Source organism: Onychostruthus taczanowskii, unplaced genomic scaffold, assembly GCF_017590055.1.
Source record: "Onychostruthus taczanowskii isolate IOZ18803 unplaced genomic scaffold, ASM1759005v1 scaffold51, whole genome shotgun sequence".
NCBI classification, from domain to species: domain Eukaryota; kingdom Metazoa; phylum Chordata; class Aves; order Passeriformes; family Passeridae; genus Onychostruthus; species Onychostruthus taczanowskii.
Genome location: NW_024502680.1, coordinates 1026526 through 1170704, shown reverse-complemented (window position 1 = coordinate 1170704; position 144179 = coordinate 1026526). Strand labels below are relative to the sequence as shown.

General features: G+C 44.8%; 3 protein-coding genes across 20 annotated transcripts; 2 read left to right on the top strand and 1 right to left on the bottom strand.

Moving 5' to 3' along the window:
* Window positions 1-8329: 8329 nt before the first annotated feature.
* LOC121342164 (transcription cofactor HES-6-like) lies at window positions 8330-10054 on the top strand. The gene is made up of 4 exons (XM_041416371.1): window positions 8330-8473; window positions 8867-8962; window positions 9111-9189; window positions 9534-10054. The coding sequence occupies exons 1-4, from the start codon at window positions 8414-8416 to the stop codon at window positions 9977-9979; spliced, it is 681 nt and encodes a 226-aa protein (XP_041272305.1). The 5' UTR covers window positions 8330-8413; the 3' UTR covers window positions 9980-10054.
* A 29245-nt stretch (window positions 10055-39299) lies between these two features.
* On the top strand, window positions 39300-40618 carry LOC121342067 (transcription cofactor HES-6-like). Its single transcript, XM_041416177.1, has one exon. The coding sequence runs from the start codon at window positions 39300-39302 to the stop codon at window positions 39867-39869; it is 570 nt and encodes a 189-aa protein (XP_041272111.1). The 3' UTR covers window positions 39870-40618.
* A 16200-nt stretch (window positions 40619-56818) lies between these two features.
* On the bottom strand, window positions 56819-102959 carry PER2 (period circadian regulator 2). Of its 18 annotated transcripts, none has more exons than XM_041416154.1 (26): window positions 102013-102955; window positions 95379-95435; window positions 94462-94525; window positions 92345-92598; window positions 85205-85612; window positions 84819-84887; window positions 82232-82386; window positions 81601-81722; window positions 79879-80080; window positions 78305-78356; window positions 76837-76979; window positions 76557-76635; window positions 72103-72209; window positions 71276-71429; window positions 70990-71098; window positions 70398-70529; window positions 69153-69249; window positions 68472-68628; window positions 68262-68389; window positions 66607-66780; window positions 66086-66346; window positions 64487-65334; window positions 62606-62792; window positions 61913-62105; window positions 60190-60340; window positions 56819-59291 (listed from the first exon to the last, which is right to left on the bottom strand). In XM_041416154.1, exons 4-26 carry the CDS (start codon window positions 92443-92445, stop codon window positions 59142-59144), a joined length of 4179 nt encoding a protein of 1392 aa, XP_041272088.1. In that variant the 5' UTR covers window positions 92446-92598; window positions 94462-94525; window positions 95379-95435; window positions 102013-102955; the 3' UTR covers window positions 56819-59141. The 18 variants fall into 18 exon arrangements, with proteins under 18 accessions (XP_041272088.1, XP_041272091.1, XP_041272087.1 ...); XM_041416157.1 differs by having other exon boundaries at window positions 92345-92512; XM_041416153.1 differs by having other exon boundaries at window positions 92345-92506.
* Window positions 102960-144179: the final 41220 nt, after the last annotated feature.

Sequence of the window (144179 nt, the reverse complement as noted above, 5' to 3'; positions counted from 1 at the left end):
TGTCTGCACATGTGTGTACAGACACACCTGGAATGGGGAGAGGGGGTGAAACATCATCTTTGAAACACAACAAGACACCCAGCTGATCACAGTTATTCTTCTGGAAAATTCCTTAGGGAACTCGTGTCTCCAGCCTCTTTTGCCTTTTGACAGAGCAAACCCAGGGCACAGCTCCTAATGTTAAAAATCAACAAGCAAGAAAAAAAGGGTTGTGGCAGTGGGGGTTTTGTTATTATTTTACATGGCCTCGTTATGGAGGAGCCAAAACAAGTGCAAACTCTGCTTTTCTTCTTCCCAGACCAGCCCATGGGGCAGCACCCACCTTCTCACAGCTCCTGCTTGCTCTACATCTTGTCAGGGCCATGGTTTTCCTACCCCAAGGTAACTGTGCCCCAAGAACTAGCAGGACATCCTACACCTTTTGGTTCCTCCACAGGAATGAGAAATGCTCATCCCTGTAATAAAGGAGTGTCTCCTAGATATAGCTGAAGAGGGGGGGAAAAGTAAAGAAATTGAAGAGGAGAGTTGGTTTAAAGCAGACAGTATTCGTAAACAAAAACAAAATAGTATAAAACCTTTTGCTTTAACTGGTAAAAAATTAGTAACAAACATAGAGATTAAAAAATATCTTAGAGAACATGAGGCTTTATACACCATCCAGGATGGACTTGGCTCACACAGACCAGAGACCCTGCAGCTCATGCCTTCCCCTCACAAACCCTCCTGTGTTCCACTGCCACAGCAGCAGCCAGGCTGTGCCGAGACAGAACCACAAAGCGCCAAACACCAACCGAGTGTTTCCCACTTCCTCGGGTGCTGCAATCCCAGCCCTGCAGCAACAGAAGCGGGCAGCAGGTTGGGAATGCTGCTGGTAAGGGCAGTGCCCCCCTGGGCAGCCCAAGAGCCAGGGCCCAGGACAGCACACAGGTCACTCCTACTGCAGAGCACGGCCTGTGGCTGGCCTGGCTGCCCTGTTCCTGCTGACAAGGTGTGCTGTGCCAGGGGCTCAGGATGTGGTGACAGCACACGTAGACACATGGACTATAAAAAGCAGGCATTGGCGTGTGGCCAGGCTGGCACAAAAGCCACATTTACTCACAGAAGAGATATTTTTCTCACAAAGATGAATCTTAACCCACATCACTCTGCAGCCCCAAGAATTGAGAAGCTAAGAAGAAACAGGCAGTGTGGGAAGTGCAGAGGCTGCAGTGTGGGGTGTGCAGGGTGCTGAGCCCAGGGGTCCAATGTGGTGGGAGTCAGGCATCCATGCTGCTGTCAAAGTGAAGCTTACTAAATAAACCAAGCACTTGGTTTATTCCATTACAGATCAGGCTTGTTATCAGGAGATATCTGGTAACATCTCACACACACAGAGTGTGAGAATACCCAGCACTGCTCTCCTCAGTGAAAGAACTCAAGGCATGCTGCATAAACAAAGTTCAAGTATTCTCCTCCCTCAAAGTCCCCTATGCTCTCCTCATGAAGCTTGGCTCTTCTCTCTTGTACCACCTTATGGGAGCTCTGCAGCCTGGTCTCTGGTCTGTGTGAGCCAAGTCCATCCTGGATGGTGTATAAAGCCTCCTGTTCTCTAAGATTTTTTTTTTAAATCTGTATGTTTGTAACTAATTTTTTACCAATTAAAGCAAAAGGTTTTATACTATTTTGTTTTTGTTTATGAATACTGTCTGCTTTAAACCAACTCTCCTCTTCAATTTCTTTACTTTTCCCCCCCTCTTCAGCTATATCTAGGAGACACTCCTTTATTACAGGGATGAGCATTTCTCATTCCTGTGGAGGAACCAAAAGGTGTAGGATGTCTTGCTAGTTCTTGGGGCACAGTTACCTTGGGGTAGGAAAACCATGGCCCTGACAAGATGTAGAGCAAGCAGGAGCTGTGAGAAGGTGGGTGCTGCTCCATGGGCTGGTCTGGGAAGAAGTAAAGCAGAGTTTGCACTTGTTTTGGCTCCTCCATAACAAGGCCATGTAAAATTCAGCACAGGCAAGGGGCTAACCCTTATAGCCTGCCACCACCCACACAGCTTATCAGATTTTCTGCTTCCTATAAGGTGCTTTTGGCCCAGGAGCTGTGTTTCAAGTACTCTGACTGAGAAGCAGCAGATAAGATTTCCTGTGGGGCCTGAAGCACTGCTAACCTGCCAGGCAGGAGACAGCTTGAGCAATGGCAAGAGCATCAGCTGATCCTTAACACCAAGGCTGCATGGGGGTGTGTGAAAGAAAAGCTGAGAATTACTCAGCTGGTACCAGCCTTGTAATTATTTCCTATCCCAGGAGTTCACTCCCAAAGATGGCAGAGCCAGCTGGTACCCAGGAGGCTGAGCTGGGTCCAGAGAGGTTTGGTGCACTTGGTAAAGGAGATGGATTTAGAGATGTCAACAGAATTTCCAGATGTTCAGTGCTACTTTTGGAGCTGGGCTTTCTCTGTGATGAAAAATACTCCATGTGGCACTATCCAATGCCATGTATGACCTCTCTCTCTTCATCTGTAGCAGAAGCAGCAGGTGAACTCCCAACTGTGCTCCTCCCCTACCCACACCATGGTGAACTCACAGGCTTTGATAGGCCACCACAGACACCAAACTCATCTGCCAGATGCCCTGTGCCTCTTCCCCACTCACCACACAATGCTCACCTAGCCACAAACCCCATCAGCTCTCAGCCCTCTGCCAGAAACTGTGACCTGGTACGCACAGTGTCACTCCATCCCCAAGGATCCCAACACAGAAGTGTGTGGAGCAGCCATCCCCAGCACAGCCACGGCTTCCCTCTGCAAGCTCTGATGGTGATCTTGGACCCACATCCCATTGTGAATAGTGTCTGCTCATTGGGACTGTGCTCTCAACACAGCAAATGCTCTTCTCCACATCCCAAGAACAGATAAATCATCCTTTGCTTTTCTGACCAACCCATTTCCAGCACCATCCTGTCCTGGATGGGCTGCAGGACACGTGTTCCTCCTGCAAACACTGCTGCACGGGGCTTAGATGGGCCATGGCAGGTCAAACATCCTGAACTGAGGCCAGTCAGGAGAGGCAGCCCTGGTCCCCTTGGGCCATCAAGCAGTGAGTAATCTCCGGGAGACTGCGGCTGAGGTGCCTGAGTGCCGGGAGCCTGCCCAGGCACCGCCTGCACCCTCCGGACCCGGCGTGTCCAGTCACCGCGCTGGCACGTCCTGCTGCTCCTCGCATTCCTCCCCGATGGAATAGCTCAGCAGCAAAACAGCCCCGGTGAAGCAGGGCTTCAGCACAGGCTGCTTGGGGGTTGTGGCTACTGAGAAACATCCAGATTTAAACGTCTTGAAGGAGAGCTTTAGTCATTTTAAAACCTCAACCTTGAGGCAGAACCGACTTTCTGAAAAAGCTGGACAAAACCCTCTTTATTCAGAGTGAGTAAAGCCCCTGTAAAGCAGCCTCTCCTTGGAGAGTGTTTGTTCATGGCAGGGGAGGCCTGGAGCCCGAGTGGAGGGAGAGTGCACAGGGTGCAGAGGGTACGCCGTGGCTGCACATCAGGGCCAACCCACAGCCTGTGCTGGCAGCAGCCACTGTCCCCACCTTACCCTGCGCTTTGCTCCTCACTTCCCAGAGCCCACATCATGGGTGAAAGCAGAGCTGCTGTCAGAAAACCAGCCCCAGCAAACCCACAGACACCTGGGAATGGGGCAGGGGCAGGACCCTGAAGCAGGACCCCTGACAGGCTGCCTCTGACAGCCTCCTGGGCACTTCTGGGGCCAGGCACCCACAGCCACACACCCAGCCAGCAGACACACCCCAGAGCAGCTGCAAGCTGTCTCTTAACTGGGGACTCAACCTGGATGATCTCCAGCCTGGAAAACAAGGGGGATCAAATAGTCCTTCTGATCCACACTGCAGATTGAGCAGTGCTCAGGAACCTGCCCAGCTCTCCTCCCACTCTCCCACAGCAAATCCATCCCTGCAAAAGGCTGAGCTTCTTTAACGAGGCCATTCATTAACCAGCCAGGGTCAAGGTTGGACTTGGGCTTGCCTCAGTACTGCACAAGCCTCCTTGTTAGCCCTGTCAGGTTCTGAGTCGGTGCCCGCAGTATCACCCCAAGCTGCAAGAGGGACCAGCCTGCATGGGTGCATGGGTCTCTGTGGACATGCAGCATCCTTTCTGCAGCATGGAGCTCCTCATCTAGCTGAAATGCCTCCTGCTTTCCAATTGCCATGCAGAAAGGGCTCTGCTGGCAGGTGGAACACAGCTGATGCCCCCCGCAGGGGTTTGGGCTCCTTGCCTCCATGCTTGACCTCCAAAGAAGCAACACAGCTCAACTCACCTGGCTCTGCCCTCTGGCCCTGAGCAGGGAAGAGGAAGAGCTGTCCTGGCACATGGCAGCCTCGCTGGCAGGAGCAGCTCTGCCCTGCCCAGAACCCAGAGAAAATGGAGTGGGGTAGAGATGAAGCAGGCTGAAAATTGCAGGAACTAGGGGAACAATCACAGAGCTCCTCAGCTTTAACATCAAACTGGAGTTAATTACTCTCTTATGTGAATTCTCTTGGCTCTGCTTCTTTTTCTTTGGGCTTCTCACTTGTTTCCTACAAAGTCCTTAAGCAGAAATATTACCAGCTTTCATGCAAAAATCTTGTTTTAAATTATTTTTTATCAGCCAGAAAGAAGGGGAATGAAAAGTTCTCTCAAAATTTTTGTTTCCATTAAAATAATTTTTTTCCCTAACAAGGTCAGTTTTACAAGGTTATTTCAACTAGACGTAATCAATGGGATTGGAGGCTCCTTCTCCTCCTCCTCCTTATTCTTATTCTTATCTTGGTAGAAACTCTTTTATAACAGCCTAACCAAAGCTATCCCACAGTCCCTCCTCTGGTGCTGCCTTGTCCCTAGTGTGGGACAGCCCTGGCCAGCCCAGAGGTGCCTGCCCTCCATCCCCTCTGCTGCTGCGCCAGGCAGCCGGGCTGCAGAGCACCTCGGCAAGGATTGATCCCTGGCCACAGCTCCGTGCTGGATGCCCCAGAGGGAGCACGGGGGCAAGGAAGGGACACTCCGCTTGCAGCCCGGTCAAATTCCCGCGTCCCGTGGCCACCGGCTGCCCCCAAGCCCTCCGTGGCGGGGCCGGGGGCTGCTGACCATTTCTCTGCTGGTGATTAGATTGTTCACGGCTCTCGGGTTTGTTTGAATAAGCGCCTTTGTTCGGCGGAGCTTTCCCACGTCCCCCGCCCGCTCGGCAGTCGCGTGTCCCGAGCCACAGAGGAGCCCCGGCCGCCGCTCCCCAAGGAAAGTCCTGTTCGGAGCAAGACATCTGCGCCCGAGGGAACCTGCCAACATCTGCCACACTTTCTCCCTTTTCAACAGCCTTTCTTTCCCTCTTAAATACTGCAGGAACAGATGTTAAAAGTTGTTTTCTTTCTCCGGAGTGTGAAGCGCAGACTAATAGCAAAAAAAAAAAAAAAAAAAAAAAAAAAAAAAAAAAAAAAAAAAAAAAAAAAATTTTTTTTTTTTTTTGGAAAGCTCAGTTAAAAAAAGGAGGCTTTGTTTACAAAGGAGAATCCCCTTTTCAGTGAAACCTGGCAGTGGCAACGCAAAAGGAAAGCGGGAATTCGCAGAAAGCTCCTGTAATGCTCATTAGCATGGGGCTGTTGGGTCCCTGCAATCCCCGGCACAGATGTCAGCCTTGCCCAAAGCCAGGGCAGCTCTCCCGCCCGCACCCCCGCCTCCGAAATAAAGGCTTTTGCCGTGACTGAGAGGTGTAAAATAACTGTTTACAGCCGAAGCTGCTCTTCTTTTTCACTGCGGCGCTGTCTTACAAATGAACCTTGAAATGAGCTCGCTCGCAGCAGATGCCCGTGGGCAAGCCAAGGGCTCAGATGCCCGGCTGGGCTGGGCACGGGCTAGCTCTGGGCACCGGGGCCACCCCGCTGCCCGTGGCCTCCCCTGCCAGCCGTGTCCCCCTGGCCACCGCCTCGCCTGGTGGTCCCGGGGAACAGCCCCGGAGCTCGGGGCAGCTCGCAGGGCAAAGGGGGCAGGAGGGAGGGCAAGGCAGCAGCCACGAGCAGGGGTCAAGGAAGGAGAGAGGGCGAGGAAGGAGGTGCTGCCATCACAGACACTGAGAGAGCTTTCCTGGTGGCACCGGGGGCTGGCCAGCCTCCGGTGCACCAACAAGGAGGGCACACACTGCACTCTGCAGCAGTGCCAGCAGGCACGGGACACACTTTTCAGAGCTTTTGGGTAATTCTGGATTTGCTGACACCCCTGCCGTGCTCAGCTGGGCCAGGAGCTGAGGTGATCTCAGCTTCTCACTGCTGCCCTGAGTGCCTTGGGAAGGTGCTGCTCTCTGCACAAGGTGGAGGGAGATGGGCAGGCACTGCCAGCCTGGGCACAAAACACAGAGCGGGCTCTGTGCCCCCTGCCCCAGCCCAGCCCTGCCTCCTCCAGGCCGAGCTGCTGGAATCAGGTGGCTTCAGCTACACCTTTTATAAATATCAGCAACAATCCATTTCCTTGGACTGGAAAAAGCTTGGAAAACCAAAAGAGCCTTCACAGGTGAGGAGCCTGGGCTGTCAGATGTGAGGACCTCCTGCATGGGGGTGGTGGGATCTCCTTTTGCTGTCTCTGAAGACAGCACACCAGAGATAAGAATCCCACCCATTTACCTGACACAAAGGATAGGTTATGAACCTTCCCCTCCCAATCCTCCTCTCCCAGCACAACCCCAACTCATCCCAGGCTATTGCCAAAGTAGGGCACTTATAAAACCAAGGAACTGCACCCCAGCTCTGCATGTGACAGCCTCTGCCTGCCAGGTCCCATGATTGGGGACATGTTTTGGTGATGAGCCCAGGCAGCAGGGCGTGCAGACATGCTGCAAGTATGTTTGCATTGACACACAAGCAAACACACTCACACCCACACGGTGCTTGAGCAAGGAACAGCGTGATGTCCTCGCTGCTATCACTGGGAACATCCCCACCCAGAGCTGGGGGGGCAGAGGGCTCTGCAGCCACAGCACCATCTATCTTACAGATATGTTTCTTTGAAACACTTGTGGAGCAAATCTGTTCCTGTGGGAGTACTAAAGACCAGGGTACTTCAAGCCAAATTAAACCTATGCGGAGCCTGCATTGTGGAATGCTGATGTTATTTTTTATTTATTTGAATAAAAATATTTTTCCCAGGAGCTGGGAAATCACCCCAGTGCGTTGGGAGGGCTTACAGTGCTTCTGAACCTCTGCAGCTGCTTCCTCTCCACTTCAATAAGGTGACACATTTGACACCAATCCAAAGGGCTTCACCTGTGGGACTCAACAGGACACTGCCAAATCCTGGTCATTAGCAAAGCAGCTTCAGAAAGCAAATGCAAGGTCATGAAAACGCCTTCATACTCTCCCCCAAGCCAGGCAGAAGTGAGGAGGTATAAAGGTGTGTTCTCACCTCACACCAAGCCTCCTCAAAAAGCCCCTCATCCCCTGCCCCAGCACTCCAGAGCAGCAAACAGACAAACCCTCTTCCTCACATAAAAGGCGGGAAAAAACCCAAAGAAGTAAAGCTTCCACAGGACTAACTCACCTCTAGGTTTGTTAGCATCTTCAATACCGTGTAAATTTAATATTAAATTCTGCAGAGCAGCCAAAAACTAAAAGAGTTACATATTACCTACATCCACCCGGGTGCAACAGATAATTCAGGTTCCCAGGAGGTAAATAAAGTTCCCATGTTTTCCCTAGAGGATTTATGTGATGGAAACAACCTTCCTTCAGGTGTCTGCTGTCAACAGTTTTTAATCGATCATCATTTCCTTGTAATAAGAATCCCTGGGAGCAGGAACTCCTAGCTGAAGTACTCTATTATTAAATTAAGAGGCTGTTACAGTGATGTGAAACGACTGGGGTCAGGTTAGCAGGTAAAAATAGGCATAGCTTCAAGGAGATAGAGGAGAAAAAGATGAGTAGAAGGCATTTTCCCAGGTGTAATTCAACCGCTTCCCGGCTATTGTGTCCCTCCCTGGGAATCTGTGCAAATTGAACGAGGAGCCGTGCAAGCTGCTCCGAGCGCGCCCATTTTCCTCCCCTTCTTCCCGAACAAAGGATCCCTCCAAAGCCCAGCGTCGAAGGCTGGACATCTGTCGCCGTTTGGGGGGGCCGGCGTGGTCATTGAAAAGAAGCAGTGACCTGTCAGCTTTGATTGATGGCCACAAACCTCCGGGCTCGACCCCTCGTGTGGGAAAAGAAGTCCCGCCAAGGAAAGTTGCTTTTCAAATGCTAATTTGGGGTTATAAATACAGCCGAGGAGCAGCGGAGCAGCAAAGAGCCCATCTGGAAGGGGAGGGAGCCACTGCCCGAGCGCCTCCTTCCCTTCCCTTCCTTCCCTTCCCATCCCATCCCTTCCCATCCCGTCCTGCCGAGCCGGGCCGGCTGCCTGGACCAGGATGACGGCCACGGCCACCACAGGCACGCACAAGGTCGCCAGCACCAAGGAGGAGAGGAAGGTAAGTGTCCCCTGAGCTGGGCATGTCAGTGAGGGGTGCCGGGCCACTGCTTCCAGGACACAGGAAGGGGACAACACTTTTTCTCCCGTTAGAAAGATGTTTTCTCTGAATTTAACTCCTGTGGGTATTTTTCTGTTTCCTTTCTATGCCTCCTCTCTGTTTTGATCGGGGGAAATGAGTTTCTGTGTTTGAAAGGATTGGAAGTGGGAGAAGGGAGAGGTGATGCCACCTCAGGGATGGGCACACACTCCATCCACACCTTGTCCCTGCCGAGCACTGCATCGCCCTGTGCTGGCTTCACACAGGGAAGGGATCTCTGGCATTGCTGGACTGCAGCAGGGACAGGAAATTAAAATATCAACTGAGATTTTTCCTGCTCCTTCTCTTTGCCAGTTAAGGAAACCCCTCATTGAGCGGAAGCGAAGGGAAAGGATTAATAACTGCTTAGACCAGCTGAAGGAGACTGTTGTGGGCGCATTTCACCTGGATGTAAGTGCTCGTTTTATGCTGCTTTTTGTCCTTCTGCTGGTGGGAAATTGAGTTGTGGGGGGAGGAAGGGATATGCCTCATCTTTAGAGAAACTGGGCATGGTGCAAACTCCTCTTTGCCTCTAACTGCTGCATTCTTTCCCTATCAGCAGTCTAAACTGGAAAAAGCAGACATCCTGGAGATGACAGTGAAGCACCTCCAGAACATCCAGAGCAGCAAGATGATGGGTGAGTGCCCGGTCCCCTGCCCTGTGCCCGCTCCCTTACCCGATGCCAGCGGGCCTGATCCCCTGGCAGCCTGGCACAAGCGCCTTCCAGACCGCCCGGGCCCAGGCTGCCGCCGGCTCTGGCTTTCTCCACTAGATGGGGAGATGGAGCCGGGCACTGCTTAATCCGCGGAAGGCGTTTTCTCCTTCCAGAGCCCATTTCTGCCTTTTGGTGCAGTAGGGCACAGGGATCACCCCCTGCTCACCTTCCCCCCGCAAACAAAGCATCTCTAAAGCCCAGAGGCTTCAGCAGTGAGCACCCAGGTGACTGTCCCCCGCTCCCCCTTTGTCTCCTGTCCCGCACAGCCGACTCCAAGGTGGGTCTGGAGGCCCAGCAGAGGTACAGCACCGGCTACATCCAGTGCATGCACGAGGTGCACAACCTGCTGCTCACCTGCGAGTGGATGGACAAGAGCCTGGGGGCGCGCCTCTTGAACCACCTGCTCAAATCGCTGCCCCGCTCCGGGGAGGACACCTGCAAAGCAGCGCTCAGGTCCGGGAGCCCGTCCCAGCAGCCTCTCCCGACGCAGAGAAGTCCCCTGAGCCCTAAGGGCAGCGCTCGAGGCACAAACCCGTCACAGGAGCGCCTCTACCCTGCGGAGAACAAGCAAGCCTCCAAAAATTCCTTCCAGCTGCCCTCGCTGTCGCTTTTCAACCAGGTTGATGCTGCACCTCCCAGACAGGTTCTGCAGCCAAATTTTTCCCATAACAATCCAAGAATGGGGTCATTAGATATGTGGAGACCGTGGTAAAGTGCGTTTTCAATGTTTGTCCTAACCTTAGACACTCTTATGTATGTATCTTATAGATATGTTTCTTTAAAACACTTGTGGAGCAAATCTGTTCCTGTAGGTGTACTAAAGACCTGGGTACTTCAAGCCGAAGTAAACCTCTGTGTAGCCTGCATTGTAGAAGGCTGCTATTATTTTTTTTATTTATTTAATACATCTAAATTATTGTCTAGAATCCTCTCGTGCTCTTTAGTGTATAATAATGATATAGTTTTCTTGTCTGGCATTCTAAAATAATTAACTTTCTGTTAATAAAAATACAAGACAACAAGCAACAAACCTCTCTGGCATCAAATTTACCTTCAGATCTCACATAAGCCATTGAGATCCCTTTATTGGATAAAAGGGTAAGCAACTGCTTTTTATTTTTAATGTCATCCCTGTGCAGTGTAGGTGATTCCTGTTAAAATGCTGCAATTATGAGGAGGAAAAAAAAAAAAAAAAAGAAAAAAGAGAGAAGAAAAAAAGAGAGAGAAAAAGGGAGAGACTTGGTCTGGACTTTTTAGGCTGTTTAGAAATGCTCTCTGCTTTTGCTGTTCCGAGCCTGACATTTCTCTCACAAGCTTGTGAGTGTGTGTGTATATATATATATATATATATATATATATATATGTTACCTATAGTTATATTTAGGGATTTTTTTGTTTGTTTCCATAACTAAAAGTTCTAAATAAACCTTTTGAAGACAACGACTGACATTTCTCCCAGCCTTGTCCCGTGTGCTCTGAATAAAGAGTGTTTGAGCATCTGCTTTTATTTGCTTCTTCTTTCACAAACAGTTTTTCCTCGATACAGTTGAAAGGGCTGGTTTGGGGCTGCCCCTGACACCTTGTAGGAAAGCAGCGTTCCCCCCACACACAGACAGCCTTGCCTGGGTCACAGGAACACTTTAGAAGTTATGAAGGAAATAGGGAGTTGGATTTATCAGCCTGGATGGATGCTTTAGCTTTTACTGATAACTGAGTCACAAAGATCATCTAGAGGGCAGAGGGTGAAATTCCCTGCGAACTGGACCGAGGAGACTGGGACAAATCTGTTCACTTGCTGGCAACATTTGGTGCCCGTTTTTCATCTCAAAGGCAGTTAGAAGTTGCTCACAGCAGCAATAAAAGAGCAGGGAGCTCTTAAACAAACACGGAGCATACTAATGAACCGCCCGCAGTTCGGAGGGGCTCATTATGCAGCGAGATCCGTTGGATGAGGTGCTGAAGGAGTGAAAACCAGCACCTCCGGGTTTAGCATCTTTTCCTGGGAAGCCTTCCCTTTTATCCAGCCCTCTCCAAGTGCCATTAGGAGCAGTGCCATGAGGGTGGCAGGGGAAACAACTGGCCTACACCTGGCTGCAAGGAGGCAAGGCAGGTCAGACACCAGGTAAAGACACAGAATTGCACAGACATCAACCTCAGTTTCCACCCTCTGCTGAAAATGAAGACTTCTCCCTTTCCTGATGGGGCCCTTTGGAATGATCACCACTGTGAAAAACACATATCATCCTCATCCCACTGCAAAGCTCCAGAGGAGAGTAGGAGCTGGGGCCACCCCAAGCAAACCACGTCAGCAAAGCACACAGAATACTCATGGGGAGAGAAACCAATCAGGCAAACAAAACTGCAGAATCCTGCCAGAGAAAAGACATTAAAGATCTTCCCAGTTTACTGTCACAAATACAGCTGAGTTCAGATAGAAATCCATCCCATGAGAGCTCCCACAGCTGCACCCACCAGGGGAACCTCCACTTCACCCCAGTGTGACCAGCAAGGAGAGCAGCTCCCTACCCCAGAAGTGCTCTTGTACTTCTAAAAGATGTCAGCAATGCATCTCATGACACTTGTGGCCACCTTGTTGCTATGCTGGGAGAGACTCTGATGAAAATATTTTACTGCAGTTTGACAGCATCATCTTAAAAGCATACATTCCCTCTAAAAGCTATAAATCCCCAGTGACTGTAATTATTAGCTATGGTTACTGTGCTGAAAGGAGATCAGCAGGAAATATCTATTTCCCACTATCTATACTTGTTTATTTTGTGTCTTTGAAAATACTCTGTGGTTAGTGAGTTTATTATTTCCTGTTTCTAATCAGTAAGGGCTTTTTTCTGTTGTGGGTGTGGAGGGAAGGGTCACATCACAGCTGGTGAGAGAGTTTTAAAAATAGGAAAGTGAGACAGCAGTACTTGGCCAACAATCTCCAGCAACACTTTTAGTACACGGCACTCATTTTTCATTACCTTCATTTCAAACCAATGGTGACTTTATATGACCTCCTTGTCCTCTATCCAACCGGTACTGTGGGAATCCATTGTGAGTCACTAGTGTTCACTAGTTGGGAAGAACTTTTTGTAACCAATTTTTTTTAAAAAAAAAAAAAAAAAAAAAAAAAAGTTTCTTCAGAAAGCAAGAAACACATGAATTTCAGCTTCTAATTACATTTGACAAAGGAACTCCATTTTTACTTCAAATCCATCTGGTTTCACCAAAGCCAGGACTGCACAAGAGCAATAATACTTTGCTCTTCAATATAAGCACCTCTCCACTGACAACCCAAAAATGCATTGCCAGCTGCTCCCATCTTCTCCCCAGAAGAAGGAAGGGAGCAGCTCCTCCTGCCAGCTGGCCAGTGCAGAGTGGAGAGCACCAAAGGGCTGGGAACACAAACCCTGAGAGGAACCCCTGAGGGAGCTGGGGGTGCTCACCTGGAGAAAAGGAGACTCAGGGGTGCCCTCCTCACTCTGCACAGCTCCTGAAAGGTGCCTGTGCTCAGCTGGGGCTGGGCTCTTTCTCCAGGCAGCACTGACACAACCAGAGGACACAGCCTCAAGCTGTGCCAAGGGAAATTTAGGCTGGATATTAGGAAAAAAGTTTTTTACTGAAAGAGTGATAAAGTTCTGGATGGCCTGCCCAGGGAGGTGGTGGAGTCACCAACCCTGGGTGTGTTTAAAACAGAGTGGATGTGGCACTGGGTGCCAGGGTTTAGTTGAGGGGTTGGGGCTGGGCTGGACTCGATGATCTTGAAGGTCTCCTCCAGCCTGGTGGTTCTGTGATTCTGTGAATTCTGTCCTTGGCAGCTGCTGGTGGAAGCTGCCCCTCACTCACACAGGCTCTGGACACAGCAGCAGAGCCCAGACAAATGCTGCTCTCACATCTGCAGGAGGCAGCAGTGCCTGTGACCCTGGACTGCCAGAGGTGCCAGAACACAGCCCAGGGATGCAGCCCCCAGCACCTTCCAGGCTGCACCCCATTCCCAAGGCTCAGACAGGGTTTGCAGGCACACACACCTCACATGCAGGCTGAAAACAACCAGCAGCAGCACCCAGACCAGATTCCTGGGCTCAGGCATGGCCAGATAGACCTGTTTGCTGGATGCAGCACATCTCCCCAGCACACACAGGGCTGGGACAGCAGCTTTGTCCCTTGCCAAAGTGCTGTTCCAGGCATGTGTTTGTGAATAGAGAATTAAAAAGCAGAGATCAGTTGCTGTGTACACAGGGATGTGGGGAAGGCTGGACCCAAGCCTCAGGACCCTCACATGCCTTCAGTACAAAGCAATTACTGATTTTTATAGCAACATAAGCCCAGGTGGACAAAACACCCACATGTACAACAGTCCCCTTTATGGAAACTTCACTCCCAGACCTGCTCTCGTGCAAACCAAGAGGAAAACTCACACTTATTTCTCAGAAACAGGACCAAACCCTTTCCCACTAGGAAAGTACAGAGCTTCATCAGTATGTAAGAGAAACTGGGGCCCAGAGCTTCATCAGTGTGTAAGAGAAACTAGGGCCCTGCATGTTGTCTTCCCCATGACACACACAACCCTTGGGGCCTCTGAGCATCCCTGCCCTCTCCCTCACTCCTCCTCCCAGCCTGAGGGTCCCACAACCACCCTCAGTGACAAGGCCAAAATGTTTTAGAGATTTAGGAGTGGTGCTGAGCCCCTGCACATCACTACCTGAGTGGACTGAGCACAGGGCAGAAAAAGGGAATGTGAGCTGTATCCCCACTTTACCTCTTTGTTGAGGAACTTTGGCAACAAGGAGACTCTGTGCTGCCAGTGTGGCCTCTCCAGAGGGCCTGGAGGGGCTCCTGGTCCTCTGCACTCCCAACAAAACCTGGCCTTGCAGAACCCCATGCAAAAGCAACTCAAATGTTTTCAAACTGCTCTGCACCATGCTGCCATGGCTGTGGGTGCTTGCACTGGCAGAAGTGATCCTCTTGGCAGGAAAGTGAAAACAAACCCAGCACCAGCAGAACAGCAAAGACTTCACCTTCCCTTTATATATGCCATTATCCCACAGCTTTCAACGTGCACATTCCTGTCTGAGAGGGACATGCTCACATTTCATCTCATGAGAAGCAATGCTGTGTTGAGCACCTAACCCAAAGTCTGTCACATTTTTCAGAGCTTTCACATACTCATGAATAATGCGGCAGAAGCTGAAGCCAGCCTTGGATCTGTTCTGCACTGCTGAGATATTTAATCTCTAAGTCAAAGTCCTGGTGAGAACATGGCTGGAGGCATCACCACGGACCTACCAGAGCCTGGGAACACTTTGCTCCAAGGCTCTCCTATGGCTCCTGCATTAGGTAGCATAAATTGCATAAATCCTACCACATATTTGGAATTGAAAAGTGCATTAGAACATTTGCATCAAGTTTTCCACATCTAACACCACCAAGCAAATGGACTTCAATCAATCCCACATCTGCTGCCATAAAGAGATTGGGTCCTCTGGAAACAGCTCAAAGGGCTCTTCTTCAGGGCTGAAGGACTGTCCATTCTGCTCTGCAGAATGCCATTGAGGAGAAACAGGAATGATGTCTCCTCTCCAGGATCCTTTCCACGGAGGCCAGGGAAAATGGCAGCACAGAGGGTTTGGTGGCTATTGGGAAGCTCCTCAGCAGAGAATGCCTTGCTGGGGTAAGAGAAACCACTGCCAGGTTGGCTCTTCCTTTACTAGGAGCTCTTCCAAACCACTCCTGTCTGCCTCTCTCCCTGCCCAGCCTCCTCCTCCTCGTCCCCCTCCTCCATCACAGCAGCAGGAGTCTGCTGAAGGACAATTTCTCACTCCAACTGGCATAACCTGAAAGTGGCTAATTGGCAGCTCCAGAAGCACCTGCCCATGCCTGCACCATCTCTCGCTGCTCAAGCTGTTTCTCCTCCACACAGTGAGAAGAGCAAATGTTGGGCAGGATGGAGAAGGGAGGCAGGGGAGCCATGGCTGAGCTCCTTGGGACAGAGCAGCCCCAAAAACGAGGGCAGAGTATCCCTGTGTAGGAGCTGGGACTTTCCTGAGTCCCTCTGGACTGTGGGAAGAAACCACTCAGGAACAACCACATAACCTCAAACCTCTCTGTCCCCTGCCCTGCCCTCCTTAGCCTACGTGGGTATTAAAGTACAAAGCAAAGCACTTTAAAATATGTACTCTTCCCACTGGGGAGGCTGTGAGAACAAGCACTCCACATGGGATAGCAATCACATCACCTCATGTACTTCTCAAAAGTGCTGAGATGTTATTGTGATAGGTGTGATAGAAGAACAGCCTGGTCACTGAACACAACGAAAGCAACACCTGCACAGACAGGTTCTCCAAACCAGACACACTGCTGTCAAAACACTCTGGGCAAAAGCAGACCAGTGTCTCCCAGCATCTGCCATGGTTTGGCACTGCCCTCACAAACACACCTGTTAGAAAACCCCTGCAGGACCCAGGGTTTTGTCCTGCCTTCACCATCAGAACCCACAGAAAGAGCAGAGAGCACTTTCCAGCACAGAGCCAAGGCACCAGAGGAGACCCTGAGCTTAGCAGCACAGCTGACCTCACCAGAGCCTTGGCCTTGGTCAGTAGCCTCGTGGTTCTCCAGAGCAGGCACAGCTTCAGCAGCACAGAGTGGGGCAGCTGCTCTTGTTCTAGTCCTGACTCTCACCTCCACCTGCTCTGCACCTGAATTTTTCCAGCCTCCTGCTTGGGGTGATGACTATATTCATCTCAGAGATCTCTAGATGAAAAGCACCAGCAAGATGCCAGGGATTGCACAGATTAAAGAGATGAGGCGGGACTTGAAAAGCACCTCTCCAACCCACTGCCATATGAATCACTTCTCCACTGTCTTCCCAACTCCAGCACCGGCCTCTTCCCTGTCCCTCTGTGCAAACATTCCTTTGCTACCACTGGAGCCTTTCCCCCAGGGCAGGCAGTGCCTGGCCCAGCCTTCCCACTGCTCCCAGCCTTCTCCAAAGCTAATTCCCCACCAGGCATGGGATACCCAGCTGCTCTCCTGTCATTCTGCCCTTGTGCTGGCAATGGTGCTGTCAGCCCAGCTCTCCTACCTGACCCAAAGCGCCCAGACAGCTCACTCTGTGCACAGCCCCAGCCCTGCCTGAGCTCACCCCACCTGGGGCTGTGCCCCCCAGACCAGGCACTGCTTATCCTCCAACAGCAAACACAAAGGAATCATGCAAGCACCAAGCTGTGCTTGGGAAGATTAGTTTGTGGCTGGGAGATGCCTTGCTTTTGAGGAGTGACCCTCTTGTTCCTTTCCTGAGAGGCTTTTTCCCATCCTGGCCCTTATCAGCCAGCTGGGAGGGGATGTCCCCATCAGAGCAGCAGGCTCTGCCCCTCCTGCTGCAGGTGGTGCCTGGCCACTGCAGGCCCCAGTGATTCATGCAGGAAAGAGTGTGGGCTGAGATGATGCCCCAGCTTGACAGGGAGGAGCGGGAAGCTTTGGCACTGAGCCTGGAAAGAGCCGCTGTGTGTTCCAGCTGTTCCTCCAACAGCTGCAGGAAACTGGCCCTGCTCTGAGCCCTCACCTGCTGCTTCTGCTGCCCTGCCCAGGCCTGTGGCAGCTGGGGGACAGAGCCTGAAGGTGGTGAGCTTGGGAGTGCTCCTGGGGCTGTTCCCTGGCCCGGTTGCTCGGCCCAGTGCAGCACGGCCAGGGCACAGCAGCGGGCGAGGCGGCTGCAGCTCTGTCTCTACAGCAAAACACCTCCAGCTGCCAGCCTAGGGCCCCCCACACCCCGATCCCCTCCAGCAGAGGTGCTTTTACAGCTGCAGAAGGCAGCAGGGGCCTTCCCAAGGTGTCCCAGGATGACTGCAATTACTTTCCAGATCACAGGGACCCCAGGGAATATCCAGCATCTGTTCTGATGGAGGTCTCAGCAAGAAGAAGGGGAGGAAGAAAACCATTCTGGCCATTCTGTCAACACCTACTGTGTAAAACAGCAGCCAGTGTTCTCCTGATGGCGCATGCTGACCCACCACAAAGGGGGAACACTCACCCTCACCCTGGCAGAGCGAAGCCTGCAAACAGTCCAGCACAGGCCATGCTGCAGCTGCAGGACACGAGCGAGATGACCTGTGGAGCTGAACTTCAACACCCACTTGAGGCCACTGCTCACCGGGGGCTCAAGGTCACGTAAGCTCGAGGGCAGTGCCTACAAGAGCAGAGAACTGTGTGTGGTAGAGGAGATCACTTGGCTGAAGCAGTTGGTTCTGAGGTTCCTACACCTCCCGTGTGTGCCGCTTGAGGGTGGCACTTCCAGCTGGGCTGAATCTCCTGGAGCAAGCCCCTAGACATGCATGCTCTTCCCAGCTGCCCAGAGGACCAGCTGCTGCCTTCATCCTCCACATCCTCTTCCACAGCTGGAGAACATCTGGTGCAAGCTCAGGCAGAACTTCTGATCTGGTTTCCACCAGAATGAACCCAGTTTGTCTGCAAAAAACTGCACGCCAGCCCACGGAGCATGCAGAGAGTGAGGACAATTAGAAAATTTGCTTCAAAACCACATGGCTGCTCCAAAGTGAAACACCAGTAGAGTTAGAGCCTATGATCTCTCAACTCCCACTGCTTCTGGAGGGAAATATGGCTACCCCAGATGGAGCCTTAAGTGTTTCCATAAGCTTTTGGTTTCACGGCTTCAATCCTCGCCCCCAGGGGGGACTTTACACACCTTTCACCTTTCACGCAGCTGTCTGTGTCTGTCTCCAGCTGCTGGCACGCACATCAGAGGGGCCTCGCCCAGCGTGCAGACAGCTCTCCTGCCCTGAACCCGGGCGGGCAGCGCTCCAGCCCGCAGCGCTCCCGGGCACGGGAGGCAGGTCTGGGCAGGAGGGATCTGCCTGCCCAGGGCACACCCCTCCATGCAGGGCCACTGGCAAACAGTCCTGAGGTGGTTTTGGGTAGTGCCCACCTGCCATCAGCTGGCCGGGTCCCATGGCCCCCTCCACAGCTGTGCCCACGGCCAGGGAGCGTCCCCAGAGAGCAGGGACAGCTCCAGACAGCCATCAGCAAAACACCCCCGGCACAGGGGCCAGGGGGCTGCCCCTCACACAGACCAGCTGCTGCCAGCTTGAGAGAACAACATTCTCCAGCCACATGGAAAGTGCTGGTTGTAGGGGCTGCCGTCAGTGAAGATGACCAGCCAGGACAGCAGGCACACCTGCTGCGTGTTTTCCAGCAAGAGCAGCTTCACTCCAGCACCAAATCTCTGCCATTCCCAGCCAAAGGTCCTTCCACAGCTGGGACAGAAAGCACAGCAAAGTGAACAATAACCACCTCCTCAAAGGCAAGATGTCCTTGTCCCAGAGGTCTTTCATAGCTTCAACAATGCTCTTTTCAACCTTGTCACCTCTTCACAGGGAGGTAAAAGACTGAGGAGGAGTGGAGTCTTGCTGCCTCAGATCATGAAACATCTGTGGCTGAACTGTGTTCCAGACACCTTCAGTGCTGTGTGGTGCCTGGTGACTGTGCTTACCACTGCTGCCATCTGGTAAAATTCCTTCAGATATATGTGAAAACCCCTCTCAATAAATACGTGAAGGGAATACACACTCATTTTCAGGGACACCGCAGTAATTCAACAGCAGTTTCTTTGGCCCACCACATGTGCATGTGTATATACATAAATATATATACCTATATATGGGTGTGCATGCATTTAAACACACACATAAAGAAATATCTGTAAGACTTCTTGGGAAACAGAAAGATAAGGAGGCAGCAAAACATGAGGAGCCTAAAGCCAGTACACAAAATAATTGCTTCTCTGAGCGCCTCCCCACATTTTTCCACAATAAAGTCAACACCACTGAGGCAGAAGAACCAGCCCAAAGCAGCAGTGAAACTGCAACAGCAGAGCAGAGACAAACAACCACAGACAGGGAAGTAAAGTGCATAAGGCAAGCAGCAAATTGGCTTGTTCACACTGCCAACAGAGTCCCACTGTGGTGCTTTTTGGGAGTTCTGATTCCCAGGGGTTGTGAAGGAATCACAGCTCAGCTCCTGGTGTGCCCCTCAGACACAGGGCAGAGACAGGAAACTTCACCTTGGGTTTCCCAAGAGTTACTGCTCTCACAAAATGGTTTCCAAGATCATACAGCTTGTTTGCTGTGGAGAAGGGGCCTCCTTTTATTTCAGAGATGTGAGAACAAGAGAAACACCATTTTCAGGAAAAAGATGGATAGAAATGCTAATTATTTCCATGCTACTCTCTTTCTCTAGCTGCCTCAAAACCATCCGCTCCTCTTTAGCATCCCCCTCTCCCAAGCTCCAAAAAGGTAATTTCAGAAGGTTATTCCTAGAGACAGCATGGTGTGTGTACACTGAATGAAGGCTGCTCTGCATTCCTCCTGGGGAGATAAGGAGGTGAGGGGAGGAATTCTTTCCCCTGCGTGTCTGCGCATGACCCAGACCCAAAGAGCAGCAGTGTGCCACTGGCAGCTCCTCAGCAGATGACTCTCAAGTGTTTGAATGCAAGTCAGGGTGGCAGAAGTGGTCAGGCAGAAGGTTTTCCCCAAGCAGCTCGTTCAGACCTCCAAGGCACAGCCCCAGCTGAGGCTCCCTGCCTGCCTGGGGACCTGGGTTTTACACACAGCTCAGGCTGTGAGTGCTGGAATATCTCACTTTGGGGTGCCCTGAGGAAAATCCCCCAGCCTCAAGTGTGGGAGTGTGGGCACAGGCCCACAGCACATGCACACACTTCCCTGGCACGCTCTGCTGCAGGGGTGGGGAGCCCACCACACATTCCTGGTAGGAGCAGGGATCAGCCATGCCTTGCTCACAACACACTGGATACTGGCTTAGGCAGCAACACCCTCACTCATCTATTCCTGAGCCAGGAGATGCAGAGTATTGGCTGCCAATCAATTGATACACATCCAGCTCCTGCCACCTGCCCTTACCCCGTCCTGCTGGTGCAGCTATACTGGCAAAACTCCCCACCACAGCAAAATCCACCAGTGGCATCAACACATCAGACAAGCAAGATCAGCTTTGTTTACCCAGTGCTTTTATACTGGTATAACTGGAAGGGATTTTGCAGTGAAGCAGAATAATTAAAATCAAACAAAGAAACAAATCTTTGTCATCAATGTATGTTCTGTGCTGTGCAGCTGTTGGCAGTGTGAGGTGTCTGATTTGAGGTGCTCTGCAAAGCAGGCACAAAAGACTGTTTAATTACTGGTGAGAAACTCCCAACTCTGGGTGAAGTATATGTGGATTTCACTGTTCTTTGCCTGGGGTAAGCAATCAGAAATACTGTAGGCAGCTGGAAATGGAGGCAGAAGAGCAGAAGAGAGCTCTTAGCATGAGGCTTCACCCACCATTACTCTCAGACTGATGTAAGTGGCCTCTGGCCTGGAGACCTCTCTGAGCTGTGGGACACACCTGGGCAGGAGTGTTTGGTGTCTGTCAGCCAGGTCAGAGACTGGAATTTCCCCTGTTTGCTCCGTTCTCAAAATTCCTGTTACAAAACCAGAGCATAAGAATCACTTCAGATGAGAGCAGGAGCCCACCCAACACAGCATCCCATCTCTGATGGCCCAGGGAAAGAGTTAACAGGGTAAGCACAGGGTTGTCACTCCATAGCACAGCCTTATTTTGCTTTCTTTTTATGGTTTCCATTTGCAAATTGCCTAATTATAATGCCTGTACGTCGAAATCAGAATTAAGCAGGGCCAAAAAAATGAAGCTTGAGGAGAGCTGAATTTCAGAGAGCTGATGCTGAGGTTCTATTTTAAGTCCAGTCAGATTTAGGGCTGCCAATCAAAGGGTCACACTCGCCTTCAACGGCTGCAGTGCTGTGAGGGATTTCCTGATGCTAAGCACCAGGGCTTAGCTGCCCGTGTATCCCGCCAATGTATCAAATACCCAGCAGCTCAGGGCTCTTGTCTGCGGCACACAACAAAATATTTGCCCTAATCCCATTTTCCAAGGGCGGTGCAGCCTCGCAGTGTGGGAGATGCTCTCCAGAAGGTCCCGTCCCTGGTGTCCTTTGCTGGTCCCTGCACTCAGAGCCCAGGGTGGGGAGCCCGCAGGTGCTGGGGACTGTGGTGGCTCCGTGCTCTCCAGAGAGGTTTTTGGTCAGGCCAAAGGGGAAGAGGACGGGTGAGTCCGTGCATGGGTGCCCCTGGGAAGGGGCGAGCTCAGCCTGAGGTGGCTGCAGCACCCAGAGAGCAGCCGGGGCAGGGATCTCCCCACGTTTCCCTCTCCTCCCATAGCCTTGCCAGAAATTTTACAATTACTTTTATGAGTTTCCCCAAGGGAATAAAAAGATTAAGGCGTGAATAACAAAACCAGAGGCATGTGGAGTCTGGCCATGGCACGGGGACCAGCCCAGGCTCCCACCTGCACAAGGGGGGCTGCTTTGATGCCTGCAGCAGGAACTCCTGTTTGGATTACTGGAGACCATTTTCTCCAGGAATTTCACCACACCTCGTGTTCCCACCAAGCCATCCTCCATTGCAAACCTGACCCCAGACATGAGCACATCTCACCTTGTCTGCCCAGGGATTGCCAGCTTTTCTCAGCTCATGGTGCAGTGAGCAGCAGTGGCTATTCATTGAGAGAAAAGATGTCTTCAGAGCTGAGTTTTGGCAGCCCACCCCTTCCTCAGTCGAGGAGAATTTTGGATTCTGATCTGGTTCCAAAGTCTGCACAACCAATCCTTTTACCAGAGCCACAATTGCTCCACTGCCTACAACAACACAGCCAGTGGGTGAAACCCACCTTTCTGGGTGGTACCAAATTCATGTCAGGGGAACAGAGAGCTGCAGAGAAAGAGGTGAAGTGTCTCTGGAGGAGACACAGCACAGGCAGGCCAGGCGAGGAGAAACTCTATGTTGGTCTCTTGGAAATACCTCATTTCACACGTAACTTTGGAATGGAGGACCACCAAACCTGCTTTGAGGGGCCAGAAATATTGCATGTACATCACACCTGTGAGAAAAACAGGTACAGGAATGAGCTGCCATCGACAAAGACTGCCCTGTACAGGTTGTGCTCCACTTGGGAACAACCTGCTCTGAGTATCTCCACATCCCAACCTCAGAAATCAGAAATACCTGCCGAGGTTCTGAGCACAGGCAGCTCTTTCCAAACTGGGACTGGAAAGGGGAACCAGTCTGCGAAGCCTCTGCTCCAGCTCCCCATGCCCGCAGGGATGCGCTGGGAGCCGCAGCAGGGGCAGGGTGTGCAACACCTCCCTGCTGGGCTGTGAAAGCACAGTGCAGCCCGGGGCTCACCACAGCCACGGCTGCTGGGGACAGCATTCCAGGCTGCTGTGACAATCTATATTTATGGGAACACAATACCCACAGGAACACTCGGGGCCTGTTTCAGCTGGCGGAAACGGGGCAGCTCCTGCAGTGACACTCGACACAGGAGCGAGAGGATGCCAGCAGCACCTGCCCTGTGTTTGTACAGCACCACAGTTCAACAGCTGCTCCTGCGCCCCAGAGCCCCTGGGAGGTAAATGGACTGATGGAGGGTAACCCCAAACTCTCAGCACACACTCGCTATCATTGCTGGGCTCCGGAAAGGACAGGCGCGGGGGTTTGGAACAGGCTCCTAAACACTGATGCCCACAGGTACTTTCTTCTCTCAAAGCTGCATCTCTTCCTTCTTTCCTTCAAGTGTGTTGTTGCAAAAGCCTAGTGAAATTCTGAAATCATACTTGAACAAGCTCTAGGAAACAAAGCCACAACTTAGAAACAAATACCGATTGCAAGAGCAGTGGAGGCCTCTAACGGGCTGAGCAAAACCAAATTCCAGCCCAGGTGAGCTGCTGTGGGGCAGTGTGGGCACACACAGCCCTGGCTGGTGCCTGCAGAGAGCAGGAGCTGCTGTGGGTGGTGGAGGAGTTGCATGCAGATGTGATTCTGGTGTCTGATCTGGAGAAAGGAGACACACAGTAATTCAAGAACTGAGCAATGATCAGTTTCTCCCCCATCCTCCTTTGCACCCTGCATCAGGTGTGAGAGGCAAGCCTGCCAAGCACCAGACCCTCTCCTGGTTTCAGATGATCAAGGGGCCAGCTGCACAGGTACATTTAAAAAAAATGAGCAATAGACAGAAATGGCCCAGGTTTGCTCTGAGCAGATGGATTCTGCCAAGTCACAGCACACAGCACTTAATCCACACAAAGCCCTGCTAAATTTAGTGAACTAGACTCAGGCCAGGTAAAACTGATAAAAGACATCCCCCTGGGAGGCATGACCAACACTACCTGGGTTTCCATGGGACAACAGCTAATTTAAAACCAGAACTCCACCCAAAAATACCAAGATGATCTGCTGATTTCAGTGTGTACCTTCAGTGCAGTTTCAGCAGACATAGTTCACCAAGAAAAACTGGGATGAACTGAAAGAGAAAAAGTCAACACAAGGGTTCCATGAAGGGTAAAACCATCAGGCATCCGTAATGGTGTGGGGTTCCCTGCTGTTGGAACCCCAGTGTTGGTAGCAGAGCCCTGACCTGAGCACAGCAAAGCACCAAATGGTCCCACTTTGAAGCCAAGCTTAGAAAGCAGCTCATCTGTTGGCTTTTATTGTGCTGCTCTGACATGTGTGGTGAATTCCAGGTGGGGAATGTAACAGCAGGCAGGCCAGGAGTGCCTTGCTGGTGCTAAAGTTCAGGTGCAAGGGGTAGCCCACAATGAGAAGCCCTGTGGAGTTCCAGCCTGGGGTCACTGCTGAGTCACAGGGTTTGGGTGGTGCAGACACAAGGTGGGACAACTGGCAGCATTTGTCCCCTGTGGGGAGAAGATGGATTTTTAACCCAGATCTGGAGATGGTAAAAATTTACTAAAAACCAGCCATGTTTATTCCTGTTACCAGCTGGCTTGGCTGTTGAACTCCTTGAATGGGGTGTTGGTTGCAAGGAGGGGGAGTTGTGCAGCTTTGCCTTCCAGATGGAGCTCAGCAACCCAGACTCTCCATACCCATCCCCGCTCCACCTCACCCCAGAGGCTGGAAGGAGGAAAGGGCAAGGGAGGGGGATGTACACCAAGGAACATGGTGGCAGGAGCAGGACAGGAGCAGTGTACTTTGGTGGGTAGGGCACCAGCAGGGCTGGGTTGTTCCTACATCTGCCAGCTGTCAGCCGTGTGACTTTAGAGGAAGCTGTGTCATTTCTCCACCTAAGTCTTCCAGTCTGAACAAGAATTCAGATGACAGTGTTTGCAAACTAAAGAACAAAAGTCCTATACATAACAGGCCTACTCAGGCCCAAGTAACCTGTGTCTGCTGTATTCAGAAAATACAGTTTTCTTTGGCCACAGCTGGTCACACACATGTAAAACACAAAGGTGTGCATTGGTCTGTCAGTACTGGCAATACTACACCACTGATGTGTACAGTGTAGCAGAGAGCAGCACCCAAATAGGATGGAGAACCTAAAACTCCCTCATGCTACCCCAACAAGCAGGTGATCAGTGAGCAGCCACATAGTCTGGCTGCACGATTTGGGTCTGCTGCTGTGTCTCTGACAGGCAGTGACCTTAGGGACAGGCATCCCTGGAGGTTTTCCAGCAGCAGAGGCAGGCCCTGGCACAACAAATCAGTGACCAGTTCAGATCTGGCACTGTGGTGAGATGGCAGCTGAGACACTAGCAGGCAGGTGTTCACATCTGAAGCCACAAACGCAGGGAGGACACTCAGACCTTGCCCTTCCTGAGACAGACTGCATTGCCTGGGTCTCTCAGGGCACTGACCCACCCAGGCCAACACCACCTGCACTGACATAGCCCCAGAAGAGCTGCAGATGTGTCCCTGCTCTGCTGGAGTGAGGGCCGGGTGAAGCAGCAGGGAGTGCAGGGGGTGCCTGAAGGCAGCCAGGAGCGAGTGCACACCAAGCAGCTCAGCCAACACAGATCAATGGGCACTGCAATGGGAGGGCTCCACAGAGAGCCACGGTACACAGAAAGCTGCTGAAAGGAATGGAATGTGTGAGTGAGCAGCTTTCCCCAAGATATGATCTGAATCCACCTGGAGCAGCCCCAGCCAGATGTACCATCTGCTCAGAGCATCCCACAAGGACACGGCGGTCAGCGGTGTCAGGAGCAGCAGGCAGATCAAGGGCTGTTAATGCAGGGCATGTCCCTGAGCCAGCTGGCAGGAGACATCGTGGAAGACCTTCAAAAGGGCTGTCTAAGGACCATGCCTCCTGCTTGAGCCAGACTGGAACTTATCAGTGGCATCGTATATGCAGAGGTGTGACTGCCATGAGAATGCAGTGGCTCTCCAGAGGGGACAGAGTGACAGGATGGACAGACAGCAGCTGGCAGGTCACCCAATGGAAGAGAAGGCTGCTGTGAGACAGAAGAGGGGCCATTCCATCTCTCTGCTCTAACAAAGCAATCAAGCTGTACAGAAGCCCCGGCAGACGATAGGTTTCACAGGTACCATTGATACACTTGCAAGCAGAGGGCCACTCAGTCAGATGATCAGGCTACCAATGAATTCACATCACATTTCTGAAAGTTCACCTGCTTGGTGTGACCTCCAGGAGTTGCCACACAATGCAGGACACGGCCAATGCAAGCACACGGCTTGTGAGTAGTTCAGGGGTGTTGTCCTATCTCTGGAAGGTGCAGGTTACCTCTGCTTTTCTTTTCCTCTTGTCATCTCCTGCAACAACAGATGCTGTTTCTGAGAGCCTGTGGGCTGACAGTGCAGCTCCTCCTGGGCCTGTCACACAAAAGAGGCCATTGTGCTGCAGTGCCACAGCAAGGGGAGCACACAGGGCCAGCCAGCAGCGGGCTGGCACTGCCCACTGCTCTGAGCCTCACCCCCCTGCCCTGTGCTGCTGCCAGAACAGCTTTGGAGCATCACTCCCTCAGGAAACACCACACTCAGGTTGCTCAGCACTCTGCCCACCACTGCTCCTCAGGTGTCTGAGGCCCAGCAGGCAGAAGAGCAGCACATCCCTCCTGCTCACAGTCCCAGCACACAGCGATGGAATACACACCAGGGGTTTTCTTTGGCACCTCAGCATGCTCCACACACCAGGGCGCTTGTCTGAGGTAAAGGGGGAATCAGAGGGAGCTGTATTACAAACCCAGCTCCTGAAGGATTTGGAAAGCAGACAGGCATCAATGGGGAAGGTGAGAATTGTATCTCTTTTCTTTATGGGATGGTTATATCAGCAACAATACGGATGATGCCTGAAACAAGCAGCTCATGATGTGTTTGCTGTATCTTAGGAGTGAGATGAGCCAGTGCAAGAAAAACAAACAAGCAAACAAACAAGCAAGGGCTGGGGGCCAAGCAGGGCTAATTAGCACCGAGCAGCATTTGCCAGAAGAGCCTCCTGCTGAGCTACAGCTCCTGCTGGCAAGGGCAGCCACCAGTCTGCCCGGACAAATCACATCCCACAGCAGCTCCCGAGCAGCAGAGGGCTCTCCTGGGGTGCCCCTCCTGCTGACCCCAGGACACCCTCCACAGCACCCTGCAGGGCCAGCTGCCCTTCTTCTTCACCCCCCTGAGAAAAGGCCGTGTTGTGAAAACACACAGGCTGGAGAAGTGCAGTTCACTGGAGGACAAACCTCCTGTCACAATCTGGATTTTAAGAAAGAAATGTGGAAATTTTACAGGTCTTCCTGTAAAAAAAAGTCAGAGTGTCGTGAGCTGTCTGCAGCAGAGCCAGGGGACAGCGAGGTGGCTCAGTGCCACTGAGTGCAGCCCTGCAGAAAGGCTCAGCTGCACTACATCTTCATGCTTGGCTTGTTCAGCTGATCTCATTCATGTACAGAAACAAGGCAGGCTTTGGGAACGCAGTGTATTTGCTGTGCTTGAGGTGCGTTTTAAAAACCTGATTCCAAAGCATTAAAATTAAATAACTTGGCAGAGAGCCCATAGAAGAGACTGTATTTCAAGACTTACCAAGACACAAAGATGGATCATACAATTAGGCTGACAGTAAAATGCTGAACTTAATTATGACTTCAGCAATGATGACATATTTGTGATGATTAAGTTCAAGATCTGCAGATAACAGGACATGGATAAACTGCTGGGTTCCCTGGACTCCCTTTTTTACCCTCTTCCCCTCCTCTCCCCTGAGGAAAAAATCCTGCCACAAGCCTCAGTCAATTCTCTCCCAGTAATGTTCAACTTCTCCAGATAAATTTAACAAAGGAACAAGGAAGGAAAGAAAGTATGAGGAAATGAAGCTCATGTAAATTCTGTCAACATGGGCATCTGGGCTGAAGTGAGAGGTCCTGCAAGGGGGGATTTTCCTTTTGCTGTGATGCAGAGCCACAAAGGATGGGCACAAAGGAGAAAGGATCCAACCAGACGGCACAAAGCCCCAGGGAATCAGGCTTCACAACTCCCAGAGAAGCTCCCTAGGTGGCAAGTGCAGGAGGAGACTTTCTCCTGGAGGCTCACAGTACATCACAAAATATATTAAAGGTAGTTTCATGTCACCCCTCCTCTCTTTCACTGGCTACTTGTGTCACACAAACGCTAAGGACAGTGTTGTTGCTGCCCCAGGGTCTTCTGCACACACAGCACCAGGCCTGCTACTGCCCAGAAAACCTTGCCTTGCTTCTATTCCAAAATCCTTAGTGGGTTCAAGCAAAATTCCAGCCACCTTGACGTGCTAGAATAGCTCTCTCCCTCACACCCACTTCACGGTCAGGGGGCAAAAGTGATTCCTTTCCACATCTATTCCCCTTCCTGGACCAATAATCTTCATATGCAGATCATACTGCCCTGGGAAACTGGAGCAGACAGCCTCCATCTGGATCTGGGTTACTGTGTCAAATGAAAATCACCAGGCACTTTGATCCAAGAATTGTTGAAGACTCTGACAGCGTGCTGGTAGTCTTACCAGAGGGAACAGAGTGCCTGAAAAGCCTTTTGGAAGGGACCTGTGGAGGTCTCTATTCCAAACCTCCTTGAAGCACAGCCACTGCCAGCAGTAGGTCAGGGTGATCTGTAGCTCTATCTGACTGAGCCTCAAAGGCCACACTGGAGGGAGATTCCCTGACCTCTCTGGGCAACCTGTCCCAGTGCTGCACCATCTTCGTGGCAAAGAGGGTTTCCCAGTGCCTGATCTGAGCCTTGCAGCTGCATTGTGGGACCCCTTGGAGCTGTCACTGACGGGAAGGAAGAGCCTGACTCCAGCAGCTCTGTAACTGCACTTCCAGCAGCAGATTCCCCTCAGCTTCCTCCTGACCAGCCCAAACGAGCCCCTTTTCCCCAGGTCCTGACCACGTTGGCAGTTCCCTCCCGGACCCCTCCTCCTCCCACCCTGCACACTCTGGGCTCCCAGGATTGGGTGTTCCTGCAGTTGTCATTGCACAGATCCAGAGTCCTGCTCCAGCCCAGCACTCAGCATTTCTGGAGCTGTGAAGCAGCCTGGTGCCAGGCAGTCTGACATGGATAAATTCCATCCAGCAGGACCATGGAAGAGGTGTTACAGTGACCTGCTGAGCAGTTCAGGGTGAAAAAAGACCTTTCAATAGCTTACAGTAGTGAGCTGCTCAGTGTAAAACACGCGGCTCCAGGGTGCCAGCCCTGCTCAGGCTGCTGCTACAAATATTGAATGAGGTTTGTCCTGCCTTTCCCAGAGACTCACCCTACACCACCATGAGGCTCACCTTGCCTTGGGGGGGCCTCAGGTAGTGCCTCTGTCTGGAGAAGGAGCAGGAAACTGATTTGGAAGCTTTCAAGATTGCTTCCTCCTTCAGAGGAATTCAGTGCAAGCACCATTATTGAAGGAGCACAGAGGCAGAGCACACTCAGTAAATCATTCAGGTACCCTCCCCACATGGGCCTGAACTCAAACATTGTAAAGCCTCTTCCTGGGACCCAACACAAACAGAATAAAAGCAGCCTTGTAGCCAGGACACGAAACCAGAGTTTGCCTCTCTTAACCCCTAACCCACAGCCCATGCTCCCCTTCCCTTTTCTCTTTCACAATCCCAAGAGGTGAGTTTGTCTGGCCTAAAAGGAAAAATTGACAGCAAGTCTCATGCTTGATGCCAGACAGAGCTTGCCAAGAGACCCCAACAGCAGGGTAGCTCCTGTCCTGGTGCAAGCTGCCCAGGAGCCCTGTGTGTCCCCACACTCACGAGGTGGGCCAGGTCTGGATGGATGGATGAGTGCCTGTCTGAAGCCCTAAATCAGCACCAGGGGTTAGGTGTGTTTCATACACACCCACACAAGGTCTTCTGACAATTTCCAGATAGCTTCTTGGTAAGAATATGGATTTTCTAGGTCTCTCTTTCAAGAGACTTAGCTGTCTCACACTGTGTTTAAATGGTTGGTGGTTAGGTTCCTTCTCAGAGCTCAACTCTTTCTCTCTGTAACTCTTCTCTTCTATAAAAAGCAATAAGAAATAAATGACTACATAAAAACCAGAGTGTCATCATAATATAGGAACTTTACCTAGAAGAGAAAATCCTAGAAAACAGGAAGGATTCTAGGAGAGATGACTGGGTCAGCATAGCTGTGGGGAGATGCTGAAGGAAACCACAGGCTCCAGCACTTGCAGGACCTGCTAAACACAACTCACATGAGAGCCAAGAGAAACTCATGACAGCTTCTTCTACTTGCACTTTGAACTACATTTATCACCAGAGAGTTTCCCCAAAAAGCACCACACACTTTTGGCAGTATAGAGAAGACTAACGAATACGTGAGTGTCAGATGATTGAGGAAAAGCAGCAAAAGAGCAGGACTAGAACCTCCATGCATCTGTCTGAGCCAGCTTCAGAGGGTTTGGGAGGAAAAAAGGTGAAAATCCAAAGGCATTCAGGATGCTGCAGGATGCCACCAGGCAGAAGCACCTTCAGAAGCCATCCCCCACTGCCGTGTGTCACCTCCTGCCCTCCCGGGCTGATTGCTCCTCACAGAGGGACAGGAGGGCAGCAGTGGGGCAGGCACATCCCACCCAAGCAGAAGGGCTCTCCTCGGGGGGAGTGCTACACCAGGACCAAAGGTGCTGTCCCTTGCTGCAGGAGGAGCAGCAGCAGTGCCTGTGGGGATGCTCCCAGAGGATGCTGTGACCTGCTCGTGTCCCAGCAGCAGCACGCAGGCCTTGCACTGATATTGTGCTGCCCCAGGGGCTGGGCTGGGCTCCCACCCTGCAGCCCGCAGGCCCCTGCCATGCCCAGCCCTCACTCTAGGCCAGGCCCAGCTGCTCCCAGAGAGCTGCAGGAGGCAGCCCAGCCCTGCCTGCCCGGTCTGGCTGAACCTCAGGCACTGGCAGGCGGGGACTTGCAGCGCTGCCCTCGCTTTCCATAATGAGTGCCCAGAGGATCTGTTTACACCGACATCTGGGGTCAGGCCCGAGGGCTGGCCCCACCCAGCTTAAGCCTGCCTCAGAGCTTGTACTTGAAACCATCTGCTCCTTCCTTCCTGATCCTCCAGATGAGCTTCTCAAGGAATCAGCCCTGCCTCTCCCGGGCCTGTCTGCGATTACAGCTTAGAGACAGGCAGCGAGCTCTGCTCACACCAGGCCCTTGTGGGCTTGGTGCTGGCCAGCTGCTGGGGCCGGGGCTCCTTGGGGATGGCTTGAGCCCAGACACTCCGCACGGAGCTGTGCCACTAACAGGGTGATTTTCTTCACTGATCCTGAAGGCTGTCTAGAAAGTCTTGAAGGGCAAAGCTCAGGGAGGTGCCAGAGATGGCCAGCAAGGCAGGAGGAGCTGGAGGTACCACAGGGGATGTGTTGTTATCTCAAAAGTTCCAGTCCTTCTTGGTGATTTCTCATGGGCAGCTCCTCGCAGTACTAACTCCTTCTTCCTCACAGCACAGCCAACAAACTCTAATGCCCAAACTCTTATCCAGCCAACCTACTCTTTTATAATACCCATCCTAACTGGACCTAGCTGTGGCCTATTAAGGGCAGGCCTGCTCCTAATTCTTGGTAATTAGCACAGCTGTAACTCCTTAGGGGTGAGATTACCTTCATCATTGTCTCTATTCTCCTACATTCCATCCATCCATCCACAGAGCTGGCCAGCAGGGCAGGAGCTGGAGATGCCAGAGGGGATGGCCAGCAGGGCAGGAGCTGAGATGTCTCTATGGACCAGCTTCAGTGATTTCCCTTTAGGGCATGACACAATATTCCTAATGAAGTTTGTACTGTGTTTATACTCCTATAGGCCAGGGGCATTTTCTAGACCTCCTGGAGCAAGGACCACCTCCTCCAGCAGGTGCCCCTGGTGCCCCCTGTGACACTTAGGAAGCTGCTGGCCACAGCCCCAGAGCTCTTGCTCCCAGCTGAGGGCAGAGCTGTCAGATGAGCTTGCTGGGGGATCCAGGCAGCTCAGCAGCCCTGGGAACACCAGCTCTCACACAGCCCTGGCAGACTGCACAGCACTCCTCTGAAAGGGCTGCAGGGAAGGAAGCAAAGAATAGCCCAGCAGAGTTGCCCACATTCTCAGTTTGTACCTTGTTTTTCAGACCTGCCCTCTAATCGCAGTTTTAGGCCATGGATCATTGGGATTTTGATTTGCCCCACAATGTGCAACAGGCTTGAGTGGATCTAGTCCTACCACCCTGCTCAGAACCCCCTGTTTGTTCATGTGAGCAAACTTGGTGTTTGCTTTTCTATTAATTACGAGGACACAGAAGCTATGGCTGTGCTAAGAAATTTTTACTGGAGTTTATAGAACATTGAGTAATCCCCAGAAGCCAATAAAATGGCTTCACCCCCTAAACTAGCCATTTCAGAGTCCAGTTAAACTGGATCCTGAATTCATGCAGTAAATGAACCCCTTCTCAATATGCCCCATTAAATCAGGTGTGCTGCAAGGATAGTGCTGCCTTTTCTCCAGACTGAAAAAAAAAAAAAAAACAAACCCAAAACAAAAAACAAACAAACAAAATAAAGCACTTTTAATTCTCTGTAAAAAAATACCATGGTTTAATATGATCTCTTTTAAGAGACCCTGTCTCTTTTAAGTCACCCTGCAAAGCATTAATAGGAGCCTACATGGTGTTCCTGACTTTCCCTGGTTCCACTGTTCTTTCCTGAGTTTTTTTGCATCTGTGATTTGTGACTAGCCAGGTGAGCTGGCTGCAATGCCCTGTGCCTGCTGACACTGGCAGGGTCATGGGAGCAGCCCTCATTCCTTACAGATTTTGGAGGCACAGCACCTCAGAAGGTCCCTTCCATCACCACTCCACGTCAGCAGAAAGGTGAGTGGAAGCACTGAGCAGCCCCACGGGACCAAAAGCCAGCACATGGAAAACAGCAGGAGGACATTTGGCATTTTTCTGTAAGCACTTGAGTCCCACTAAAAAAAGACATGAAGAAAAATGAGGATCCAGGCAGAAAAATGACAGTCCAGGAGAACTGTGTTTCCCTCTGCCAGCTGCAATCCTGCATTGTGTTCCAGAGACCTTGTAGAGTTCGTGTTTCCCTGTGCTCAAGCTCCAGAGCAGTTTCTTAGTGCAAGCATTCAAAAAGATAATGCTCCTCTTCAAGTGTGCTAAGCTCCTCCAGAAGGGACAAATACATCAGGAGAGGAGGGAATGCAGCACTCCCCTGCTGGTTCAAAGCTGCCTGCTAAGCTTCCCTCACACAACCACCTCTCCACGCCTTCCAGCAGCACTTTAACCATGGTCCTCACCAAAATGGATGCAAGGAGCTCTTGCAGAGGCTTAGGGAACACAACCACGAGCATAAATTAAGTGAGCACTATGCCAAACAGATGAGCTGTGCTGGGCAGCAAGGCTAAAATCCACTCTAAACTCAGAGCGATTAAAAAACACCCTCTTCCACAGTACACAGCAGACCAAGCCCTCAGGTTCCTGGGTTACAGAATGTCACCTCCTCGAAGAAACACCAGCTTAGAGCTGGAGTATGGCACAGTTCGGACAAGATCCACAAATATCTGTTGCTGTGGCCATGCCCCATGTTGATGGATACCTCCAGAAAACACATCTGTTCCATCTGAGCCTTCCCCTGCAGCTGGATCAAACACAGTATTTGTGCAAAACACAAAATGGGGTGCCAAGACTCTCAGCTGGTCCCTGCTTCTAAAATATTTTGACATAGAAAAGACCAGTGTTTCTCAAAATTGACCACAAAATGTATTCTGTCGTGGCCAAAAAGGATCTCACAGACTTCCCCTAGGGAGCAGGACTTTTCCCCACCTATAGCCATGCATTTTGTGAAGTGAATGCAAACCTCTGAGGGACAGCGAAAGGTGGCACTTTCCAGAGCATTTCACAGAACACACAGGAGCAAAGTTCAGAGCCTGATTATGTACATGTTAATCTGATAAAAATAAAACCTGTGTCCTGTCAACAAATGTGGAGTGTCACAGACAGAGGTCAGGCTGGGAGTTACCCTGGGCACGCACTGCATGTCAGAGGAAATACTCTCTGAAGGGCACAGCCTTTAAAAGCTTTCAGCCCTCGTCAGAATTGTGTTTGAGGGCTTCAGTGCCTTCTCTGAAGCAAATGTACTTTAATGAGGATGCCTGTAAGGCATTTAGGAACTAATATAAATATCTTGCAGAGGAGGACTGTGATACATGCAGCCTTGTTGCAAACATAGCATAAAGCCTATGATGAAGACAGCCCCATGATAAAGATAACTTTCAATTACCAAAAATATTAGAGAAATCAAATACAAGAGGCTTCCCTGGAAACACGATGTTACTGCTCCCTGAAGCAACACAGGCAGACTCTGGGGGTTTTTTAATCCAGCTGAAAAAGCCCCTCTGTACTTGCTTCAGACAATTATTCTCACTCCCTGAAATACCTTCCACAAATGTAATGTGCCCGGGTGACGCTCTCTAACCTCAAGGGTACAGGATCCTGTCATGACAGACCACAGCTAAATGGCAGGAGCTGAAGCTTTCTGAGTTCAGGCTTCTTTTTGTAGGAGCCCAACAGGGTGACAAGGTAAGAAACGTGGCACAGAGGGTTTTGCTGGGGCAGTGCCCCCCGTGCACAGCACCAACCCATCCCTCACCCTTGGGGAGAGGCTCTGCTCTCCTCTCTGCTTGGTCAGTACAGCCCCTCACCACTTTTCCATTTGGAAATCACCACCTCTGAAATGGCAGAAAGTCAAAGTACCTCTGACAGAAGGCTGGGCCCATCTTCTCATGCAAAGGGGACCCCCAGCTTTCACAGGAACAAACACAGTCTTGGGTCTCTTCTGTGAATGGACATAAGACCCTTTTGAATGCTACTCATTAGTGTTTTGGCTAGCATGAACTGTTCCTCTGTGCCCCAGCTGATGAACACTAGCACTGCTGCCAAGTCTGCTGATAAATAAATAAGGATAGGAAAAGCCTTATGGTTTTTGAAAAGGGCAGCAGGAACTCACTGCTCAAGGCAGCAAACACAATTTGCAGTAACAAACAGACTGGAGTCCAAGAGCAGCTCAGTGCTGATATTCAACCCTCTTTTCCTCTTAAACATCAGCTATTAACAGCAGAGAAATCAATGGCACTGAGGGCAGCTAGGATCAAGCTGATGGGGATTGCTGCAGCCTTCCCCCAACAGCCTTCCTCATTTGCTCCATTTATCACCTACAGCCTCAGCTCTTCCAGCTCCAGCCTCACTCCTCTGCTCCTCGGCTCTGCAAGCAGGACTAATCTTCACCAGTGACAAGGCAAGAGACTAATTACAGTACACATTTCATTTGTGACTGGACCCCAGGGAGAGGAGGAGGGGGAAGAAAGCTTTTTGCTTACTCTGCCAGCCAAACAGTTTGTTTTTGTTAGTGCAGAAATAAGTCTGATGGCAGCCAACCGATGCCTAAGGAGCAGCTCACCCATTAACCTCGCATCCACAGCTCACACCCACCACCATTTATATGCACCATTAATATTTATAAGGATGACGTGTCTTTTTGACAGGAACTTGTGCCTCCAGTGACAACAGATGTTATACCATTTATGAAAGAAACTACTCAAGCATTTCCAATGGACCTTGTGCATGCTCATCATGTCTTTATCCCGTGCCCTCATTGTATTGTCCATGCTGAGCCTGGGTCACCTCCTGACTCCAGTCCAAGGCCATGCATGGCAGCACACTTGCCTGTAGAGTACTCAAAAATGTTTTGAGCTTCATTATGTCTCTGTGAATGCTCTTCTGGGAGCCAGAGACCTTCCAAATGCACCTGCCAACTCACACAGAAGCGTGTGAGGCCATGACGTGTCAGAAATAAGAATTTGCCACTTACCTGGGCCTCCAAAACACAAGGCACATAGCTGAGGCTGCAGGATGGCCTCCCACAGTTGCCTTTGCCACTGTCACCACAGCTGCATTAGTGCTCATGCATCATCTAGAAAGAATTAAAACCTGTTTTATAGGCTGTGCTATACTGCTCTACACACAGGCCTGCAGGAGAACACATACAGCAAGGATGCCATTATCTCTGCTAAAACACTGCTCCTTGGCTAAACTGCCATTTACAGCTTGTGTAGGAGCCTGTCTCTGGCAGGACAGAGCTCCCTAGTCTAGCAAAGATTAAACTCTCATCCTTCGTGCAGGAGGAAGCAGTGCCTGTACACATCCCCTCAGCAGGGAGCAGCATGGGCTTCACCTGGATGAAATATAGATGAGTAGATGGGTTCAGTGAAATCTTCAGGAACCACCACGCATGGACAAACACTGAGGTATTGGACAAGGTAACTAAGGAATGTTTTCTTTTACTAGATTGCAGTTGACATTTCCATTAAAATTCATGAGGTTACCATGATTCGCTTCACCTGATGCGATGGAACTTGTTTAAAGTAGCACAAAAATGTCACATTGTCCCTATGGGCTAGAGGAGATAGCCTGCAGTGACTCCCTCCTCCAGAATGGCAGCTCTAGTGATGCCCTGATATTTATGGCACATACATTTTTAATGCCCTGCACAAACAGCTCCAGCATTTGTCAACTCATTTGACCTGCAGCTTTTCAAAGAAAATACAAAAAGACATGCTGCAAAACAAGAGCCAGAAATATGTACAATGCCTTGCCATCAGCACCTGCCCAGTCAGAACAGAAGCAGGATGTTCCAGCCATGGCCAGCTCTCTCTGGCCGTTCTTAGCCAAGATTTGCTGCTCAAGTCTCCTCGTGCATCCTGAAGTGCTCACCTTGTGCCTCCAGCTCCTCAGTGCTCAAGAACTCACACTGAGGCTTCTGAGAGATCATTGCTGTTCAGCAGCCACCAGAGCCTCACCACCCAAGTCCTGACACATCTGAACCTCAGCTGGGGTGAATTCGGGAGCTCCTTCATGTCTCATTTCCCTGCATTAACAAAGCAGCACCTTGAACACAAGTTAGCTCTGACACACAGCTGGTACAAACACCTGCAGTGAAGAGGCCTGGCAGGTTTGGGGACTGCACACGCTTTACAGCAGTGTTAACCCCACTGTTTGAGCAGCCAATACATGAATATTTGTGTGGTTTGGTTTTAACCCTGCCAGCAGCCAGGCGCACCCATTTCCCCCCCACCCCCATTCTAGGAAAAGCTGAGCTTTCTCTGAAGAGAAAACAAGCTCACAAAGGTTTGGAGTTCATATTTTACCAGTAATTACATACATTGTGTGTTACTGCACATTTCCCAAATGTGTGTGTGCGTTTGTGTGTTTTTATACACCTCTGATGACCTTAGGTGCCTAGTTTTGCTTCAGAATGAAGATGGTCCTTCAAAATTGCACCCGTTACTTTGCTGCAGTTTGCATGCATACAATTGTGGTTTTCCCCTGCCATTTAGGTAGGCTAAGTACACATCAGCCAGACAGAGAATGGTAACTGGTGTCTCTGAGCCACCAGAGCCTCACCACCCAAGTCCTGACACATCTGAACCTCAGCTGGGGTGAATTCGGGAGCTCCTTCATGTCTCATTTCCCTGCATTAACAAAGCAGCACCTTGAACACAAGTTAGCTCTGACACACAGCTGGTACAACACCTGCAGTGAAGAGGCCTGGCAGGTTTGGGGACTGCACACGCTTTACAGCAGTGTTAACCCCACTGTTTGAGCAGCCAATACATGAATATTTGTGTGGTTTGGTTTTAACCCTGCCAGCAGCCAGGCGCACCCATTTCCCCCCCACCCCCATTCTAGGAAAAGCTGAGCTTTCTCTGAAGAGAAAACAAGCTCACAAAGGTTTGGAGTTCATATTTTACCAGTAATTACATACATTGTGTGTTACTGCACATTTCCCAAATGTGTGTGTGCGTTTGTGTGTTTTTATACACCTCTGATGACCTTAGGTGCCTAGTTTTGCTTCAGAATGAAGATGGTCCTTCAAAATTGCACCCGTTACTTTGCTGCAGTTTGCATGCATACAATTGTGGTTTTCCCCTGCCATTTAGGTAGGCTAAGTACAAATCAGCCAGAGAATGGTGACTGGTGTCTCTACTTAAATACAAAAGGTGTCTCTACTTAAATACAAAAATGTTCTGTATCTGGCCTGGTCCACAGCATTTCTGCTTAGCCAGCATTAATTATATCATTGAAAAGAATGAGCAGCTTGCCACATTGTGTCACACGGAGAATTCAGTGCATCAGAAGCAGAAGGACAGATTTAGACATCCAGCCCCCAGTACATCCCACTCTGCCCCTGCCTTCTGCAGGGAAACTTGTCACCACCTGAACAGACTGACAAAACCCAAGCATTGATGCTTCAACATAAAAGGAAAAAACACACCAGAAACACCTTTCTGAAAATAACACCTCCTGTCCACTGCGACACAAAGCGAAGAGTGGCCTGAGCTGAGGTCTCCAGCCAGGATACCCCACGGACTGGCCTTAGCCGCCGGCACTCCGTGCTGCCCTTGGGCAGGCAGTGCCGAGCCTCTCCATCCCAGCCTGCTCTCCTGTCGCACATGGATTGGCACGGAGCTTTACACGGCCCTTGGAAGGTGAACAGCAGCGTTAAGCAACAGCGGGGCTGCCAACCGTAAGGGCCAGCCCGGCCCTTCCCGGAGCTCGTTCCGGTACCCTGGGCCACACGGGACCGGCACCGGTCCAGGTGTGGCTCACGCCAGACCTCTCCGCAAGGAAAACCTCAGCACCACCGAGGCCAAAGGGCTTTCCGTGGCGAGACAAACCGGGACGGAGCCGGAGCAGGAGGGGAGCTCTGCCGGACACGGAGGGAGGCGAGCGAGCGGCTCCGCGCCGGTTCGAGCGGGGAACACGTCTCCCGTTTCCTCGGGCGGCAAAAATATGACATGCATTAGCGAGGAGAATAAAAGCAGGGAAACAAAGGAGCGGGAGCGAACACCTGTCGCTCTCCTCGGGGACGAGCCCTAATGCTTTTATTTGCCTCGGTCTGACGGGGGAACTGCAGCTGCCGACTGTCATCAGCATCAAGTTACCCGCACAAAGCTGCCGGCTCTTTCAGCCAGGGAGGCGGACGCGCCGGGGCCGGCACCGAGCTCTCCGGGCCCAGCTGCCCGTGGCCGGGGATGCGCTGCACCGCCGAGCAGCCGCGGTGCCCGCAAGCCACGGCCACAGCGAGCGCGTCCTGCCGGGCTGGACCCGCACCCTGGCCCGAGAGCCGCCCCATCCGCTGGCACGGGGCAGGACAAGAGCGGCTCCGTGGCCAGCTGTGCGTGCTTAGCCCCGCGGCTTCCCGGTCACGGCTCACAATGACTCCTGCAGGCCCAGGTCGGTGCTGACGCCCCGCCGGCAGCTGGCCGGCCCCACTGTGCCCTCCGTTCCACCAACACCCCAGCCGCACACACGGGTATTCTGAGGCTCTGAGCCCGTAACGGGCGCTGGGGCTTGGGGTCACTGGGGCTGAGAGACGGCGCAGCTGCCCCGCGGAGCCGCACACTGCCGGCGGGGGCACGGCCCGGCAAGGCACGGCCCGGCCCGGCACGCTCCCGCTCCGGGGCCGGGCCCAGCGCCGGGGCCGCTCCGCCCGCCCCGCCCCGCCGCAGACAAAGCGCGCGGTCGCCATTGGCCCGTTCGGCCAACGCTCGGCGCTGCCCGCGTGGCGCGGCCAATGGGCTCATTGACATGCAAATCACGGGGTATAAAAAGGGCGGCCCGGGGCGGGAGCGGAGGGAGCGGTGGAGCGGCGCGGCAATGGCGCCGGGCCGGGACCGCCCGCCGCACGGCGAGGGCTGCGCGGGGCCCCGCGGCGACCGGAGGGTGAGCGGCGGGGGGGCGCCCGGCCCGGCCCGCGCCTCACCCGCGCCCCTCTCTGTCCCCCGCGACGCAGGGGGCGGGCGGCGGCTCCTGGAGGCCAGCGAGCGCTTCGCCGCCGGGTACATCCAGTGCATGCACGAGGTGCACACCTTCGTCTCCAGCTGCCCCGGCATCGACGCCACCACGGCCGCTGAGCTGCTCAACCACCTGCTGGAGTCCATGCCCCTCAGCGAGGGCGGCTGCCCGGACTCGGTCACGGACATTGTGGGGGAGCCGGCCCTCGGCCCCTGGCCCGCCGGCGAGGCGCTGGCCCTGCCGGCCGGAGCCCGCCCGGGCCCGGCCCTGCCCGCCCCGGCTCTCTCGCCCTCCCCCAGCGAAGAGACCTGCTCCGACTCGGACGAGGCGGAGGCCGGGCCGGGCCAGACCCCCACGGACGGACTGGACGCGTCCCAGACGCAGGGCCGGCCCTCGCCCGGCTCGCCCAAATCCATGTGGAGACCCTGGTAACAGCGGAGTCAGCGCAGACCTGCCTGTGCGGAGGGCAGGGTGCCCCGCACACGCGTGTGGTGAGCGTCTGTGTGTGTGAGCGTCTGCCTGTGAACGTCTGTGTGTCTGCCTGTGAACGTCTGTGTGTCTGTGTGTCTGCCTGTGAGTGTCTGTGCAGCGCTGTGACTGCGGACTCGGGCACTGACGCTGTCACCCCCTGACAGCCTAATAGCGAACGCGTTAACATTTCATCCCTGTGCGTGTGTGGCGTTTTGTAACTTTGGGGGTTGCTCTTACGAGAGGATGGGGGGGAGGAGGGAAGTGATTTGTAGTAGCAAAGCTCTCTGGTGGAGAAAAAGCAGTTACTTTATAACCCTGTCTCTTTCTTCTTGGCCCTTAGAAGCGGCCCAAACACCGCTACCTTTTGAGAAAAAGCCCTTGTGCGTTTTGAATCACGATAGTTCGTTCCAGGAGAAGCTGGAGCTAAGTCTGCATGCACGGTTTCAAGTGTTCTAGTGATAGCACAGACCCCTGAAAGGTGTCTATACCTGATAGCAGTCTAAAGTCTCACCTTTAGGGAAGGGAGAGAAAACTAGAAACCTGGTGGAATTAGACATTTTAAAAAGATGTTGGTGGCAGGGTGCCTTTTAGAAATGAGTGTCTTTATGCACATTTTGCTTTTAGCACATTTGAGTTTATTGTGACTTTATGTATATTAGGGTGTCAAATGTGTTTTATTTTTAATCTTTAATAAAAAACCGCTGAATTCACAACGTGGCATATATTGTGTAACGTGTGTGTTTCTAACCGCTTTAAGAACATTAAAAATACAGCTCCCTCTTGTTGGCTCTTAACACCAATGTGTGTATATCATGGAAACAATGCTGGTAATTAAGCACTTAATTCTTGTGCTAAGCGTTGTTAACTTAGCTATTGCAATTCAAATATTTCTTTTGTTTAATTCTAGTTGACACTTAAGTTTATTGGATGAGCAAGGTCAGGCTGGCTGAGGTTGGTCCTAGGCCACAGAGTTTGGGGCTGGTTGGTCTGGATGCCAGTCTCAAGCCTGCTCTACTTGATCTGCCATCTGAAGGCGTTGCTCTCACATGCACAGCCCAACTTCAGAAGTGCTAGGCAAATCCTGTCCTGGGGCATAACTTCACAGGAGGGCGGGTTGCATTTTGGGTGGTTTTTTTTGTTGGTGGAGAGCAAAAAAAGACTCAATTGAATGGAGAGTGCAGTGGATTTGGAAGGTGTTCTTTAATGTTTCTGGGGGCTCAGAGGGGGACCCTCAGCATTCTTATCCTGGTTCTTGCTTTGGGGAGATGCCAGGTTATTTTTGCTGTGATAAAATACCCTTCAGAGAGCTGTCATTGTGAAGAGGAAAAAAAGGATTGTAAAGTGTCTTAATACGTGGAAGTTCCCAAACATAGAACAAGCAAGAAAGGAAGCAGCCCAACGACCAAGGGACTAGACATGTACCTTTGTTAATAACCACACAGAATAATAAAAATAGAAACTGGAGCACTGGCAAGGCCTTTCCTGTGTCGTTTTCTTTACCTGAGGTGGGTGCTCTTGTTCAGAGCTGTCCTTCACAATGTCTGGTCCTTCTCATCCCCTGTTGTGCTCAATTCCCTCTGGGCTGGAGGAGAGGGGCAAAGCCCAGCTGAGCCAGAGGAGGTGAGAGCCCTGCTGTAGTGCCCTTTCTGCTTTAGGGAGGGAGGTTGGGGTTTGAAGTGTAAATGGGGCCTGGGCCACTTGCACTAAAGCTAACACCCCACACCCCTGATGACCTCTGGGCCCGAGGCTGCGCCTCTCTAGCCCCAGCCCAAGTCCAGGTTTATTTTTATCGTTTCCCTCAGGTCTCACATCTTGCTTGATACATCACTCTCCCCTCTTGGCTCAGAGCTGCCTGTCGCTCCAAGGGCGGCTCACACACGGCCCCTCACCGTGGTGTGACCCTGTTCGGCCTGAGACTCACGTCCAGTGGCTGGAACAGCCCGGCTCCTGAACGTGACAGCAGCACTCAGACCCTGCCCGAGCTCAGTGGCTTCAGCAGTGACATGCAGGACTGATCCTGGCCCAGGCAGCCTCTCCACTGCTGCAGGAGCACCAGAGGCAGCTTGGCTTGGCTTCATCTCCATGGCCTGAAGATTCTCTGTTAGGGCTCTCTGTAATGCTCCCGCGAAAGCAAGTGCAAATCCTGACACTTTGGTGGCAGAAACACAGCCCAGAGTCAACACACAAGTGCCAGCTTTGGTTCAGCAGGGGCTGGGGGCTCGAAGCAGAGTCATCCCTGCCCAGCAGCCCTGCAGATGTGCTCAGCTTCCCTGTACTGCCCTTGGAGAGTGGGAGCCAAGGCAGGGAGCTGCTGCCTTTCCCACTCCTGCTTGTGCTGCTGCCCTTCTCAGAGCCAGGGGAGCCTTCCCGGGCGCATCCCGTGGCCTCTGCTGTAGGAAGAGCAGGCAGCAGGGCTTGAGGCCACCTGGACAGCTGCTCTCCCTGAGCTGGAGTGGTTGGGAGGAGCAGAGGGGTTCCAGCCCTTTCCCCCGAGCACTTACCTGTGCTGTACTGGCTGAAAAGAAAAGCCAGGTCAGAGCAGCACTATGAAGAGCTTCTCAATAGCGTCAAAAGCACTTTAGAAATGTGGTAGCAATAAGGCTTTTTTTTTTTTTTTTTTTTTTTTTTTTTTTAATCCACAAATTAGGTTCACAGAAAGTTTACATCCTCTGATTAGGTGTTGCTGGAATTGTCCATTTGCATTTCTGTACCTTACTGCAAAGGTGTCAAATCTGACACTTGCATGACAAAGGGAGGAAGAGGTGAGGATTTTGGGGGTGAGACTGGGGAAGGGGCAGTGTGGGGAAGGAAGGTTTCTAACAGCTCTGATGAAAAACCAGGGAAGCCTTTTCAAGCCCTTCTTTATAGAAACTGCATTTACTCTTTTTCATTCCAAAGTAATACAAACAGACCATCTGATCTGACAGTGCACTGCCTTGGAACAGGAGAGAGAGGCAGCACACTAACAGGTCTCCTCTCATTTGATATTCAGGTGGAGAATAATGGAAAGAAGGGCTCGTTTTCCCCTCTCTTTGCATGTCAGTCACACCTGTTACAGGGGAAAAATGCTCCTTGTTAGATCAGGTCATCTGGGAGGACTTGGAGTTCAAACCTCTTCCCAACCTCTTGGCAACATGTCCCAGGTCTTTTATCAGAGCCTCTGGCCAGGAGGCAAGATCAAGCTCTTAAATCACACCAATCAACTTGCATCGTCTTTCATCTCCCACTGGCGAGTATCCGGCAGCTCTCTGCAGTCTCCCTCTCCAAATAAATGTTTCAGTCTCCATTCCAGTTAAAGGCACAGAAGAATAAAACCAGCCCAGGCCTCGGCAGCAGGTCCAGGGGGTGCACAGACATCACACAGGAGATCTCTGCTAAGCAGGCACTTGGTTCCTGTCTGTAACACAGCTTACATTTTAAACCATCCAAGATGCTGCTGTTAGCAGAACAATATTAAAATGTCTCAAAAAAAGGAGGATTCTTTCCTCTGAGAAGTGATGGAGTGAGTGTTGCTGAATCCTGGCACCAAGAGCCTTGCCACATTATGGTAAACTCTGCTCAGATAACAGCCTCACAGCCCCAAGGGGCCATCCACACTTGGCAGCTCCAGCTGCTGGAGCCCAGTTTCAGGATTTCCCAGTTTTTTGCCCCTTGTCCAAGCGCAGCTCTGTACACACGCTCACAGCAGCAGCTCTCCAGTCCTGACTGCTCCCCACCCTGCACACACACACAGGTTTTACAGATCTGTGTCCAGCTGCTGGAGCGCTCCCAAACTTCTGTCCAAGCCACTTGTTCTTTTCTCTGGAGATGAAAACAGCTGGGCCAAGCAGCACATCTCCTGTCAGGTGTGCCTAGGCCATGGTCTGGGCCATCCCTGCTTAACCTGATACACACAAGGCAGTGTGGATAGGACTGGGAGTTATCTTAGTCTGAACAGACAGGTGTCTGCTAAGGAAGGCAGGAGCCTCCCCTGAAATGGAAAATGTAAACCCCCTCCCTACGAATTATTATAATTTTGAAATTAAGGGGCTCTCAGGCAAAGATAGAGGAGCAGGAATAACAGTTCTTTACTAGGTAAGAAAATTTTAAAAACCCAAAACCCAATGCAGTAATACAAAACCCAACACTGCCAGAGTCAGAACATGCCCTGGCCCCTGTGTGTCAGGGTGGTGGCACAGTCCCATCCCATGGGGGCTCAGCCCTCCTGCAGTGCCAGCTGTGGTTCTGCTGGAGCAGGGATCCTGCACAAGGCTGCAGTTTTCCTCTGGAGCTCCAGGGCTGCTGGAGATGGGCCTGCTCTCCCTCTGGGAATGCAGGGCAGGAGAAAGCTGCTCCTCTGGGAATGCAGTGGGCAAAGGCTGCTGTGCTGTTCCAGGCTCAGATTGTATCCAGGTAGGAATGCCTGGCTCCTGCCCTGGGCGGAGCATCTCCCCATGGGATGATGGAATTTCATCAGCCCTGCAGGGACACTCAGTGGCCATGAACAGCAGAGATCTGCTGGAGGGAGGATTGGCTGTGGAAGGGATAAAGAACACTGCCCAGTGAGCAGCAGAGAACTGCCCAGCTCTGACAGATGGGAATAGAACACACACTTACCTTTCAATCCAGGACAGGAGGGAAAAATCATCTTGATCCACAGAGGAGCACAATGGTTCCAAGGTCATATGGAAAAAGCAGGGATTCACAAACTAATCCAGCTGTCTTAACCAGAGGCCTGCCCTTCCTCTGCCTCCTAAGAGATTTCTTTTTCTTTCTGCATGAGATGCCCAGTTCCAAGTTGCATCCTCTAGCAAATTCCCACGTTCACAATCATCTGAATGAACAGTGTCTCTACATTGTCCACTTTGGGCCTCTCGGGCTTCTGCATGAGCTAAGCTAAAGGAAAAGCAAAGGGGAAAAACAGTCTCTCTCCTCCCAGGCGATTTTAGCTCCCTACACAACATTAGCATTTCATTATAGTTTTCAGCAAGTGAAATTCATTGCACTGCATTGTAAGGAGGTTAAAAAAAATATCCAAGCTGGTTCGTAAAACATTCAGACACAAAAATACATCTCAGAGCATGAGGCCTTGAGTTAATTTAGTTAAACAAGATGACGAGTGAGGGTGATTTGATTAGTTACACTGCCTATGTTGCATTACACAGATGTTCTATAGCTCACTTACCAGCTGAGGAATCATGGCTTCAAGAAGTCTTTTAATCCAATAAAGTAGAGCCTTAAGTGCCAAGACCTAGACAGTAGGTCCAGATTGTCTGACATGAGAAGGAAAAGGATTGAAATTAGACACCAGAAGAAGTAATGAATTTCCTTTCTTTTAATGTCAAGTGAGACAGAATATATTTCCAGAAGCAAATACAAGTTGCTTTGGTTACAAACAAAAACTACTTAGTAAAACAACAACATACAAGTAATTATATTAACTGATCCCTTCTGGCCTTGGATTTCTTAAGTGTAAAATTAACTCAATTTGTGGTTTTATAGTTTTTGCATTGGTCTCTGGCTAAAAAGTTACTTTTCTATTACTAGAAAGTAAGGAGAGCAGTTTTCTTTGTATCTGAGAAAGCTCAGACCCAAGGCATCTTCAAGCATGCATTCCCAGGCCAATTCAGGAATTGCACAGACTCAGTCACCCTCAGCTGAACTCTGCAGAGCTCCTGCACCATTTAAGTACAAAGCACAGCAGCCTAATTTAAAACCATCACCAGAGAGGCACAGCTTAAAGCATCTTTAAAACGATGTTCCTGTGTCCAGTGAGAGGGAAGGACATTTCTGGCATCCCCCAGAGCCTGTGTGCCACCCATGAGCTCCTGAGTGAGTTTCAGCTTCTCATGGCCCCCCTGGAAGCCTGGCGGTGTTTTGGGCTTTGTGCCATCCATGACTGACACACACACCCCAATAAAACCTCAGACTTCCAATCTTCCTACCCCAAAATAAGTTCACCAGCCTGTGCTGAGCAAAGTCACTATGAGAGCCCCTCCACTGTCACCATGCAGCAGGTTTTGTAATTAATGTTCCACAGAGTGAGCAAGGGGGGAAGCCCAGAGGAGACACATCAGCCCCACCAAACTCTGCCAGCAGTGGGAAGAGGCTGTCCACAGTAATTATATTAACTTATATATAATTAATTATATTAACATTAATTATATTAATACAGATTTCTGTATTCTTCCCACCAGGAACTGAATCACACAGGCTGGGCAAATTTGGGCCTGCCAATGTCACTTGGTGTTTACAGCCAGCCTCGGAGGTCTCATCACTCATGGCTGACCCCAGTACTGGTAATATCTGCCTACACACTTCCACTTTCCAAAAAACATGCACAGGTTCCTTCCCTGCTCAACAGATCCTCAGCAGATGCCTGCACAGTACCAGGAGCCTGAGACTACATTGCACACATAATCCTGGTCCTGATTCTCTCTTCATTCACAGAAGTTGATTAACTGGTCAGAAAATGAGTGAGCACACAGCTTTTTACCAAAATCTGGGGTTCTGGAGCAAATCTCTATTCCAGAAGAGAAGCTGCTGCTCTCCAAGCAGCTGCAAGCCTCCACTCATTAATCCCTCAGCTGAATCAGCATTTCTTACTAAGCCAACACATGCACTCAGTGAAGCCCAAGCCTCCTCAGGAGCCTCAGGGTACTTCTGCAGAGTGCCCAGGGTGTCCTTTGTTTCCCAGCAAGCTTTACATAAAGTGACAGAATCTGGAAAGCCCCTGAAGGTTCTTGGTCTCCAAGAGAAGGTTTTAGGACCCAAAGGGCACAAGCAGTCCCACATCACACCTGGTGGTGATGCCTCAGGGTGGCTACCTAAAACAGAGGCCAGATAAAATTAAGAGAATAAAGTGGGTGTTTATTAAAGGCCTTCAATAGATACACCCTGGGCAGTCACATCCTCCCAGAGGCTGCACCCAAGGTGGACAATGGGCACCAGTTTTTCAGACAGTTATAAGTTTGGTCCATTTACACATCAGGGGTTAATTCTCCAATTACAGCTTTAGCTAATGAAGTAATTGACTCCCAAGTTTGCTCCCCAATTCATTGTTTTTCACATCTCTTGGTGCCTGAGACAGTGAGCTGTCCTTGAGTTTCAGGTCCAGAGAGGAATTTTTTATCTGAATAAAACAGGAGAGCAGCAGCTGACAGGCTGTGGAGTTTGGAGTTGTGCACTAATGCTGTACAGGATCTGAAAAACAGAAAAGTTAAAATCCTGAGGCCTCAGTGGGCCTGGCTCCCCCAGCTGCACTGGTACCCCCAGTGACCAGAGCAATGACTCCCATCCTCACGGGCAGCGCCAGCGTCACCCCTGGCACAAAGCCCTGTGGCAGAGCAAAGCACAGCGCAACCCCTGAGCCCCTAAAGCTGCTCTGTGCTTACTCAGGATTCAGCTCCCAGCCCTGCTCCTCCCCAGCAGCACCACTCCTCTACTGCTGAAATCACAGTCTACTCCCCAAACCCCTTTAAAAAGAAAAGCAAACAGAAAACACCAACCAAATCCTTACCTGTCTGTGGCATTCACATTCTCTGGAAAATCCCTTCACCCAGGATTTTTCTCCTGGGAAGCTGAGAAGCCTCAGAGAAAAAGAAAAACAATTCTTATCTCATTTGCTTCTCCTGTGCTGTGCTCATGTGGAATGTGTTTGGAGATTGTTTACCCACAGGTGATTGTTCCACTGGATTCTGCTGTGAGTTGTTTTCACTCTTTGGCCAGTCAGGGCCAGGCTGTGTCAGGAAAGAGTCACCAGTTTCATTATTATCTTTTTAGCATTGAGTGTAAAGAATCATTTCTGTATTCTTTAGTATAGTATTCTTTAATATAATATAGCATTATAAAGTAATAAATTAGCCTTCTGAGAACATGGAGTCAGATTCATCATTCCTCCCTGCAAATCCTTACCGGTCGGCTTTTTGCTACAAGAACTGTCTGCATTGCCAGGGAGGACAGGCAGCAACATGTACCTGCTTGCTTTAACACCTTGGGATTTATTTGTGTTTTTTAAAAGATGCAACAAAAAAATTATGCTGATGTGCAAGTTGTTATAATGACAGCCAAGAACAGTTTGGTTTTGTTTAGTTCTATCAAGAGCTATAGTCTTGGTTTGAACAGACAGGTGTCTGCTAAGGAAGGCAGGAGCCTCCCCTGAAATAGAAAATGTAAACGCCCTCCCTCTGAATTATTATAATTTTGGAATTAGAAGGCTCTCAGGCAAATATATGGGAATAGGAATAACAGTTCTTTATTAGAAAAACTAAAAAAAACCAACCAAACAAACCAACCAAACAAACAAAACTGAAGAAAAACCAAACCAACCAAATGTAATAGTAAAAAAACCCAAAACAAACAAATTAAAAAAAAAAAAAAAAACCAAAAAAAAAAAAAAAAAAATGCAGGGCAGGAGAAAGCTGCTCCTCTGGGAATGCAGTGGGCAAAGGCTGCTGTGCTGTTCCAGGCTCAGATTGTATCCAGGTAGGAATGCCTGGCTCCTGCTCTGGGTGGAGCATCTCCCCATGGGATGATGGAATTTGATCAGCCCTGCAGGGACACTCAGTGGCCATGGACAGCAGAGATCTGCTGGAGGGAGGATTGGCTGTGGGACAGATAAAGAAAACTGCCCCATGAACAGCAGGGAACTGCCTCCCCTCTATCAAATGATAATGGAATAGCTCTATTTCTAACCTAAGACAGCTACACAAAGAAGGGAGAAGCATTCTCAGGGTTCCTTGGGGGAAAGGTGATAAAAGCAGAATTGACCAACAACTTCCATCTGTCGTTTGTGGGTTTATACAGTCACACACCAATTTACAGCTGTTACAGTCATTCATTTCACAGCACAGAAAGGCAAGGGCCAAAGGAAGAAGGGAAGGGGACCAGAGAACTCTTATTTAGGCTACAAGGGAGAACAAAACTGCGAGGCCAGAGCATCTGCTGACCTCTCAGAACTGTCAAATCTTCCCTAAATCAGAGCTCTTGCTGTCAGTCATTGCTGTTGAATCAAGCCAATGTTTTCTTGCACTTTAATTTGTATCATAGATAAAATTCAAGTAAGTACATTTGAAACGAGTAGAATCTTCTGAGTCTCTCAGGATGGAGCCTGCTGCCAGACACTCTTCCCTCCACTCTGCATTCAGGCAGTGTGAATTTAACTCCAGAATTACATTAGGGGAGAACTGCTCCTGCGTTTCCCAAGGCAGGAGTTTCACTGCCTAACTGGCCAATTCAGCTGAAAAAGCCTCCTCACATTTTACATTCTCAAGTCTCCTATAATTCACATATTATGAGACCCAGGTGTTACATGAAGAGCAAGTGTGGATGGGTGGATGACAGATGCATAAACTCTCCCTGTCCCCTTTGGTCACCCAGAGGGATTTGTGAAGTCCCACCCACCACTGAGCACTTCAGGGAAGGGCTCTCCTTGGCCAGCCTAGCCATGACCTCTCTAACTCAGCCACATACATGCATGTAAAATTAATAGATGCAAATGACATGGGCCAGATGGAAAATCAAATATGCAAACAAACATAATCCATGTCATGCAAAACAAGTAGATCAGGAAAGAAAAAAGTTACAAGCATTCTTGTAATATGTATTCATATTACAATACAATACAATGTATTCAAGCATTCTCTGGTTTGGCTGTGGGTTGTTGCTTCTTCCCCTCCCAAACAGAATGCTTGCATCCCTACTGCCTGCCCTGGGAAAAGGGATTCCTGCAGTGCTGGCAGCACCACGGGAATTCTCAGGTATTACCTCCCTCCTTGAACACACTGGAGCCTGTGCTAGGGACTTTCAGATCTTGTGGACACAAACAAGTGGGTTCTTTGCTGTGGCAGTCCCTCTGTCACTTTTGCAGAGCAGCAGCCACAGGCACTGAGCACACCTGTGACACCAGCTGTGACACCAGCTGTGACACCCAGCTGAGACACCTGTGACACCCGTGACACCAGCTGAGACACCCAGCTGAGACACCCAGCTGTGACACTGTGACACCCAGCTGTGACACCAGCTGAGACACCCAGCTGTGACACCCAGCTGAGACACCCAGCTCCTTGCCACGAGACACAGCAGTGCCTGCCCAGGCAGGAGGGCTTAGCTGTGGATCCCAGTTTGTCCCACCACAGCAGGGAAAACCCAGTTCGTGAGAAAATCTCCACTGAGTGTGCTGTCTGTTCCTTTCCTTCATTTCTTGGTGAGAAACCAAACCAAAACTGCTGCTCATACTGCATCCCCCAGAAAAGCACCAGAGTCCTGCAGGGGGATGGGGAGATTCAGTTTTCTGGCCCAAATGAAAAGATTTTGACCTCTGTTCCTTTTTAATGCTGAAACACATGAGCCTTCAAGCCTGCTGGAGTCTCAGCAATGGGCAGGGAGATGGGGACTGAGGAGAGGCAGAGCCCACCTGTGCTGGGGTTTGTTTTCTGCAGTGCCTGTAGCCATGGCATCCCAGCAGCTCCAAATCAAACACACCTCCCAGAGGAAGGGCTCCACTTCCCCTCTCCTTCCCCTGGAACAAAAGAGTATCATTTTATACATGTTTTGTACTTACTGGTTTTGTTCTCAGAGAACATTTGATATTAAGCAACTCTTCGGACAATGATATTTTAGACGTTTTTCTGAATAAATCTGCAAAGAGATTCAGGCAGCCCAGTTACTTATCTGGGGCTTGGTTTTCAAAGAACCCAAAATCTCAAGTGCCTGGACATACAGTTTTGATTTGACTCATGCTGCCTCAGAGTTCAGATCTGTATTGGTCTGACAGAGCACGCAGCCCTTCCTGGGGCTGGCTTCTGCAGCTCTAGCTTCTTTTGCCAAAAGCTCTAAACATCACTTTTCTCTGCCCTCCTCAAATGTTTTTTTTCTATTTTTTGTCTAGACACAGGGCAATTCCAACCTTCCCTGTTTTGACAGCTTTCCCATTTGTTGTGGTCACAGATTACAGGCCACACAGATTCAGCCCTCTGTCCTTCTTTTCTGCTTGTATTTTAACAACTCCTCACTTCCTTTCAATTAAACTGTTCCTAAAGGTCCAGACATCCTCAAGCCTCAAAAGCGATTAATCTTTGTTTCTTTCTCAAATTCTCTCTGACAAGGAACCCCTGTATCTCACCCAAAGAAAGAAAAATTGTGTTTTGCTGTTGATAAAACTGTTTTTTAAAAAGGTAGTGTTTAGCAGTTCCAAAGAGGCAGTGCCCTTTGGAGCTGTGTTATTGTCCTCTTCCTCCAATTCTTCCATGAAAGTCACAAACCAGAGTACAACAACCCAAATGTTCCAGGAGCAGCAAGCTGTCACCTCCTATATATAGCCCAGGTGTCACAGCTCAACCCCAGCCTTATCTAGCAGCCTGAGCAGCGCACAGACAACGCTTGGAAGGCAGGGGATACATTTAATTACAGCCTTTTACTCACGGGAAGTTTTGGCAAACAGCTTCAAGCCACCACTGTGTGTTAAAATCTGCAGAATTTGGGGAAGGCTCTTGCATCCCCACTCCTGGGAGCACCCTGCAGTGGTACACATTTCTCTCCTCTCAGCTGGAAGGCAAATTTTACATCTGACAGTTTTACAGGTGTTTTTTGGAAATGCTTGAGTAAGTGAGTTGGACTGTATGAATGAGCCAGGTGACAAATGCCACCTCCGTTTCCAGACCCTTCTCAGAGCAGGCCAGGAGTCAGTGCTGCGCTGCCCCCGATTTCCTGGCAGCTCCTTCAGCCAGCCAGGATTTGGGTACCAGGGCAGCCCAGCCTCCCCTGCGAGGCTGCAGCTTATCCCCCCTGAAGGCACCGCGGGCACTGAGCCACAACTTCTGAGCCTTTGGGCCTTTGGTCCTGCAAATCCTCCCAAAAAGATTCCACCTGCAGAGCCACCCTGCCAGGGTGAAGAGCGAGGGACAGCACCATAAACCTCACAGGCCTCTGAATGCTGAATGAGGTGGTGAAGGCAGCCACAGATCACCCCATCAAACTCATTCTGTCAGCGAGTGAAACCTGTACAACCATTTACAGTGTGCAGTCTGCTTCAATTTCTGTCATTCTGCCATGAAATCGGTGAGAGGCTATAAACGGTTTTCTCAAATTGAGATACAGACACCTTTATCCCACCTGTTAGCTGAGACTATCAGACAAGAAAAAAAAATTTAAAAACCAAACAAGCAAACAGTTTTTCCTTAAGAATCCAAGCCAGAAATCCCTGAAAATTCTAGTATTAAAATTTAAGACCTAAGCATCACCTCATAATGGTAGAGCACATACAGGGCAGGTGTTTTAGGGGGACTGGCAAGACTAATAAAACAATGTTGTTCATGTGTGCTCCTAATCAGGTCTTTATAGCTGAACTCCTTTAAATTCATGTAATGCAAAGTAATTATTACCAAGATAATAAGAAATTGACTGCCTGACTACATCCAAAGCTTTAGAAGCATTTACTGAAAGAGTTCGGTAACCATCTTTTTGTACACGAAAAGACAATGGAAGCTAAAGACAATGGAAGAATTTCCTGACTTTTTACACCATGTGGGAACACTTCAGTATTGCCACGTGACTTCAGCAGTTAAAAAATTTCAGCACAATTCTAAAATAAACATATTTATACTTGGATTTGTCTCTAAAAGGGAGGGAGGCAAAACATCTTCAAGGCAAGCAGGAGTGAACAGAAGTTGTGCTGCCTCAGGGATGGGGGGTTTAGGAAGAGGCAGGCACCCCCAGAAATCAGATCTGAGCAGAAGGCTCTGCCACCTTCCCTCCCAGCCCTGCTCTGAGCAGCTGGGACAAAGTCTGCCCTATTCACAGGCAGGCACAGCTCTTCAGAACACAAAAAAGGAGGAGGCTTGTCAAGACAACTGCATATAGACACTGGAAATAACTCCCGACGGCCACATTCCTGCCATTGTCACTGCTGCCCGCGCTGTGACATGCCATATGCTTTTTGAATGCAGGAATTGAAGATGCTGGCTCTGGCTCTGGCCCCGCTGGGAGCTCTGCACAGGCAGAACCGGGAGGCACAGGCAGAGCCGGGAGGCACAGGCAGAACCGGGAGGCACAGGCAGAGCCGGGAGGCACAGGCAGAGCCGGGAGGCACAGGCAGAACCTGGAGGCACAGGCAGAGCCGGGAGGCACAGGCAGAGCCCGGCGCTGGGGCTGCTGCTGAGCGCCCCCGGCACCCGAAATCCTCCTGCAGCCAGAGCCATGCCGGGGCATCCCGGGTTTCCATGCCTGGGTAGACGTGGATCTTTTTTCAACTCCGTTATTTCCTGGAGGGTGGTTTTTTTGTTGTTGTTGTTGTTGTTGTTGTGGTTTTTTTTTGTTTTTTTTTTTGTTTGGTTTTGTTTTGTTTTGTTTTAAAATTTCCCTTTTTGTTATTAATTGTCCTGAACAATAGTTTTTTTTTTTTTTTTTTTTTTTTTTTTTTTTTTTTTTTTTTTTTTTTTTTTTTTTTTTTTTTTTTTTTTTTTTTTTTTTAAGTAACTCGAAACCTCATTTAGTCTAAAGAGGAACAGAAACTACACTAGAAGATAGCTATTACACTGAGCAATGAAAAGTACAAAATGGTTCGCTTACATACCATTTTCAGTACCATTGATACTGAAATACACTGGTTGGTATAGTAAATTATGTGTGTTCTGTCACTGCAAGAGAAAAATAACATGATTTTATGTCCTAGAATCCTGTATTGCTGCAGAAATGGACTACGTATTTCAGGAGTCTAGAAGAAACAGTAGCTCTGCATTGCAGGTACCGCTCGGCACAAACTTGTTACTCTGCAATCGAATTAACCATTTTCATCAGAAACCCCTGGTTTTCACCAAATTTAGAAAGATAACCACAAAAGGGTAGTTTTCCAAAATGCGTGAGGACAGATCTGCTAGTATTCAAAACCGAGGCCGAGCGTTAAAGGAGTGAGAGAAGTTTATTAACGCAAGAACAAAGAAAGTCCTGAGCGCAAAGCATGTGCTCCCAACCAAACTGCAAACACTCGAACGCTGGAACAAAGGTGACAGCGAGCAGAAAGGACAGATGGCTCAGACAAATCGTGGGTGGAAATCCCGTGTGCCACCCACAGCACTCACCTGGGAGCTGGAAGAGCCGAGCCCACCCCGCCAGCGGCCCTGGGAGCCCGGGCAGGCTGGCACAGCCACGCAGCCAGCCCTGCTGCTTCCCACAGCCGAGCAAATTAAAGATTACAGCCACCCAGAGAAGCACATGTGCTGAATTCATCCAGCACGCTGTGCAGAAAGGCCACAGGTTCCTAGGGGAGTCAGCTGCTGACAACAGAAGGGAAAGCAGTAGACATTACCTTAGACAAGCAAGAGTCGGGGTTTCTAAATAGGAAAAGCACAGCCAATAAGTTCTTGGACAGAAGTAGAATTTTGGAAGCAGGCAGTGCAACAGCAACACAAGCTTGTTTACTTTTAGACCACTGTAACGATTTAAAGAGAGCAATAAATTCGCTATATCCTGTTTTACTACAGACTGTAAAGTGACAAGTACACCTTAACAAATCCTGGAATACCAGGAAATTTGAATCCACCCTTGTATTTGTCTCCAAAACAAAGGAAAACAAATGAAGTGCAAAGCAGCACACCCCCGTGGGGCTGAGGGCGCAGGGCTGCCCCAGCAAAGCTTTCAGCCCAGCTGCAGCAGGTTTTCCTGCTTTCCCCTCCGTGCACCGCACAGACAGCATTGTCCTGCCCTGGGCATCCCGGCACCTGCCCCACCGCTCGGGGCCTCTTTCACAGCTGAAAAGCATCTTCTCTCCAAGTGAGAGGCAAGGGCTCTCACACTCTGTGTTATCCGCTGAGGTTAAACACTATTCATGCGCTGCCACAGCAGCTTCTCAGCCTGCAGAAACCCTGGGGAGTGGAAGCTCACCACACACACACACAGAGCCTGGTGGAGCTCGCGTTTTGTCAGCAGATACCAGGAGGAATGCCCGTGATTAAGGGTTCAGTTGCCTCAGTTTCTACCCAGTGTTATGTTACTTTTCCACTTGGACAGCCTGGAGAAGTTTGGGTTTAGTTTGTTGTTCGTTTGGTATTTTGTTTCAATGAAGCAGAGACGCAGCTGTTACACACCCTGAAAATGAAGTCCTCTTCCACAGCCTCTGAGGAAAAGGAGTTTCTCAGCTGTTGCTTACCTTGTTCAATACCCTGAATAAATTTCTTAAGCTCCTAAGCACTTTTGATCAATTAAACAGTGGGATTTCTGGAAGTCACACCTGCAAACCTTATCTTCCTTCAAGTCATCTGTTTGTTACTTTGCCAGAAACATGCAACTTGTTTCATCATCTTCTTTTTTGGGTCAGAGGCTCGTCAATGCCTTGGGTTCTTTGCACCCTTCTTAGAGACAAAATAACCATCAAGGATCTTAATTCTCAGTAAGGACAGCCTTTTTTTTCACCTCTAAATTAATGCCAGCTGTTAAGTGGACTAAAAGCTGGGGCTTTCAGCAGTCTGTTTCCCTTTTCCAAGCAGAGCTTATGTTGGCATTCACTGTCGTTGGGCCAACAGCTCTTCAATATGAATTTTCTCATCATATTTGAAATTCAAGCCACAGAGCTTTCACTTCACATCAAATAATGTCATGGCAAACTCAACAGGCTCCAGTGTACAGAAAGCTGAATAAAGACAAACGGGTGGAAATGCTGCCAAAGATAATCCCAGGACACCAGTGACATCTAGGGGCTGCCGAGGTGGGAAAAACTCGGACAAAGGCTCCTCCCAACAGCTCCGCAGGGCCAGCCCCGGGCTCTGGGTGCTGCCAGAACCTCACCAAGGAGGAGTCTGTAAATACCTGAAGCCACGTTTAACTCACACTCTTATTAAACTGAAAATAAAATTACCAAAAGCAGAAACGAGTGTGAAACATTACCTGGTAGTTTATCCCACCAGCAGCACCTCAGTGCTCCCAATGTTCTTGTTATCCATTACCAGAACTTGCCTCCAAATGCCAGCCCCTCTGGGGGGGCACAGTGCTTCGGGTGGGTGACACTGGGGTTTGGAGCTCTGTCACAGCTCCACCAACACATCTCTCCTCTCTGCTGACCTGAGCAAGGAACTCGGGTGCTGTTAGGACAGAAGTGTTTTCAGACAGACACACAACTGCCCACAATTTTAGGGTTCATGCAGAGGACTGCCAAGGGCCCTATATAATATGCTCAACGAGCATGTTTTAAAATGCAAGTAAGTGCACAGCACCACCACTGTGCCCTTGGTGTGAAGGCAGTTCCCCTGTGTGCTGAACTGCCCTGTGGTACCCAACACCTCGATTGTGCAGCTTACAGGAGGATCTGGGTCCTTTACGACCAAACCAGCTTGCTCTATTTAAAGAATTCCACAAACCTCTTACAACACAGCCACGGAGAAAAAGAGTTAATGAAGGTCTCACAAGCTGAGTCCCTCCTGAACAGGAGTCCAAGTCCTGAGCTCCAGCTCTGCTCCACTCAGCAGAGAAGCAAACACCAACAGGGAAGCACTGCAGTTTGCAAAGTTTCAGCAATCTTCCAAGACAACACCTCACACCTCGACAGAAGACTGAAAATCACTGTACAGAGCAAACCCAAGGGGCACGACTGGAACTCTCTGCCCCAAGCCAGCCCTGTAGAAGCTCAGGGGCTGCACTGACACTGAACAAAGCCAAAAGCACTCCAGAGGTGTCTTCTGGCAGATCTGAACACAGAGCCTGGCTCCATGTGCTCATCCAGGAAATCTGCACATGACTTCAGAACAACTCAAAGATTCAATCTTCCATGGGACCACTAAACTCAGAGGTCAGAAAAGCTGGCAGCAATTTTACTCCAGGACAGGAAGGCAGAGCCAACATCACAGCAAGCTCTGGAGTCTGAAACACCAGCTCACATCCCATCAGTAAAGCACATATTCTGACTTCTTACTTGGAGTAGAAGCCTGAAGGAACAAAAAGGCAACTAAAAATATATCTGTTTTATTTACCAGTTTTCTAAAAAGCAAAGTCATAAAAATTAGTCACAAGTGGCAAAACCAAAATATATTGCACAGTGTACAGAAAACATTGTTGACATGTTGACAAAGTGTCATCACAAATAAATCATCTTACAACAGTTTGGAAAAATTACAGCTTCAGAATCTTATCTATAAATGGAGGCATGTAGATTTAAAGTTACAGGAAAATATTTTAATACCACCCTGTAAATGCAAACACTTTAAGGATGCAAGATTAAGTCCATAAGTAAGCACATCCACAAAATGCTCTAAATATACTTTTCTCTTCCTTTCACTAAGTTATGGTTACAAGATGGTCATTGAAAAAAAAATAATAAAAGAAATGAGGAGAAATAAAAAGAGACATGGGAAAAAAAAAAAAAAAAGCATGCTAAAGCAAAGAAGTTCAAAGTGGTTGAGAAGTCTTCGAAAATTATTTGTATAATGATGATGCACTCCTTTTATATAAAGCTTTTATTTTTCCCAAACGCTGGTCCATGTTTGTGTTTTCATGTAAAAATGAAATATATTTAGTATGTTGGTATAGCTGCACTGTTCCATTTATGATTCAAACATTTAATACATCGGACGTGAACACCAACACTGGAAAATTTCTCATTCACTTTGTATTTACAAATATTTACGTTTGACCTTGCTGAACTGTTAAAGACAGGCATCAGGTCTTGCTGGGTAGTGCTTCATTTAAAATACTTATTCATTCTTTAAGATTGTGATTCTGCTTGTTTCACAAGCTGACACACTTTGCTACCTGCAGAACCTGTCTCCAGTGCAAATTTTCCAATTGATAACTAGTTACTTGAAACAAATTATTTCTTCTGCTAAGCGAATACCAGTCACTTTTCCATGTTTTTGGTGCTAGATCTAACTTCACATCCTCTCTGTATAAAAAGATAAATATTTGTATAGAATGAAAATAACCTTAAATTTCAGGGAATAGAAATGTTATCCTACTAAAAAAGGAAATGCTTCCCATGAAAAATATTTTAAGACAAACATATCGAAGTTAAATTCAATTAACTTTCGTCACTTTTCACACCAAGATTAACAGCTGACACCGGGCAATGCAGCAACTAAACTGCTTTAAAGGACTGAATGAGCCCTTTAACTACCCAACACATCAACAGTTGTTCTCTCCCGTTCTCTTCCCACATCCAACAGACATAAACAGCACAGGAACATAAAGTACACACATTCCAGTCAATACAATCGCAGAGGCATTAAAATGAAATCTTCCACAGCAAAGGATTCCAGCCACGCTAAATTTGACATTATGTAAATCAAGTAGAGTGAGTCAACACTATTCTCAAAATAATTTCTTTTTTATAAGAACTATCTTCAAATGACAAGACACATCTAATTCTCTCTTGCCACATACAAATTTGATGTTTGTTTAGCCACATTGGAAAAACTGATGGCCAACCTCGTGGCAGAACACGTCAGCAATAAAGGTTAAAGTTACCCCAAGGTCTGTCTAACAGCCACTGGAGCGTGGCCAGTCATCCTCTGTGGTCTTAAGTTTTTAAAATCTTTAAGCATAAGGATTTCTTGAGTAAAAATTTCTCAGAAATTATGCTTCAAGGTAATGAACAGTTCATAGTTTTGCAGTGTCCATTTACATAAAAGGCTACAAAGTTGTCTGCAGTCCTCTGTACTTACACATCAACATGAGCTTTAATACCAGACCATCTTATAAAATCAGCTCAACGTTCCTCTTAGACAAGAGAAGCTCCTACATTCAAGACTAGAGGAGACAAACAAAGAGGATGGGATCAACTGGTATGAGAAGGGCAAGTCTGAATTGATTTCCTTGAAGGTTATTTCTTCTACTATGCTGGACCACTTCAAATATTAAGAACAATGCTAAAGAGCCACTAACAGAATTGCTCAACAATTTATGATGCTGAACCACCACCACCACCAAAAGGAGATTTGAAGAACCGTATGTATGTGAGATTTTCAGCACTTCTTAACCCACTCTACAAAAACAGTAGGCATCAATGAAAGTTTCTATAGTTTATAAAGAAATACTTGAGGCATGTAAGTGCAAAATGAGTCTTTTAAAGAAAAGCTATACCATCTTCAACAATGTCCTTACTGGGAAGAGATTGCCACCATTTAAAAAGAGATTCATTCACAAATGACTCTTCTAGAGCAAGAAAAACACATTTGCTTTTATGAACTGCATTCATCCAGCTGGATAAAAGATGAAAACCTTTGTGGATCCTTCACTATCGTTTTGAAGCAATTTTCAAAACAACAGGCTCAAAGGCTACGTTTGTTCTTCATTGACTTGATTCAGGGAAACCAAGTTGTTTTCTCCACTATCTTCAATCATTTCATTAAGGTCCATTTCATGGATTTCTTCATCATATGATGTATAAAAATTGCTCTGTATATTGTCCTCACAAAAAATACATTCCTAAAAAGCAAAAAGGAATAGAAGCACTCATAAGTAAAGTATTTCCAAGCAGCAGTCCACCTGCATGCAATCCTTGATTCCAAGAGAACCTTTCCACCTGTGCTGTAGCTGTATTTTACCCCACAACTTTTCCACAGCCCATGATTTTATAAAGTGCAATACATCAATGCAAGTCCACAGATCACAATGTGGGTGCTTGTAGGATCAGTGCTGTAGTGACATTAGCACCACAATTAGGATTCCACTGCAATTCCTTCACACTGACTTTTGAAACACTCATGTGCAAACAGAGCCTCTGTGTTTGACAGCTTTTGTGCAAAAAAAGGCCACAAATTATAGAAAGCTTAGGGAAAAGGAAATGCAATCAGGTATTTGTGTGTGAATAAGTAAAATACACACACAGCAAATGAAATTGCATGGATGCTTTGTTCTGTTGAGGTTTTTATTTTTATTTTTTCCTTTCAAGCCATTAAACTACTTAAAGGAATCATAATCCTGAGTGAGAAGTCTGATAGAAAAAAGGATCTGTATACTGCCATTCATTTTGCACTCTGAAAACAATGGGCATCCATTTCTGCACATGAAATAGAGATTTTTATGTAGTGAACTTTCTGCTATGTTGCTAAAGCATTTCAAACAGAGACACAGAAATTCAGAAAGAGGAAGGAAATTTCTTGTACTGTATTTACCTGTACTTCAATTTCCTCCATTGGAAAGAAGATTTATGCTAAATTGAATCAAGCTAGAAACCACTGCATAGAAGTTTGAATTTCTTTTTTTTTTTTCTATGCATAATTGACCAAGCTTTCATAGCAACAGGAAAGGAAGAGTCTAACACAGGCAGCTAATAATTTAAGCACTATTATACATGCAAAAGTAATTAACCCACTAAACTTACAGAATTAGCAACAGTTTTTGGCAGTCCACCTTGCTGAATCCATGGATGAACTTCAATAAGCTCTCTTTTTTGTTCTTCTGTAAATTTTGGCTGTAGTTTCTGCATTTGCTTTAATTTCTGCTTATCTTCCTTTAAAACTGTTTCCAAATCCCTAAAATAAAACGTATTTAGAAATTGAGCTTCATCAGTTTCTGGGCTTCATGCCTACGTGAGGTTACACAGTCAAATACTAACATTTTTAAAGACTAGTTTTGTTCCAGAATGTTATGCTTAGAAATCTTATATTGGAAGAAAATGAAATGTGATTACTCCAGCTGCTCCCTGCATTTGCAGACATCTCTGCTGGCTCATGTCTTTTCAAATCCCATCAGTGAGAAGAGTTTTCTTAGAGCAATTCAGGCAGCACCACCAGTGAAACGAGCAAAGCTCCAGTTTCCCTCTGCTGCTGATCCAAGCCCCCTTCAGTGGGAGGAGAACCCAAAGCAGACACTTGATGCACAGGAGACAAAGCAGGAGTAGTAAGATGTGTAAGATATGTTAAAGAAGGTCACCAAGAATGAACTAAACTTTAGAAAACAGCTCTATTCCAGCAGCCAAGATTCTCTCTCCCTCCAAATGCCCCACCTCCATTCAGGAACCTACAAAAACCATCCCACAGCAACATTCATAAGCTGTGTCCCTCTATAAAAGACAACAATAGAAAGCAAGCTCCAAGAAACCCAAAATAATTTCTTTTCCTTACAGGGTACCTGAGAACAGGCTGGATTTACACTTCACTTTGCACTCTGACAATGAGCTTCACTCTTCTTACCAAAATATCCTGCTCTTTGGCATGCTTTGCTGCTTTTATGGGCTACTGCAATTCCAACCTGAGACTGTCAACACTTCAGACTACAAAAACTGAGAAATGTCAAAGTATTTTTAAAACTAGAAAAAAAAAGCTAAAGTTCTTACAATGTATTTACTTTCCCCATCGTGCCTGTGCTTCTGTATTTTGAAAGCTTGTTTACCTTCCCTTTCAAAGCCCTGTCTTTACTGAAACCTCCACTTCTTCTCAGAACACCATTCACTGCTCCCAAGAAATATAAACAAGTAGGGAAAAAAATAATCCAGACTCGTCACCCCTTCTTTCCCTATATCTGCTCTTTGCTACTGAAGTAGTGAGGCTTTTAATTTTTTTTTAAAAAAGTTTATTTTATGAGAAGCCTTATGACTCTTACCTTCTAATTCCTTCTCCTATTTTATGTTGGAGAATGAACACATGGAAGTTAACAACTGAGAAAAAAAAATCCCCAAGTCCAAGAGCAGCATTCCACTGAATGTGGCATCTCAAGGACAAGAGCCAAGGACTGGAGATCTTCCAGGCCAGACCATGTCTAGATCTAAGCACATTCATCAGGGATTTCTGGGCAAGTAGTAACAAATCACTAACTATGGAACAGCTTCCAAAAAATACACACAGTTCATTTCAGCTCAGGAAATTGACCTAAAAATACCTAATAGCTAAAAAATAGCTAAACCTAATTAAACAATTTCTCCTTCTTGAGAAGTTCTTGTGTAGTGTACAAAACATATAAAGGAAGCAAGAATTTTTCTTGACACTGAGCTAAACATTAAAACCAGTTTATTTCTGCAGAGAGAGAGATTCCTATACATCTTTCCTGCTGAACATTCTGCCTCCCCTGAACAGAGGGTGTGTGAAGGGCTGTGCCACTGGCATTACCGGGAGGGGATCTGGTAAGTCATCATCACTGTGTCATCCGTGTTGGCCATCAGCAGCCAGATGGGATCCTGCAGCACATACTTGATGAAGTGCTCGCTTTCCTCCATTTCTGTCTTCATTTTGGTTTTATGGTGATTCTCTGAGGAATCAATGCTGCCAAAGTATTTGCTGGTGTGACTAGTTTCACTGCTACCTGTAAACAGAGATTTAACTTTTCATTACAGATTGTCCAATACATGGATTATCTCAGTATTTCTGAGTGTAGAGAAGATTAAAGAGAACTGAATGTATAAATACAACCACTACTCTACTTCTTTTTTTTTTTAAACAGGGGGAACTTCCACTCTTGAGTAACTGCATTAATCTTCTAAAAACTCAAATTCTTAAGTAGAGTCTCTATTAAATTTCAACAGAATAATTAAAAGTTTTAAATGAACATGAAGGACTATGGTCTTTTTATTATTCCTTTATACCTCCATAATATCTTAATGCCTGTTTTACACACACTTAGAAAAGGTTCTGTTCTGTAAATCAAGCACAACAGAAAAACTTTTGTGTAATGCAGTAAGAAAGAAATCAAGACTAAACTATGCAACAAGGAGTAAAGACAAAGCTTTTCACTTGCTGTTCATGGTGTTTGCAATCCCTCAAATTGCTCTGCAATGCCAGGAGGGTTCTGGCTGCCTGAGTTACCTGTTCTGCTCCCTGACATGCCACAGCCATTGGACCCAGAGCCCAGGGACTCAGCAGCTGCAGACACACCACTCCCTGAAGAGGCTGAGCCAGTGCCTGAACACGCATCCTCCTGCAGTAAAATGTCAAGCAGGACACTGGACATGGAGAGCTCATCGCTGTTTTGAGCATCCATTGGAGATTCAGCCTAGGGATGAGGAGAAAAAATAAAATGAAAAAACCCAAACACCAAAAATCAAAGCTATTTATTACTAAATGTAATAGCTTTGTTACTTTAAATTAATAAATTCTCAGAAATTATGCTTCAAGGTAATAAACAGTTCATAGTTTTGCAGTGTCCATTTAAATAAAAGGTTACAAAGTTGTCAGCACTTCTCTATATTTACATCAACATGTACTTTAACCCAAGACCATCTTACAAAATTAGCTCAACATTTCTCTCAGAAAAAAACTTTTCCTACATTCAAAACCAGATGAAACAAAGAGGATGGCATCAACTGGTATGAGAAGGGCATATGAGACAGGCTTTATTTATTAATACATTTATTACTAAATGTGATAGCTGTATTACTAATCATGTAAATGATTAGTAATAAATCCATTTCACTTCATATTCTAATATTCAAAGACAGTCACCAATAACATATGCCAAGGAATAATGAATGGACTGACAGGGCAGTAAGACCAACTGAATTTCTCTTCAAAAAATTAATAATATAATTTCATAAGAAAGTAAGTGCCCTGTTCACTTTGGGCAGCACTACTGTCCTGGCCAAATCAGATTTTACCCAAACCACTCACAACATACTAGCAATTTCTCCTACTGTAATCTACCTCAAAGGATTTGCAGCAACATCCCTCACTGTTCCACCTCCTCGAGATGAGAAGGAAAAGTGCCATTAAGAGTAGTAAGAAAATCTTCCCAGCTGCTTCCCAGGCAAGATCATTATTTGTATATTTTTAAGGGAAGTAGTATTAACCACACTAATTTTTAACCTAATCAAAACTTGACTGCAAGTCAGTTTGAAGATTAAATATTAGCAATTAACGCTGACAGAACTTAGCAAAACATGTAATAATGGAAAGAACTGACTTTACCCTGAACACATTCCTGAATAATGGAAGGAGGCAACCAAAAAAAGATACAGGATGCAGCTCCATCCCATCAGCATTTACAACTATACTCTATGGTGCCTTTAGAAAGCACAAATAATAGTTTACGTATATCTACCATGGAAACCTTTACAGACATATTATTCCATCTCAATTTATTTATTAGACTGATTTCTCAAACTGAAATGAGCCAGGAAATAAAAAAATCCTGAAGTTACCAAATAATTCAGCAGTTTTAGTGCAACAAACAAAACAAAAATAAAGTCATGGTCTGCAAGAAATGATGACTTCTTCATTTACTTTGGTTGTTTGTTTGTAAACACAGATGTGGTTTTAATTTAAATCAGCTTCTTTCAGAACACTTACAGACTGTTTTTCCCATCCACACAAATTCAGTAGCACAAAAGTTTTTGCTAAAAATAAAGTGTCCAACTATTTTAGTTTATTTCAGTGGTTTTCAATGGGCTTATCTATATTCTTATTTTCTTAAATGAAATGGAACAAAACTCTTCAGGGTACATTTCCAAGCTTCCTAGTGGTAACTTTAGAAGAACGATCAGGTAAATTTAATTTTTAAGGGTTGAGTCAATTCTAATGTTTGGACTTCACATTTTGTTCAGTTTGCTGAGGTCTGAATTTACCCGCTACACTGTGAGTCCAGCTCCAGGCATCCTATAACTTCTGCCTATTGCTGACAAGTTGCCCTGGAAGAGAAAGGACTGGAAACGCTGCAGCAGAGCCAGGAGAAGGGGCACGAGCCAGACTTACAGGTAAGGATTCCTTGCCGCTGCCGTTGTCTGCTGCGCTGATGTTGCCCATGGCTCCCTCCTCAGCCAGAGCTCCGTGTAAGCCCGCAGCTGCTCCGCTCTCCGCAGTTTTTGTGGTTTCTTCCAGCTGCAGGAGGTTGAGAGGAGAGCTGCACCTGGACTGGAACAGCGGTGGGGAAGCCTGGTCCTGAGGAGCCGGTGACTGCGGAGTGCAGGAACGGGAGGGGTCGTTGCGGGGCTCGGCCACCGGAGCCCTCTCAGTCTCTGCTGGGCCGTTGTACTGGAATGGCTGCGCCGGGAAAAACGCCTGCTGTGGGAAGGGGCTGGCCGTGGCAAAGGGGGGCTGTGGGGGGAACATCGTCTGTGAGGAGAAGGTGGGATGGGCAGGGAAGTTGGGCTGGCCGGGGTAAAGCGTTTGAGGTAAGTTATTGTTCATCTCCGGGTACATGTAGTTGGGCAGCACAAGAGCCACCACGGGGGTCATGAAGGGTGCAGAGAACTGGGATGGCCCCACAGGACAAGCGTTTGCAGAGTCTGGCAAGTGACTGAAGCCAGAGAGAGAAGTCTCGGGAGCCGGTGGCACCGCCCCTGCTGCTGGGAAAACGGGAAGAGAATAGGCGGGCATGACAGTGGGGAAGGACACTGCTGAGTAGCTGGCTTGGGACGTCTCTGATGGTGACCAGGCTGTGGCATTTAAACCCTGGAGGGGGAAGCGGTGGGGGAATTTAGCTCCAGAAGTTGTGCTGTCCGAAGATTCCTGCGGTTTAATGCGTTTCGATTTCCTGTTCTTTCCGCTTTTCTTCCAAGGCTGATCCGCTCCAGAAGTGGCGTTTCTTTGTCCACGGCCACCTGCAAAAGGAAAAGTTGTAAGAAAGGTTATAAAAATACAGCTATACAGGACCTGTAGAACTATTTAAATTTAAAAATTAAGATAAAAATCTGAAAAAAAAAATGCTTAGCGGTGTCTGACTTCTGTTCCAAGTCAAGACCAAAATGAGAACAAAGACAGATCGTATCAAGCACTTCTAAAAATGCCATCCAGAGCTCCTAGGCCTAATAAACAAAACAATTTCACTACTACTGCTAGTCTCTGCCATTTCCATCCTGCTGATCACATTATTACCTTAAAGGCAACCAGACAATTATCAGATTGTCTCACCAATTACACAACAGTGGAATGGGGAAAACTGGAAAACAAAGGAGCTGCAAACAAAACAAAACCACAAATCTGAACAAAAAACAGATGGCAAGACAGAAGGAAAAGAAAAGCATGGAAATACAAGCAGAGATACAGTAAAGCAAACATTCTAAAGCAGGTTTTTTTCTCCCTTGAGAGTAGATGCATGACAGTTCATAGTATAGAGAACAGACAAAAATCAAAATATTAGTTACTAAAATGTCCACTGCGACACTAAAAGCAGTATGCCACTTTAATCTTTTAACAAGATTTGTCAGAAATTTTTTCTGTGGGTTTTGAAAATAGCATGCAAATGTTACTGTTCACACTGGCCCCACAAACCCACTAAAAATGGAAATGCCCTTCCAACAGGATTTACTTTCTGTATAAATACAAGTTTTATGGTGAAAACTATTGCCATACCACGTTCAGCAGGCCGTCCTTTTGGTTTATCTTGTAAGTAGTAATTACAGTGCGATTGAAAAATATTAAATCTCTTTATTTCTTTGAATTTGTTCAAGAAGCTCTGCTCCTCTTTTTGTGTATGCACTGCAAGCACCTCCTTTGTAAGTCCCAGTTTTTTAAATGGCTCCTTCTCTTGATTTATGTGTGCAGAACTGGATGGAGGGGCAAGAAGTTGGCCATCTATGACTTCTGCTCCACTTGGACCATCTTCTATCATTTCTACAGGAAAAGAAGGCAAAATACTCAAGATGAAGCAAAGAAACCCCTGTACATGCATTTTTAAGGTATTACGATTCTGTAATAATTTTGCTGCAAGTTTAAGATTACACATTCCATCCCTATTTATTTCATTTCCTAAGACCATCTTGGCTGTAAGAAAATTTAAGTCATGAGCAGACATCAGCTGTTCACATGTCTGAAATTAATTTGAACTTGCTAGCACTTGCCATCTTGAAGAAAAAATATTAGCAAAATCCTACCTAATTCAGGTTGTGTTTTTTTGTCTCCAACGTGAACAATGGTGCTACTGTAGCTGCACTGACTGGTGAGAGACACAACACTTTCAGGCTTGCCAGGTAAAGCCAAAGATGTTAAGTGAGCACCAACCACTGGGGGACCACTTGATTTACCAGATGCCTTCAACACAGCAGGATCTGTTAAAAGAAATAAAGTTGCAGCTTACTGAACATAAACAAGAGCAAATTCAAGTTACATGCTGCTAGGGCTGCAGAACAGTAAAGGTCAAACTGTGCTTGACAAGACAAAAAGTGAACTTTTTACTTCATACATTCCAGGAATAGAATGACTGTGGAGCAACAAATGCAATCCTCTAAGCCCATATACAGCCAAACCAAACCTTTTCAATAAAGGATATTGTCCTCTTTTTCTGGTCTTCACTGTTCTTTCATGGCACAATTTTGGAAGAAATTTTCTAGCCTCTTCCAGCCCAAAAGTAAGTTGCCCCCAGCTCCCACAGTGTTGTACACAGATTCTTTCATTAGCTGGTTACTGTAAGAGCTTTGTTTTGAGCATCCAGCTATTTATAATTCTCTCCCCTGAAAGCTACACACAGTAATCCAGCAGAGGTCAGAGCAGTGCCTCACAAAACAGCATTAAAACATTCCTCCTCTCATAGGAATACTTCCATAACACATACTCAAGATCTAAAGTTTGCCTTTTTTCTGACTGGTGACTTCATCTGTCTCAGTTGCCAGTGCAGCAAAGAGCTGGTGACCCACATAATCTCCTGCTAACCAGAACCACAGAGACTCCAAATTACACCATTTCAATCCCTGCTGTAGGACTCTTTGTTCCTGGTCTACTGATACCTTCTAATTTGATTCTAAAAGCTGCATTGGAACTTCTTTCTGAAGCTCATCAAATAGCCAAGATCATTCCCACAACCAATTTTTGAACAACTCCACTGGACACTCTCCCTTCAGCCTCATTTTAGCGACAAGACAGAATGAGCAAATCTCTCATTTGCATGCAGTTCTTTACCAATCCCACAGTCCTTGGACTAACCAGTTACAAATCTTCATCTAGTGGCCCATCAAGACAAGGGACTATGTCCAAAGCTACATCTAAGGTCTAAAAAATTAACTGAATGTTTCTGCCTGCAGCAGACTTTTTAGACAGCTTGCCTCAGTAATCCCCAGCTTTTTGTCTTCATGGATGAACAATAGGTTCTAACATCTTACAAAACAGAACAGTCCAATGCTGCATTTTTCCTTCTCTGGTTCCTTTTTTTTTAAAGCAGAAAAGTAATATGCATATTTTTGTTGCAATTAATTAGCTGCTATGTTCTTCAGCTGATTGTTCTTACAAGTCCTAAATGTGAAATGAACTTTATAATGATTCAAGTCCTGAACTTCAAAATCCTACTGTGTTTTGCACAGTACAAATTAGTTTATTGCATCTACAATCCAGATATGCATATGCATATGATATTTTATGCATCAGTATTTTAATGGTAAGGAAGATATTAATGATGAAAGTTAAATCACCCACATCAAACATTGAGAAAGAAGCTATGAGGTCATGCCTAAGATACACTTGTCAATATTCTGCAAAGAAGTGGCATCCAACTGCCTGCCAGCAAAACCCAGCTATGAAAAAGCTGTGATGTAGTTACCTCCCAATGGCTGGATAGAATTATCAGCTGCTTTTTGTTCATGAACTCCAGAACTCAGTGATGCAACACTTGTTGAAGGCTCACATTTTCTTTTTGCTGTACCAGGCACATTACAACTCTCCAAGTACCTAAAATACAAAGATTTAGCAATATTAGACATTCTTGTCCTGTGTCCACAGGTCAAGAGTAATTTACTCACAGGTTGCTCACCTGATGACACTGTCCAAACAGCTGATCTGCTGATAGGAATACACAGGTTGTTCTTTCCAAGCCAGCTCTTCAGTAGCCACATTTTTTGGAGCAACTGTTCCTGCAGTATCCTTTCCCCCTACACCTTTCACCTGAGCACCAGCAGTATTCTGTTTTTCTGTGGAAAGAGATACTGCTATTATGCAACTAAGACATTAAATCCTTACAAACTCCCCTAAAACAACAGTAGTAAAGGTTTTTCATTTCTACACGTTTAGCAGGTCACAAATTAACCACTGTAATGCGCCAATAAATAAATAATATGTAAACATTTTCCTGTCTTTATGGGTGCTTGGAGTTATAAAGTTTAATTAGATATGGATCCAAAGGGAATAGACACTATGGCTGTAAGAGAATGTATATCATTAGGGTTGAAACACACACAGGATGAGGACAACTCTAGTGTCCACTTAAATTATTTCAAGACAACAGCTTTAGGCCACGTCTTAATTGTGTTACATCACTATTGATTCAATACAGCCAAATACAATATTTTCCTGGGCACAGCAGAGAGACACAGGACAATAAAATCTGAATTGATAAAATGCTGTCTTTATGCACTGAACAGAGCTCAACTAGAAAAAAGTCCTGCTGTCAAAAAAGCACCAAAGCACCAGCGACTAAGAACTGCTCATGTCTTACCTGCCAAAGACTCTTTCTTGTAGTCCAGTTTTGCTTTACTGTCAGTGAAAATATGCTGTCCTTTATTCTTGACCTTACGGGCATATTGACAAACCTCCTGAAAGCAGTTTGGGAAGAACAGTTATTTCAAAATTTTGACACAAAACATTATGCATAGTGATTCCTCAGTAGACTAAATCTAACCTCAGTTAATCTCTATCTTGCAATTAGTTTGATCACAGGAGAAATATGTATATATACAATTTTACTGTGCAGCTGCAGAAATTGGAAAGAGAAGAAATTTAAAGTATGTTTCCTGTAAACAATTACTCTGCATTTCTTTTAATCTGTTTGAATAACTTGGATAGGAAAATATAAAATATCCATTACAATGAGGACTTCAGGAAAAAAACAAATCTATCACTTGGTAAAAATACTAGAAGTCTAACCAAGCAGTGACTGGATGTTACAGAACTGGAGTGTAACAGCCTTCACTGTCTGTGGAAATAGTGAAGGAATGCCAGGCATCTATTTCCCTGTTAAATAAGAAATCCTGAGACTGCATCTACTTATTCCACCAGTGTTTAAGAACTGAAAGCCAGGAAAGTGACCACCTTGGCAAGAGCAGCAGTCTGCAAAGTCTGATCACAGAAGCACAAATCAGATCTGAGAGAATTAGCCTATAAGCAATAGAACTTATCAAGGAAATCTTCTGGCTTTCAGAATTAAACACAAAGTAAAGTTCTAAGCACAAACTATAAAATTGCTTTATTCCATTCAATTTATTTCGTTCTGTATAAATGCTGTATTTTTCCAACATGAAAAGCGATCAGGGTCAAGCTACCCCTTGGTTATGCAGGTATTACTGCATTTAATCTTCTTATTTTCATTTGGGAAAACAGTAATTACAGACTTTCCCCTTCCAAAAGAAACTGCTTTCACATATCTGGCTGGTTTTCCAAGAAACACAGCATGTAACACATAACAGACATTAGATTCAGTGAACACACTGCACAGGTTTAAATTCTCTATAACACTGGCTTTCATGTCTATCACTGATGCTTCAGTACCCTGAGGCTTCATCTACACCAGAAATGCTTATTCCCTCAGACAAAAGGGTTTTTCTACATTAAACAAAAAAAGAAAGATGGCACTTTCTTCATCCTTTCTCCTATTTCTAATTTGAAAACATTATTGTAAAAGTTAAAAATCTCCACGTAGTTTGTTTTGTGCCACATACTCGAATGAGAAAAATTAAAAACCTACTGGTTTATCCTTATGAGTGTCTTCATTATTATTTCCTGTGCTGTCACTGGAGGATGCCACACTCATCAGGTGCTCATGTGAACCATTGCTACCCAGACTTCCATAGCCACTGGATCCACTGTTGTGTACAGGCTGTTAACATAAATAAAAAAATAAAATATGTATGTATGTATAGTATGTATGTATACACACACCCCCCTCAGGACACCAGTAATTCCATGTCAGGAAAAGTGATTTTATTTTACACCGGGTTTTTTGTTGCTTTGTTTTTTTAGATTTTTTCTAGGTTTTTTTTTTGTCTGTTTGGTTGGGGTTTTTTGTTTGCTTGTTTTTGTTTTGGTTTGTTTTGTTGTGGTTTTTGGGCCTTCTTTTGTTTGTTCGTCTGGAGGACTCCACAACTACACGAAATTCTTAAGGTATCAACTGGAGCTTTAACATACTTCAGTAAGTCCTGTCTGGTACTCATGAATGCAAGGAGCCCCTAGGACTGTAGGCAACAGTACAGCAGAAGCAGCCAAAGACAATGTGACACCAAGACAAAGAGGCTCTCCCCAGCAGGACGGAGCAGGGAAGGAGCACAGCCCGGCTGTACCTGCAGTAGGAGCCGGTAGATCTGCTCCGTGATCTCCTGAACACTGGGGTGCAGGATCCTGTCCTCTGTGTAGTTGGGAGCAGCAAAGACATCTTCATTTAAGGGACCCCTGCACAAACCAAACACACACCAGCTCACTGCAAATGCAAGCGTTTCAACCACAGAGACCACATTTCAATTTACCACCCACATATCCTACACAGAATCTAATGCTTATTCTGTCCCCTCATCTTAAGGATCTCTATGTAAACCCAAAGGAAGGGAAAATAAAAATATTCTGACTTACGTCCTAACTTTGTGTCTCCCAATAATAAAAGAAACTTTTCGACTCCAGGGGTTGATGAAACTGGACCAGCTGGTGTCCATGGTGATATAATCTCCATTCCTAGTGCAAAACCTGATTGGTGAATAGTCAAAAGGCTGCCCTCCATACTGAAGAACTGCAATGAAGGATTCAAACAAATTTCAGATTAATGTTTGCGCAATTCCATGTAACAATTCAGGATTTTACAATGAACTGCACATTCATGAAGGGAATGGACACTCAATGTACTTCCTCTTTATGGAGGAAGATGACACTTGAGGGAGCAGATACTGGGTACACTGATACATTTAGAAATACTGAGCTACCAGAATAAACAGATCTTCATAATTTACTGGGCTATGGTCAAGAAAATCACCTTTAGAATACAACAAACTAAAGAAGGCTGAAGAAGTGACTTTACAAACTTTGCCACAATGACTATTATTTTCTTCTCCATGAAATAAGAAAGACTATCATGTAAGACATGACAACTTCTATCACACCATTCTCATACTTTAATACTTTTTAATTAATTTTGTAGATTTCATACTTTTATGAAATATTCATTTGTAGTCAATTTGTTTACAAATTGATATGTATGCTTCTTAGAAACTACAAAACTGAGTGATTTCTCATTTTCATGGATTTGCATTAAGAATCAAATTGTGCAGTAAAAGATTCAGTATTTACTTGTGGAAAAAAATCGAAGTCACAATTAAGTTTCTCCTACTGCTTGATAAGGTCTTTGTAGTCCTTATAAAGAAGTTAAAGAAAAAAAATTTATTTCTGCACAGTAAGAAGTTACATACTTTTTTTGTGAATTGCTAGCATTAAGGGTCTGTCGTTTGGGTGAAGATGCACCAAGACTGGTGTTCCTATTAAATCCTGAGGTAGGTATCCCAACAGAGGGACTGCTCTGGAGAAAGAAAGACAAAGAAAACATAATAGTAAAATCAAATAGAATAAATGTACATTTCATGTTTGAAATGTTTTCATTTTAAGCTTTCTTTGCTGCTTTTCCTGTGAAGAGAATGAATAATTTTAAGTTTACATTTGGTGAAAAAGCAGTGCCCAGTTAACAAGTCATACATCTAGGGCAAGGGAGGCTTTGTTTGTTTGTGGGGTGGTGGTTAGACCAAATCAAGGAGTCTGCTACAGCAGTTCTCGCTTGTCTCTCTTGCCTAACTTTAGAGGATAAATACTTACACCAATTTGAAAAGAGCATTAATGAAGTTTTACCAGATTAAACTCTCATGAAGGTAAATAGTACCCCAATCCCTTGGCTGGGAGCCATGGCTAAGGATCACAGGATTACCACAGCTGAACTAGCACCAGGGGAGCTGACCAGCACTCAAGACAACTTTCTCACAGGCAGGTGAAGAGTTCAGCTCAGAGGAGCTGCAAGGGAGCAAGCTTATTAACTAGAGAATAAAAAGCAACGGTACTGAATTCCTGCACGTTATCCATGACCACTTCTAGTGATGTGAAAAACTAATTTATGTGACAAAACAATTTTTATTGATCACTTCAAGCATTTGCATTAAGGATAAAGAGTGAAAGTTCACAAATACCAGTCTGCACCTTACCCTGAAGGTTAACCACTGCAAACGTGCTTTGGAAAAAAAAAATATACTAAGTCAACATTGCTCAGTGATGTTTAAGTTTCCAGATGCCAGCAAGTCCTCTTGTAAGCTCAAAATGCTTTACATCTTCGCCCAGCCCCACTTACTGCCAAAGGCCCAGGGAGATATGAGAGTATCTGAACAGCTTTAATGAACAATTCAGCCCCAGTGCACCAGACAGGGGATCTGGGTCAGGTAGGAACTCAAAACCATCATGCAGCAAATGCCTTCAACACTGCACTTTCAACAATCCTCTGGAATTACATCAGTTCCCCAAAACATCAAACATACCCTTCCAGCAAAGAGGCTGAGCAGAGAAAGTGGATAGCAACTAATGCTTTATTATCAAAGCAATTAGTTTAATAATCAGTCTTAAAAGCTTGTAGATGCTTGTAAGCAACAGAGCAGAAAGTGGCATGGAACTCATACCAAACCAGATCACTTTGACACATTGACATTTAGAAGTGCTGCCAAGTTCAAAGCACATGAGAAAAGTTGTGCTGCTAGAGGACTTTAAAATCTCAGACAACTCCAAATAACTTCAGCCAGGTCTTCATCAAGTAAGACATAAGAAGGTTTTGTTCAGCACTGCTCCTGTTTGCCACCTGCTTTATGAAGGTCAGGGATCTAGAATGTGAGACTGAGCTTGCCTGCTCTGACGAAAAGGAAGCTAAAAGATAATCCAGGAACTTCCCACACTGCTGGAAAGAGGAGTTACAAAAATGGAGTTAAATTTTCTTGATGGTGCCAGACAATAAAAGTACGGGCAATGGTCCCAGACTGGAGTCTGGAAAGCTGATGCTGGATGTTAGGAAAAGGTTTTTAACAGAGTAGAGCAGGTTTCCCATACAGACTGTGTCATCTCTGTCTCTGAAGGTTTTCAGGCATTACTGAGACAAGGCCACAGTTGACCTCAGCCAGGACTGGGCAAGGTTTCATTCCAAGCAAAAGGATGGAACCAAGACCTCCAGCAGCCCCTTCTAACCAGCCCTTCAGTGATCATATAATTCTGTATTTGAGAATGATATCTTGGCATCATTATGCTTCCTCATAATGAATAACTCATAAAAATTCAGAGGTTAAGTTAATAAATTAATTTTATAAATGCAAATACACGTGTGGCATAAGAATGGCTGATGAGGAGATGCTGCCAAGTTTCGTTTGTGTTTTATAGAATGACATTTAAAGTGCCAAAAAACATGAATAAGAAGTCTCTTTATATTATTATTGTAAGTTACACACGAAACTGCTTTAAATTAATTTACAAAGATCATTCCACTGTGAACTACTTACACCCATTAAACACATGAAGTATCAAATATATTAAGACAAATACATACAGGAATGATCCATTTAATTTCAAGAAAATATTTATTTTTACTTAACATACTCTGTGCAGAGATCGACCTGCAGAGTTCAGACAAATATGCATTTTTCCAACCCAAGAACACGTACTGATTACAGAAATTAACTTTATGCAAGTCAAGCAACGGTTTCAGGGTTATGTTATGAACAACACTCAGTCAACAGCAGGTGCCCAGTTGCACATTTTTAAATATTAAGACTGCTTTCTTTAAGAATCTCTTGCTTTGTGTAATTCCACCAAACCCTGGAGAGCTTTAGAGTAACAAACTGCATATGCATGTCTTGGTAAACATTTATCAGGCTGCCAATGCTCTCAGGAGTTAAATAATTAAAAGCAAAATCAACTATACAGTCACAAGAACAGAAATAAATGACACAGAGTCCTAATTTCGGGCCAAGATGCAATCAACCCTCACTGAAAGTGTTAGAAAATGGTATTTGAGAACAAGTGGTAACATCAAACTAACAGGAAAGAACCTTCCATAGGATTCACAAGGCAGGATTTACTGGACTTGCTGCACTCAAGCCCAAGAATAAGGGCAAGGCTCTCCACTCAGCAATTTTGCCATTTCTGTTAAAGGACTACTGGAGATCACTGAGCTGTGGATGCACAGAGGAACAGAAGCTTTGCACTGTGCTCTCAGCCTCCTTGTAAAGATAAACCCCCTCTGCAGCTGGCTTGAAGCATGTGTGGAAATGAAGGAGAGAGAAAAATCCATGAAGAAGACAGAACTACAGTGGATTAAGTACTTTTATGAATTTGAGCTGTTTAGAGGGACTGTATAAATCACAGCATGGAAAAACAGTTTGTCAGCATTACACCATCTATCCTACAGGAACTCAGCCACATCTGCCTCTCTACAGGTAAAACTGTCTCAGAAGTCAAGCAGTGTTCTTTTTACCTTGACTCCATCTTAGTCAAACATCACAATAACCTCCTTTCCCCAATCCCTCTCTCTTCTGCTGCATTTAAGAATTTTGCCAAGAATGAAGTATTTTTTTCAGAAACTAGAGTTCCACTCAAAAAATTCAACAGAATCTCAAAATTGTCCATTATACTCCTACTCTGTCTGAAGACATCCCCCCCATCTCAACTTCCAAAGAAAATTTTAGCATTCTTGGAATGCTTAAAAACAAATGGGAGAATCTCAGAAGTCAGATGTTACCACTTTAGCTAACTTAGTTTTTGCTAAGGAGAAAAAAAAATCACAATGAAGTGCCATATACAGCCCAAATATCAGAAACCATCAGAAAGAAAATATCAAGGAAAATGGAAAAGGAAGGGGAAAGCTAGTGTTTTAAACTCAGGAATAGGTGAATTCTCTTTTCAAGTCAAGTCCTCAAGGCTCAGGATTGTGTTTAATGTCTTTATCCATGATGTGGCCAAGGGGATGGAGAGCACCCTCCATCAGTTTGCAGACAACAGCAAACTGGGTGAGAGAGTTGATTCTCCCAGGGAGTAAGTGACAGGACAAGAGGAACTGGCCTCAGGGCAGGTTTAGAGTGGCTACTAGGAAACATTTCTTCATGGAAAGAGTTGTCAAGGAACAGGCTGCCCATGGAAGAGGTGCAGTCACCATCCCCAGATGTATTTAAAAATCTGCAGATGAGGCATTTAGGGACAGGGCTTAGCCCCCTTGATGATCTTAGAGATCTTTTGCAAGCTAAATGATTCTATGAAAGCTCAGTTTCGACCTCAGTTCCCAAGTCTTTGTAGATACATTAAGATCACAGGTGGCATTTTTGTTTCTAATTTAGAAATTAGAATTCTTTAGAATTCTTACCAGCTTTCATGACTGTCAAATCAATCAAGTCTTCAGCCAGTGTAATTTGAATTGTTTTTATATACCTTTTTTTTTTGAAGAGCTAATGTTGTATTCAAAAGCTGTACCTCGCTCTATACCTAGGCCAGCAGAGAGCAACAGCAGCATATTTGCTGAATCAAACTTAAAAAACCAAAAAACCCACACCTAAATGTCTCATACAGGTAATAACTGGCAGCACAGGAATTCTTTTGAACATGGGTTCATTGACTGAATTTATGTCCAGAATTTCCCAAGAGGGAAGGAAAGTGGAAGAACAAGTTGTTAGCAGGCACTTAAATACCAGTGTAAGGTGTTCTCATGCATAGTGAAAACGGGGGGATGTGCTTTTCTTAGGTTCAACACCCTTCAGTAGTTGCATAAGTTTTAACCCCCATATAGACACCCTAAATCCTGCAAAGACAGTGGATAAGTTGCTCATCAGTAAATTTAAAAAGAATTTTTGTAAGTTACCTTTCATCTACATCCTGAAACAAACAGGTCGGTGTGTGCGTAGTTGTAAAAATCCTTTTGTCAGGAGGAATTCTGGGCGCTGAGAGAAAAACAAAAGCACATTAGCAACTGGGGGTTTTACACACATAACACTCCAAGCTGCCACTCCAAAATCCTGGCTGAGAGCATACAGGAAAGCAGCAAGGACAGAGAATAGAAACTATTCTCTTTCATTTTAATGAAGCTTGAACACGTCTTACTTTTAGGAAAGCAAGCAAGTCTTTGTGCACTCATGAATTACCTTCATAACCAGAATGGACTTTTTCTGCAAGCAGCACACAGCAAAGCTGGTCTTCTGCTATTTCTGGATCTTGCACTTTGATAAGGTAGGGAGTCATCCGGAATGGGTGATAGCAAATCTCATTTTCACGCTCCTTTCCCGCACTAATAATTAAAGAGAGTTAATTATTTCAGCAGATTCATCTTACGCTGAATACAATTTTAATTTATCCATTGTATTTCCCTCATGACACAAGAACTGCATGTTAGCTACTAAAATAGCACCCAAGATCTTAGCTTGATTTTTTTTTTTTGGTGGAAGAGAATCTAATCTGATGGTATCCTTTGCATACCAACTTCCATAAAGATTGTGCTGTTCTCTCTACTGCCTGAAACAATAGCCACAACAGCATTACATGGAAGTCTGATAGAAAACCCAGCTCACACAATAAATTAAGTTACTTTGTTCTCCTTCAGAGGGATTAATTTACAGGGCTTTTTTATGAAGACTGCTATATCCCCTCAGTTAACACAAAGGTCATCTTTTAATCAATATTTATTCCAGTTTAGAAGCAGTGAAGACTCAATATCTAATAACAGATGTTTACTTAACCAGAATGCAAACACAGTAATGAAAACAACAACCATTTACACAGTGACCAAAGAAGAATCAGTTGTAATAAGTTTATAACAGCAGAGCTAAATAAAAGTAAAGCTGTGGAAACCAGTGTTAGTTGGACAAAAAATCTCTAGTAACACCAGCAGTACCTCTACAGTACATTCACTGCAACACTCTGGAGCTCTGCATTACCTCCAATTCATTTCAAGTTTATTCGTACCTCGATAATAAGTATTTATTTACTCCAGAAGTAATGAAATATTTGGATCCACAGTTTTTGCTTCAGAAATGATGCCAGAGAGGCAGTAAGCATCAAGAAATCAAATTGCACAAGAAAGAACATGAACTAACTTGCCAGCTTTTCCTAAATAATAAAAAAACCGCCTAAAACTAAAGAGAAGTGATTGGGGGGCAGAAAAAGAAGGAAGAAAAGCAAACCAAAGAATTGTGTCCTCTATTAACAGCAAAAGAGACAAGTCAAGTAACCCTTGAGTATCTTCCTAGGAGATACCGGAGATAAATTTGAATCACTGGTTTTTTAGAATGAAGAATACTGAAGCAGGTGCTGAACAGTTCTATTTACACGACCCAAAGGCTTTCCACTACAGGAGGAGATGCTGTACCACCTTCCTTTATGGCACAAAGGTCAATACTCAAAGGGATTAATTTCCAAGATGGAACTTCCCGAAATCAGTTCCGTTTTCTCTGTAGCTGCTACAGTTAATCAACTCAAGGATGTGCATGTGTTTTACTTTACCATCACATTATGAAAAAGCATGAAATGTTCAAAACATATGGTTCTTATAAAAGTCAAATACTTATGTAATGCTTGGTTTCATAACCAACACTAAGCTTTACAATATTGTCTTACCTGATGCGACAGAAAAAAGATTTCTCTTCCATGCAATCCTGGGTGGAAGACTCTAGAAATATTAAGAATATTTCATAACAAGTTACAAATTACTAGAAGATGATGATATTTAGTATAACAATTTTTCCTTAGATAATATATTTTTTTAAGATTAAGTTTTCCCTGAAGTCTCCATAAGCATTGGTGAAACAATAATTGGTTAAACATAAGCAACTAAATCTGAACATCACTCAGATTCTGAGGCTGGCATGTGAATCACAGCTCCTGGTTTATCAAGTCTTTTTCTTAAACATATCTAAACAGCTCTCCAGTTTGAGCTGCTTACTCTCATCAACTCTTTCACAGTACTTTATACCAATGACCAAAAATGTTTGGTTGCCTAGGACCCCAAATCTGACCACCAAATGCACTTCCTAGCACCCCTCCTCTCTTTTTCCTGAAGACCTCTTCTCATGTTTTAAGTTTATTTCTCTCCTTTTCCAGAGTAGCCACACACTGATTCTCAAGGGAAGCTCTGGCATTTCAAAGGGCCTCCAGTGCACAATGTTTTGGATATTCTATTGTTTGGCAGCTGATACATGAGAGAGTGTGCACACTTCTACTTACTGCATTTTTTACATTTGAAGCTGTACACAAATATAATAAAGAAGATGCTTCAAAAAAGCAAAAGCAAAAAAACTCCTGCCCAACTGAGTAATTAGGATTATACATAATTTACCACCGACTCTATTTTGAGCCAGAGGTTGCACTGGAGACCTCACAAGGTCCCTTTTGCCCTGCTTTATGTATGCATTGCTTAGCACGTGTTTACTGCTGATTGTTTTTTCAGATTAAATGCGGTTCACACCCTGGCTTTATTTCACAGATTTAGTATGCAGCAGATTGGAATTTCAAACATTCAGAGCAGACCTTGAATTTCAAGTGTTTAGTTGAAACTGTTGGCAGATATTTCTCAGTTACTAACAGCTGCAGGTACATGAGTAAAACAATCCTACCACAAACAAATATCAAGTGCCCTGAGACATCTGATCCTTCACCATTAATTATGCCTAATATAAATTTTTTTAAGGCTAGAAGAAGAGAGCTGTGATTACACTTGGTGAGTGCACAGTGATAACAGCTGAAATACCTTTTTCTACACCATAAGCAAGGTGTCTAGTATTCAAATCATAACCATTTTAAAAGGAAGGCAACAGAGTATTGTCCCCTTTACACTTGAGGAAGAGAAAATGTGAAGAAAAATGGTTTTCATTTGCTTGCTAGTACAAGTGGAAAGTAAATTCACCATCCAGCATGAATTCCTACTTTGTTTTCATTCATCATCTGACTGAAAGGAGAATAAGAACCGATAAATAATGACATTGAGAGGACTTTTAACCAAGAGACAAGTCTTGCTGATTTGTAGAACAGATTTGTACACCCCATGCTGTTCAGAGGTGTTCTAATAATGCCCCTGTGCTACACCCTCAAGAAGTGATGGGGAAGGGTGGAAGGACATTCAAAACCAGTCCAAGTATTTGCATTTACATGACTGCAAGAAGGTCAGAGAAGTATCTGCTGTTGAGCCCACTCACCAGCTCTATTGCAAATGTTCCATGATGGTAATCTGTATGGGGTGGTAGAAGTATAAAACACACTGACATCCTGAGGTGCCAAGAACTCCACAAATTTGGCATTTTTAAAATAGCCCCTCTTGCAGCGGAGAATAGAAGCAGCTTGATCAGAGATGTATAAAATTTTCCCAGTTATCAAAGAAACAGCTACAGCAAACATATCCTAAAGGAAAAAAATCTCAAATTATTTAGACTGTTTGAAACATTCTTCAGTGCAGCATATATTTCTGAGAAAAACATTTAAGATATAAAAACATTAGTAAGTTCAAAATGAGAATTAAGGACATTTAATGGTATTACAGATGTTGTTCAACACAATGAATCTGCTCATCAAGTAGACACAGAATATTTTTCAGTTATGTAGTAAGAATAATACACTACTGTTTACTGGGTTACAAGCTCTAAATATCATGGTCTACAGTTCTGTAATGCAGAATGAATTTATAAATTAAGAATTAATGACCTTCTAGCTATATAACTTCACATTTTCCCTGTGCTTGTTACAGACATGATTAACATGTATGAAATTCAGGCGTTTTTGAAAGGCTGTTTGTGTTAGCTGGTCCATCCACAAAAAGTGAAAAACGGGCTCTAAACCACTTGGTAAAAAATAATGAGTACACAGGTGGGAAGAAGTCCCACACACTTGTATTGTTTCTCTTCCTGCCACAGAGGAGCTCCCTGCGTCACAACCTCTAGTGCTGCATTCACAAACACTGCACAGGAACTGAAGAGCTGCCAGCAGAACACTGCTTTCACAAACAGATATTCACATTAATTGAACAATGTTTATGATATTTGGCTGAATTTCTCAGTTGTACTCTACACTTCCCATTTATTTCAACTTGTGGGCAGCCTTTACTATTCACAGATTCAACAAAACCCACCTACTTCAAGCTATGGAACATCCCCCACCATGGTCTTGTTTTAGAGAGTTCAGACTTCATACATTCAAACAGAAGTTTGTATGCTCAACAAAATAGTAGAAGGTAGTCTAATACATTTAGATGCCATTATTTTTTGAAGACTCCACAACTTATTCCTAAAATACTAGTAATATGGAAATAAATATAATTCAAAAAACCAGGTTATCATTTCAGTGCTAGAACTCCAGTGATGGTCCTAGCTGTTCTTGTCTCTATGAGAACACAGCACCACTGGACCCCACAGAAAGCCTGTACCAGTTGCAAAGACCAGACAAATCCTACAGAAAAGGACACAGTGATTCCAGTACTTTTGTCACTCTTCAGTCACACAAACACAAAACTGGTGAAACATCAAATAACCCTTAGTTATACAAATAAGCTGAAGTGATTCACCATGTGCCTCGACCAAAATTTGGAAAAAGTTAACTCTCCAACTTTTGCAAGTGCATTGCAATGAAACCTAATGGTGTCTCTCAGGGCTCTGTATCACATGGACACAGGGATGTCACACCAACACCTCCAGGCAGAAGGTACCATTCAGAAGATAACTGAGTTCAAGCCCACTTATATCCCACCTAACAACAGAAACACATTAGCAAAGTCTAAAAAGGCTCAGAGGTTCTCAACATCCCCTGGAAGGCAAAAGGCTTTGTGGCCTAGCTACCAACCCTTCCCTTGTAAGAAGGAGGCATGGCTAAGAATTCCAGTTCCAGGAAACATTTTCAGTACACACTGAGACTCAGGCCACCACACTCACCGCATTTTTCACGATGTATTCTGAGGTTATAGTCTCCACTTCTTCCACTGTGTAAGATGATACATTGAGACCAGCAGGTTGGGATTCATTAATCATCAACAACTGGTAATATTCCTCATTGGCTACATGAGAACAACAAACAATTTATAATCAGGATTATCAATAAACACCCAGCCCAGAAGGAGTAAATGGCAAAAATATTTTTTGGCATAAATGCACAAGTTGTGAAGTTGGCAGTTGGGAAATCTAGGCACTCTTCCAAATACATCATTTTCCCTGGTAGAGCTTCCTCATCAGTAACTCAAACAAAAGTACATCTCTTAATCTACCCATATATGAATGGTCATGTATTGTAGTCTGACAGTTCAAACAGTATGAAACTGTAAATTGTTTTCAAATCGATTTTCTAACTCAACCAAACAGCAGTAAAACATCAATCCTCTAGAGAGCTGCTTCAACTCCCAAAGGAACAAAAGTTAACAAAGCCAACAAATACGAACAACATGAAAATATCTGGTTAGGAAGGTTTTCAGCCATAGTACAGTTCTCTATGTAGAGCTATGTTTATTTAAACTCCTATTCTGAAAGTTTCACTTTAGCCAGGTTAGCATTATCTAGGCAGTATCATTACCTTTAACTTGTTTAATGCTTTTAAGGGCATATTTCAATGTTGTTAGGACACTGGATTTTCCTTTGACTCTCTTCTCAGAAGGAAGGTGAGCTTTCAGCTCCTGCAGTGTTTTCAGCAATTCCTTTTGTGTTTTGGCTTTAGTGGACTGCTCACTACTGTAAGACGAAAAACAAAAAACACAACATCACTTGAATGCTTGACGTGACACATCAATATCAGAGAAGCCCAAACGTACTCTGACTCTGGCACTTGTCACCCACATCAATTTCTATCACTAGCCTCATTAACTTTGCCAGTACTCACTCAGTATCAGTTCCAGAATTTAAAGAAATTCTTAGGTGACCATTTAAAATGAAATATTTACCACCACCTGGAATGTAATTGTAAAATGGACTCTGCAATAGTACATATGCCCAAGCACCACAGATTTTTTTTTTTTGCCACAGTCCCCCTCCTCCCTTTTTAGTGGTGTTTTCTTTAGCCCCTTTCAAAATCAAACTCAAAAATGCTAATGGACTCCAAAGGAGAGAAGCAGGAGGTCCATTCAAGTCTTCACCTCCTGTTCAATCAGGTTCTCTTAAGAAAGGTCCCTGAAAAGGGAATGGCAGTGGGAGAGCATCAAGTTAACAAAACAAATGGAGAAATCCTTTGAATACCGTATCCCACCTAAGCATGTCAACACTACATAAGACGAGGAAACTCTGACTAAATTTGTAAGAAAAAGAATCAGAGGAGGCTGGAGAGAGAAGCTGCATTCACAGGACTCAGGTGCATGTTCAGAAGAGCTGTCTCAGTGAAGAATGACAAACTGTACAGAGACTATTATTGCCAGTATCAGAAAGTTATCACCTTCCTTTTCAGTTCCTGGGACCTCTCCCCATTACTGAGAGGTGCTGATACAGTCACAAAGGAAGAGAAAAGGAGGAGAGGGAAGTGAGGGAGAGGGTAGCAAAGATGGATGGCAGATGGGAAGGAAGGAGTTTGCCTTGCCTTTCACATTGGAGATTTTAAAAGCTGATCTTCCACAATGATCAAGAGGATTATAAAGCTGCTCTTAAATCCTCCTGAAAAATTTTTCCCTTCCAAAGGAAGGTCTTCTCTTAACACTTGATTGTCATGGCTGATAATCTGTAAGAAGTTACCCTTGGCACTGCTGTGGAAACAATAGTCCTGGCAACTGCACTGCCTGACTGAAGCGGCCAGAAAAGCGGCTTCAGCTGCCAAGTAATTTTCAAGAGGATTTGTGAACATTTTTCTGAGAAGTTTTAAGAGCTTGAAAAGGTAGATAAATGATCTGACAGGTGTTGGGTGTATTTCACCAAAAATGCTTGCAAAGTGACAAAGCTGTACTAGAGAATACACATTGTTCTTGGTTCCATCACAATGCACTGTGAGACACGCAGCGTTCATTTACTCACTGGTCATTTTGTACCAAGAAATAATGGCAAGGGATCAAACAAAAGACTGTAGGACTCCCTTGGGAAACATTATGTTCATGCTGTGTATTAAAATCACGTGTACAATGTGGCTTGACAGCTTGGACTGCTGCAATCAAACAGGGCTTTGTTAACAGTTTCATAGAAGAACCCTTCATGCTGGCAGTAGGGAAAAAGAGAGAGGGAAGATTATGAAATAACTGAGCATACTGCTGGCTTGTACTGTCAGAGTATTGCTTCATGAGAGTGGTCAGATTCTTCTGCAAGGAAAAAAAACCTTTCCAAATTAGCCAACAGCAGCAGCAAATACAGAAGATGGACATTCTTGGAAAATAAGTTACACAACTCTAGAATGTTTTTCTAGAGAGCAGTAGCATCAGGCACAGCAGGCAGCCACAGGGAAGGTGTGACTCGCAGAGGACAGAATAAGCAAGTTTATAAAGCTAGGAGCTTTTCATTTTGCTTTTTGTAGACAGCAAACTGGAAAGGTACCTACAGATATTAAACTAGAGCTGTTGGTTGGCACTGATACTGAATGCAAACCCCAGTAGGGTACTCTGAAGTGTCTAAATATGAGCCTTCAAGCTACCAGGCTCTTCAAGGCTATCAGGGACAAAAGCAGAGTTCATACAGAGGGATTCATTCCTGCAGCTGGGGTTTGTGTATCATTTATCCTTGCACCCTGGGGCCTTGAATCCCAGCAAATGGCACACAGGAGAGGCAGGTGATACAGCTGCTGGACACCAGGAATAACACAGCTCAATGATGAATCCTGATGTTAACACACCACCAGGTCAGACTAAATTCTGAAGAGCAAAAAAATTCAAAGCTACAAAACCCCACCTTAACTAAAGCAATATTCAAAGGGACCCACAAAAAACCAAAATTACAGAGTTAAGCTACCAAATCAAAACAAAGTAACATGACTTCAAAGGTTACCACACAATTCGCATGGAACAGCAACAAAAAGCTCTAATTTAATCAAGTGGTTAATATGAGATGCTACTGATTATGGACAGGAAGAAATCAAAGACAGGATTTCTTGTGTAATCATCCAGGTTGAGGCAAAACAAAACAAAAACCCAAAATATGACATTATTTCGTTTTCAGCATTTAGGATATTACTGAAAAACATATGCCCATTAATTTACCTGCATCCACTGCTGGACTGATTGTGTTCAGAGTTTGCAATCATCAGACTAAACGCATTTGAGCTTGAACTAGTATAACAAAAATAGAAAAAGAAGTTGGTTACAAGAAGTTGGTTTACAAGAAAATAAATAAGGCAAGTTAAACACCCAATGATGAGAAGAAAGATACAAATTATGCTGGCAATGCAAACACCAACACCAGAGACCTTTACTTTAAGAATTACACTACATAATTTACACCACACGAGGGTACAACTTAAGCAGCACGCTCAGCTCCCTGGTGAAAATGCTTTATACCTTAGTTATTATTCAGAAATATTGATTCAAATGTAAAAAGTCTTTAGGGGCAAAAATAAAAGTGAAATGTATTTAGGAATAGCTACTACCTTTTATGACAATCTGAAGATTCCATGAGCATTGCTGAATCCTTCCCATTTTCATCAGATTCATGACCATGAGAATCATGCCCACTTGAATAGTTTTCATTTGTGTCATTCCCACTGGAGTCATTTCCACTGGAATCATTTCCACTGGAGCCACTGCTCATTTCAATATCTTCCTGAAGAACTTCATGAGAGTGTTCAGGCTTTGCTTGAATTTCTGAATCTTCAGCAATCATCTGGCTGTGGTCACTTGGAAGTCCAGAATAGTCACTCATCTTGAGCTGCTCTTTTAAGGAGAAGGACAGAGAAAGGTTTCCACTGATGCCAGGCTGCTGCTCAGGGTTCTGCTCCTCAGTGCCAGAGGAGAACCCCCAGAACTTGACAGAGTCCGTGGGACACTCATCAGAAACACTGCCAAGACCAAGAGCAAATCAAGCCATATTCAATTTTCCCTCTGTGTAAACTCTGTTTGGAAGTACAGATGCACAAATCTGAGGAGGAAGGGAAGGAAGAAAAAAAAAACCAATGTTCTTGTTTGCCTTGCTGACAAACTGGAATTTGCACTGACTGAAGAAAGCAAAAAATGACATGCATGGTTAATATATTCAGCATTTGAATGGTGAAATGTTTCAGTTAAATTGAAAATCTCACAGTGTTTGATCATGAAAAAGGTATTTATTTTTTAGTAAAAACCCACACATAAGAAAGTAAGTTGAATAAACATGGAAAAACTCCTGAAAAGTACACATATTCCCTTGTTTTCTACTTTCTTGCTTAATACTTGTCAGTATTGCTGCCTAGATTTGGATAATAGCTATTATGATTATCAGTGAAACCACTGCACTGCCATTCAGTTTACCTTGATAAAGGAAAAAACTATTCAGACATCAGAGCATTTCTTATTTGGTTTGGAGGTGATTTGGGTTGGTCTTCTGCATGTCTTTCTTATACAGAAGCCATGTAGGTGAGCAGACAGAACATACAGCAGGAACAAACACACAAACACACCTAATCACCACCACCAAAAATTCTGAGGCATTAATGACCCTGAGAATAATTTTATCTACTGATTACCACTAATTTGGGGGGTATGATAAAAATTGCTTGGAAAAGTAAGCTTAAAACAACAACAACAAAAAAAACCAAAACAAAACAAACAAGAACAAAAAAACAAACAAAAACAAAACAAAAAAAACAAAACAAACAAATAAAAAAACAACACCACCATATCCCTGCTTTTAAAACAAATTCTGATGCACCAGGCTCAAATCAGAGTGCATGCAAAGGTGAATCAAGGGCAGACCAATACTGAACTACCATCAAAAGAGAAGTACTGGAGAGCAGTTCAACTTTATTTATCTTTTAAAAAGATCATATTTAATCTGACTCACATCCTCATCCATTTCAGCAACTCATAGACAACAACAGTGTAGAACTATGAACTAAGATTCTTTGTTGAGAATCTCTGTTGTTTTCAAGACAACAGAACCACATGTATTCCCTCCTCTTTGTTCCTTTAAAATATTCAATATTACAATTAACTAAAAAACTTGGACCAGAATAACAGTGAATAAAATAAATTAACAACCAAGTTTTGTTAATATTAACTACAGCAGCTTTGTCTTAAACACAAATAAATAAATATTTAGGTATTTAAGAAAAGACTGTAATGGAAAACATTCACAACAGTAATTTAAAACACACCATGATTCAACTCCCCTCAAAGCAACACCACATGGCAGCTATTTTCTTACCCTCCTAATTGATGTTTTTCTAGGCATTTTACATCTATTTTGAATTTTCCAGAAAACACTACTTGGCTTCTCATTTGGTCAAAATAATATGCAAGATAGCTGCTTTCACTTAAAAGTACAGTTTAAGGACACTTACGCTATCAGTAATGGTATAAAGATATAAATAATTTTCTTTCCTTACAAGTTCATTCACAAGTGAATTATGGGTGAATACTTATAGGTGTATATAATTCACAAGTGAATTATATTATTATGGGTGATAACAGAAAAAATGCCTTTCAGTAGAGCAAAAGATACTTTTTCCTTCTGCAGGTATTCTCTTCAGGTATTTTAATGCAGACAAAACAGACCTCCTGTGATGCTGCTGTATTGAACACTATACCCAGGCACTGAATTACCCCTCAGGAGTTCTGACAGTTTTTTCCTGGACTAAGGTTAACCACTTCTGTCTTGAAAATTACATAACCAGAGCATGGGATAAAAGAGTATTTACTGTGAGATGAAACTGTAGGGTTATGTCACAATGGCACATTCTCTAGTGGCCAATGATTAACCGGGTCAGATAGCTCTTCTCTGATTTCACCTCTGTGCCAGAAGGAGCTGACACTTCCCGTGCCCTCCTGGGGACATTGAGCGAAGCTTCGTGGCTCTGGCACTGTGTGTGCCCAGGGCTGTCCAGCAGGGCCCAGGGCTGCAGGGACAGGCTGAGCCCAGCCAGCCTGCCTGGCTGTGACAGGGACCAAAACCACCCCGGAGCCAGCATGGAACATGGCACAGGAACTCCTGCATGGACAAACCTCCTGGCACTGCACAGGGGAGGAGTGCTCTATAAATGGGTCAGATTGAGCCCTTTTCTGAGCCAGAGATGGGACAACTGAGAGGGGTTTTAAACACTTTTATTCCATTTTCAGTCTCATGTGAAGGGTGAAACAATACAGGTGTTGTAATTCATACCGTCACAATCAGAAGTCAACTATTTCCTAACTACAATACACTGTAAGTGTTTCTTGGCCTATCAGCTTTAGTCACACCATGCTGTAGATGCCTTAGAGCCAATCCTCTAAAATCACTTCTCATGAGTCCTGCTACAATGCATCATTCATAGTTCTATTTCTCTAAAGTATTTAGTCTTATTTGTAAGACCATCTTGCAGAATTCTCTACAAATTCATTTCCCACATAAATGTGTTGATCCATTTGCACCCAGGGGATGCTCTTCCCACTGCTGTGTAAATCAGAGCACGTCTGCTGAAGTAACTGCAGCCACTTTCAAAAACCATTTCCCACATGTCATTTAATATTTCTCAGAGGACACCGAGGTTGTAAAGCTCTATGGAGAGTTCCAAGAGTTAAGGTAATTAACCCCATCATGATTCATTCAAATGAAGCTTTAAGAAAAAAGGCACTCACAGCATCACCTTAAAGGAGGCCTGAGGTGTACAAATGTAAGGCAAGATCTACAATTTCTCATCCTATACTCTGTACCCAACTTTGGAGTTTCTTTCTGTTTCCCTGAGAAAATGCTACTTAGAAAGAGCTTTAGAAACATAAGAAAAAATACTGCCACAATCAAAACACCACTATCTGTTATGAAATCATAAGTTTTCTTTAGAGATAGGAGAAAAGACCTCTCATAAAATATAAAACTAAAAAAACCCCAACTTTGGGCTGCTATATTTACTCCTATAAAGAAAACTATGTAAATCACTACTGATAGGTTTATAAGCATGAACTACCAAAGACAGACTCTCAGAATAGCCCTAAATTCTCTGAAGGCAATTAGCCCAATATAGCAGTAATGCAGTATTAGTAAAATTGTGCTATTTATAGGAAGAGCAATGATTGTGCCACAGCTTTCCTACTCTGACGTGTGTATTTTGTGGTTGAGTTTTTAGGCACAAGAAACCTCTTCTCCTGAATTCTGATGCCAGAGAGGATTACATGTGCTGTAGTATTTCCAGCCATGAGAACTGTTCACAAATACTTTTTTGACACAACTGTTCCTAGGAAAATTATTTTCCCAAAGTATTTTCTGTAATCTTTGGAAGTCTAAGAGGCAATGAAAATGTGCCATAGCTACCACGTAGAGTCTTACGGTTTGAAATTCTGAGTTGTTAAACCACTGGTGAGTAATTTTTCCACCTCCAAATATCATCTATTGTCTCATCTCCTCCCTTCTTTCCATGACACCCAGGCTAGCTTCTGCCAGGTATTTGTAGGAAACTTCAGCAGTGTTTCCTTAGGTGGGAAAGAATTCTTCCCAAAATAAATAAATACATCGTATGCTATCCAATAACTTTTGAGGAATTTCCTGTAACTCTTGAAACAAGAGTTCATTGATTCAATAACAGTCAAGCTTTTAGGGTTTTGAAAAGCATTTTTATTTTAAGCAATGAGTACAAATTAAGAGAGTCACCAACAGAGAAGAAATGGATACCAACCCTTAGGAGATACCAGGTGATTTTTTTCCTCTTGATACCTGGCAGAAACGTGTGTCAAGAAGCAATTCAGTTGTGTTACTTCTGGTTCTAACTAACAACATGCCAGAACTTCTGCAGCTTTGTCCACACCTAATAACTACATTATGTGATCCAAACTGTAGTCACTAAAGACAATCAAACCAGAAAAAAAAAAGAGTATTTGAGTAATGGAGAAAACAGAAAACACAAGGTTGTTATCTTTAAAGGTTTGTTTCAAAAAGAACTGGCTCAGCTTGAGCTGGAATGGTTTTCTTAGGCAGGACTGGAAGATTAATGTCACTGAAAGTCAGTCTTGCACAAAATTTCTTCAGTTTCAAAATCTCAGAAGCCTCAGTGCCAGAGGCACATACCAGAGTAAGGAATACAGGAAGAGTAAAGAGGAAGGATGAAGAAAAATATTATGATAAACTTGCAAGAGCTTCTGAAGAAAGGGAAGCCTTTCTAAAACAAGACTTTACCTATTTGGGGGAATCTTGGTGCTTTTTAAATTTATAATATGCTGTTAATATCTGCTCTAACTCTGGAGACATTTTCTTAGAAGAGATAGGAGTAACTGTGAAAAAAGCTCAGGCTGGCAATAACCCTCCACCATGCTCTGCAATTTAGATAAGAAGTGATGCAGCTGGCCAGACTTCACCCTGAGCAGAGAAAGAGCTTTAAGTGGAACATCTGCATGCAGACACCAGCACTGTGCGAACACTTCAGGAGCACAGACGGTCAGACAGCACAAAGAGATTCATTATCTTTGCAACCAATCTCAGGGAAAATGACATAATAAATTGCACACATTCATCCCACTCATATGCTTGAATAAATGCCCAATCACTAACCAAACAACACTGGAAGGCAAAAGCTTGCATGTTTTCCCGGTTTGAGGTTCTCTCTTGTTACCAGTTTGAGGAAGGTAATTACATCCCATACCAAGTTCAGTAAGCATCTCAACATGGAAACACAAAGAGCTCTTTTAGGTTTGACATTGAAAGAAGCCAGGTTTTTCTTTATTTTTTGCTCTATCTTCTAAACTTTTAAGCATGTATATTTTGACTCTATAAATAAAAACTTAAAAAAAAATTTAACTGGCACCAGCTAAGCTTCATTTTACAGCAACTGCCTCACAAAAACCCATTCTATTGCCTCTGGCAAAGACTAGTGCTCCCTAAGACCGTGATGCAGTGTGAAAGGCACCATAATTCCACTGAGCACTAAGGACAAACACAGGCATTGATTTGCCAGGTTAGATATGCAGCAAAGGTCTTCTGGTTATTCATTACCTACAGTTGCTCCTTTATTCTGCAGTAAGACAAAGGAAACAGCCTGAACTTGAACACCTCCAAAAAACCACCCCAAAATATGTATGGACAAATGCTGAAAGAAGTAATTGAGCTTGTTTTTGAAAAACACCCTTAAGAAGGGTTGTAGAACACCAAGGAGGCAGATTTCTTCTGAAACAGTAACTTTAAACCCAAAAATCTTGTTTCAGCAGAGATCTGGTTACATTCAGAGAACAGATTTTTCCAGATTTCTTTTCACACAAAAACTATCACGTTTAGTACTGGCAGATAAAGGATGAGAAACGAACAATCCAGAGACAAAATTATCCAATTAAAGAACCAAGTAAGAGGCAAACATCTCATGATTTGAGTCTAAATTCGCAACTACTAGCAACTTACCAATGCTCTCAGTATTTCCAAAAAAGCAAGAGCCACACTACGTTTTATGCCTATAGACATATAAATATTCAGGTACTCTTAACTGTACTAGAACCTGTGGGAGACATTCCTAATGGTCAGGATTAAATTTTATTGAAGATCTTGTCAACAAGAAGGACTTCCAAATGTCTTCTGGATTTTTGCTTTGCAAAATGATAAAAGTTTTCTTATTTAGATGACAAATAACTAGCAAGGGTTTAGTCAGATCATGCAACTCTAGATATGATTGAAAATTAACATCTACAATGAATGCATTCTCTCTGTGCAATTAGACAATAATTAAATGCTTGGTAGTCTAAAAACGTTAAGAGAAAATGTTGGAAAACAAGCAATAATCCAAGAAGTGACCTGTTCAACTATGCAGCTTCAACACTGAGAGCTTTGTGTTTTCCTGGCAAGAACAACTAACAGAATACCTTCACTAGGACTTTTCTAGGAAGGGGGAAAGAAAAGATGTCAATATTCTCAGATTATAGGAAACAATAACAAAGATGCTCAATAATTTCTTGCAAGATCTTTTTAGTAAAAAAAAGAAAAGGAACTTTTTTACTAGATTACTTAACTCACTCCAAGTAATCATGAACAAGTTTTGCTCTTTTTCTAAACAAGCAATGAGATGGCAGTGTTAATAAAATTACCAACATCTGGCATACCACAAAGTCTCCCATAAAATTTGAATTTCACAATATTCATTTTGCAACTTTTTGATCAGGATTTGCCTTTCAGCTCAAGAAAATCTTGAGCACAAGACTCTTATTTTCATTATAAGGGTCATCTTCATTAACCACTGCTTTCAGCTGCCACTTTACAAAGGGAACTGATCAAGACACAGCCTTGTTCCAGAACCATCTGAGTGCCACCCTGAATTTATAGCAGCAACTACACAGGAAGAAGTCAGCATCAGATCAGGGCCCTGGCCTCCACAGTGAAGATGCTTCCAACCAGATTGTTTCCTCACTGAAAAAAACTCAAATCTGAATTTAGGAATAAGTATGATTTAAGGCTAAAAAATATTTTAGGTTCAAATAAGGTAACTCCCCATTTATATCCAAAATATTATTCTGAATGAGTACATATATATAACTGAAACCCCAGTTTAAAGATAACAACATAGAACAATATATTTTCTGCATAAGCTCTAGAGGAGCAGGAGGGGAAGCATCTTTCTACTAGCATGAATCATAATAATTATGTTTCTTACCTGTTTTTTCTACGAAAAGGTGGCAATAAGTGTTTATCAAGCTCCCTCCCAGCTAGCATCAAAAGCATGAAGTGCCTAGGTCCAGAGTCTCCCACATGCATTTAATTCTTGTCTCATCCTCTTCTACTGGAAATCTTTGACCATTACAGAGTCCGGACACCTCTATAACTATAAAATATAAAAGAAATACCTGGGCCCCCCAACAGTGTCCTCTTCAAACAGATACCAGAGAGATGCTCACAGCTATGTCACTCCTATGCAGATAAATGGTGGTTAAACATGAAACTGTCATACAGCAGAGGAAGAAGACACACATTTGCATTTTAAACACTTTTGCTCTGAAATAAGGTCTTAAAGAGTTTTAAAGTAATAACATGTTTTGCACTAGACAAAATAACCCTTAGGATTCACAATCAGAGTGGTACCACACTGTGTACAGTCTGCATGGGTTGACACAGCCACTGGGAGCACAGGGCTGGCCTCCCAAAAGGGCACAGAGCCAAATGCTTGATGTGGTCAGCAGGAGCTCCAAGTGCTCATCGAGTTTTGGTTGAAATATAATTTTATGGCTCTCTGTCACAGTGGGATTGGTAAGAGCATTAAAGATTTTACCAGGCAGTTATAAAATTTCAGTTCACATAATGACTGAGATCAAAAGAGCCTTCTGGAGGTACCTTGTCCAACTCCCTGCTCAGGCAGGAGCAGGCTGCTCAGGACCACCAAGAGATGACTTTTGGCTATCTCCAAAAATGGATATTCCATAGTCTCTCTGGGCAATCTGTTCCAGTGCTCACTCCCTCCCACAGTAAAAAAGTGTTTCTTTATGGTCAGAAGTCTGTACTAACAAAGCCTATTAACATTATTATTCTTCCTAAAAAAAGTTTCTCAAGAGAGATGCTGGGAATTTTGATGAAAAACAAAATAACTGAAAGTTCTTCTAGGAAATCTAGGAAACTAAGTCTGTTGGTGCACGCCACTGCCGTGTGGCACAAATAAATGGCAGAATAAAAATCAGAAGTTCAGAAGACCAACATTTGTGTGGCAGACAATTACATCATTCCAAGTGCTTCATCTGAATACGCAGAAGAAATGTTTGGAACAGTGTTCAAATCCCAAGCTAACCACTCTGGAAGACAGCCCATGCTAACATGCCTTAATTTAACATGCTGCACGCCTACCGACTGTTGAAAGTACACTTGTGTTGGCCAGACTAAAGGAAGAATTTATTCACAACATTCCGTCCTGCATGACGTGAAGCCAGTACAAGTTCTAAAATACTCATGATACAAATCGTATGCACTGGTTCTTTAAATGTTTTGCTTCTGTTTTTATCATAAACTGATAATATAGGATTTAAATTATAGGCTTTATCTCTGGCCACAAGAAGCATTAGAAATTGCCGTAGCCAGAACTACTTGCAGATTTCACAGTTTTTAGCCTGAACATTGGAAATGGTATTTCTGGTCATTTCTGGAATGTCTTTCAGCACCAATTAAATCTTTGTTTAAAGACAGCTCTTGCAATTCCTTTACACTAATTCGATTGCCTGTAAAATTTCAATTAAAAAAAGTTAAAAAGGTTTTCAAAAGTCTAAGTTTGAAGATATACTCACAGTGGCAGCATGTACCATTTTAATTGTGCATCATATTGGTTTCATGTATTTAACACATTTAAGAAGACATTAAAACATTAAGAAAGAATAGTCCTTGTAAACTACTAAAAATTATCATGATAAGCCTTTTTACAATTTAATGGCAAGTTAGACAAATCTACACCAACAGAATTTTTATCTGAAACAAAATGCCTAGTTTGAATGACTTGTATTAAACAATTAGAACAGAATCAGAGGCAGCCAATTTTACCTGTTTTCTATTATTTTTCAGAGGAAATGTACAGGTGATTGAGTATGCCCAAGTCCCAAAATGCTACAGGAGTTATCTACAGACTGCATCTCCACTAAAGTGTTTTCCACAGAAGGAAGTCTAATTTGTTCAGTTCCCAAAGAACACAGAACTTGTGACATTTCCTCATTTTCTTCCATACTGACATATCTCTATTCCAAGCACAGAAGACTTCAAACACTATAAAGGAGTGAAAACCCTGCTGTAGGAACACACCTGTGATATGGGAGGCAAACCAAACTGAAGCAGGTTCACTTTCTGCAGAGAACTGAAGTCACACCTGCAGCATTGAGAAGAGTCAGCTGTTAGAACCTATTCAGATCACATTTTCCAGCCATAGAAAAAAGGACTGTTTGGGGGTTTTTCTCAATTATTTAGACTAAACAGACCCAAAATCTCAGTTACAATTCCATCTGTATTGCAATATTACAGTACTATCCAGATCAGCTGTGTTTCCTGTCTAGGGCTAGTACTGTGCCATCATCAGTTCACATTTAATGAAAGCACATTATAAATTTTCTTCACATCACAGATTACATTCCTCCACCATACTTCTTTAATTATGTTTCCTTTTTTTGCTCCAATAGCAATCAACTTTGTTTTTAAAGCAGAGCACGACTGACCAAAAAATACTGTTGGAAGCTATAATTTGCTTTTTTAAATTTAAGTTTAGGAGCATAACATTTTCCCTTTTCTTCCTGAGCTATCATCCTGATTATCTAAGTAACAGTAGGTACTTGGTTTTCTGGACCCCAAAATTTTCCTCATAATTCAAAGTTCCTTACCACCTGCAAGAGCAATCCAAAAAATGGAAGCTATCAATAAACACCTACACAAAAAACACTGCAGATGCAGCACTTGATGCTGACACTGCACTAAATTCCAGTTTCATAAAGATTTAGAGAAGCCACAGCATTTCCATGTACTTCATGATTTGTGCAACAGGTCTTTGGAAATGTAAAGCCCTGAAGATCCTTATTTTTGGCATTCTGACACTACATTTCAAAGGAAGTACACAAAAAAGCAGTAACAAAATCACAGAGACACCTCCCGGGTACCCGCCCAGGTCCAGAGTCATTAAGAGACAACTGATATCACAAATCACTTTTATGGGTGCAGCATAAAACACTCACCTCAATGAATGTATTAATCATGGTCTTTCCAAATCTCAAAGTGTCATCAATATATTCCTATTAAAAAAAAAAAATCAAGTTTTGTAAGCAAGGTAAAAATTTATTATAAAGGATAAATCAAATCCATTTCATAATGCAAAAGAAGTCAAACCATGCAAGATATGTCTTCTACAGGTGAAGAACAATTATAAAGACTACAAATACAAGATGAGAGGAAATGCAACAAAATTTTACTGATAAAAGTATTTATTATTGTAACCTAACTTCTAAATTGATTCCTTGAGCAACGCCCAGAATAATTACCCACTGAAGTCTGTTCCCTTTATAAATGTAAGAAACCACCCCAAATTCTCATTTCTGCCAGACCAGAAATAAAGCTCATTTTACCCTTTCAGGTAGGTATTCCTTGTGCTGTTAAACCTCCCACCTGTGCTCAAGACTCCATAGTGAATTTGAACTGATCATCCCTGAGAACAAATAGAAACTGTCTCTCAAATTTGTTCTTTCACCTTGAATAAGAGACTTGGCCTAGAGCCAAGTTCAATTGCCAACATGTTGGGTATTTGCTATTAAAAAAAAAAAGCAGCATGGGCTGAGACATCTTCTAAAGACACTAAACACCATCTCCTTCACATGCTCCATGCTGATTTCTAGACATTCTTTTTTCCAGCTTCTAGTCTTAACAAAAGGTGCCTTCTTAAAGGTATGCAACATTATTTGTAAGCAGTGTGAATTTTAAAAAACACCTTATTTTCTTTGTAACCAGAAAATGCCATTGTCTTCCGAAGTGGAACTGGAGCTACAATTAAGCACAACATCAATAATCAGAACTCTAAATTTGCATGTCAACTCTTGCTCCTTTTGAAAAAAATAAGAAAAAATTATACATTTGAGGTTGCCAAGTGTTGTCACACAAAAGATTGAAAAAATATGATTTTCCCCCATGCAGCCATATATTTCACCTTTATTATAGGTGAAACTAGATTTAAAAGTATCTCAATACCATACATCACCTTTAGTATTTGTTGACATCCCCATTAAGCAGTAGCATATCTACTACTCCTTTAAGAAAAAGGACATACTTTTACCACATTTACTGTAGTTCCAGGTTAATGCTGCTCTTTAGACATTGCTGTGGTTCACAGCCTGTTCAAAATTTCAGCCAGAATCAAAGTCCCCTTCTGGAAGATGCTGTGCCAAATAAATTCTTGTCCCCATCGCATCAATAATCCACTCCAAAAAGTGCAGCAAGCTAACAAACACCATGTACCTGTCCTAGGAGTTGGATGTATTTGTACTGAAATAAGAGCTCAAGTCACAGGAGAACCATGGCAGAGATGTAATTGAAATCAAGTAAGTGCTTTTATACACTGAAGATCTTTGTACAATTAAAGAATCTAAGCAGAAACATGAAAGAACATGTAATAAGGTCAAGCACAAAAACTGTACTAAGATACAAAAGCTGCAAGGAATAAGGAGGCTAGGAAGTGAAACCAAGAAAAAAGACAAGTACTAGACATCCTCACCACTTCATCTTGTTTCCCTAAGCTTCAATTACAATAAATTGCAGCTGTTATTTAACAGTGAATTGCCTCTGTTTCAGGACAGAAGGTTAGAAAGGCCATGTAGCTTTGGTTCTACTTTTTAAAAGTCAGTTCTACTTTAAAAAAAAGCCATCTATGCAAAGAAACCTCTGCCCATCTCTATTCTACCTATAGGGAAAATCAAGTGTTAAGAATTACCATGGTATGCTCAAAAACAGGTGGAAGCAAAACTAAAGTCTTTCCCAGACATTTTGGCATGCAGATGAAGTTTCTTTCCCAGCACCAAATCCTGTCAGGATCAACACCAGTACTGCTTGTACTGAACTTCTGCAGCCTGCTCACACCATCTGTAGAATCTCCTCATCCTCCTGCCCCAAAAAATGCTTTCTGTGTATTTCAGTCCACTCATGTAAACAGCATGTTGAGTCACTACCCCTTCAGCATCCTCAATAAAATTTTCCTTCCTATTGGGAGAAAATTAAAGAAGAATTAAAATGATATTCCATGTTTATAGATGCTGAGGAAGGTAAATTTAACGTCACTTCTGATTGTGTTCTACGAGCAAAGTTGCCTAAATTGGACTACCAAAAAACACCAGAGAACTCATAAGGTTCCTCCAGGACTACTACACACTACATCAACAGCAGATCACCAGCAGCTGAGAACATCCGTATAAAACATTCGTGACTTCATAAAAACTTTCATACACACAAATTCTCCTAACCCCCCTTTCATATGCGGATAAGCAGGAGAAACGTGCACTTCAGAACCACTGCCTGGGCAGCTCACAAGCGGCCCAGTGAATTACTGCTGTCCCTGGGTAACTCCTCACGGGGGACAGAGGACCAAGAAAGAGCTGCAGCCATTCAGACCAAGACCCCATCCACCCTGGCAGATACAGAGACACAGAGCAGAGGCCCAGAGCCTGCCCGTGTCCCGGCAGCGCTGGCGGGCGGAGGACGAGCAGGCTGCAGGAGCGTGCCCGGGGATGTGCTAAGCCACTTAGAGCAGCCGATCCCGGCATGGACACCCAGGCATGCGGGGTCCCATGTGCTCGCTGCCTGCCTACTCCACAGGGCTGGCTCCCGGCAGCACCGCGGAACGCGCTCACACCACCGCAGAGACCGCCACTCGCTACACACACTCGGATCACCCCCCACCCCTCTCATTCTGGTCTTCTCCGCCACACAAAAGCAGCCTGGGACCGCAAGAAATTCCAGCAAGAGATAGCAAAACCATCACCCTCCGAACTGTGGGTTTGATTGCTGCCTTCTCTTTTCCCATGTCCTTTAAACATACTTTACAGAAAGAAGTCTAAGAAGAAACACCCTCATCCCCTCACAAACAAAGCTCCAAGTGTCAGAAGGCAGAGCTCGGCAAGCAAAGGCAATGTAGCTTTGGTTCTACTTTTAAAAGTCAGTTCTACTTAAAAAAGACCTTCTTCGCTAGCAACCAACAATATTCCAGTCTCACCCCACAGCAGGGGTTAAGTTTAAGGCACCAGTTGAAGCAGGAAAGCAGACAGACCCTTTTTACACAGGACACAAAAACAGCAGCAGCATTACTTCCAATACCAGCACTTTCTGCATCCAACTTCATCCATAACCAAAAGAATAAGTAAAAGAATAAGTAAAAGCCCTTTACATCTTTAGAGTAATACAACAACATCACAAAAAATAATATGGGTATTAATTGACTCCTTAGCTTGTCAAGCACTGAACAGCAAAGTTAACATAATGAATATTTAAGCACTTTAAAACTTGCACTATAGGGATGTAACTGAATGTGGAATGCAGTAAAACAATCCAGTTTAACATCCCAATAACCCACCATCCTTACAGAGGAATTCTAGGCCATGCAATCAAAACTGGAGACAAAAATTCCTTTTCAGAAACACCTGATTATCTGGTAATTATGATGTGGTAATGTTATAATACAGTGTCTACAGGACACTCATGCCAGCTATTACACAAGGCCTTGCTAAGAACATGACGTTCCTTTTAACATAGGCCAACCATAGCAACCCTATGGAAAACACTACAGTTGATCTAGACTAGTGATAATTTACTTGTTCTACTGGCTACCAGTAATCTTCTTGCTTTTAAACCACAACAAATATACCTCATCCCATGGTAACTTGCTCATTTCCTTATTCTTTGAGGGGTGATTTTTTTTTTTAATGCAGTAAAAGATTTTTTTTTTTAATGCAGTAAATAATATTCTAATACTGTAAAGATGTTAGAGAAATAAGGGTGTGGCATGAACCCAGGAAAAAGAAAACTGTTTATCAGTCTGTATCTAAGCCAAACACTTCCTGGTCATAATAAACGTCTGAAGTAGAAGAAACATCCAGAACTCTACTGCCAATCACTTTCCCCACTTCATTCTGTCCTCATACTTTGAGACTAAACTCCATCAACATCTCAGTTTACTAGAAAAGCTTATTACTGTAAAGAGCGTATTGTTCAGGGAGAGGCTCAAGTAAGTTTATCAAGTAAACTGTGTTGTTACATACTTTAATCTCATGACTAGAGGAAGAAAAAGCAGAGAAGGTATTATGCCAAGAATATGCTACCTCTTTAATGCCTCTCTGTGGAAATCGAAAATGAGTAACAGTAAACTGTAAAAGTAAAAATTACTTGGATTTTCACTGACAGAATTTGTTTGCTAAAACAAATATAGGGAATCTATAACAACTCCCACCAATGGACAAATAAAAATTCCAGCAAAAGCAGGCAGTCTTTGAATTACAAATGAAACAAAAAAACCTGTCAAATCTGAAGAAGTGCACAAAAGGCAAAAACCTGCTTTCCATTCTTTTGCCTTCTGAACTACATCAAGCCAAACCACTTCTTCACGGGACAGACCATCCTCTTCCACTGTGGTGAAAGACATTTATGACACACTGCAGTGTTTGACATTTATGACACCCAACTACAATACCTTCCTTCTGCCTTGAAATACACACTTGAAATGTCCAAAACCTCACCAAAACCTGAAAGTTTGGTAGACTTTTTTTCTTCTACTCCAGGCCAAAGGCCATCTCTTTTCCTCTATGTGCTGCCAGTGAGGTGAGCAACCTCCACAGTCCAGAATCAGGACTCCACACCTCAGAACAGTGTCGTCATCACAAGACTAACATCTAGCTTTGTATGGAGCAAGGACACAGTCCAGTCCTTCAGTGAAACTGCCTCACTTTGCAGAAATAATGCAAGTTTCAAAGACAAAGGGAAAACAGAAAGATCATAAAAGCACTCAAACGCTTGCAAGCATAAGCAAGAAGGAACTTGATGTTATAGTGCAACAATGTGGGCACTCTCCCTAACACCAATCACACTGTGGCTGAAACAATACTGGCAACTTGGAAGGTTTTCTCACCATACTAATCAGGTTTTTACTTCTGACTTGACAGATACTCTTACCACTAGAATCATTAGAGAATTCCCACTTTTTTCCCTTTACTCATGATAGTTATTCAATCTCAGATGTCCAAGATAATAAATCTCAAAGTCTTGCATTTGGAAAAGAAAGATGTGAGGTTACAAGGAAGATGGAGAAAGACTTCTTATCAGGGCATGTGGTGACAGGATGAAAGGCAGTGGTTTGAAACTGCAAGAGGGTAGTTTTAGATGGGACATATGGATGAAACAGTTGGACTTAAGGATCCCAGAGGTCTTTTCCATACTTAAGGAATCTGTTTCTTTGATCCAAATCAATGCACTGTCTCAGCCAAGTTACTTTTTCACTGGAATACACTTGCAAAGCACTGCAGTTTCTAAGTACCTGAGACCTCCTTGGAGGCCTTTTTCCTATGGTACAGAGAGAAATGCTGTCCCTTTATGAAAATGCTTACCCTATTGTGAAAAGTCAAATGTAAAGCGTCAGCTTGACTGTTACCATGCTGCTCACCCTATTTGCATGAAACTGTACTTACATAAAGCGTTTTGTAATCATGCGTGTAATACTATGCACCTAATGCGAACAGCAGCACAACCACACCGTCTCAAGGAACAGACTGTCCTTACCACTATAGGCAACACAAAAAGCAAACGGACATCACCTGTTGCCTACTCTACCTGTAGCTCACACATCTCAGCGGCGCTGAGATTCTGTTACTCATTGCCCCAGAGTTCCTGCCGTGGAGCGGCCCGCCCGGCCGGTGGGACCCAGCTCGGTCCCCCCGCGGTGCCGCTCAGCGCCCCGGGACACGCGTGCTCTCGGCCGGTTCCCCCCGCTCCCTGCTCGCCCGCTCCGCGCCCCCTGGCACAGACGTGGCCGCAGCCCGCGGCCGGCAGAGCGGAGCCCCGCCGGGGAACCGGGTCCGGCCCCGCCGCCGCCTCCTCCGCCGCTCCGGGCCAGGGCCATCGCCGCCCCCTCTGCGCCCCTGCCCGGCCGCAGGCGGCCGTCCCTCGGAGAGCCCAGCTGCCGTCCCGGCCCCGCTGGGGGTGTCTGTGCCCCCACTCCCGAACGCTCTCCTCGTCCAAGGCGGGCGGGGGCCGTGCCGCGTTCAGCCCCGCACCCCGCCCCGGGGAGCGACTCACAGCCGGCCGCCGCTTCCCTCGCTGCGGTTTCACGGGGAGCGGGGGGGGGGGGCGTGTCACAGCCGCCCTTCTGAGGGAGCCCCACACGCCCCCTCCCCGGCGGGCCGGGGCCGGCAGCGGGACGGACCCCGCGGCACAGGAGCGACCCGCGAGCGCATCGTCCCGGCAACGGCAGAGCCCCGGCGCGAGGGTTATGTAACCTCGGCCCGGCGGGCGGGGGAGGCGGGAGAGCCCCTATGCCCCCCGCGGCCGCCGCTCGCCGCCCCCTCCCGCCGCTCCCCACGGGTCCCCCAGCCCCTTCAGGCCGCGGGGAGCGCGCCNNNCGCCCCGCCCGCGCTCCCATTGGCCGCGGCCGCGTGACGCCAGCGGGACGCGCGGGCGGGGGCGGGGCGCGGGCCACTGCCATTGGCCGCTCGGGCCGCCGCTCACTTTACATAAGCCTCACGTGTGGCACCATGTTTCCACCGACAGCCGCGGCCGCCTCCCGAGCCTGCCCCACCGCCGGCCCGCCCCTCCCCCGCGCCGCCGCCACCACCGAGGCGCACTCACCGCCGGCCCCTGCGCCGCCTCCCGCCGAAGCCGCGGTAGCTCCGTTCGCCTCCACCCGCGCCCCCCGCCACCGCCGCTACGGGACCGCCGTGCCGGGGAGGGTGGATTGGGGGGCAGCGGTCACGTGACGCCCCCAGGGAGAGCGGCTCCGCCCCCGCCCGCTCGGAGCCGCGCGTGACGTGTCGTGCGCGCGCGCGGGCAGAGACCGTTGGCGGGTGGGGCGCGCGCGCCTGGCCTGGCCGGGGCGCCTCAGCGCAGCTCGGCCCGGCCTGAGGGCCGCGGGAGGGCCCCGCGCTCCCGGACAGCGCCCGGGCCCTCGCAGGCGGCACCGCCGCCCTCGGGGGTCACCCTGCCGGCGTTCGGTTCGCTTACATAAGGCAGCAGCGCCCGTAGCCCGTTTCCTGGTGCTGCCGCCCGCGCTGGGTGCACGCCCTGAAGTTTCGAAAGTGCCCCCGCGCATTGTTCAGGAGGCGCCGGGTCACAAAGCAAAGGGCAGCGCAGGAGAGCGTAGCGCTGCAGCTCTCTCCCGAACCGGCCGGCAGCATCGGTCTGAACAACTACAACAGTGATTAAACTAAGAATTTCCGAGCTCTTAAACGTATATACTGTTCTCGGCAACAGTATTTCCGCGCGGTAACACGTTACCATGTGATTGCTTTCAATTCTGACTGTTCAGAAAAGTTTTTCATATTTATTAAAAGCATATTTCCCCTTTCTGTTCAAGCCAAACACTCAGAGACCATTGACATTTCCCTGCTCACAGTAAGGAAGCATTTAGTGAATTGTTGTACGTTGGTCACACAGGGGTTCTCTCAGGCCCCTGCACCACCCATCCTACACCGGTGAGAGAGCCTGAGAGTTCAGTGAGATATCACCCAATAACCCATCGCTGAGCACTTCGGCCTGCTCCAGCCTCCGCATCTTCCGAGGCCAAGCAGAGCAATCAGTCGCTGAGAAATTCATGTTACTTTATGCATGTTCTGAGCTTCCTCTGTCTCCACCATGGTAGATGGCTTTGCAAAGACAGGACAGAGAATGTGCCAAAGCCACATTCAGGCTGACAGCGTTTTACACTCACTGCATGCATAGGATGAAACACAGGACAGCCATCAGGGCTTCCACTGTTTATCTGCAGAATGAGGTTAATGCCGCTTCCCTCCCTCACTGCGGTGTTAAGGATAAGTCCATTAGGTGCACAGATATTTATGCTCTGACTGTTACAGAAACGGCCTGTGAGTAAAGGACTGTGGAGTATTTAACTGCTGGACAGGAGAGGGGGTGGGCAGCGGAAGCATTAGGACCAGATTCTGCAGCTGGATTTGTTGCAATGCACAAGTCAGCTTACCAGGATACCATTCTTAGGTTGCACTCCTCTGAGGAGTCTAATTTTAAGATTAATCCTAATTAGGTAGTCTTTGTGTAGTTTGGTCAACTCGTTGTTTGTAGGCCTTCACATCCAGAATTTTACTGTCTTTTTGTAAGTTCTCTGCTTTAGGGTTAAAGGGATGTAGAATAATATTCTTGGTTTCTATGGCATGTTGTTTTTCATGTTACATGCCAAAAATATCTGTCCTTGGCTGAGTGCTAAGGGCTGTGGTCTCTTACCATGGACTCCAACTAAGGCACTTCAACCAAAGCAAAGCCTTGAGATCCACACTGTCCCCTACGCCATCAGATTACAAATATGAGAAGGATGGCAAACCATGGCATTGTGTTAGAGCCAAATGAGTTCCCAGGACACACATTCCCCACTGCAGCAGGACATGCCAGTCCTGGTAGAAGAGTAACTCCCACCACCACAAACAGCTGGTTCCTTTCCCACCCTGGTAACTACCAGAGGCATTACTTGAGTTCTGCATATTTTAAAAGGATATTAATCAGTTGTTTCAGTCAAGCTTATGGGAATAACTTTGAAGTTCTATTCATACCATCTTTTAGTAGTTACAGCTTTATATTTAATGTACCAAAACCCAGGGTAAGCTGTATTACTCAGAATGTGATTATGAACCCTGAACAAGTTCAGTCCAAATTCTGCAAATTGGCACAAGAGAAATCATGTGTGTAGATAAAAATTATTCCGGAGACCTCCAATTTCAAATAACAAGAGTGCAGGTACATGGCTTCTAAAGGAGTGAATATTGCTATTGACTCATCTACTAAGAAACAAAGCAAAATAAAGTTATTGCAAAATTTTACAAGTCCAACACGTTTGTTTTTTGAATGTCACTTCGTCTGCTAGGCAGGAGTAAAATACGTATACGCACACACAAATGGTTCTAAAGAACATAAAGCTTGTAAGAAAAGCATTAAAATGCTCGGGGTTTTTTTTCCCAGCTTTGTTTATTTTGTGCGAGCGCGTGTTCAGCTGTACTCTCGGAGCGCGGCAGAACACATGGCGGCCGTGCCCAGCGAGCCCTTTGCGCGCCGGGCACACCGGGCCCCGCGGCGGCGCTGCCCCAGAGAGGAGGGCTCGGCTCCCGGCGCTGCCGCCCCGCGCCCGGGGCTCGGCTCCCTCGTGCGGCCTCGCCGGGAAAGCGCTGCTCCTTGGGGCCTTTCGGGGTGTCCCGCTGCTTCTCACACTTACTGCAGCAGATTTTTAGCCACACACGCAAATGCTGAACCTTTTCCCAGCATGATAAAAAGTAGAATTTTTGCTTAACTGAAGCAATTCAGACAGTTCTGATAAGCAGCGATGTATTGACAGTACCTACATTTTTAAAGGGGAAAAATCCAAGCCTTTCAATATGGAAAAATAATTATTTGAGACCACCTGAAAAACTACCTGAGGACTGCTTGCTTGGATTTGCTAAGGAAATAAGGCTCCTCTTTTTTTAATAACTGTGCTTCCCTAGCCACTTGTAGAAGTTGCCTGTTCAAAGATACTCCACAGCACTGACGGAACTGTGTATTATTAAAAAAACCCAATCAATACTTTACAGCTGGAGCCCACGTCTAATTCTTCATTTCCTAGGTCTAATTACTCACCATTTACAGTGATGCTGACAGGCATTGATTCTTGCAAAGATCCGGAAAGGCTTTTTTTGCTAATGAGCAAAAGTCGTCACTCTTACTCTCTGTACAGACAAAGGAGAACGAAAGGAAAAAACCCACTTTGCTCATTACCAGTAAATATATGGACAGGTTTTTCTGAAAGAATTGGAGAGTGAAGGAATAAACTAACAAATAAACAGCAATATCATACAGTTTTGAAAATACTTTGATTAAAATGTAAAGGAATATAAAAACACGATAAAGAATTTCAACTCAAGCAGCAAGCTCCTGATACATGCTCCACTTCAAAAGTCCTTTGCACAAGTGTCTGCTTGTCTCCAGACAGAAAACCTTTGCTAACAACTTCTGAGGAATGTAGGTTTTCATTCTGTCCCTATTCTTACTGTTTTCTAACTATTCTCATTAAATTCAGTTTCTGTTGGCAAATGTAGTGTAATTTTATATTCCAAATAGCTTGAAAAGTGACCCATGAAGGAGCCCTGAATTGTTCTTTTAGAAGAATACAAATGGAAGGGAGTGTATCTCCCCACTGTACCTCCATGCGCTTATCCCCAAGCCCATGAGCATGGTTTTAGAAGCAAACAGCTCAGAGCACTCCAGGTCTGAGAACCTGCTGTTTAGTGTGTATTAGCAACTCATTTTCTGCAGTCAGCCTCACAGAAGCCTGAATGAAGAGAGCTTGACTTCACCGTGATGAAAAGGGGTTTAAAGCTTCCTGCATAACTCAGAGAGTGATAGTTTGTGATTTCACGGTCTGCCTAAGGTGATCAAAGTCCTTACACATCCACCAAAAGGAACAGTCCTACCACCTCCACTGAGTTAAAAATCAGTGATTATGCAACTGTACTGTTAGTTAGGTTAGGAAACCAACTTGACTGAAAATATCCCATGAAAGAAGTTTTTGGTTGGATTACATCACAGCTGTGGGAGCACAAAAGCCAAACCAAAACAGGATCAAAGAACATATTTTGAGCTGGAGTGAGGATCCAAGACCAAGAGGAACATCAAATTACAGAGTCAGGCACTTAAAATGAAATTTGCATGTCATTACATTAACGTAAGAGAACTAATAAGAGATGCCAAGCAGGAAAGTGCATCCTTGTTCTTGCCTACTGTGTTGGATTTATACATCCTCTTCTGCCCTGAAAGAAAGTGATTACATCAGGTTGGGCTTCACCATTCAAAAGCATCCAGACATTTATGCCAAAGACAGCTTTCACAGCATTTCTGACCTGATCTAACATTTCACTTCCATCAAGGGGTTGGCACCACTGCCACCAAGTACTCATGGCTATGTGGTCTTGACTGTTCCTTTTCCCACTCTGCTACTTCCTTGGCCCCTCAGTGAGCCAGCTCCAGTTGTTAATCTCTCAGAAAGCTCCCTGGGTTTGTTTCCTGTCTGTAAGCTGCTGAATATTCCTTGGTGAGAAAGTACATTCCCAAGTCCGGATATGGCATGGACAGGGCAGTGAAAAGCTCTTTTAAAGGCAATGAGGCTGCAGAAGATATTTCCACAGCTTTTGATACCTGAGGTGCACTCCTCTCTGGATTACATGTGCCCATATTTAGCAGGTGTTCTTGAGACACCCAAATTCTTCAACAGACACCTGGGTACCCAGGCCCAGGACATGGTGCTGGACCTGTACCACAGTGTATTCCAACCCTTGCCTCCCCACTGGTTCCTACTGCCCACTCTTTGCATTGATTTAAACTCTGCATTTGCTGACCAGAGTCAGTTTACTGCCCTCCATCATGTCTGTGATCTGCTTTTGGGCTCACAGCTGCAGAGTGGAATGTTACCAATCTCCTACAGAAAGACATACTTTCCTTTACAAACAGAGTAAGGGTAGAGAGACAACATGTGGGTACTGACTTGCCTACCAGTGAGCATTTATGCAATTTTTATTAAATAATCATTACATAAAGTGTTGGATTAGGTCTTGGCATGGGATTGCAGCTGGACTCACGCACAGGTACACTGACAATCACTGTGCCAGGGAGTCGTGCTGCTGCTCTCAGCTGCTGGGAATTGAGGCACCTTTCCTCCTTACCTTGTTTTAATTTTTAACAAATATGATAGCGTTAACAGACTATAACAGAAACATTTGTAAGAAACGGGATGCTAAGTGGCAAACTAGCTAGAATGTGGCGCAGCAGAGCGACTGCCCTCCCTGTCACTGTCACAGGCCTGACTCCAGCCAGACGCTCAGCCACCCCTTCCACAGCAGTGCTAATTATAGACCGGTGATTTGTACTCGTTGAGGAAGGAAGAGCCAAATTTTAAATGGGAAAGAGTGTCTTTCTGTGTAATTCTGGAGAGTATCTCTTAATTGAAAACACTTCATTTTCAGATTGGATTTCCCATTCCTCCTCTGTGTCAATTAATTTTCCGGCTTTCGTTGACACTTGAGCTGTTTTGAACTGCTCGTTGCTGCTACTGAAGTCAGCGGAAGCTTGGGTTTGTTTTCAGGAGAGGGTGTTTAGTGACTGCCAGAGTTTGCTTCAGGAAGAAAACCTGATGTACCTGGCCACACTACTGAAAACAAAGCAGGGATTTTAATAACCAGGCATTGCAAAAGTCCCTTGTACTAAGTGAATTAGAGAGACTGCAGTAAACAAATTTTTACAGATGCTATCAATAAATAGAAGTTTCTGATAAGCGATCAGAAATTCTTTTGTTTAATTCTAATCAATTAGACAGCTACTTTGCCCACTGTCATTGAAACATAGAGCCAGGGGGCAAAGGATTGATACAAAGTGTATTTGGATAAATCTCTTTGATATAAACAGCTTTGGCAATTGCTCAAGAGAGTGACTAAACCAAAGGGGGCAGAAATCTTTCCCATCTTTGTGGATTATCTGGTATTTAATTGGTATGAGCTTAACTACTCTATGTAGTTAACTACTATGAGTCCTTTACTAAGTGCAGCTCTGGGCACAAAATCATCAACTACCTCATTTCCTGAGTGTAAAATTTCTTGAGAATTATGTGGCTAGAATATTCTTGGGATTTCTTCCTATCTGTCAGTAGACAATACATTTAAAATTACCATGTGAATAGGGAGAAGCAGACAAAATCAAAACGATCACATGAGCCTTTTTTACACAAGAAACTCACTAAAATACAGTACTCATTACAATAATGAGACATATTCTATCCACTTATAACATGTCATACTTCATTAGCAGTAGAAGAACTCTGGAATTCAATGCTTTTGTTGTGTAACTTCACAATAAAAAAAAAAAAAAATTAAACAATAGTTTAAGTTAGTGAATAGAAAAAATAAAAACCCAAACCAAACCATACCCTTACATTTCTTAGAGGAGAATGGTTAAAGGACATTTTTTAAAAAAGCAGGAATCAGTAATCCTAAGTTATATTAGCTAATTGTTGTTTCTTAGAGGAAAGGCTGTGCTACAGGAAAGCAAAGGAACTATATTTGAGAACAGTGGAGTAGCTAGAATAAAACAGAGAGATGAAAGAAATCTTACCTTGCCAAAAGAGCCAAGTTGTGAGATATGCCTTCCATACACATTTATAAAAACGCTGCTCATGGTTTCTTTGGGTCTGGATAGAAAACTAAGTGATCATTAGGGTGTCTTTCTTTCTAGTGTCTAGAAAACATATCCAGCCACCTTTCATTCCTTTTATTGATATGGGTAATTTACAGTTATCACTTTGTTTCCCCAGCCCTGCTCTCCTACTGTGCATTACCCACCAGCTGTGGTCGGTAACAATGCTGGTAGCTTTTGCTGCCTTCATTTAACACTAAAGAAAGCAGTGCTTAGTTGGAAACTGATTCCTCTCATGCAGTGACAGCAGTCTGGGTCTTTGTAAAGTGATCACAGTGCAAGGAAGACTTGGGGCAGCCTTAGAGCACATCTGCATTGCAGTGGCAGCCTGCGAGGGCATATCCAAGTCAGCTTTGAAGTAGTGGCACTCCCTGGACAGGACAGAGCTGGGGGGATGGAAAGCCCAGCCTAGGAGCCAAGGAGTGCTGAATCTTGGAGCCATGGTGCCAGAGCCCTGCTCCAGCTGGGGAGCACGCAGCAGTGTAGGCAGGCTGCAGTGCTGCTGCTGCCCCCCTAACTCTTGGTGCCTTGAAGTTTGCTGAAGTGTTTCCTTGTGTGTTCCCCACTCATGGCACTTCTAGAACGAGGAGAATTTTCCCCTCTAGAAAGACTTTGCACCTTCACTGTGCTGGTTTCCCTATAGTCCTATCTGGGATTCCCTACCAAGAGTTACCTAACTCAAGTTAAGAGGAGGGTTAAAAGCAAAGAGGTGTTTTAATTTAAACTTCACAGCTCATATGTAAAGACTGGGCTAATCTACTTCAGCTGTGGCTTGGCCTAGTCAGAGAGGATGCTGTCCTACTCTTCAAGGCACTTTAGAAAGCAAACAAAAAAGGGAATACTTTTAAAATGATAGATTTTGGACTTCACTAGAACCTAATAATCAGTGAATCAACTTTTCTTGTCATACACTGACTTACTACTGAGAAAACATCTCCTCAAGTTCTAAAATGCAATTAAAGCTCATTATGTCCCTATCTATAAGCTATTACCTCACTATAAACTTGATCATTAGAACTTGGACTCAGGTCCCTCAGAAGTACAAATCAGTGCCCAAGACGAGAGATGTGGCACTTCCCACATCATGAGGCCCTTACACCACACCTCAAATTGTGAGATGGAGAATCTTGCAATTCACACTGAGTTAATGTTAAATGCCAATTACAGAAACCAAATCTATTTGAATGAAGTTTTTCCCAGCCACACGTTGGATGACAGTACAATGGATTGTATAGGGAAACTATTAAAAAAACATATTTGAAAATTGCCCTGGGCCCATTCAAGCACAGCCACTGCTACTGAGGTGAATGCATTCCCTTGTTTCCAATTTGGGATGCCACGGCAATCCTGTAGTATCAGTCCACTACAACCAAAGTGAAACAATAGGAGAAGACCTAGTATGAGGACTTGTGTATTCCACGTTCAAAAATTACGTTACTATTTGCATACTTTAATAGCTTCATCTGAAACAAAGCCTCAGTTCCCCTTATATAATCAAGATCTTTTCTTTGTTGTCAATGGCACTGGGGGAGTTAAGATTTTATAATACCAAAAACATTTTACAAATAAAGCTCTACTTTTCAAAGTTTACCCTGATATATTGTAATTTCTATTGTCTACTTTGTTAAAAACTTTTATCAAAGTGATAATTGATTTATTGCAAGGTGGAAAAGCAAAAGCATACCAGGAATGAATTTCTTAGCTCACTGTTAAGAAAACTAAGTGTGAAAGTTGAACACTCTTGTATGTGAAGTTACACAACCAAGCTTTGATGGTCAAATTAGACACAAATCTCCTTATTTTCAGAATCCTGTTCTCATCTGAACACCATCATTATCACAATCATGGATGATGGTCTCTGCAGCACACCAACATTTAGTATTTTTAAAGCTTTTTTGTTTTAGATCCAGAACACAGAACCATTCATTCCTTAGTAATGACTGCTGTTGTAAGTATTGGCATGTCCATATCTGCTGCTGGGGGTGATTGCAGTGTGGGAGCTGGGACACCACCAGAGAAGAGGGAATTATTGTGGAGCTCTTGTTTCAGACGTGCTTCTGCAGCACAGGAAGGGGTGTGTGAGAACACTGCGCAGAGCTCGCTGAAGAACTCTTTGTTCTCCCTTCAGTTGTACTTTACTGACTTTGGAGAAACCAGTTATTAAAAAGGAAGGTAGGGAATGTTCTTAACTGAGTCATGTTTGTTCTGTGACTGTCAGACTGCATCCACAACTGGTTCAGTAGCTCCATTCAGCTGGTGAGGTCATTCCCATGCAGCACATGACACAGGGAGCCTTTGTACAGCTGCAGGCAACGTGCTTCACATTGGCCCGGGACTTTGGAGATGCTGATGGAGGGATCAACAGGTGCTTCATGTCGATGCAGAGTTTTCTGATGCTTGCAAGAACACAGGACAGGCCCAAAACACACAAGAAACTCAAAGCCTTTCATTTGAAGACTAAGGTGCATTTATATTTTATACTTGTTTTTAAACAAGAGCTGAAAGATTCTATTAATGACAAACAAGACAACAACATGATCAGTCAACTCGAGCGGTGCCACAACAGAGAATGTCAATGTGTAGGAAGCAGCCCTGGAAGTGTCAGGATAATGCAAAGATGGCTTAGCCAAAATGTGCAATTTTTGTGGCTAGACATAAATAATGTGATTACTTTTTTCCATAGAGAAAGTGGGGAAATTAAGAGTTATTGAACTTGCTTGAGAAGTAATAGCTATTGTAGACAAGAGGGAGAACAACATTTTGTTCAGCACCATGAGACAGAGAACAGGTGGGATGAAGCAGAGAGGAAGAATGAGACAATGACAAACACACCAAAAAAATGCAGTTATGTTTGAAAACACTTGAGAAATTTGAAGCCTCGGCTAAAGAAACTGATGTACAAGAGAGGAAAAAGAGTTCTGAAAAACTATTAAAATGAATGCCAGTTACAGCAGAATGGCTAACCCAAGGGGTGGACAATGCAGTTTAATCCCATACAGATAAATTGGGACCAAATTTATTTTGCATTTGAGATTGAGTCTGACCCTCTTAGCCTATGTTGTATCATGTGTGAAATAAATTCATTAGAGCAGTGAGTGGTGACTGAGAGCCCCTGCTGTCACAGTGCAGTGCTGCCTGCACTGACTGCCCCTGTTTGACATTCTCAGGCTGGCACCATGGGGTGATTGTGGCTCTGCCCTCTGGATGCCTCCTGACACCAGCAGAATCACTTCAGGGAGCTGCAGCAGGCAGCTGGCTGCACTGCTGGACAGCTGAAACCAATAAATATGGTGCTTTTTGCTCTTTGGGGTTTTTCCCTCCATTAAGGCAGTTTTAAAATCAAGACAACATTTCTTTTTAAATATTTACTTATTTATCTATGGGGAAAGAAAGTTTCAAGACATCCTGCTTTCTGGCATTGCAGATGTGTATTGATGTGCCCACCCTTGTCAGGGTATTTTGAGGGGCAGAGGTGGTTCTGCAGATCTCTACAGAAGGCTCCCAGAGACTACTGTGGGCTGCAAAGAGAAAACAATCAGGAATAGAAGCTGCTAGTTTGAATGGATTGAATTTTGACTCCTCCCTCATGTCTGGGCCAAATAGGAGCAGACAGGTTACATGCTGATGAGGTCCTTTTTAATGGTTATGTGCCTTTTGCTTCCTCTCTTTTCCAGGCTCCATGATGTGTTCTACAAGGCTGGAGAAGTGTTCAGCTGCACTTAACTGTGTATTAATGACCCAAAGGCCATTTTTAATAAAGTCCAGACACAGGGATACCTGGTCTTAATGGCATCAGAAGACACTTCAATACCCTACATGAGAGCTGATCAATCTACATGTAGGCAAGGGAAGCCCATAATGGGCACAGCACCACCACTTACACAGCCAAGCTTGGCTTTCTCACTCCATACAGTTTCAAATTCCAGGCTCAGCTGCAGAAGAAGATGTGGGCTGGCTCTGTCTATGCTAAAGACAGGCCTTGAGGATACTTGTGCTTACAGCTATACAAAGATGCCTTTTCTCCTCAACAAAGACTCTGTTTTTTTCCATCTAGCTGCCATCCCTAGGCATCCTGAAAGAATATTATTTCTAACAGGCATTCAGAGTGAACAGAGATGCCTGAGTAGTCAAGAAATGCCCAGCTGGTGAATGCAGTAGGTAAGTTTTACTTTTGGTATAAAAAAACCTCTGTGGGAAGAAAATGTCACGTAAGCTGTGAGACTTTTGAGTAAAACAAAAGACTGAAATGAAACTGTTAGGTGATTTGATAGGCAGTCTCGGGTCACCTGGCTGCCATCTGGCTGGGCACTGCATGTATCAACAGGATTTGCTTTGGTGATAAAGGCAGGAGAATTTGGATCAAATTAATTGTTGAGGATATTGCTTGCTATTGATTCAACAAGGATAATTTTGTTGGTCCTAAACTATAGAGGTAAGAAAAAGAGATTAAAAGACGCAGCAGGTGTAACAGGATGATTAGGATGAGTGCCATGGAGACTGAAGGGTTAAGGCAATTGTGAGAAATTCTATGGTGGTAGTAAGATATGTCAGGTTTCTTCAATACAGACACCAAAACATTTGTGCCACCATGTACAGCATTTGGCAAACCTTAACTCAGGCAGAGAACTGAGAACTGCAATGCTCAGAAGAGATGGAACTGGCAAATGTGCAGGCAGGGACTGTCAGGATGCTCAGGGAGGACACGGGCAGTTGAACTGAAGGAAAACAGCAAACAAAAGAGGAAGAACTATACATTGTGCCTAGATAGGAAGCAGAGCAATAAAAAGAGGTTTTGAGCCAGCTCAGAGATGAAGCTCAGATCGAGCTTTCTAGAGGACTGAAGCATGCCAAGAGCATGTGTGGTAAGAAATGATGACTGATAAGCAGGTAAAAGGATAGCAAAACTAATCCAGACACTTCCTGGTGATAAAATGATTGAACTTTGCCACTGAAACTTATAGGTGTCTTCAGAGTCAGACATTAAAAGGAGATTAAAAATATTCTTTGCCAGGGCAATGTGTGCATTGTAATTACTGGTTTACATTCCCAGATCCTCAGTCACTATTAACCCCAGTGTTCCTTGGTGCATGATGGTTTTTCCTTTCTGCATCCTACCCAAAATTGAACTGACTCACTGGACAGTCTGATCTGAGAGAAGGAATTCCTCCTCATCTCCTTGGTTGTTTGACTCAAACGGGTGAGAATTTTTTGTTTTCTCTCTTCTGTACCTTTCTTGGATCATTAGAGAGGAAGTTTAACAAAACCTGGATTGGTGCAGGGGTCATCTAGGCAGTTCTTTCAGTGCACTGTCCATATGGATCACTACAGATTACATCAGAGAAGCATGCACTGGATAGTTTTGGGGAGCCTTTCCAGCTCCTGCTGTAACTGGACTGTGGAGCAGCTGTTTTCTAGGCTGAGCCAGGAGAGCTGTAAATAGCTTGATGTTGTATTGTACATTTTCTAGTAAAAAGAGCAACCTGCCAGTCATTTGGTAAGTACTAGAAGTCAAATTATCCAACCCACTGACTACGTTCTGCAGAGTAAATCTGCATTATGGCCAACAAGATGTAGAAACACCAGGCCTTGCTTGCCTTGGTAAAGCAGTCAGCCAACAGCTGTTAAATTGTAATTACACTATTCAGATGATAAGGGAGAAGACAAGGGTGTTATTTCTGCAGAATAATTCCAAAAACTGCCCCTTAAAAGTGTAATAGCTCAGTGCCAGGAAATTCCCCTAGTAAAATGTACTGGTTATGGTTACCACAGCCTGGCAAGAGCTTTTGATGATAGCTGCCCAACCACAGGCAGTGTTACAAGGTTATGTTCCTCTAGATTAGAAACTCCTGGAAAAGCAAAAAAAGCTGCCTTGGCTCCACAGTAGTTACCACTGCCTTGCTCTCTTTCATATGGAACTTGAGCAGTTTACCAACTTTTCTTCTCAGATTGCAGTTTTGACCATCATTAGTCATGTGAGACATTAAAAAAAAAACAAACCAAAAACTGTCAGGAACACTTAGAAGCACTTATTGATTCACTTATCTTCAGGTACTTCAGCTTACAAAGCAAAGTGTACAGGCAGTCACTTCAAGGATTGTTTTGTCTTTGAACTGTTTGTATTGACTTTCCAAAGCATGTGCATGTCCCAAGAGCTCATCAGCCCACATAATTTAATAACCCCTAGGAAGCAGTTCTTCTTTCTGCTCCCTGAACTGCCATGAATTATGCAAATCTATCTGACCAGGATGAAAGATTTTTCATGTAATCTTACTGATTCTTCCATATCCACCTAAATATCTCCATAATTTTAAACATAACTTCATTTTCACTTGGTTTTATCATCTACTAGAATTCTATGTAAGCTCAAAAGTCAGAAATTGGGATTTTTTTCAATAAAGCTGAGCTAATTACGCAACCTTGCTGTAAGAGCACTAGTGGAGCATCAGCCCATTGTACTCCCTTAATAAGCCTCACTTTGGCTTTGATCAGTTTCCTGTGTCCTTTAATATCGTGTTCACATGCACCAGTCAACATAATTCACTTTCTCTCTTTATCCTTATTTGCTATTTCACACAGACCAGAATGTGCAATGTATCAAATCAGTGATTGCTTTGTCTCCTTTTAGACTCAAAAGTGTCCCCAGTTGATTGTCAGGTGCACTGAGTTACCAAGGACAAATCTATAGTTTTGCTAATAAAGAACCTTCATTTAAAAAGGCATCTTGACATTACCTGGGATTGGGATGGGGAGAGACAATAATATGCCTTTTATGTGTTCTGAGATCATTTGCAACAAAATTGGAGAAGTTGAACAATGCCCCCAATGCATTGAAGGTGTGGAGCTACCTGAGAGTTACTGTGAAGCTTATGCAATTTAAAATTTAGGTGTAGGCACTAGGAAGGGGAGAAAAGCAGCTTCCAACCCTTGTCCCTTCAAAGGGCTTAATTGCTCATTAGAAATAACCATGGCAACAGTTACCATGCCCCATTAATCCATCACACAAGTGGCCAGCACCGCACCAGCTGCTTCAAGTTAAGGCAGGAGAGGACCCTGCAAGAGTCTGTATTCCCCTCGCTGAAAAATCCTTCCTTTTTCTTCTAAAATCTGTCCAATGTACACCAAACTAGTGAACTAACAGTATTTCATAGCATTGAACTCCCCGAGTTCACCATGACCTGTTAAAATGAAAACCCATGTTACCATTAAGAAAATTAAGAATATGGTCAAATGCACTAAACACATTTTCTCATCTGCTCCTAGTCACCATTTGTTAATGTTTTGTACAGGGTTCATTACTGTTTATACAACAGAAGTGCTTTTTTTTTTATTTTCTGTTACAGTGAACATGTAAAAACTCAGTGTGAATTAGAAAATCTTCATTTCTAGAAGTCTCTAGTACTTAACACAGAGAGGGAATGAAAGCTGAAGCTGCTGAACTGTCCTTAAGCTGTGTGTATTGGGAACAGAATGATACAAACTCAAACTTCTTAAAACAAGATTTATTGGCACAAACATACATGTTACAAATGTCTACGATACTCTTGGAAAATATGTTCACCACCTCAAAAAAATCACTGTTCACAGAAAAAGTACAGTAATATCAAACTTTGTAAGTCATCACAATTTCAGCATCAAAATACATGCATTTTATCATTTATAAATGAAATTCCACTGACCTCCAGGTAAAGCACTTTAAGAAATGTCCTGGTCTCCACAACATTATTTTTTCCTCTCCAGATAGTTCCAATAAGGTGCAAATGGGTTGTTTTCTGTAGAGGCACAAATCACAGCTCCTTGCTCGGTACAGCTGAGTCTCTGAGGTGAGAGATGCTGTTCTCAGCACAGACTTTCAGGCCCTTTCTGAGTGTGTTACTACAGAGCTTAACACCACTGTGTGGCCTTTAAAAGAATGCAACTAGAGATTTGGTCTGGAGTTTGGGCTTTTAAAAGGACAACTGAAAACTTATTTCTGATTGTTCCCATTACAGGAAGTAAAGCTTGAAAAATCACAAGGAAAGAGGTAGAAGAAAGGTTTTTATTTTGCACTGCCATTCCATCAGCATTTGAAACAGATGTGGCATTGCCAAGGATACTTTTGAGGAGAAAGTAACCTCAGTAAATCCTCTTCTTTCTTTGGTGCCAGTCTAGTAACTTAGCAGCCCCTCAAGATTTTGTCACTGACCTCAGACAATACAGAACAAGACTTCAGCAGATGTCCTGACCCTGATTCTGTGCCTATTCCAGTTTCAGAGCCAGAGAAGCTTCACACACAAACACACACAGGGGAGAGAATGCTCTGATGCCCTCAGCATGATCACATCTGCCTCAGTCCAATGGCAACAAGAAAGAAAGAAAATTTCTTGATGTCAGTGGAAAGTCTTTGAAAACAGGGGCTTTGCACTTAATTTCACTAGATCTGAATTTGATTCCAATCAGATCAGTGCACAACAGAACAAAAAGGCAAAACCATAAACCAGATGCACTCACCAAGGTGTTTCCTGCACTTTTATCAGCCTCAGTAGGGCATTGAACATACCCAATGACAGAATTTGTTGTGGAGCCATGGGCCTTGGAGATTTTCAAACCTCGTCAAGACAACACCCGTGCAACCTGCCCCAACCTCAAAGACAGCCCTGCCTCGAGCAGGACATTGAACAGGCAACCCCAGCAGGCCTTTTCTCCCTAATTTTTTATCATTCAAAGGAAAGGTTTTTCTTCTTCTGAATTGGCCACACCAGACCTGGATTTAGAAAGGAAAAACGAGGGGTTTTTTGCTGCGTTAAACAGAAACCAGAAATTCAGTCTGCTTAGGCACACGTTGAAGTCACTTCCAGGCCTGGCCATGCCTTGCTGCTCACCCCAGGCTGGTGAGACACTGCAGTGCTGAACTGATTACACAGACACCTCCAGAGGCTGCTCTTCTGTGTTAACACTCAAGCATAAGTCATTAAGGAAAATACTAATTAGCTGGCTATGAACTCATTTCCTGCAATGAGCATAACAAGTTTATAATAAGAATTCATATATTGCCTCTTAGAGGACTTTTTTATGCTGCAAAGCAAACTAAAGGTTGCTCACAGTAGACAGTGGCTGTTTCATCTCTTTCCTACTTGGAAGGAGAACATCTCACCCAAATGGCAAATGCCTGTCTACATATATAAGCACTTCCTTTGGAAAGGGGAAGGAAAAAAGAATAGGACTTGTCAAATAAAACTTTAACCTCTACACACTTGGTGCATCCCCCTCAGAATGTATTTTTGCAGCAGACAAAGCATGTTTTAAGTCCTGCTCTTGAGTAGGAGGTGCTAATTTCTAATCTTTCAGTGATGCTGATAAACCTCATGTGAGCAATATTTTACCACGTTTGTGGTTGGGGGAGAGAGGATGTTTCATTTACAAAAATAATTATGTTTTTCATGACAAGTAGTGGGCTATCTGTAACATTTTATTGTGCAGACCTGTGAGTGTGTCATAGCAATATTAGCATTTTACTGTCTGGGGAAAAAGTAGATGGAACATAGACTGAAGTTAGCTTTTCCAATGAGGAAAAAAAATATTCTTTCATCTATAGTTAAGCTTTGGAAACTAATTATTTGACTATTTTTATAGCTGCTAATTGCTTAAATAATACGTAAATAAGTAATGGTTAAACTTTATGCCCATAGTCTTTACCATACATTTCTACTTTTATTCATAATAATTTTTCCCTTTGGGTTTCATGAAAGCCTGAACTTGCATTATTTAGTAGCTTGCTAGTGGCATGGTAGTCACTCCAATCACTGAATTTTTGGTTCCAGCCAAGACTACTTTCATTAATAAAGAAATGTTAGCAAACTTTCAGATCAATACTATAAATATTAATAGCTAAACTTCAAAAAAAAATTATGCATTGTGCATGTATGAATTTGTAGGTCCATTATATGCACTATCTCTATCCTTGTTCTTACAAAGAAAATAACTGCAGCTGCCATTATTTAGTTTTACTTTAAACAAACCTGCAATGTATCAGGGATAGAAACTGATTTAATTCTTTCAAACTTTTCCTCACAAAAAGCTCAGACCACCACCATGTGTTCACATATATATGACAGGAAGGTAATGGATTCAACAAAGAGATTTTTTTATCCTCACCTTAGGCCATATACAGGTGGACAAGCACAGGAACCGGAGTGGATTGAGAGTAACCAAAATAATCATGCTGTCAAAAAGATTCCATGACTGAGCCCAAACTGCTCTAGGACCGGTGGACAAGCACAGGAACTGGAGTGGATTGAGAGTAACCAAAATAATCATGGTGTGTCAAAAAGATTCCATGACTGAACCCAAACTGCTCTAGGACAAAGTGGGCATTCAGGCTGGATCTTTGCTGCCCCAGGCATTCTGAAATCCCAATTTGACTGAAGTCCTTGAGCACTGCTGCAGCTGCCAGCAGCCCCATGTCTGGGGCTAGAACACCCCAAAAAGTGCTCTCTGCAAGGAATGCTGCACCATCCTTCCTGCATCCATCCTGCATTGTCCAGGAAAACCACTGCCATCTGTCATAGTTCATTTTAAGTATTTGAATTTAATAGACAAGCACTGCTTAATTTTAATATAAAAAGGGTTCTCTTAGGTAGAGCCACTTAAAGAAAGGATTTTACTGAATGTTAGCGATATTTCACTTGCACCATTTCCCAATTTATATTGTGACTACCACAATATCCTTATTTACTGTTTCCTTTCCAACAAAATGAATGAAATTACTGTTACAAAAACTGTTAAATAAATTTAATTAAACTTCCAATGCTACAATTTAAGGTAGTGTAGCAAAAATGCTATTATTTAGCCTTTTTTTGTATCCCATAATTTTGAAGCAAATGGAGACCCAGGAGCCTTGTTCTGCCCCAGGTGTGGCTGACCAGGGAGGGGAGGTTTGAGGGGAGCTGAGTGTTGTAGGAGGAGGTTCTGCTTCAGCCAAGGCCACCTGAGCTCTGGCTGAGGGCAGCAGTGACAGTGTGGCAGAAGGCAGGGAGTCAGCCCAGAGGGCAGAACAGCCCCAAAATTCTGTGCTCCAAATACACTACACTCCAAAACCACAACAGCTTTCTAAGAGAACAGAAAGAGACTTGAAGAATAATGGATAAGCCAGACACTGTGAGAAGAGCTAAAGAATGGAGAAGGTTTTTTTCATAGTAGTCGTTGTTGTTCTCTGATATTTTCTCTTTGAGAACAAGTACTTTGCCCTTTTAAACTTACAGCACATGGCTTTTTTGGTTGAATAGAGTGTTACGTGCAAACCACGAGGCTGTATTCATGTTTTGAAGAGGTGCAGGTTCTGGTTTTTGCTATGGAGAGCTAGCAGATGTGATACACTCATGACAGAATGAGGTTACTGCAGGAGTGACTCATTGTTGAATAATCAAGTGTTTACTCCACCAAAACTGCATGTAACCAGACTGCCACAGTTTTCCTGCTTTATTATAAGATGTAGCTTTTAAATGTCAGTGCATCAGGAAGGAAGGTAAACTCCTTGGGTGGCTCAGATCTCTTTGTATGCATGTGTTTAAAGGCAGAGAACTTAGGGTTCTCAATGGAGAAGAAAAACTACTGAGCACATCAATTGAGACACACATTAATCAGCTGAGGAAAGGAAATTAACTGGAGAGGAAAACCAAATCCTTTCCTGAAGTATTTCTGAAGTTGACCACATGGAGAAAGAACAACAGGTGTGAGGTTCTGGTTTGGTTGTTTCATACATCCCAATCTAGTATCCCTCCTGACAATAGTGTTACCATTTGAGAAATCTTCAGCCAATAATTTCTCTAGCTACAATTCATTTTTTTCAAACTACCTTCTTCAGCCTTTTGATTTTTCTTTTAAAGAAGCTAATTTGAGGATGCTTGTGCTTTCTCTGGCTCAAATGTATCTTGTCCAGCAACAGGGACCTAAATCAGGTGAGGAAGAACTGGTTGGAAGAGCATCTCAGTCTTCTGACGAGACAGAGGGCCCAAAGGTTATGATCTGTTATGGGTCTAAAGTTCAGGTCAGGATGCAAATCCAGATCAAAGAGACTTTGAGACCTTTCTCTAATACTCACTGTGTACATTGGGAGGGAGCCCAGTGCCTTATGTGGCTGCTGGTTCAGCCCCTTCCTTGTTTAAAGGGCAGGAGGAGCAGGGCTGAGAGATAAATCCTGGATCATATCCAAGTGCTCCCTAGGTTATTTGTGAAGGTCTCCCACCAACATGCAATCAAGGTGCTCTCTTAAAAAAAATACCCAGATCATGCATATTCCTTCTCTGTGGATAATCTCCCACGGAATAGAGAAAATTCACTCTGTGAAAGCATGAAAGAGTTGAGATCGAGCTTCTGAAAGTTCCTCAAGTTTGAATTTCCCATGGTCAATGCCCTTCTGGGAAACAGACATCACCATTTTGCAGGTGTGCTGTAATATTGATGTCAAGTCAAGAACTTGGTCTTAAGAGCTAAAATCCATTGTATTCAGACAAGAAGTAGTGCAGCTGCTCATAAATTTAAAGTTAGGTGAAGCCTTATCACAGGAGCAGTGACAGAAACCATGGAATTTTAAAAGGTCTTGCTACCCAGACAAAAGCATAGCAGATTGAGGCTGTTCTAATTAATTCCTTGCACAATCAATAATGTCCTGATCTTCCATCACTGTTTAAGTCACTTATTGCAGATGACTATATAAAAAGAAAAAAAGCCAAATATTTTACTTGCCTGAATTGTTCCTGGGGGTAACATCCTGCAGGTTCCAACTGAATGAAAATGCCAGCTTTAGAAGTCCGACTGATTACATTTCTAAATCACCCCTTGTCTTACAGACCCTAGGTTACATTCAGAATCTTTATCAGATTCACTCATCCTCCTTCTAATAGTATTGGATTAGGTTGAACTCTCTTGGATTGACTGTGCTGTTATGTAATGCTGTCAAGTGAAAATCAGGTCAAGTACCTTGTTAGGGCTTCCACACTAAGTTTTCCTGCCAAGTTCTGTGCAACACTGGTTTTGTGTTTAAAGCCACATCTGTGTTTTTGGGTTTAAAGCCACATCTGTGTTTGTGGGTTTAAAAAACATCTGTGTCACTGCAACGTGAGCTAATTTGAAAGTGTAACGCCCAAGCAGGACCTCAGTAGCCTGTTGATGGGTGCAAGCAACACTTGTCCAAGCTCAGAAGCTGATGTAGGATTGCTGACAAGATCACTGAGAAGCCAAGCAGCAGCCATGGTACAGGCATTGAGCAGCTGTTAACCCCTTCCTTTCACCTGTGCTGTGTGTGAAGGGCACCTCCTGCTGTACAGCCTCCAGAAAGCAGAGGAGGAGCTTCTGGTAAGGATGGAATATGCAGGTCTCAAACAATGTCTAATTCTGGATAAAGCTATCAAAAGCATTGCTTCCAGCCAGAAGAGGCCTCAGTTTGGTCCCCAAGGTGGCAGTCAGCCACGGCCCTGCAGTCCCCTGAGGGCTTGCCAGGGGTCACTAAAGGAAGCCCTTTTGTGATGTTTTACCAGCCCAGGGGAAGAGCCCAGGCAGTATCAGTGGCACAGAGCAGGAGCTGAAATTCTAATTGGTGGTGACGGAACAAGAATGATTTAACCATTGTATGGAAAATCCACAGGCAGGCAGTTGTAACTGCACTGACATTTCAAACGCAGAGTGGAAGGCAATCAATCCTGGCTCCAACGCAAACGAGAGCTCCAACTGTGCTTATACAGATTGTGCTCTGCAGCAGCCTGCACGGACGTGAGAGATGCTGTTGCACAATCTATGACCCTGAACAGTCCTGCGTTACCGTGTTCTCCTGGCTGAAGGTTTAACCCTCTGCAACAGCAGCTGAGCTCTGTGCATCAGGGCAAGACACATTTGTTCATGCTCCCTGGGCAGAATTTGAAAGATTACATGGCTTATCTCACCAATTACAACCAAACACCACAGCACAAGCAGTAGCAAACATTGAGCATTCATGAGCAACCGTGGGCCAATAACTTTGAAAAGTTCAACACATTAATTTACCATATTTCATCACCACACAGGAGGAAATAGGAGGAAACATTCTACAACCCACTAGAAGGCAGATTTCTTAACTCTTCCTCGCAAATTCTCACTTATATTTAGCAGTCATCCCCATTAGTTACAATTTTGAGAGAGAATGGGTCCACATTCCACAAAGAGCAGTTTCTGTTCTCCACTCTCACCTAAAGGTGAGATTTGATTTTGATTATTAACTTGCTTGAACTACATTAGCTGGGAGGATGTGAGCTTTGCATCCTTGTAGCACTTCCACTGCAGTTTCATGCGGGAGCTTTGTGTGTTTGTAGCTAGAGGATTCAAACTCTTTAATGTGCATTTGCACTCCTATCAGCTGAGTATCAGTTCAGCCTCCCAGAGGAGAAGGAACATGTGTATTAAGGCTCAGTATCAGCATTTCACCTTCCTGATTGCACCACCTCCAGCAAAAGCTGTCTTCATCTCATGAGTGTGTTCAGCAGAGAAGCCCTGAGAGGACACCACGCCCAGCACGGGTATGGGTGGCAGGTCCCACTCTCAGCAGGTAATTCCTTCATATCAGATATCCAGTTACCTTAGCAGTTTAAAAAGGCTCCTGAAGTTGGATGGCTCATTTCTCTCCCAGTGAAAGCTCATTTATACACAGTTGTGTCACCTCACAGAGTCAGGACTTTCATCCCTGCTATATTTTTGTCTAGCCCAGGAGGATTTCTGAATTGTTTGTGTTCTCACACAGTGAAGGACTGAAGTGATCAGGGCATACCAGGGAGTCCAGGATCACATCAGTAACTTTGAGTATTCAGCCGCATAAAGGCTGGGGCCACTTATGACTTAATGATATGAAGTAGTACAGGTAACTATAAAGTGATAAATATTCAGGGAAAAAATGCAACTGGAACCTTTTAATAAATGATCATTACTTTTTCTCTCTGCAAAATTCTACTTCAGCACAATTTATATATAGATTCACAGCAACAAACTGGTCAGGCTCTCATTTTTTTTTACTCTAAAAACATGCAAGACAAATACTCCACAGTGGGAATATTTACACTACTATTATCACTGTTTCAATTCCCTAGTTAAATTGCAGACAAAAAACCCCAACCCATCAAACTATTTTTTTTAAATTCTGTGAATTCTTTTCAGAAATTCTGAAGGAGTTATCCTGAAAAGACCCTTTTCTGAATTTTCTGGCTCAAAATTTGATTCATTCATTTTTAGTTTGGTCAAGGATGATTAAACTATTCACTGTTTTAAAAAGAAAAACAACAAATTCACAAAAGCATAAAGAACTTTCTCTCAAGCCACAATATATAATTTCTTTGAATTACATCAAATGTTAGTTTAAATTAATTGAGTATAATAGGTATCTCAGATGAGCACTTTACAAAGATTACACTATAGTCTATGAACTATCCACATGCACAAATTAAAATGTATATTTTTAAAGCCTATTAACACCACTACTTTGAACAGTGTTTCTGTTCTTTCCTCTTCTCCAGGAAAGCTTTGCTAGGCACCCTTCCCTTTCTCAGCCTCTCCCCATGTTCCCCTCTGCCTTCTTCCTGATTTTTGAACCATCCTGGCAGTGGGGACCATTTCTGCAAACTGCTGCAGAGGCAGCTCCCTCCACAGAGCTGGGCAGCCACAGACATCACCAACGCTGCTCACAGGCTTCAGGTCAGGGCCTAATTATCGGGATTAGCATCCAAGAGGTGTCCCATGAAACCTGACAAAAGGTGCCTCGAGTTTTCAGCGACAGACTGTACCCGAGTCATTGGTGATGCTTGCATCACCACTTCTGCTTTTCACTTGGCTCTTTCAGGACTGTGCTGGCTAATGCTTTTTGGCTGTCACACAGGTTTTTTTTTTCCTTTCTGGCTTTCATATTGAGGCCATCTTGGTTGTTCAGAACACCAAGAGGTTTTTTCCATAAGGAAAAAGATGAAATCCATAAAAGATGATAAACCAGTCTGAATTTTCTGTGGACAATGTTTTTAGACTTGGATTCTACATCTAACCTCAAAGAAATCTGTGTTTGGTTGGCTAAACTGAAATATGATATCTTACATAAATACTTAGAGGTATCACTCTCTTCAATGGGAGTAACAGATACATCTGAAAATGGATTTTGCCATCCAACTTTAGGAGCTCAGATTGAGAATTTTGGTCCTAATGTTTGCTGCAACCTTAGATTTGGGTCCAATCCACCTGGCAGTGTCCCTTTAAACAGGAGCTTCCCCACAGCTGCATTCTCTGGTTCTGAGATGTTTTAGGATGCTTTTCATATACTACAGTTTCTGAAGGTCAGTGCGTACACATCTTAAGACACAGTGATTAGACAGTGTATGGAACTACTTGGCAGTATTTAGCTGGTACAGTTTCTTGTGGAAACAACAGAATTCCAAAATACACCACACTGAATGCTTATGGGTTATTACAAGCAAAAATCCCAAGACACCGGGAATTAAAAAGCGGAGTTCAACAAAGGAACACTGATATCATCGGTTGATATGAACAAAGGTGTGCCAAGTCTTCCTTCTCTGCTTTTTCAAGTGGAGAAATAAACTGGGAAATGAAGCAGAAGGAAAGAAAGATTAAAAAAAGAGACAAACCCAGGAATTATTACAGTTTCTGTTGTGTTTTATCTCACAGCAGTGTGTGGTGTCAGAGGACTGCAAACATCCTTAGCCCATCCTAGCTAAAGGAGCGTGATGTGTCCGGCACACAGTATTCCTTCCTGGCAGACACGGGCATGCTCCTCCTGTGTCCAAGGGAATTTGGAGGGGAAACTGGAGTAGAAAGCAGGGGAGACTGTGGCGCAGAAGGCAGAAAGGGCAGGGACTGACAGTGACGTTAGCTGCTGTCCCCAGCCCCAGCAAAGCCGTGTGCTGTACTGCATCCTGCTGCAGGCAGCTCGGGCCGTGCAGCACCCACGGCCGCTGCCTGCTCTGAGGGATGGCTCAGTTTGTCTGCACCCACAGCCAGCCCCGTGGAGGGCATGGCCTGGTTCCCACTCAAATCAGACTGGAAAATCCATGCAGGCCTTGTCTAACAGCTCTTGGATGCTTGATGTCTATGGCATTTAAACATATACTTGAAAGCTACTGTAAATAACCAGCATTGAATTAAATATACAAGGTCCTTCCTGAAGCTGCAACCTTTAGGCACTTATCACAGAGGAATCAAATAGACTGGGAAAATAATTTGAACAACAGGTACACTCAAATCTCACTGACCTGGTACTGGATCTCACTGTGGTGAGCCGCGGCCTGGGTTGAAAAATGTGACACTCATGTTTGTGATTAAATACTCTAAACTCAACTTAACCCACGTCAAACCTACACTGGCTTTTTTTATTCCTTTTTTTTTTTTTTTTTTTTTTTTTTTTTCTTTTTTAATTTAGCAGAACAGACCTTCAGCATTTTAAACCAGGAGTGAAACAATGTTCTTACTTACATATGTTTCACACTAAACTTCCATGGAGGAGATATGAACTATCTTGACCACTTTTTACTTTCTTAAAACTCACATAATGCTCAGTGAGTAACCCAGCAATTAGTTGAGTGGCTGCACATCTTCTTTTGTCTGGTTGCTGCACAAGGCCTGGTCTTTCTCTTGAGTACTCAGTTAATATAGTTAAATTAATATCTAACCATTTCCCATTCTTGCTGTATCAGTGTTACGAAACCCTGGAATTATTCTGGGTCACTCTGGTGCTAGCATTCATAAGGCTAATAAACTGTCACATGTATCTCATTCCTTTTAGTCATGTTTACAGGTGATCCTGCAAGCTTTCTTTACAGGAGCAACAGAGGAAAATGGAAACATGCTGAGTGTCAGGCATGTAACTTGAGAGCTGGGAATTAGCTCACATCCACAGTCTGGCCTTCTGGTGAATCTCTTCTGGGTTACTACCTGCTTTGTGTATCTGAAGAAATCTCCCTTTCAGGAGTTAATGCCATATTACAGTTATGTCACCTAACAGCTGTTGCTAACACAGGGTTACATAAATGAAATGTTCAGTTCCTGTCATTACAAGGTCCCTGAGTCCCAACCAGCACGACTGCTATTATTCATTCATAGCTAACTTCCCACAACAACTGAGTGGAACGAGATGATCTTTTGAGAAAAGAAGTCAGTGAGACTTTGGGCCATCTTTTAACAACATTTGGGCATTTGAGGTGCAAAATGATCTTCAGAAACACTGACATCTCAAATTCTAGCTGATATGGTAGAAACCAGGCACCTACATGCTTTTAAAAAATTCATCAGATGCCTGTTTGCCTGTGTGCCTTCACCCTCTTTTTATAGGCATGAAGTATTTCAGGAATTACTGTTCTTAGTAGAAAACGCTGGGACTGTGGCAGTCATCATACTGAAAGGAAGATCTCTGAGACTGCATAAAAATTTATTTAAAACATAAAAAGGGAGAACTTTTAATCCTAGGGAAAGTTATGTAACATGCTAATGTTAAAAACATTAAATGTCAACAAATTCTGCCAATATGTGTCCAGGGAGTTTGCAGTAATTCTCGCTATAAAAGCATATCACTAGAAGGGAAATTTCACAAATTAATCAGTTTAAATATTTTATATCCATTTTTTGTTGCTTTGTTTTTTAATGTATCAGCCATTCTTCAGTCACAAGCTATTGAGATCATAAATAAAAGAGAAAATTAATTACTCACTTATAATTATAATGAGAATGACTGCACATACTACACCGAGGATGATCATCATCTGTAAAAAGAGAAGATATAAGAAAGAAAGAGAAAGTCAGGTTTTCATGTGAGAGACATTAACCCCTCAATTTTTTTGCTTTTACTTAGTGACTCATTCCTCACACTTTTAACTCTTGCAAAGACTTACTGCAACAGACTTGCTAAGGCCCCAGATTTATTGCTGGTTTTCAAATCAACAATGGACAGAGCCTCTTGTTAAAGCTGGCCAGTTTGTCACCAACCTCAACCATTCCCAGCAGCAAAGAAAAACTCAATTTTCAAAGTAAAACAGCTCCCGTGGCTGGGTTCACACGTGGCCAGGTACCACTTTACACCAGAGTCACCTCATCCCTTCTCCCCACGTTCTGAAGTCAGTGAGGAGGCAGCTGGAGCTGCCAAAGCCCAGCAGCTGTTTGTGCTGCTGCTGGTGAGATAGGAAGCCCAAGTTAGCCAGGACAGTCGCCAGGACAGTCACCAGGACAGTCGCCAGCAGGTTCTCCTGGAAACAGCTCAGTGCAGAGGAGGCTGCTCCCCCAGGCAGAGGCAGCTGTGCACAGCCCACAGCAGCAGGGAGCTGCCTCAGAGCCCCCTGAGACTCCCTGGAAGCTGATGAGCCCTCCAGGGAGGCTGCAGCCCAGTTGCTGTTATTACCCCAGTGAGCAGAAAGAATGAAAAACCACAAACGTGGGCATGTCAAATCAAGGCCTTCATTCCTCCTAACACGAGGACAGAGCCAGCCATTGGCTTGCAGGAGATTATTTTTTAATTTCTTCCCTCTCTTTGCAGAGTTGGGAGCCAGAGGAAGGACAGGGGGATTGTTTGTCAGGAGAAAGCAGGAAGGGATGATGAGGAAAGGAGAGTGAGGGCAGGTTTGAAGGCCTAGGGTAGTGCAGGTCACTGTGGTGACTGCAGCCACATGGGTGAACCTAGCTCAAAATCCGTGCTTGTAGCTCCCAAAAGCCCTGCTTCCTGCACTTCTAGACATATCAGTTGAGCAACAGCTAAAAGAGGTCCAGAGGACCTGCTCAGCTGAATTTCTAATGTTGACCCTTTTATTTCTGGAGTGTTTTTACATGTAATTTACCCAGAATATTGTGTCTTGCTTTACATTTCATAGCACTGTGGATTGAAGAGACAAAGCAGACAAGGGGTAGTGAGGGATACATGTGGAGCTCCCCCTTGGGAGCCACTGGTTTTATTTGGGTGGACATTAGTGGTCAGCAGGAAAGTTGGTGTTGAAAAATGGAAATGAAGCTGAACTTTTGGCACATGGTGGTGGTGCATGAGCAGGAAGAAGCAAAGACATGAGTCTTAGAAGAATAAGAGGAGATGAAGTTTCTGGGTCCAAAATCCACAAATGCTGGAGAAGGTCTGAAAAGCAAAGTAGAGTGAGGTTCACTCTGCTCTTGGGAAAGGATTAGACTTTGGAGACAGCAGAGAACGCAGCTGGTTGATCAAAGTCCTGCTCTGTCCTAACCAGCCCCTGTTCATAAGAGACTGTCATTTTCTCCCTTCTCACAGCAGTTCGCAGAACCCAGTTTTGGGTATTTTTTACGGTTTACCATCCTGAAGAAAAATCAAATCAATGATTCCCACAAGGAAAAAGCTTCTCTTCCCCCACTGCTAGAATTCACTGCATCTGATCAGGTTTTTTAGTTCCTACAGAGAACTGACACGAATTGACATGGAATGCTTTCCCATCCCTATCTGAAGGCACTGGGAAAGCATCAGAAATTGTATTTACATTTTATATACTGCAGAAATTATGGGTTCTGGTAAAGATCAAAGTTGCTTGACTTCTGGAGCCTCGAGGTCAAGGCACCTCTTTCTCACCTTGACGAGAAGAGATGACTCAGAGGTGCCATCCTGCAGGCAAAGTCCCACTAAATGCAAGTGAAAGCAATTCCTGCCCTGAAGTGATTCCGAACAAGGATTTATATTCCTTACCTTGCAATTTTTCCACCAGTATTTCCTCTTCAGCTTGGCTGCACTGGTCTCAAACTGTGAGGCACCTGCTTGCAACGCATCTGCCCGGTTGTCGAGCTCAGACAGCTTCTGGTCCCTTTCCAGCACCTTGTCCACGTTCATCCTCATGATGTCCACCACCTGTGAAGGCACAGACACACCTGAGACCCCTCCCACAGCAAAGCTGAGGGGTCCATCTGGTCACATCCTGGAGTGTCACACCTCATCCTAAACCCAGCTGTGGGAATGAGAAAAACAGAGACTTCCACAGACACAGGAGGGTTTGATCTGCAGTCCTAGGAGAAGCTTGGATTGATGTGAAAATAAAGTACACAGACATTAGGCAGGAAAATAATAAATTTATGTTTTTGCAGTTGTAAGTAAGAATATGCCTTAAGTAAGTGGGAAACTGCATTTGATAAGACGGTGAAGGATTTACAGTGGAGGGGTGTGGTTGTATAGAGCAGCTAAGAGTTTAGAGGTTATAACAGAAGCATTTGTGTGCCTGTGAGACAGACCCCCATGGGTAAAAGTAACCACAGTGCAGCAAAATTAAGTAAAGGCGATAGGTTAGAAAAGCAAAACAAACTTTATGGCAACTGTCCATTGGATCAGAAAGTTCGATATTGCTTTGTAATGAAGAACTTGTGACCACTTTGAGCTATGGCTGACTGCTTGCTCCTCTAAACTCTGACAGCCTCTGAGACTGATGTTTATCTGAGCAATAAATCGTTCTCAGCCCCAGAATAGTCCCTTCATTGAAAGCAGTGACAGTGACACCCAGCCTTTTGCCATGTGGCGTGTGATGGCATTCCCTGGGCACTGCCTCCAAACCCCAGCTGTGGAAACGCCTCAGTGAGCTACACTGTGCTGGATGCCCTTCAAGGCAGAAAATAAAGAGACCTCATGAAACACCACAGTCAGTTTCATTACAGTTTTTGATTTCTTTTATACAGATACAAAAACCTGATGAAGATCTCTACAGCACAGTTTGATTGACATCACTAAGAACAAGCCATTATTTTCCTTCCACATTTAATACCTTCCTTACCTGAAGCAGAGGAAGCAGACAGATAAAGGCCACTCTAAAGGGAACTGTATGCATTTCCTTACCAAAGCGTGTCCTCATTCTGCAGATCACTTGGACAAGATGACATCTCAGCCATGACCTGAAGTCCTGCTTGGGAGTGGAGGAGGAGAACGTTTCACCTGAGCAAATTCAGCCCAAAGAGCAGCAGAGAGCTCAGGCTCATTGCACAGCCAGGACACAACAGGCAGGGGCTGTTCATGCATTTATTTTGTAATTGTCCAAGGTGAAAATCCTCTTCTAGCAAGCCAACAACCAAGTGGGAATCCTGCAGAAAGTCACCACTAACGCAAATGTCAGACAGTGTCACGATCTCTGTAAAGTCGTGTCCAATTTTTCTAGCAGCAAATGAGGCTGATGGTCTGTTAATTCTCCTACTCTATAATTCTATGTTATACCTATTTAATAAAATTTAACTATTACCTGCAAAAATCCAGAATTATTTCAAGGATACATTATTCAAATCCAGCGAGAGGAAATTGGTAGTGAAAGAATCTTTAACTGGCAGAAGGGCTCAAAAGATTTGTTTCACTTGTCTACCAAACCTAAACCAAAATGAAACATTTTGGTCAATCCAAATTTTCTTACTTTCTTTTCCAAACCAAAAACCTTCCAAGCACTTAACTTCATGTAAAACAATGCTAATTTTTTTTAAATTATTAATTTCTCAGCTAGTAATTGGTTGAATTTTATCTTGCTGCAATGATTTGTAGTAAAAACTATAAACTATTTGAAAATGCTGAAATAAAATATTGTTTCCTACTCATTCTCTTAGTTTTTTGGGGTTTTGCTCAGAGTTTTTTGTTTGTTTGTGGGCTTGTTTGCTTGTTTTTTTTGGTTTTTTTTGTTTGTTTCATTTTCGTTGGTTGGTTGGTTTTTAGTTGGTTTTTTGTGTGTGTTTCTGGGGGGTTTTGGGTTGTTTTGTTTCGGTTTTTTTAGCTTGTTTTTGTTTTGGGGTTTTTTTGGGGTGGGGTTTTTTTTTAGTTTTGCTGGGGGTTTTTTATTTGGTATAAAGTATTTGGTATATTTATTTGATATTTGGTTTTTTAAAAATTAGTTTTGGTTTTTTGTTTCGTGTTTGTTTGTTTCCCCAGAACTACTTACTGAATCTAACCTGCCTGCAGTGTACACTTGCCCAGGCGAGATTTCATTTTTGTCGAACAGATCAATGTTTGCCGGGGCCTTACAAAACAAGCCCGACGGTGTCCGCAGGAACCGAGGCGGCCCCACAGAGGAGCGGCCCCACAGAGGGACGGCCCCACAGAGCGGCGGCCCCACAGAGCGGCGGCCCCACAGAGGGGCGGCCCCACAGAGGGGCGGCCCCACAGAGCGGCGGCCCCACAGAGGGGCGGCCCCACAGAGCGGCGGCCCCACAGAGCGACGGCCCCACAGAGCGGCGGCCCCACAGAGGGACGGCCCCACAGAGCGGCGGCCCCACAGAGGGGCGGCCCCACAGAGCGGCGGCCCCACAGAGGGGCGGCCCCACAGGAGCGGCCGGAGCGCGCGCGGGCAGCGGCGCAGGCGCAGAGCGGCGGCCGGGCCCAGCCCCGCGCGGCCGGGCTCTGCTGCCCCCTGCGGGCCGCGCCCGGAGAAACCAGCCGGGAGCCGGGACAGGGCCGGGCACGGCTCGGGGAAAGCCACGCGTGAGCGATGAAAGGCGTTTTACTGCCGTGTTTAATGAGTATCTTTGTGGTAGTGGTGCCTCAGGATTTCAGCTTTTCTGTTTTTCAGATCCTGTACTGCGTTAGCGCACAACTCCAAACTCCACAGCCTGTCAGCTGCTGCTCTCCCTTCTATTCAGACACAGCAATTCCTCTCCAGGCCTGAAAATCAAGGACACCTCACTGCCTCAGGCCCCAGAAAGTACAAACAAAAGTGAATTGGGGATAAATGACTTCATTACCTGAAGCTGTAATTGGAGGATTAACCCTTGATATGTAAGTGGATCAAACTTATAATTGTCTGAAAAACTGGTGCCCATTGTCCACCTCGGGTGTAGCCTCTGGGAGGCTTTTGCTGCCCAAGGTGTAACTATTGGAGGTCTTTAATAAATACCCACTTTATTCTCTGGATGTTGTCTGGCCTCTGTTCCAGGTAGCCCCTCCAAGGCGTCAGTACAACAATTCATCAAGGTGCAATGTGCCAAAATGCACACACACAGCAGATCATGCATATAAATGTATAGACCTTGCAAATTAGCATATCTAACAAAGATGCCTCAATGAGAGGCTTAAATGAATGGCCTGACATCTCCCTATTCTAAAGTATTCCCCCTCAGAGGGGCCTAATTTTTGTTTGTAAGATATGTTTCAGAGGGGACCTTGGTATCTTGAGATAGCATGAGGCTTTCCAGTCCCCAGCTGTAAGGCTTTTAAGATGTTTGGCCTTCTGGCCTAGCAAAACACCAGGATTGTGTTAAGATACTAAGTTTTAAAAATTACAAATATACATGTTAAGGGTATTGAGAACATATAAAAGGTATATAAAAAGAAAAAGTAAAAAAAAAACCATCATGGCATCATGACCCATGGGTTTTCATGGGTCTGAGTGAACAGTCAGAATACAGAGTATCTTAAACACAAAGCAGGGGTTCACTACCCTCACTGATGCCATCTCTACTGATCTACTTGAAGAGCCCTATGTATCTGACAGACACCACTCATTTTAAGATAATAAATGGCAATTTTTATCATCTTTTAGGGACAGCTACTTTTGCTGTCATTCACATAAACAATTACAGGACCTTTATGATGTAACATGTTCAGGACAAGAAGTTAATTTCATTATTCTGACCAAAGACAAAAGTTAAAATGTAACATTCCTTCCCCGCTGGAAGAGGAAATAAAGATAGAACCTAGTCTAGACATTTCTGCAGCCAGAGGATGTTGTGAACACATCTGAGCACCAACAATGGGAAGAACAGAAAGTCACTGTTCCAGATTTTCAATAAAGAAAAGCTTCTCAAAAAGACAAAGCCCATTTTGACAGGTGCATTTAACTCATCTTAAGAAATGCATTTCAGTTGGTTATTTTGAGGTCTTCTCTACTATCTTTAAAGCGTGCCCAAAGCTTTTGAAAATAGAGGCCTTTAGGCATGGAAGTACATATTTTTCTAATGAGTATTTTATCAAATTGGCATTTAAGAATCACACAAGCTCTGTGCACTTCAGCACAGACAGTAAGCAATGAGTTACTTCAGCCTTGGGAAGGGTTTACAATATTCCTTCCTCAGCAGCCAGCACACAAATGCACACAGCAGGTGTGTGAGGATGCCACAGCTGCTGCTTGCTGTCCTCCTGCTACACCCAGGGCAGTGGTGTGCTCACTATTCCCATTCCCAGAGCAGCTGCAGGGACCCTGGCAGCACAAGAATTTAAGAAGCCAAGCTGAAACAGGCACATGGTCCCCCAAGATCAAGAAAAGAGTGGGGATTTGTTAAAGATGCTGCTATGACATCATGTGTGGGTGCCTTTCTTTGGGAATAAATTGGGATGATTAATCAATAGAGCTCTTGCTAATGAACGCCGCCCTCCGTGGCTCAGTTCTGCTGGTTTTAGTCTCTCTGGGAGAAGCTGACAGTCTTCTGTCTCTGTGAAACACTCTGAGAAATTAGCATCTAACCTTTAGGAGTGCCGAACACACTAAAGGGCTGCTTCCACTATGACATCTCTCCTAAGCAGGCTGGCTGGGAGGAATTCCTGAACTGGCAGCAATGCCCACATTTAATCTGCAGAGCTGTTCCTGGTGCAGGGATGTTTATATGCAGGATCTCTCTTCACTGTCTGCCTCCTCTGGTAAATGCCATGTCCTGGACCCGGTGCCTTCAGAGGAGCAGGAGCTGCACAAGGGGGAACCAAGCAGAGCGGCACCTTGTGCTGAGCACTCACCTCGTCCACCTGGGCCTGTGTCTGCTGCAGCCTCTTGTTGCTGGACACGTTGGTGGCAGGGGGGGGCCCTGCAGCCCCTGCAGCCCCTGTGGGACCCTGGGCAGATGCTGGAACAGACCTAGGGCAGAACAGAGAACCCGAGTGACCAAACCATCTTGACTTGTTCACGACCCCTTTTCTGGAACTCGTGAAAAGTACCCTTCTCTTCAAAGAACTTTTGAAGTTTCAAAGTACCTTCTTCTTCTTCAAAGACCTTTTCCATTGTTTCAATCCCTGTTTTCCATTCCTGGATCACAACCTTATTGTTCCATTCTGTCAGACAATACTATTTTCTGACCCAGAGATGAGACAACTGAGAGGGATTTTAAACACTTTTATTCCATTTTCAGTCTCATGGGAAGGGTGAGACAATATAGATGTTACAATTCATGCCACCACAATCAGAAGCCAACTATTTTTAAATTACAAAACACTACAAGCCTTTCTTGGCCTGTCAGCTTCTAGCCACACCATGCTGTAGAGGCCTTAAAGCCAATAATTTAAAATTACCCCTCATGGGTCCCACTACAATGCATTTTTCATAGTTCTATTTCTCCAAAGTATCAAGTCTTTTTTGTAAGGCCATCCTTTGAAACTTGTTTCTAGTTCCATTTCTCTTTCAACAATTTCTGTCCTATTCTATGGCATTTCTAAGTCAGCATTTCTTATCTCAAGGTTTGTGTACAGAGGCGTGCTATGTGAGCCTTCTGTCAAGTTTTGAAAATTTTCTACAATTCTACTTCTCACAACATTCCTTCTCATACCACAATCAGTTTTTACCCTATTTATTGATTGGACTTTACCAAACTCTTCCACCTCCCTTGCTGCATTTTTAAATGGCAAACAATTCAGATTATCTACCCTAAGTTAGGCCAAGGCCAAACTGATCACAGGCCTGACTAGCAGGGCAGAACTTATGTCCCACCAAGGAAACCCACTGTGCTCTGGGTACTGTGTGTTAATGAGATATACAATACTATTATATATTATATATCTCATTATACAAGATAGATAATAAAGGAGATGGACTGTGACCCCCTCAATGTGCTGAGTGAAGCACTGCCCTGCTCCTCGTGTTTGCACCTCACGAAGCAAAGAGAAAGAAAGAAACAATCAGAAGCAGGAGGAGATCACATCCATCACAAACAGGAGAGAGGAGCACGAAACAGAGGAGGAAGTGGGGGTGAGAACTGCACACAGCAAGGGGTCAGCCATCTCTGGCACCAGCAGAGCTGCCCCTCCCCAGTCCTGGTCCCTGAAGCCCCACCAGGGCAGCTGCAGCACATCCACAGTCCCTGCAGGAGTCCTGGCAGCACTGCTGTGAGCAGAGCCCTGACCTGCTGCACAGCAGCTCCTCACCTTCAGCACTGCCTTCTCCAGCCTGCTCTGGAACAAAGCACAAGACAGAGCATCCTGAAAACCCAACAGCAGACCTGCTCTGCCTCAGAGTGAGAGTTTCTGCAGGCAAATCACCCCACCAGCCTGAGCAGGGTCCCTGAGCCTCAGCCAGTCATCCCTCACACCCACTCTCTACCCTGTGAAACCTACTCTTCCAAGGGACCCCTCTCACTGCTCCCCACAGGGAAACAAAACCTTCCTCAAGCTGCAGAGGAAATCCCTGAGCATGTGAACTGAAAAATATCACAAATCCCACTCATGCATTACCAATGCCTTCCCACAGTGACAGACGGAGAGAACACAGTGTTTCTCTGTGAATCATTCCCCTCTACATCCTGGGCTCTGATTAATGCTGCTGGAATTATGGCCTCATTAATAAACTGTCAAAATGCCTGGGGGCACTGAAGTTAGCTCCCCAAAGGTGCCTTCAGCTGCAAACTTCAGTTTGACAGCTTTGCCTGAGGGCTGAGGTCCCTGTGGACAGCACTGGCCCCCAGAAGCTCCCGGACCTGCAGCACTGCTGTGGCTCACACCTCACTCTTCAGCCGGGGGTGGCAATGTCATTAGCAAGCTTGAGCTGAAAGCGCAGAAATTGAACCATCCTACTTGCTCATCCTTTGAGGACCTCAAGGCCACTACTACAAACATTAAAAGCAGAGGCTGCTGCCACCTGCCAAGGAAGCACTCCATCGATGGCTACGGGCCAGCATCCCAACAGGATTTATTCTGAGTTGTCACAAAGGATCAGAATCTGACTATAATGTACATCACACACAACTCAAAACAAGATCTCCCTGGGGCATCAACAGCCTCAAAGGAGATCCTGGTACAACAACAACAGAGCTAAAATGAAAATTATAAAACTTCTTTGCAGTTAAGGAAGTAAACAGACATTTTCCCAATCAACAAAAGCAGATTTTTTTTTCCCGTGGAAACAGTGTCACTACTACAAACATCAGGAGAGCTCCTCTCTTGAGTTATGCACTGTTGGAATCCCAGAGACTACAGAAGAGGAGTATGTGAGAAGAGTTTTCCCCTGCCACATGTTTTTCTGTAAGCAGAGCTTATAAATTCAGTGAAGTTCTTGGTCAGAGCTATGAGATAACTCCAGATTTGGAGCTCTGCCATGCACCTTTTCTGCCTAGTAATTCTCATTTTCTTTCTGCAGCTCCCAAGCTGTCCTTAAAATGACTTGACATACAGTAGACACTTTCAAGGTTGTTCTCTTCTAGCATTCTTGCTGCCATCTAATTTGGTTTCAGCTGCATTTTCTGGGGCTTCTCTGCTCCCTGCACAAGGCAGGAAATGATGGGAAGGATGGATGTTTTTACACTTGCCCTGACATCCAGCAGGAGTTACTGCAACCACCAAAGAGAGGTGACAATCTTTATGCTCAGGCACAGCAAGCTCATAATTAGCATACTTAATTAATGACCTAAAATCTAATCCAAGCTTTCTGGTAAAGAAGGGAGCTGAAGACCTGCATCACTTGAAAGCACAGACATTCTCTGCAATATCACAGAGCAAAAATTCTGGGATTGAAGTCCAGCCTACATTTACATCATTCTTCCTGCGTTTACATAATTCTCCTTTTATTGCCTCTGTACCATGTTTTATCAGCTTATAATTTCTCAGAAGTGTTATTCAAAGAAATTTATGCAAAAAATATTAGCTCTATGTTGTAGAAGCTTCCTTTTGAAATGCATGAAGCATCACAACTTTAAAGTATAACTTCTCATGGTCTGGCATGATTTTGGGGAACTACAAAGAATGCAAAATCCATATAAAAGCTCCATCGTTAGACCCCTAGCCATCAGACTTGTGTACTTTTTTTTAGGAAAAGAAAAAAATCGCCATTGGTGCTGAGAACTGCCATTCCCAAGAACAAGTCAAATTCATTTTGAAAGAGGAACAAAATTCTGTTATTGTTGGTGAAAAATGGTACAAATCCCTAGCAATACTCTGAAATGGCAGCCACCCTGTGCCATCAGAGCACAGGCAGATTTGGATCAGGAAGCACAGAAGCAGCCCAGCAGACTGAAAGCACTGCAGGCTCTGTGTTTGCAGCCACCTTGGAAGAAAGGTCCGGGGACTTTCTGAGTGATTCAGCAAAATGGTCTCAGCTGACTCAGACATCCTCAGCTCTCCCAGTTGGGCCTGAAACTGGTGGTCAAATTCACGACTGAGAGATTTGTCATCTCACTGAGATGTTTTGGAAGCAACTTCCAGTTTAGATCTGACAATCAAAGGCATCTGCAACTCTTAATTGAAAGAGAATTGGAGATATCCAGTGTTACTGTTTTGCATTTCAGCACTGGCTGAAAAAGCACTAAGTATGATTGTGTGTCTAATATTTTGGGAAACCATCTGACACACACTTTCATTTTTGTTCATATGTGTGAGCTACACAGCAGAATTTTTTCCCTTAGTCAGGCTAGGGAAGGGAGAGGCAAATACCAGGAGGATGCCAGGCCACCACTGTGCCTTGGTACAGTTGACGTGAGGACCTCCAAGGCTGCTTTCAGCATCTTTGACCCATCCAAAGTGCTTTTCAAAGCCTCCAACTACAGGACCTAATCCCTTCAAAGGCTTTGTCCTCACAACACTGCTCCAAGCTAAGGGAAGCTGTTATCCCACACATGGCTGGGAACAGGTACAGCGGGATGAAGGGGCTTCTCCACGGCACAGAAAGGCTGGGGCAGAGCAGCCCAGCTCTTCACTGTCCTCCTCCTGCTCCTGCCCAACTCTGACTCCAGTCAGAGCTCACAACCTATTTCTAGCAGCAGGAGTTATTGTCTATTTAAACAGCGAGAAACACAGCTGAAGCTGTGCACATGGGAAGTGAGAATCACCTCAGACAGCTTCAGGGGGTGTCAGCTGGCAGAGCTCAGGGGAGGGGCAGGGAGTGTGCATCAATGCAGCAGATCTGATTCATGATCCCTACCAAAAATGAAAGGAATTTTTGAAGAACCCCAGTCTGAGTCCACTTTCCTCAAACCCTTTCCCCGTTGTTCAAATAAAACAAAATTGCACTGCCTCTCTTCCCTTTTTCCCTTTTTAATTTTTGTTTTGTTTTGTTTTGGTTTTGTTTTTTACTGTTCAGGTATGATATTTGTGTAGTACATATTTACTGCTGTAACTTACACATATTTAAGACACTTTTTCCACGTGGACCCCTTCAAAAGGCACCCACCCATTTGGGCTTTGCTGTGGGAGCAGTCTGACAGTCTGTGGTTTCAAAGGCATTTGGAAAATACACCACAAACACCCCTTTGTTTAACTGCAAAGTAAATCAGAACTCTGCCATAGCTTTGTACTCTTGAGATTTAACTCTAAAACAATTATTAAAATTAGCTACAAATGCACATTTATACACTATTTTAGTGCATGTCAGTGAAGATTCTGGCCCAAGGAGCAGCTGAAGAAACGAACCCATCTCACATTGTCCCTGGTGCAGGGAATGTTCATCTGGGAATTGGGATGCACTGGGAAGCTTTGAGGCACGAGGGTCTCTAAGGGAATAAAGGAGCTCAATAGCCCTGGGGGTTTGCTGTTAGTTTTGGGCTTGCCTTGTTTATTCCTACACAGTAACAGCTAAACCAATTTTTCCACTGATATTTTGCAGGGAGGGACTTGTACTGACTGTGGCTGGAGATTTCTGCATCCTGGAGGAATTTGCAGGTTTCCAGTTTTGTGGCAATCTGATGTGTTAATCCCGCATGGGATTTTATTTCTGCATGAGCTCAGTTTAGCCAAGCCTAGCTGGAAAAGCTTTTTTACCAGTCAGAGGGGCCATGTGAGGTTTGGCACAACCCTAATAAAACCCAGTCTGAGAAACAGAGCAGACTCAAATTCTGTGCTCCTCTATTCAGGTGTTACTGCAATCAGACAGCCCAATGAAGGCAGGAATGATGCATCTGACTCCATGTTCTCAGAAGGCTAATTTATTACTTTATTATGCTATATTATATTAAAGAATACTATACTATACTAAAGAGAACAGAAAATATACTTACAGATGGCTAAAAAGATAAAAATGAAACTCGTGACTCTCTCCAGAGCCCTGACACAGCCTGGCCCTGATTGACCAAAGAGTGAAAACAACTCACAGCAGAATCCAATGGAACAATCACCTGTGGGGAAATACTCTCCAAACACACTCCAAAACAGCAAAACACAGGAGAAGCAAATGAGATAAGAATTGTTTTCTTTTTCTCTGAGGCCTCTCACTGCTTTTGAGCTTCCCAAGAGAAAAACCCTGGGCGAAGGAATTTTTTCAGAGAATGTAAATGCCACAAGGTGTCACCTCTCAAAGGACTGATATTTAAAGTCCTTAAGATTTTAAGATTCTGAGCCTTCAGACTCAAGTCCTGAGCTGAACAAACTTAACAACAGCATGGGCCCACCACAGCTGTGGGAGGACAGTCATGTTTCTCCTTGTGTCCAGAAAAGAGACATTAATTATCCACCCCAGCACTTGCCACCAATTTTTTTTTGTTTGTTTTCCCACAGTGAAATGGGATAGTGTCAAAAATGGCAGGTCCTGTTACTCTTTGAAAACCACACACTAATTCTGTCACTAAAGGGGCAGAGACACTTCTAGAACCCCCATAAAATTAAGTGTTCTTCAGGTTCTCATTCCTCTTACAAGCAGGTAATGATGTTCTCTGCCTGCAGGGTGAGAGGGCTCTCCAAAAGACAGCCCTGCCTGGAGACCATCACCTCCCACTTCTGAGATGCTCTCAGTGGGGTAATTTGCTTTTCAGTTCAGCTGCCCACTAACTGTATTTCAGATTTCTAGCTCATCTTTCCCCCCACCCCAGTTACTAACCAGCCTATTTTAATAAGCTAGGTTTATCCTTGTTTTCATTCTACTCATCTCACTTCTGCAGGGGAACCAAAAAAAGCTGCTCAATGGGAGTAAAGAAAGCCATATCAAAAAACTGGTTAGGCTGGGGAGATAACAGCTGACTGACAGAGGAATATCACTGCTGGGCTAGTGGCCATCTGCAGACTGTGGCTGCAGGCACTTCCAGACTACAGAAAGATATTTTCAGCCCTCTGAGATCTCTAGAATTAGCCCCCAACAAGAGCAAAGAGGCTCCCTTCACTTCCAAGGGAAGCATCAATGGATGAACAGAAATTTGCTCTTCATTGTCCTTTTTTTTTCTATCTGAGCCCTTCAGTATTCAGTAAAAATGTGACTATTGACACGTAAATAGCTACAAACTTAGACTAATTCCTTTCCAGGACTACCAAGTTTCAAATTATTCCTCATGCTATCTGCAATAACTGTATAATGAGTGATAGTGACTTGGTGGTAGAACAAAACCCCAGGTATAAATGAATCAGCATTCGAGATGTCTTAATTTTGGTAAGAAAGTTCTGCTTTGAACACAGCTCTGTTCTCAAATGTGCTTTTCATGTAGTACCAACAATATTCTACAAGGACTCTCCCTTATTACCAAATATTTACTCTGATCACCAGCCAAAGGATAATACTCTGCATTTAATGTCCTGGGAACACATTTAATTAAATATTCCCACTAGTTTATTATGACTGCATTAACCATCTGGTGCATTAAATATGCACACAGAGGAAAAGGAGAGGAACCCTAAGACATCATCTTTAATTTGATAAACATTTGTTAGGTTAGTAATGACCAACTGATTTATCTTCTCCAGTATCTTCTACTCAAGCCAAATGAATGCTGCTTACAAACTTTAAGGATTAGAGGAAATTTTGATCTACAGTGATATTTTAAAGAACATTCTTTCATCATGTTAAGCCCTTGGATTTACATACCTGCACCTTGGAAATTTTTTCATAAACACTCTTTGCTATCTGTGTTATGGCTGTGAGGTTCTTGTGTTTCCTTTCCTACCAATAACAGAGAAATATTTTTGCCACGTCTTCATTTCTAACATCTGTAATGTTGTATTAATTTAGAAACACTTCAATTTCTGGACACTTTGCTGCTGGATACAATAACAAGGCAGCTCTCAATCTCTGTCCACATGGTTCAGCAGTACAGAATTAATGCAGGTTACTGATGGGGAACCTTTAAGCCATGCCTTTAGACCCCACTTGAGCAGTCCCATCTTCACATCTGCAGATTTATGCACTTACATGCAGAGCACTGAAAAAAGCCCAAACCAACTCTAAAGTAAATCTCCTTTTGTGGTAATTTCCACAGACTGACCTCTGACTTCAGCCAATTTTAGTCCCATGCTATGTGATTTTTCTTAGAAAAGGATTAATTCTCATTGGCTGGTACAAAGCCAATTGTAATTTTTATACTAAATGAGATTTAGTTTCATTAGAGAATGAAAGCAAATACAGGTGTAAGCAATAATAACAAATCTTTCTCTTAATATTTATAGAGATATTAACATTATATTGTAAGGAGAGACAAATGTAATTCATGGTTTTCTACATTTTGCTTGTTTAAATTTATAATTTGCTTAATTTGCATCAGGCTGCATTCAGATAGAAATTTGTTTAGTAAAACATATAGAAAATCATTTCTGTGATATGTTCATAACAGTGAATAACTAAAATCTATCTTCAGTGCAATGTCTACAGAGAAGAGCACCAAAACACTGTATTGCACTAAAGTCAGCTTTCAGAAGGAAGTGTTATCTCCAGTTCCTAGGCAGTACTGATTGCACCTTCTATTAATTCTTACAAGGTTTCAGAATTGGCAGGTTTCAGGCTCCTGTAATAATTTCTCTTCACCAGCTGAAATAATACAAACTTCTTTTTTTTTTTTTTCCTTTTTAATTTTTTAATGCTTTTCATTTTGTTAACTTTGAGTTATCTGGATGAAGATGTGGGCTAAAGGCAATAAAACTGGCACAAAGATCAGGTCTGTGATCTAATTTTCTCTCAAAATGGTTACTATTCCAATACAGATGACATCTAGTGTATGTAAATGAACAAACAGTTACAAAAACCCCAGAATTTTCTTTTACCAAAGTTCCTTGTGCTCCATTGGCCCCATCAGTTTCGTTAGTGTGGTTCATTTGAGCTGAAGTGGCCCTTAAATCCCTTTGGTACTTCAGCACCTCCAGCTCTGTCCTGCACACTGAGGTTACACCCCTGGCAAAAGAGCTCAAACACTGAACATTACAGGAAGAGGTGCACTTTTCTCCCTAGAAAACTTTATTAAAGGAATTTTAGTTTATAAATAGGAAAGTGCTTTTACTGGGCATAAGAAGACACAACCCCCCTCAGCTACAGTGACAAAACCCCAACAAAGCAAAACAAGAGATTTGGCAGAGAGGTCAAATCCTGGATAACACTGGATAAATAAAAGTAAAATAAATAAAATAAATAAATAAATAAATCCTGGATAACACAAAGCCTTTCTTTTCCTTGCCCTAAGTTACTGATGTGAAATTAGGGAAAGAAAAAGCTGATTGCAAACACCCAACGTTGGATTAAAGCATAAATCACCAAAGTAGAGCAGGCTGCGAGAGAGAGGAAGCCTAACAGAACAAAGCTTTACTCAGAGCCTTGGTAAGACACCTCTGAAACAAAGCAAGAGTAAAACAATAAATGAGTCACTGTCATTGCTGCCATTTCTTACTGGAAGCTGAGAAATGCAATCTGCCTCGATAACAAACTATAGGGCAAAGACATAAATAGCAAACATGTTGCTAGAGAAACGTTTCCAAAAATCAAAACTCTAAAGCTGGAGCAGATTTGAAGGAGCCCAGGGAGGCTGAACACCCTGGTGTGGACTGGCAGACATCCCAGACTCACAAAGCTGGAAGGAGAAGCTCCAGAGCAGTCCCGGAGGACACAGCTCGGCTCTAAGCACAGCTGTGTGTCACTTGTACAGTGACGGGTGCCACAGGTGTCCCCTCTACAGTGATGGGTGTCACAGGTGTCACCTGCAAGTGACAGGTGTCACGTCACAGGTGTCACCTCTACAGTGACAGGTGTCACAGGTGTCACCTGCAAAATTACAGGTGTCATAGGTGTCCCCTCTACAGTGACAGGTGTCACAGGCGTCACCCATACAGTAACAGGTGTCACAGGTGACACCTGCATAGTGACAGGTGTCACAGGTGTCACCTCTACAGTGACAGGTGTCACAGGCGTCACCCATACAGTAACAGGCGTCACAGGTGACACCTGCATAGTGACAGGTGTCACAGGTGTCACCTGGAAAATTACAGGTGTCATAGGTGTCCCCTCTACAGTGACAGGTGTCACAGGCGTCACCCATACAGTAACAGGCGTCACAGGTGACACCTGCATAGTGACAGGTGTCACAGGTGTCACCTGGAAAATTACAGGTGTCATAGGTGTCCCCTCTACAGTGACAGGTGTCACAGGCGTCACCCATACAGTAACAGGCGTCACAGGTGACACCTGCATAGTGACAGGTGTCACAGGTGTCACCTGGAAAATTACAGGTGTCATAGGTGTCCCCTCTACAGTGACAGGTGTCACAGGCGTCACCCA

Bases quoted from the DNA above. Each gene is read 5' to 3' on its own strand.
- LOC121342164 (XM_041416371.1), top strand. From the start codon at position 8,414: ATGACGGCCACGGCCACCACAGGCACGCACAAGGTCGCCAGCACCAAG. The intron at 8,474-8,866 runs GTAAGTGTCCCC...TCTCTTTGCCAG, and splicing joins GCACCAAGGAGGAGAGGAAG to TTAAGGAAACCCCTCATTGA. The intron at 8,963-9,110 runs GTAAGTGCTCGT...TTTCCCTATCAG, and splicing joins TGGGCGCATTTCACCTGGAT to CAGTCTAAACTGGAAAAAGC.
- LOC121342067 (XM_041416177.1), top strand. From the start codon at position 39,300: ATGGCGCCGGGCCGGGACCGCCCGCCGCACGGCGAGGGCTGCGCGGGG.
- PER2 (XM_041416154.1), bottom strand. From the start codon at position 92,445: ATGCATGTGGGAGACTCTGGACCTAGGCACTTCATGCTTTTGATGCTA. The intron at 71,099-71,275 runs GTAAGTCAGAAT...TGGTTTGTGCAG, and splicing joins GGGAGACACAAAGTTAGGAC to GGGTCCCTTAAATGAAGATG. The intron at 62,793-64,486 runs GTAAGTCTGGCT...CCTCATCCCTAG, and splicing joins GCGGCAAGGAATCCTTACCT to GCTGAATCTCCAATGGATGC.